The sequence below is a fragment of the Corvus hawaiiensis genome, chromosome 3 (assembly GCF_020740725.1).
Source record: "Corvus hawaiiensis isolate bCorHaw1 chromosome 3, bCorHaw1.pri.cur, whole genome shotgun sequence".
NCBI lineage: Eukaryota > Metazoa > Chordata > Aves > Passeriformes > Corvidae > Corvus > Corvus hawaiiensis.
Window position 1 is genome coordinate 69436465 of NC_063215.1, and position 144179 is coordinate 69580643.

Sequence of the window (144179 nt, forward strand, 5' to 3'; positions counted from 1 at the left end):
GGTCTGTGGATCTGCTGGTATGGATTTCCAGTGACCAACTTCTAGCAAGGCAAATGGAGCTCTTTGTCTCTTCACTTCTCTTTAGATACAAGTTGTTTTGGAGCAGATGGAGTTATCTACACGTAGCAAGGTGAGCTGTGTGGTATGTTTTGAGGAAACGCCCAGAAAGCTGATTCTGCATATAGTAGCAGGAACAGGACATGCATTAAGGGAGGGGCGGGGGAGATTAGAGCATAGATCAAAGATTAAATAAAATAATGCAAGATTAAATAAGCATAACAGTAGTAAAAAAAATTGCCAGATTCAGAAGCTTGGAAACCTCCCTGGTAACCAGGGCATTACAACTGCTTAAACAGAAAGCCTGTGAGTTGCTTTATTCTGCCCTAGTGGAATACACAGACTTATCTTGTACTTGCTGGCCTATTTTATACTTATTTTGTGTGGATCAGGCACAGAAAATGCTCAAATGCAGTGCAGGAATGAATCTTTAAAGCATGCTACAATGTTTTGTTTATTCCTCCACATTATCACTGCAAACTCGATCATCTTTCCTGGCATTAAGAGACTCCACAGTTGCTCTACTCTCAGCACTGCCTGATAACAGGAGATTTGTGAAGACATCTCTGTGCAAAAAAGAAGGGAGTGGACAGAAACAAACTTTTCACAGTGATGCAAAATTGTATCAGTGGTAAGTCTAGGGAGAAACAGGTCTTAAAAGCTCCTGTTGCCTTTGGAACAAATTGGGAGGGGGAGGAAGCAGTGTTCATTTATATTGTAAAGTCTTAATTTTTAAACAGAGAGAAAGAGAGATGTGTTTAAGGAGGGAGAATCGTGTCTTTTTCATAGCGATACTTTTCTTTCTACCAGTAGTTCTAGAATTTCCATTAGAGAGAAAAACAAATAACAAGGCTGCCAACCACAGAGATGAAAGAAGAAGCCAATGGAGAGGAACAGATTTTTTCAAATAGTACAGCAATGACAAAATACCAAGGCTCATTGACAGCATTGTCAAAGCTTAAAATTATAGCTAATGATACAGTAGTGGCTCTCTGGCATTTTAAAACACCACAGCACATGAATTTCTCACTGCATTTGCATTTTCCTTCTTCTCTAGACAGCAACAAACTTAAACTGATTCTGCTGCTAAGTAAAACCAGCCAGTGTAAAATAATTATCATCTCAGACTATAGCATAAATTGGATCAGGTAATCCTCTGTACACTTTGTTATCAGCCTGCTGGGAGCAAATATAGCCCAGCAGTATCAAAAGTCATTAGTTCAAGTCAGGACTTGGGTGACTGAGCAGGTGGAAGTTTTACATGTCAGATGGAGGAAGCTTAATGCAATATTGAGTAGCAGTTACATAAAGTCTGCTAGGGTGATACTGCTCCTTTACAGACGGGCAAACTGCAGAGGTTAGGGAGTTTGAAGTGGTTAGAAAAGTCATGTAGTCCACAGCCATAAAGCTTCTCTTTAAGTTCTGTTGAATTTGTTTTATCAGCAAATTGTTGCTAATGAAGTAATTTGGTAAGTTTCTTTGCCTGCCTCTCCATCTGAAGGCAGGCTAATTTACACCCCAGTGCCAGGTTTCTCTCTTCCTCACCATCATTTGGCACTGAACTGTGAATGGGATTGAGATTTACCATTCATTCAGTGTTTTGTTGTGAATCTCATCTTGCATCATCCACTTCCATGCATCTGATCCATAAAGAGCTGGTACAGACAGCCAGTGCTGTGTACTGCTCTCCCTCAGAGTGAAATGCACTACCAGCCTGGGGACTACACCTCAGATATCACCTCTGCCAAAACCTCTGACACTGGGCTCTAAACACAAGCTCTTTCTTTCTCCTTCCACTTTGGGTGCCAAGAAGAAGGTTTTTTTTTTTTTGTTTGAACTATGCAGTAACTCAGGAACCAGGTGGGATGCAGGAGGCCCTACATTAGAATTTCCTGTAGTGGCATGGGTGATCAGAGCATGCATGTAGGAATGACTTGGGCCCTCCCTGGCTGAGGAGGACTCCACATCCTAGTCGATTCTTTCCTGGTGAGTGCTGTAGGCTACTACACAAAATGGAGCTGTGTCCGCTGGTTTAAATAAGTGCCGATAACTAACAATTTGAGGAGAGAGAGCGCATGGAAACAAGTAAAGGGAGTAAAAGTGGAGGTAAGAAATTGTATTGCCTCTAAGCTACTGAGAAATAAATCATTTAAGGAGAAGGGCGTTCAACACTGAGAAATGAAAATGAGAACACCTAAGATAGCAGCAAAGTTGAAAGACCTGAATATGCTCATTTGAAGGGCGGGGCAGAGATAATAAATTAAAATAATCGCTATATTTGAAGAACTAGCATGTGAAATGGGATCCAAAAGTAAAGATTTTGAATAAGAGGCTCTGACTTGGTCAGATAGTAAGGAAAGGGCATAAATAGCAAACATGTGCCTATAATTATGATGAAGCAAGACTACAATGTAAACAGTTGGATCCATTGATCATATCTCAACCCTCTGCAAGACTGGTAAATATTGAAGGAAATATAACCAAAGATATTGAGAAAAATTTAAAATAAGATCCAACATATACTTTAGGAATAGATTATATCATAGTGATGAGGTATATGTCTTTACCAGTGGTAAAGGTCTTGCTGATAAGGAAAGCATTAGAACCAACTGCTTTGGATGTTGAAGAACACACCAAGGAAAAGAAAAATTAATGTATTAAAGATGAAAATTAGTAGGAGAAAATGAAAGGTAGCTAATGGACTGGGTAAAGAAGAGGCAAAAAAAATTTAACCTAAAACCAAAGAGAGGTTAGGATTGCTATCTCCCTCTCTGGTGGACAGAAACATGAAAGTCAGTACTGGCAAAAGAGTGCAGTAGTACAAACTGCCCTAAATAAATATATTTAGAAAACATCAGAAATTTTGAAACATCAGAGGAGAGGGGAACAGCTGCCTAGTCAGTATAATGGAAGTAGCATTTTAAGATAGAACTTTGCAAACAAATTGAAGTTTGATAAATTATAGACTACAAGGCTGACTGTGGTAACAGGGACACAGTCTTGATGAACCAGGCGATCCTTTCCAATCCTTTTTTATAAACTGGAATACAGGAACTGGGATACTTGTCGACCAGTCTTCTAACTGATAATGCCTGAGATGATAGTTTCTAATACCAAATAATATTAAGAAATTAATGTTATGAAAAATAACATTAAAAAATGAAGTGACTTGTTCCTTTATCACCTGTTACTCTGAAGGAAGATGTAGAGAAGAGAGGTATAACCTTTTGTGAGCCATAGGACTCTGTAAGAATGCAGATGTTTTTTCTGTTTACATTGGACAGCATTCTTTTGCATATCTCTAACATGGTAGTGTTTTAAATAGATAAACGAGTTGATCACAAGGATAAAAATTATGATAAACTAATAAAAACATTTGCATTTTTAATACACATTTTTATTGTATAACCAGAATTACATGTAATAGAAATAGGCCTGGAGAGGGACTTAGAGAAGCATTTTAATCTATTCCCTGAGGGATGAACTATACCCTACAGCATTCCTGACACATGTTTGTACATTAAGCTCTTTGTAGATGTCTCCAAAGGTGGAACTGTGTGAACTACTCCAGCTATTGCAATGCTTTTGTTGCACTCACTGTCTAGAAAGGTTCACTTAAGCCAGTGCTGAGCAGGGCAAGATTACTTTCTGTATCTTGCTGACTTTACTCTTCTTTGTAAAGCCTAATATGACACTGCTTACTCTGAAGTTCCTCCTGTTTTAGAAAAGGATCATTTCATGCAGATGAGAACATGGACCAGCTAGGCACTTTTGAAACAAAGAACCGAAACAAACTAATGTGAGTGATCAGCAAGAACTGGCCCTCAGTAGAAATGTTTTAAATAAGCTGTTAATAAGAAAAAAAAACCCTCCATAAAATTAAAAGGCAGAGGTTTTGAGTTTTAAAGGGAAACGTAGAAGCACAAATAACAAGGACAGTTGTTTGTTCATAAATTTCAATATCAGATTGAAACTTTGTGGAAGAGTGGAACTTACTAGGGAGAATACCCTGGTAGAAATAAACCAGTAAGCATGAGTAGAATATTTAATTTCTTTTGTTTTCCACATATTGGAAACTAAAGGAATTCTAGTAATAGTTGTAATTTTTTCTAGTAGAAGGGAGAAATGTTACATTGAGAGTATCATGGAAGAGAAAAAATGTTCATGCAATGGAACTGTTACGCATTTTGAAATAATGCAGTGTTGCATTTGACCTACTTCCCAGCTTCTGCTGTTGTTGAGACAAGGGGGGGTTCTGTTTTCAGGTTGTTTTGTGTTGTATGCATGCCAAAAGGCAATGGCTCCATGCTCCCAATGTGCTTCCATTCAGGACCAGGTTTTCTTCATGCATTCCAATGAACTTGTTTTGCAGCAGGGGGAAGGACCCAGCCTTTGCCCAGGTTAATTCTGCTGCTGTTTGTGGTTTTGGAGAGGTTTTTCTACACATAGATTTGCTTGTAACAAATCAGTTTGTTGCTGTGCTGTCCTAGTGCTTGCCTTTTCATTAAGGCATTTGTAACGTCTCTGAGTTAGGTGGATGGCACTTAATTTTCTTACCACAGGAATAAGTAAATACTTTAAAGGTAGACATCTTCCTACAGAACTAAAATGTTAGGAATTACAATCCTCAGTAAATGACTATATTAACAGTATTTCAGGCATTACACCTGACAGAAACCTGTTGCTTACTTCTTATTCTCTGTTTTTACCAGAAAGATATGACAATGCCCCCTTTACCTTGCCAGGGCAGGAATATAAACAGTACTTGCTTTAGATCACACATAGGTAACTGCTGGGCATTATGCAACATGATTAAAAGACACATGGTACTGCTTTCAGTATCTGTTGATCACTCTTAAGTAGGGTATCTTTAAGGAACCTGTTGCCACCACAGTCCAGGTACCATGTGTTGAGTAGAGACAGGAAAGAACTCTGCTCATAAAATTATCTTGATTAATGAGGGCTCTATTTTGAGATGGGCTGTAGAGCCAGCTGTGGTTGTAGCTGTGCACCACAAACTGCTGCTTGATACTTCCTGCAGCTTTGTGTTCCTGCCTCAACTTCTGCATGGGTTATTATAAGGCAGATGGAAGAGTTCCTGCTTGCACAGGGTGGTCTGGCATAGCATTGCAGCCAGGATGATGTTCTGAACAATTTTGCCCAATAATACCTGGAGTTATTATGCCATAAACACAAGACCTCACTACAATCTACACTAGTCAGCTCCACAAGGTCAAGGACCAAGAGCCTTCACATTTACATTTGAAATGCTCTCTTACCTAGCACTAAACCAGGAATTAATGCTCACAGCTCTGCTGACTTTTGTGGAGTTTAAAAAGTTTATTATTTGTTTAAAAAACACAGTAATGAGGCTTCTTAATATACATAACTGGTTTCTTAAACAAGGTGGTGTTTTGGTTTTTTTTCAAACTACTGATATTTTCCTTTAAGTACAAAGCTTAAAAGTTGTATGAACTTAATACTTAGCCAAGTAACCATATCAGAAGGTATCTCTGCCAGCTACATTACAGGGACACTGGAGCTCTGCTCAGCAAAATGTTTTAAGAGTACATTTGAACACAGTGATTATCTGATCTGCATATTTAAAGGAAGGGCACTGGATTATCTGAAGAAGACATAAACTGATATGGATACTGAACTCTACTGTATTTCAATAGCTATTTTCAGCCTAATTTCAGTGCCTAGAAGTCATGCCACCACAATACTGCTAAAAGTACTTCCCAATGTAATACCCTAATTTTTTTCTTCAAAAGTTTTATCAAATTATTGCAGTTTCAAAATTGTCCACTTTTTACTGTTTCTCTAGGAATTACAAATCCATATGAATAAAAGGCACTGTTTCTCCCGAGATATCCATGAAAGTTCTTATTCTGAGAGAGACAACTGCAATACAAAACACCTTACAGGAAACGTAGGTGTAGTATCTGCAAGCCAACTCCTTTATTGCAATGCATGGTATTTTAACACTGTACACTATTATTTTATTGCATCATTGAAGATTGCATGTTCTTTCATTTCAGCAGAAAATTACACACTTTGCTACAATTTTTTTCTCCTCCCTTTTACAATATTTCTATTTGGTTCCGCTCTGAAATGATACCCGGTATTGTTTTTTCATGACTACATTGCTTCATGGTGACTACATATATATAATTTTCTTTTATAATTTGTCATGCCTCAAAGAAACAGAGAGCACTTGTAGTTAAATTGCCCAGTTACATGGCCATGTGTTCTGTATAATTCTTTTTTTGAAGCTGCATTGTCTAAGCTGCAAACTACAAATTTACTTATGCTGCAGGTATGAGAAAGGCTGTAGATTAAATTAGATGAAATCACAACTCAAAATTAATGACTTACACATTCTAAACTAAAAGCTGGATAAATTAATGTTTTATCACAGATGAACAACCAAAAAGAAACCAATTATTTCGGACATCTTGACTTAGATATTTTAATACTCAACTCTTGTGCAGCACATGTGTTACTTGTTCTTCATACAGGTACCTTATGAGTCTCAGCTGCATTACCCTAACACCGTCGTTTAACAGTTTTCACACCTGTTTTGTTTTCTTGTGATCTTCGTTTGGTTTTTTTTCAGGGTTAGGATAATCATAATCAAAACAATAACTAAAACCTGCTTTCTTTTCTGAGTCCTTTCCTGTATTTTATTTTGGAGTTTCTTCTCTCCTATATAAGCTGATGCATAAAAGCTAGTTTAGATATAAAAGTACTGATTTGTAAAATCCCAAAGTTCCTTTGAAACACACTAATTACTCGAATATTTATTGCCTCAAAAATGCACAGGTTCTTTGGCAATTCAATGCATGCATTGCCTTTGTAGGCCTTCCTTATTCAGAACGAAAATTTGCGCATAGTACTCCAGCGAGATTTCTGGATGGAAACACTACTCCTAAAAAATAAGATGAAACTTTCTAAATTAGAAACAAAGTCTATTTATGCTTTTGGGCATCAAGTATTTATAAGCAAGCTGAAAAATGATGTATAAAAAAAGTTACTAACATTGGTTTAAACCTTCTCTTTTTTTTTTCCTGAGGATGATGGTCTCGCTAAAATAAATATTTAGTGACAATTATTTTAATCAATAACAGTTCAATGCATGTACAAATTTCAGATTACTACTAGGTACTGGATTTTGGTAGTTAGGAAATTGAACCAGATGAGACCTCTATGGTTCATTGCACGTTGTTCCACAAAGCTGCAATAATACATGTTTATTACATTTTATTACATTTTTAAACTAGTTTTCACTCACCATTACTGGTGGAAGACTATTTCAGAACTTCATTTCTGGGATTAGAAACTTATTTTTGCTTTAACTGCAGAGCGTTGCCTACTACTGGGACAGATTCTGAAATGAGTAGGAGTTTTGATTGGAGAAGGGCTGATGATTAAACTTTAAAATATGTCATGCATTAGGAAGCTCCCAAACTGAGATCTCAACTGGTGGGAGTTTTTATGGTTCCATTACTACAGCTCTTTTAAATACACAATGCTGAGTTAACTGTTGGTGAACCTGAACTGTGATTCCGGCCATGCCGTACCTTAGCCTGCTCCTTGGGGCTGGTTTCTCTTACAGGTCAGCACATCTTAGCTTGGCTGCTCAGCTTGACTTAGCCTCAACATTGCTGCTGTTGCCAACAAATCAAACTTTCCTTTCTCCCACACTCTCAGCCAATGTGCAGCTAAGTGCTAAGGCTTCTTTGCAGTCCCATCTCAGCACAAAACCTGCCCAATTCTAATTTGCATTCAGGTCTCCTGTTCAACAGTAGCAGATGACAGCCATACAGTGGAATTGAGACGTGACTCATATGTCATTATTCTCCATGATATTACGGATTGCACAGTGCTTATGTCCAGCTGAACAGGTGGCTCTGGGGTTTACTAGAAGTGTGCAATTTTAAAAATTATAAAAAACTTTAACCTGATTAATGGTATCTGTATACAACACTGCAGAAATCAACACAGGACCTCAGAAGAGTTGGTGAAGAGGTGAATTTTGAAGAAAAGGCAACCTCTGACATAAGAGGTAGGAAGAAGGCTGGATTTTTTTTTTTTTTTAATGGACAAAACATTCCTTTGGAGCCATTTTTTCTTGCCATCTGTGGTCTCATAAGTTTCATGCAGTCAATAAATTTACTGTTTAATGTTTGTTTGTTTGTTTGTTTATTCTGTAGGGCATTGGGACCATGACCAGGTCTTCACTAAGCAGTGGGCCGTGCAAATAAGATATGAAAAGAGGACTGTGGATCCAGATCTGTGAAACCCCATGAAATCAGGAATTTATTAACAGTGGAGTAATGAAACCTGTTTTGCCTGTGTCTCAAGGCTGGTGTTTCCAACGGATTCCCTCATGTGTCAAAAGGGTGAGATTAAATCCATCTTCATTCTTCCCTTTTGTAAGGACACCACTGTCAGCCCAGACACTTATTTTCTGAAAAAATCCTGAACTAGAAATGTGTCTATCTGAAACTGTTCAATGGGCTCTGGGGCTGTAGCTGGGAATGCAGAATGAGCACAAACACTTGCAGGCTGTGCACTCAGCAACCTTGCACTTTTGGAAGACTGGCTACAAGGACAAAGCTACTAAAGATCAGTAAAAGACCTAATTTGAAAACAAATTATGATGTTTTCTGAATAAAGGTTTTTCCCTTTGAAAAGGCAGAAAATACAATGCACATTCATTGCCTGGTGATTCAGGTGTGAAGCAATGCTAAAGGAGTAGATTACGCTTACTGTGGAAGTCTAACACATTTTCTGTGCAAGGATATTAGTGAGAGGGTTCCTGGTACAGCTCCACTGCTGCTGGGAGCAGCCTAAGTATTAATGCAGAATCCTGCTGTGACCACTGGTGCTTCAAAGTACAGAATCACAAAATCATAGAGTTGGGTCAGGTTGGAAGGGACCACAGGGGGTCATCTTGTCCAACCTCCCTGCTCAAGCAGGGTCGTCCTAGAACACATGGCACAGGATTGTGTCCAGACACTTCTTGAATATCACCAGGAGGGAGACTTCACAACCTCTCTGGGCAACCTGTTCCAGTGCTCAGTCACCTGCAGAGTAAGGAAGTTCTTTGTCATGTTCAGGTGGAAATTCCCATGCATCAATTTCTGCAAATAAAACTGGTGAAGGATCTGGAGCACAAGTCCTATGAGGAACAGCTGAGGGAGCAGGGGTTGTTTAGTCTGGAGAAATGGAGATTTATCACACTTTATGACTACCTTAAATGAGGCTATAGACAGGGGGGCTGATCTCTTCTCCCAGGTAACAAGTGATAGGATAAGAGGAAATGGCCTCAAGTTGCACCAGTGGAGGTTTAAATTGGATATTAGGAAAAATTTCTTCAGTGAAAGGGTCGTCAAGGATTGGAACAGGCAACCCAGGGAAGTGACAGAATTGTCCCTTGAAATTCAAAAAATATGTAGATCTGGTGCTTATGGACAAGGTTTAATGCTGGACTTGTGAGTCATAGTTAACAGTTGGATTCAATGATCCAAGAGGTCTTTTCCAACCTGTATGATTCTATGATCCTTGCTCTTAAGGATACACTGTCCTTGAGGTTGGAGGAAGTGGTGCTTGAATATTGACTAGCTGTCTTGGAACTATATTCCCTGCACGACCAGTTCCCATGGGATTCTTCCAAGAAGGCCACTGAAAGTTAGCTCTCCTGAAGCGCACAGTTCATTCTTACTTGCTGCCTTTCTTCCTCCATGCAACACACTGAATCTCATGGCCGCTGTAGCCAAGGCTGCCCCCAACCCTCACATCTGCAGCAAAACCTTCCCTCTTTGCTAGTACGTGGTTGAACAGCTCACCATTACTCGTTTTTTCTTATAGCACCTGTGTCAGGAAGTTGTGGTCAACACTTTCCAGAAACCCTCTGGACTGTTTGTGCTTTGCCGTATTGTTCCTCCAGCAGATGTCAGAGTGGTCGAAGTCCCCCACAAGAACCAATGCCTGTGACTTTGTGGCTGCTTCCAACTGCCTGTAAAAGGCCTCATCTACTTCCTCCCCATGATTAGATGGCCTGCAGCAAACACCCACACAGGGTCACCCTTATCAGTCTGCTCTTTAAACCCAACCCATAAACTCTTGACTTGCTCATCATCCACCCAAGACAGAGCTCAATTCAATCCAAGTGTTGCTTCATTGCATAGAGGGCAAGTCCAGCACTGCCCCTCCCTGGTCTGTGTTTCCTGAAGGGTGTGTGGCCCTTCACACAAGATAGAGCAGTTCTGAACGATGACAGATAGCCCTGTGCTTTAAATGCCATAGCTACACTAGAATTCATACTTTGCCCCACTGTTGTTAGCAACAGAAAGGTTTTGCTGGAAAAATTAAAATTAACATGGACACAGTCTGGTAGAATTGTATTCCTTTTGGTTTTGAGAATGATGTAAGTTCTCTCTAAAGGACAGACCTACAACATCAAATATTCAGAGAGATTCTTAGCATTAAAAATAAATACACATCAGTGCACAATGCATACAAGAGAATTAGCTGACATTTATAGTGTATTTGCAATTATATACACCTGAATGAGCAAATTCAGGTGCATGTGTGTAATGAAACTATGCTTAAAAAGCTTGGCCTCCTGTCTGTCCTCTTCTCCAGGGAATGCAATGGTATATCTGGAACAGTGAGGCTGTTACTAAACAGTGGGAAAATTGCATTTGAAACTTGTGCTTGCAAAAAGTGTTTTTCCTTGATGTGCAAATCAATTTGCTTTTGGGGATCCAAGGATGCAAAAAAAGTTTTTCTTCAAATGAAAAATTTTTAAAAAGTGCTTCTGTAGCAGACTAATTAGTTTGCTATCTAAAATGTTTTGTTTAATGCCTGATTTCTTTTCTAAATATATAAATACCAGCCAGTGTTTTAAAGCTTCTGTAACTGTGAATGGTTCTGCTGTCCCTCACTGCAACCTACATTTTTATTACTTCTTCCCAAGAAATTTATTTTGCTGACATGGGCCCTAATCCAGTAAAGTGTTAAAACATATGCTTAATTTTAAGCGAGTTGAATAAAGCCAACAAAACTTTCCTATGCCTAAATCTAAGTACAAATTCGTGTTTGGCTTAGCTGGGGTTACAGTTTCTGGGCTGTGATCTAGAGGGCTGTGTGTATTTTGTAGAATGGACGCCCTCTTGAAAGAAGAACAGAGTTTTGTGGAGTTTTAAGGTATTTTGTTATGTATCAGAAGATCTTGAGATGAAAAAAGTGCTAACAACTTAACACTAAATTTTTTGGACGTGAATGCATTCCTTTAAATATGTATGTCATGCATCTCCTAACAAACTTACCACAATTTCCTCTTCTACCTCTGTGTGACATTGTCATAGCTGAAAACAGCTGTGGTGGTAGCTGATTGTTTTCACAAATGACCACCTTCTTTTCTGTATTGGTTTTCCTAGTTGTATTGAGAATTTTACCTTGGCAAAGAGATAACCTTTCTTAATGCTAGTGCACTGATGATCTGGAAGTTTAGTATTTCTTAATGTTTTGTCCTATGATACGGAGAAATTTTTAACTGTGGGTACACACAAGTGATCTTTTCCCACAGAAAGGTGAAACCATGGGAGATTATGACTGACACATAGCTCAATCTGGAACTCGAAAGTCACACAAGTAGAACAGGAACTTGAGGATTCTGATGGACTAGCTAGAGGACAACTGGTTACATAGTGAAATGTATTCCTGCAATTTTCACTTCTGCTGGCAATCTCAGACAGTTCTAGGACATAATGGACCTGGAATCAGAGCTGCCTTCTCCTTACAAGGGCTTGCATGAGACCCAGAAGGAAACAAACTGGTACAGTGCGTATATAAGCTCACATGACCGATTCTGTTTTGTTACACCAGTGAGTTTTCCACTGAAAAGGGGGATCCAGTACCCCTCTTCTTCAAAATTGACTCTGATACCTATCAGCATTAGAAAGCTCTGAGTAGCCTTTTTTTTCAATGTGGGATGGCTTAAGGGCTTTGTTGTTTCATTTGTACCATGCAAGCTGTCAAGTACTGCCGCTAAAGAGAAGAAAGAATGCAGAGAATTTGTACTAAGCTTTAATTTTCCTTAATAGCAGGCACAGAATTTGTTCAGAGAGTTTTATTATTGGGTGATAAGTTAAGGTAATTACAGCAGTAGGGCAGAAGGCCAGAAGAAAACGGAGAAATCTAATACCATGAAACATTTAGGTTTAGAGAGTACTTCAGGTTATTTTTTAAAATATACTAGCCGCCTACCAACAGCCTCCTGCACATTTAGGGAAATTTAAACACAATATAATTATTGCACCTTGCGTGTTAACATATAATAAGATTAAGTATATTGCAGTTTGCACTCTCACTTCTCACATTTATAAAATGTGTAAAGGAAAGGGATGTGGCTGAAGTCACTGAGACAGAAGAGGTTAAAATCAGTAGCTAGGAAAAGAAAGAGCTGTAAGACATTCTGCAAGGGTTTTTACTATAAAAATATTCATGCCTGATTTGTATCTGGAACAGGGAAGTCATTTGTTTGGACTTCAAGGTAGGTTTCCTGTCTCAACTCAGCAAGTTATACCTGTCCAGAAACACTTAAACCCTTTCTTTGTCTCAGGTTTCAACACAGCATAAAGTTTAAGCAAGTGATTGAAAGGTATTCAAATAAAGATGGACCTTAGCAAGAGACTAAAGGTGTCTTGCTGATCAAGACCCTAGAGACATGCAGCAACTATATACCAGTATTATATAAATCTTAAGAAAAGTGGAAATAAGTTTTTATCATTACTTTCTACTCCATTTCCCACATAGCATAGGAAACAGTGGATTTGGAAAGAAACATAATCTGTGTTTCTCCTGAAGTATTTTGAAGCCTCAAATGGTCTTGGCTTTTTATATTTTATGTCACTGAATTATCATAAAATAGTTTAATAAAAAGGTTTATGGGATCATTAAGTAATACTAAATTTGTCTCCCGAGTAGACACTGACTCAATTGTATGTCATATGAACATATGAGCTTTTATTCACACACTTGTAATTCTCTTATTCAGAGCACTGAAAGATGTGTCAAGGATGCACTTTTCCCTACTTACTCATATGATTGATTTAATATGACCATCTTTCCCAGTTTTAAAACAGTTTTTTAAAAAAAACTTCAGAATTGCTTTGGGTAGACAAAGATATCTTCCTTCAAGTGTAAACATTCTCCTAAGATGCTCATGATCAATATAAACAAGTGTGGTTTTTTACTGCATTAAAAAAAACAAACTTACCAAGTCTCAAAAACATGCTATTTCTGTATGTCATTTTAATAAATAGACTACAATAATGCTCCACTGTAACACAGGTCCCTATGCTTTTACAATTGAAAAGCCTTGGTAGGCTGGCTGTCCTCAAAATCTCAGTGGATTTTCCTTCAGCAAAGGCCTTATCCAAATCTTGTGAAGCTGCTAGAACTCATGAACCACTAAGGCACCTCTTAATCACATCCTTATCTCAAATGTCATGTTTGCGCTCTACTCCTAAATAGATGAGCTGTTGGGAAGTGAAAAAGCTGGTGCTATCTTTCAGAAAGGATGGCAGCAACCTGGAAAGGGAGGGAGTCTCAACATTAATAGCAGGAGCTTTTTGTGTTCTGCAGATTGCAAAGCAAAACATCAGGGCACAACAGCTTTTCGTAACTGCACACAGCTGGTAACTTCCACATGGAATGGGAGAAGTACAGCGTGTGAAATTTCTTGTGAAATAAGGTGAATTTCTGTATTTCCTTGTCATGTCATTAATTTAGATTCTAATTGTTTTTGTAGGAGAAGCTGTGGTTGCAGCCTCAGGCTAGGAGCTTGCAAGGACTGTCCTTGGCCAACGAATGCTACTTCTGTTTTTGTCACCCTCCCAATAGGACTGACAGACCTCCTATCTAGAAGAACAAAAAATAAATTGCCAGTTCAATGTTCAATGGAAAAGTGTCTTTAAAGCTGCCAATGCTACCTTCTTCTGCTGTGGAAGATGACTTTTAAACTCAATTTCAGAAATAATTATGCCAGTTGTTGTGGATTTTAACTGGACTCATCCTCTTACCTTTTCTAAAGAGCATTTTCAGGAAATTTCAGCATCAGAATAGTCAGTAGCAAGCTAATGAAATTGACTGTACTTTGTAGAAATAGCTTTTCTTACAATATGGTTAGAATAATTCCCCAATCCTATTTAAGATTTCATTTTCTAGCAGGGAAAAATATAAACAGTCTGATGAAAGTTTAAAAAACATGAACTCATACCTTTTATGGCAAAAAGGTGGGTAATCTCTCAAATCTTCAGGGAAAGAAGCAAGGCCTGTGCCTCATTGGTGACTGAGCTTTGACTTGCCCCACAGTAAGAGTTACATACAGAATTTACTGTTAGATAGATCTGCCTAGTTCTTGTTTCAGATATATAGGGAAACAGTTCATTTCTGAATCTCAGTACAAAAACCTAACTTCCTAAATAGCTGTTTTTTTGATTTTGCAAAAGTGTTAAAAACTGATTCAAAATTAGCTGCTATAGGAGGAGAGAAGAGCTACTTTAGCAACGGGCTCAGACATAGATGTGGTGTGGGGAGCCTGGAAAAGGGGGGAAGGGATGGTACAGCTCACTCTCATGATCCCAGTGCTTAAGCATTGTAGTAAATGCTGCTGATAGCACATTGAGAGGTGGTCTCACTTTCCTGTGGTAAATCCCTGTTTTAGCAACTGTAGGCAAAAGGGTCAAATATTTAACTTGGTATTAAAGTTAGCAAAATAAACTAAGTTTCTTGCGCACAAAACGTATTTGTGTAAGTATATCATCCTATCTGTCTGACAGGTCAGGAATGGCTTAACAAAGTTTGAAACAGTTGTGCTGGAAGTGCTGAAGAGCAGGGTGCTTGAGCAATGACCAGGCAGACCATGAACTGCCTACAGCACAGTGGTCTCTCTCGAAAGAGAAAGGTTCGATTAATGTACCTGGACATTTAGAGTGAGGCAAACCCTGGTACAGCTGTGATCTGATGTTCCCACTGCATCTTCTTTCTAGATGCCCCATTACTTATTTTTGTAATGGACTGTCTCATAATAATTTCTGTCTCAGTTTGGGAAAATACTGTTTTATTTACAACGAACAAACAAGTATCAGTGACTCTCAACCCTGTATAAGCTTGACACAAGATAGGCTGAGTAAGAAGCTTTGAACACATGCATTTCATGCTCCATGCTGCTGATGTACAAAAGAACTGCAGACTTCTCTGTTGCAGCTTATGAAAACAACTGATTCTTACTGGAATCTATATACATACACACACACCCCCCTACATTTCCACATTTTGTGAGGGAAAAAAAAAATGTCTTCCTCTTCTCCTTTTTTCTATTTCCCCCCCTCCCCCACAGCATAAAAACTCACTATTAGACTCCTTGGTGTAGTATTCTCTCTCTCCCTGCCTACTGCAAGCAGTCAGTCCTTGCAGTTGCTGCCCTTGGGATTCTGACAGCTTTAACTAAATGCAGTTGAGAGGGATTTTTTTCACTTGTTAATGCTTTCATTCGTAAAATTTATTTTCAATCATTGCTGCAAATAACCATTGTTTCAATGGCAAAGTTGACTTTATTTTTTGTAACAGAACATTTAGCCTAAATTGTCACAAGTAATTTAGTTCCTGCCTACAGGATACTAGATTTTTTTATTAGTTTATGTCATTTGCTGTTGCAATTGTTAATTGGCCAGTCTAACAGCTGAGGTCTTGCAGAGAAAGTGCAGCTCTCTCTTGTCACACCACTGAAATGGGTACTGCAAGGGATAGTTTTACGGTTTGAAATTATTATGGCCTGGCCATTTTGTAGTACCTTTCACACGCTGGCGTGTGCTGGAAATTACTGGTGCCTCTGGGACTTAAGGTGGCGGAGAAAATCTTTCTCTCTATTGATTCCAGCACAGTCCCACTGTATGGGGAAATGAAAGCTTCAGCACATCCCATTCCTTGCCAGGCCCATTCTAGGTTGTAGGGTTTCAGACAGTTTCCCTTTGCTATAGATGATAAACATTACTTTAAAATTATTTTTGTGTCTGACTGTATTTTTCAGAGTAAGATGACACAAGAATGGATGGATGGACTGTCTGTTGTTAGAGAACATGGACAGCACCTGCTCACTGCAGAGAGAAAGGAAATTCAGAAAGAGCAAGAAGTAGACAGTATAAGGTATCACAACCCTGAAACCCATCTGATTTACTGGATGATTTTACAAAATCATGAGAAACTTGTCTTTTCATTTAAGACAAAACTTCCCAAATTACAGAAATACAAAGACCTGCTTGGATACCCGACTAAAATTAAGGATGTCTGTCGGGGACTGGGCCAGGGACCCCTTCTGCAGGTGTTGGTGGAGCTGAGAGGGGAAGAGGGATTCACCAGCATACCGGGCCCCGCCCGCCTGGCGGCATTTTGGGGAGATAATTAGTTAGAGCTCTACCTCAGAAGGATGATGGAAATCACGTACTCTGTGTAAAGTGGAGAAAGGGCTGCTATTTCTGCTAGAAAGCATCTGGCAAACCCCTCGAAACAACCGTTTCGAATATAAACTGGGGGGGGGGGGGGTGGGACGGCTTCAATTAATAATCATTTTCTTAGGGCTTTTTTTCCCCTTGCAAATGCTGCCCTTCCTTCCTCAGCCATTTCAGACCCTGCTCGCTTTCCAGGCGGGCAGCCCACCTACCCGCCACCGCCGCTTCCCCCTCTCCCTCCTCTGGCGCCGGGCCCGGCGGAGCAGTGGCGGCAGGGCAGGAAGGGGCCGCTGTGCGTTCCCGCGCATCCCCGTGTCCCGCTGCTGTCCCGCCGGCGCTCCGGCAGCGCTGAGGCGGCGGCCCCGTCCCCACCCCCGCCCCGCCCCGCGGGCGGAGCCTGAGGAGGCCCCGCCCCCGCGCTGCCCCCGCCCCGGCGCCCATTGGCGCGCGGCGCATCCCCGTTAGCGCTCGCGGCGCGGTCTCGCGATGCTGGGGCCGCCGCCGCCATATTGTCGCTCTATTTTGATTCGGAGCGCAGCGAGCGCGGGGGGAGGGGGCCGGGAGCGGCGCGCGGCCCCAGCGGCGGCTCCGGCTGAGCGGGAGCGGCGCCGCCACAGCCACCGCACACACACCCTCACACACCCCCGCCCCACCCCGCCCGCCGCCGCGGCAGCACGGACCCCCCTGCTCTCCTTCCTCCTACTCCTCCTTCCTCCTCCTACTCCTCCTCCCCCCCCGGAGCGGAACGGCGGCGGCGGGAGGCTGCGGAGAGGGTCGGGTCGGCGGGGTCTCCCCTGCCGGGCGGAGGCGGCGGCGGCGCTGGTGGCGGTAGTGGCGGCGGCTGCTGCCGTGGTGGTGGGGGAGGCGGCGGCGGAGGAGGAGGCGGAGGAGGAGGAGGAGAAGCGGCAGCAGGGTAAGGCTGACCCCGCCGAGGCGGGCCTGGTGGCGGCTCCCCGGGCCGGTTTCCTGGTCCCATCCCCGGGGGGCTGCAGGGAGAGGCGCGGGGGGCCGGCAGGGGCGGGGGCCCGGGGCTCCCGCGGCCGCTCTGCGCGCCCTGGACTGTGCCAGGGTGAGGAGGGCAGGGAAGGCCTGCGCGCGGGGAGGGAGCAGCCCCGGCACCCCGCTCGTGCCGGCGTGCCGGGGCGGGGTGGGAGAGCAGGGACGGGAAGGGAAGCGACCGCGCAGCGGGGCGTTCAGCGAGAGGTGGAAACTTCTTTTCCTTCGCGAGTCGCTGGAGCTTCCCGGCGCGGGGAGGGATCGGGGGGCTGCGGCTGCCCGGGGAGGGGCGGGAGCTGCCAGCGGGCTCGCCTGGCTGCGGGAGGGAGGGGGAGAGAGAGAGGGAGGGAGGGGCTGGCCCGGCGCCTGGCAGGTGACAGGTGTGAGTGCGCTGGGCGAGACTCCGCCATTTGAGGATGAGTACCCGAGTGTCTGAGGTGTGAGTTTTGGTGCTCCGTGCCTTTGCGGGGGCTGGCTGGGCTCGATTCCATATATAGTATATTTAGGACGTTGGTTTCTATTATTCGAGTCAATTTAATTGTCAAGTAGAAATTCTTGAAATGGTTCTGATAAGAGGGGGTTTGCAGAGAGGAGATGCATACTGTTTCTCATTTTCTTCCCTTTTTCTGGTTTCTGAGAGACATGGGAACGCTGTGCAGAGGTGTGTAGTACTCTGTCTCATTCATTGGAAGGCTCGTATGAAAAGTCTGAATGCTCAGTCCTGTTAGATGTAGCAAGGCCTTCAGGGTAGGAGCCTGGTGTTCTTTGTGCTGTGCCTGGTGGCTCGGCAGCGCCTGGTTTGTTCCCAAGACGTGTGGGTGTTCCTGTATTAATGATAGTAAGCACATACATAAAAAAGGAATTCCAAAGGGATGCATCTTGGCAAGGAGTGGGTTTCAGGTGTGGTTTTCTAGTCATCATAAGTTTGGGATGTCTGATACAGACTGAATAAAGCAGTTTCTGGAGTTCACCTGTAGAACACTGAAAATGGTACTGCATATAAATTTCAATACTCTAACATCTGCCTTCTAAACATCAGCGTAAGTCAGAGTCTTTCTCTTAGACTATTCAGATTAGTTCGTGTCCTAATTTTACCCACTAAAATGGTACTGTTCATGCACTACTTTATAAGGAGGGCTAATGATACTGTAGCAATAGCATTATATTCACAACTGGCCACAATTTGCTGAAATCAGGAATAAGTTTCAGCTTAGCTATTGATTTGTCATATAACTAGGCACTTGTGTTTCACATACATATTTCAATTATTTGTTCCTTACCTATACTGTTGTAACGGGATTTTGTCAAACCCCAGAATTCTGATACCTGCTTTTGGCAAGAGGGAAGTTCCATTGACACATTAGGAGAGACATGTCATCAGCTTCAGTGATCTCTGCTCTCTATTTTAAATGAAAATTTCAGTCATTTGTGGCTGTGATCCACATGTTAAACATGGAGATGCTTATCTGTAGATAGTACCTTGGTTTGTGCTGCAGCAGAATGGACCCTGAGTTGAGTCTCAATTTCTTGTAAAAATCTCAGGAGACCTGGGTGGTTTTTCTCATGTTGCTTCACCGGGGAGAGAGCCTGCAAAGGGGAAGAGGTAAGGAAGGTGGTTGGGGGAGTTACTCAGTCTGGGTCATCCCAATTTTGTGTTTAAGAGACGCTTGGTAAAGCTTCATCATCCCTATCATTACATGTGGGGGCAGTGCCATCTTGCTATGCTGTGCTATGCTACCCTTGCTTATGCCAGCTTTTCAAGACTTTGAAATGCAAACCATTATCTTTCTCAATACAGGAGAAGTCAAAGGGTTCTACTCTTTTCCTTTATATCTGCTGATACAATAATAGAATTCTTGAAAATTGGGCACTCTTCCTGTGACAGTGTCCTGGTAGAAACTTCTCTTTTCCACCAGTGACAGAACAGAAGATGATAGTGGTTTTCCTCACCATGACATTTTTTTGAAGGCCAAGGTCTTGTGTTGTTTTGTAATGGTTTTTGGTGTAATAGGTAACCAGTATGTTTTTTGAGCCTTGTAGAATTAAAGCTGTCATCTTTTGAAGAGATTATTCTCAGCAAACTTTTTTTTTTTTTTGCTAGGCAGCTTAAAGAACTATTGGCAAACTATTTCTTTGTGAGAGCGTACTTTGAAACATAAGACTAAGTTACTGTTCATCCCGTTGCAAGTGCCTCCTCTTTATCATGATCTCCATGGCTGGAAACACTGGAAGAAATAGGTTGATCAAATGTGACCTCAGGTTTATGAAATGACTGTAAATTTAGGACTGCGGGATCAGGCTGATCTTTTCTGAACTGCTGCAAGTGGAATGCTGAACGATGTTGCTGTTGGTGCTTTTACAGAAAACAGAACAAAAATTCCAGTGATTCGGAACTGGATTTTTTTAAAGCTGTATTCAAAACTCAAATATTTAAATGTTTGAAATGGAAGTTAACTTTTTTACCACGAATGTATACAGTGATTCAAGTTGGGTTTTTCTCACTTTAGTGGTGTAGTAGGTTGTCTCAACTGGGCAAGTGTGTGCTTTCTGTTTCAAGGAGGAGAAATGCTGCTGGATGCTCTAAGGTATCTTGAACCCTGCTTAGCAACCTGTTCTGATTTGGATTCCACATATTTAAATGCAACTGTGAAAGCAAGAAAGCTGTCAGATTTACAATTGGATAATATTTTTTTATAAACTCTTCAATGTCATCAGGGGTTTTTCAGTATAATAGTTGTTTCAGTTTCACCCTCTCTTGAGAATGCTTACAAAAAAATCACTGGCATAATATTGATGCTTTCCCTGACAGAAGTTTTTGTAGACCTTTATCCTAATTATAGTAAAATTAGGGATTTATTTTTATTGAACGGATTAGCAAGCTCAACTTTCAATCAAGAAATTACTGCAAATGCTATACAGATGTTTACTGAGTTTTCTGGTTTGTGTTACACTGCCTTTAGCTGGTGTTCCTTAATTGGTAGTAATTGAATTCTAGTGAAACCAAGTGAAATAGCTTGACATAAGTAAAGTTAAAAGATCTGTGGGGTTTGTGTATAGTATCCCAATATTCTTGGAACATGACTGTTGCTGGATGAATGGCATCACTTGGGATGTTCTTGTTGCCATAGGTGCAATTAAATAGTTAATGTTTTTAGAATGTATTAGATTTTTTTCATTGGTTGCAGGAAATCAAGAATAATTTGGTAATGCGCTAAATGAATTGTAAGTTAATACCTAGTCAGAGAATTTTACCAGAAGAAGATTTTTTTTGTTTAAAATACGCATTATACTCTTAGAAAAATGCTATGTGGAACCAATTTTTGTAGCAATATTCAAAATATGTAGTTCCTTTCTGTTCTGAGCACAGATGAAGGTCAGATTTCATTGTCTTTAATGATGAGTGTTTTAAAACTCATTCAGATCCTGGTTGTACTATGAACAATTTTTCCGTTATTTAAAAATCTGTGTTTCAGCAGGGATTTAAACCTTGTGCTCCCTTTAGTGTTTAGCAGAGCATTAACTTAGGAATACTCCGTGGCAGAAGAAAACCGTAGGTTATATTTATGAGTTTTTAAAAAATAATCACCCAAGCAACCAGGACTGTGTACCTATTAGTCATGATATTGTTAGGTTTGCTAGAATTTACTAAAAATGGGACAAAGCCACTTTATATGCTCTCTACTTTGATGATTAACTTAAGGTAGATTAACACTTAAATTCAAAGTATCTTATGCTTGTTCCAGAATTAATCGGATCTGGTGCTGTGTAGTGCTGGCTGGTGGGTGTTCTGGGACTGCCAATGGAGAAGGCAGGATTCCACCTGCTTTTACTCTCATTGAAAGCATGAATTCAAGTTACTTTTTTCTACAAAGCTACCAGTTTTCACAAAATTTGTAGAATCCTTTTTATCTGTGAGATTTTATACATCCTTTAAAATGCACTTGAAATTGATCAGAGGGTGCAAATCCTTACTAAAAAGAAAAAAACCCACATAAATGCAGTTTCTTTAAGAAACCTTAGTTAACCGGACATGCTAGAAAATAAATTTTTGCAGTTCAGGAGTTCAGAATCAGCTGTTCTTCTGTGGACAAGATGTTGAGATGCATCTATTCTTTGTGTTTTGGGTTTTTTTTAAGAAATAGTTGCTGGTTTTGTATATTTGTGTAGTGTATAAAGTGTCTTTAATTTGCTTTTCTAAAGTCACAGATCTTGAGCAATCATATTTCCTTTAATCTTGTATCTCAGTAAATTTTGAGCTCATCAAAATTTCGGCAAAGAAATTAGCCAAGGGGCAAGGTGTGAAAGATTTACATTGTAATAATGTTGAACAAAAGTGAAACTTGTTGAAGTTGATGGCTTCATTAAGATCATCTCTTTAGGGGAAAGTTTTGCATGAACTTAGCAGTTACCTGTACTTAGCTGCCAGTTGTCTGTGGGGTAAGAACCATGTATGATGTGCAGTACTCTTTTTTTCAGTCAGTAGTTAAAGGACATGAGAGGTTAAGTATATTGTGGCTAGTGCTTGAAGGAGAGTGGTAAGATAATAGGCATCTGGGATAGAGGTGGAATGTGATTAATTGGAACACCGGGGCATGGCTGAGACAGAAAAAAAAATCTATGGGAAATGGGACTTTATACATTTTGCTATTTATGGATCAGTGCCCTAAACAAAAATCTCATTAAAATAGGTTCTTAAGAAGATGAAGACTGAAAAAAAAAAAAAGCGATGTTTGGTGATGTTGTTGCTTCCACTCATTACAGAGCCTCTTGAGCTGTGCCTGCTCGTGTGTTTGTGTGGGTCTGATTCAACAGGAGTGCCCAGACTGACACAGTGCATGAAGCAGCATGGGACAAGAACGTGCATGAGTAAGGGAGGAGTTACATAAGTGCATAAGACATGTATGTTTTTTTCAAAATACATTATCAAAAGCATTATTTTATCATTACATCATGTATAGCTACAGTTTCTTTAGATAATGTGACTTGCATGTTGGTTGCATGCTGGTAGTATAACTCAGTCATCTCTCTGTGGGCTGTTGCATGCAGTGGTACATGTGATGTGCTCCCAGGTCTAACTAATTTATTTGTGAAGGTGAGCCATGGTAGTATCAAATTGTTTTAGTAAGCCTGAAATTATTTGCTTTTTAATATAGATTTATTACAGACTGAAGATTTTATGGAATTTTTTGAGTCTTGAAATAAGTATTTGCCTGGTACGCCTCTATTTTGTCTGCAATGCTAGAAGAAATTGATAAGAAATCACTGGCAGATGAGAAATACTCTTTAACAGCAACCTTTTTATTTGCTGCAGCATGTCTTTATTGTTCAAGAATGTGCTTTGCTGTTATCAGGTGTTTTCATAAGTTAGTTGTACAAAGATTAAGCGTAAATATGTTTAGGGTATAACTCTTAGAGACTGTCAAAGCTAGGGTTTTAGAATGCATTTTTCAAAGGAAATCGCACTGTGTGTAAAATCTCTTGCTGATCCATCCATTTATCAATGTGTTCTCAGAATGTCTTTTTTAACAGGGTAAAGTAACTAAAAAAATACAGTAAGTTTCAAAATTTAACTACCCCACAGACACTAGTTACTGATCTGGTGCCTCAGAAGCTGTCACTGACATGTACATTCAGATAAATAATTTCTTTTCCTGAAGTTGTTGGGGTTTTGGAAGTTGATTTCTGTTTTGTACTGAAGGCTAGAAATGCAGAAAAGTCTTTCCATGTGTAAGTTGTAAGCCTGATTTCCCTAGGTAGAAAAAAATGAACTGTTTCACCTATGTATAGGGAAAAAAGCACACAATTAAAAGAATATGTAAGTTGTACAGTGTGGTCTGTAATTGTAACTTTTGTCAATTCATTTTGTGTTTAAATTCTTAAGAACTGAAGTCTCCCCTTCCTGCATTCGTGCTGTGCTACAGATCTCTTTTTGCAGTACTCTCCTGTCTTTTTACAGCATTCATAGTTTTTTTTTGTTTTTTCTGTTTATTTTTTCTTTACTCTTTGACAAATCTGTGCCATGCAGAATTTATCTCCTTCAACCACCTTTTTACTGACATCCTATCATATGCGTAGGTGAGCTAAAAAGAAGAAATATGTTCATTCATATCCTCTGCCTTTACCTTGCCTAGGCATGCTGATCTGTACTTTATAGCTGAAGCATTAGTGCACTCTTGTTTACACTTTGTCATTCTTTTTTATTCTAATCGTTCTTGGATACTTTTCTTAAGAGATCCATGCAGCAGTTTGCATTTCATTCCCATTTTGTCTCTTCTTCAGAGTATCATTGCTAAGTTTGCCCCTGCTTCATTTAGGCTTTCCTGAGAGAGCAATAGAAAAAAAAAGGTCTTGAGTTCTGTACTTGGATTTCTTTCAGTTCATTCAAATGGTTCAAACTGTAACTTCCCATTTGTTGAACAAGCTTTTTTTTTTTTTTTTTTTTTTTTTTTTTAAAGGGAATCGTAGGTTATTTTTCTTAAAGAGCCTTCTTAAGTCTAACAGCCTTAAGCCTGGGAACAGACAATCTCCAGGGGCTCAGCAAAAGTGTGCTTAAAAAGGCATTTTAGGTTGATAAGTGCAAAGCAGTAAAAATCTAGTGTCTTGCTCTCTTTTTGTTTTAAGTACTACTCTTGTCTTTGGTAAATGGGGATAAGATTATTTTGTATGCATGTTACAAGCTGTGTATTTAAAACTGTCTTACTGGAATAACTGCCAGTACCAGATTATTATATTGTGTTGACTAGAGTTTAACCTGGATTAGACTCTTCCGTGCAAGGCAGTGTATAAATATTTATTAAATAAGTCTATCCTAGAAGAGTTTGCAGTCCCATGAATAGTAAGTTTGTTTACCTAGGTACATGTATTGGATTAGACAAAGACATTTAGCAAAGCATTTTTGTTACCTTTCATTTATTAGGTGTGTTAGTTCTCCAGTCATTTTTAAATTGTCCCAATTTTTAAAAATTAATTAAAACTGTCTTTGATAGCTGTAATTCATTTAGTGGTGTTTTGACATGACTTTTAATATTTGTCTGGAAAATTCATAGAAGAGTTATGAAATTACTTGAGCTAGACCCTCATTAGCTTGTATTCATTGGTAGCTGTTGAAGGTAGAGGTCGATGTGTCAAAGCTGAGAGTCGAAGGTTATCACACTGGATCGTATCTGTGACACACTTGGGACTTCACTCAGATTGAGAACTTTTTATTTCTTTGGAGCATGAGTTGAATACAAGGAAAATTTAACCATAAGCAGTGTCTTAATAAATACAATTTGTTTTGTTGTGTATCTGAGTTAAGACTTAGTATGAATGTATGTGTAAAAAAGGTTGCTAAAGGATTCATTTTTGCACCTCTACAAAAAGCACATTTTGATCTTTCTTTTCCGTGCATAAAGGGCAACACTTTCTTTTGTTCCTCTTGCCAAATATCTGGTGAAGGAGAGTAAAATGAATTGTAAGCAGCAGGTGAAAACTGTCACTTGGATTGTGGAAATTCCTGTTCTTTCCAGTCTCTTGTGTCTAGCAGGTGATGAGTTAAGCAGCAAGGTTCAGAGAAAATACCCATTATTTGCTTTTTTTTCCCCTGCATGGGGCTGAAAACCCCTGTGGTTTCCAGATCAAAAGGAAAATATAGTTTCTCCCAGTAGTGCTTTCATACATATACTGTGGAGGAAAAATACCAGTTTTACAATGTGGTATCTTCACTATTCTGATGATATTGATCTTGTCAAAGCTGGGAAAGGTACCAGCATGGCTGCATCATTTTGGATGAATGAAAGAGTGTCATCCTTCCATAATGCAGCAGTCTGCATATGGAGCTTGCTAGTGTGGTGCAGTTACATGTGCAGAATGGTGTTATTTCTCTGCAAGAGCTGCAACCTTGAGTGAGTAGTTTTGGTTTATTGATACAAAAATATGCCTGTGCTGCCATGAAAGGAATGCTTTCGCTATTTTATCCATATATTTCTGTATAAATTAATTACTCTTGGAGTAATACAACAAAATGGCTTTGAGATAGGAGGTTTAGAGCAAAAAAATGGAAAAACATGAGTGTTTGTGAGCATCAGGGGCCACTGATATTTTGCTGTGACTGAACAGGGAAGATTGCTTTCACTGACACAAGCAGCTGGTCCCTTGTTCCGGTCTCATCTGTCTGTGAGCCAGGGCAGTTTATGTCTGGGTGGTTAGAAAATTAATCAGATTGCTGTTTAAATTAGGTGATCTTGTGGGGTGAGACCAACCCTGGGGCGCCAAGGAGCTGTTAGATCAGTTTGGTAGTCTCCTGTAACTTCACACTTAGGGGGTTGGTTTGTGCTACATCAGTGACAGGGCATGGATTTGCCATCCTTTCCCCTGAGTTCACTGGTGTGGTTTTAGTATGAGCCCACAAATAGGTTTTTCTGCAAAACTGAGATATGGTAGAAAAACCAGAAGAATAGATATATAGAAGAAATCAGAGTTCATTAAGCTGGTATTGTGGGTGATGAAAGTCCCTCATGAAACTGTAGACCTAAGAGTGGTCCTATGACAGAGAAGCAGGAAGACCAGTTCAGGGAATTATCTCTACACACTGTGGCACTGCAGCTGTTCACAGAGTCACCAGCTGAAATACTGAAATGGTGTAAATTAAAAGCTAGCCTTTCAAAAAGTAGAACAGGAATTAGTTGAACTAACTTCACCACAGAACTGACGTATGTGGATTCTGCCACAGTGTAAAAGCTTCACTAGTGACCTGCCTGGATGAAAGGTGGTAACAGTAATTTTTCTCCTCTTATCTGGACATAATCAAGGTGTCTTAAATGCTTTCAGCAGATGTATTTTAATTAGTTTTAAGTGATGGTGCCTGCAAGAATCCTTTAGCAGTCTTTGTCAATAAAAACGGCTAGTTTTTTCCAAGGTTTTCTGATCTTTAAATACTGTAGTCCAGTTTTGCAGTGCAGTAGGAAATTCAGGTCCTATTGAAACTTGTGGAAGTGTGGCTAATAGATAAGTGCAATGAGTTATGTAAACTATGGAAAGAGAGATTGAGAGAATTGTTTAGAAAAGGTGCAGAACTTGTTGACTCTTGAGGAAAAGTGTGGTTAAAATAGGATAGCAAAGCAGATGTTTTGTAAAGATGTTCATGTTTCACCTGTGTACTACAAGGGAGCATTATTTGTGGCCCAGAGTTGGAGCCTTTTGTAACCTTTAATAGTTATAAGAGAAAACTAGTGAATCTCTTAAATTATAATCTGCTATTCAAACATATCAATGAATATAAAGCTTCATTTGAAGATGAGTAAATAAAAACTAGTGTATAAGTGTTCTCTTTCTTTCAGCTGCTGGTTTTGGATGGACTTCAGAACTCAACAGTAGTTGCTAATCTGGCCTGCACATTCAGATTCTAGGCTGGCAGATACTAACAACTTTTTCAAGCTAAAGCTTAGGCTGTGATTTCTTTCTGGTTTTCTTGGTTGTGTTTGTTATATTGGTTTTGTTTGATTTCTTACGGGTTTTGGTTGCCAGTAGTTCTGCTATGACAAGAGAGTATCTTAAAGTACCACCTAATGGTGTTACCAGAGTTGATGGAGCTACAGGCTTCCTTCCTGTTGAAACTGGCCAAAAGAACAGGCCAAACTGAAGCTTACGTTTCTTCAGTGCAGAGCCAGGGGCAGCTCTCTGGAATGTTTTTTCCACTCCCCATCAATGAGTGGGGAAATTCTTGCCAACACAAATGAGATTGAGACCTGCAACTTGCCTCAACATAATACAGGTTATACTGAAAGGAATACTTCAGCTAGAAAAATATTTGGAGTTATACTAGCATGGCATCTTGTTAGTTAAAAAGAAAGTTGTCTTCATGTTTGAAGTTTTAAGAGTCTGGGACAAAATAGTATTTCAGCATTGTCTGTGTGACTTCAGGCTGCTGCCTGTTTGTGATAAGGGCAAGTCATCACCTTACACCATTATATCAATGAATGCTGCAGAATGCCTACTCTATGCAGACTGTCAAAATTCACTGATTTCAAAAGCCCTTTCTCATTATGTTTTACTGTTGCTAGCTTCTCTGGCTGTTGCAGCTTTGTTTTCTGGTATATATGGATTGACTAGGATTTTAAATTGATTTAGGAGAAGCCTAGCAGTGCAGCTTTGTTTGCCTTGTGAACTTAAGAATTCATTGTCACTCGTTTGTCATCCTTTCTGAATCTCTTGTGAGAATGAAACTATATGTAATTGGAAGGAATAGTACTTAATTTGCTATTTATTTATGGGCGAAAATGGTGGTGATATCACAAAATTAAGGCATGAGGGGTTTTTTTTATATCTTGATTCTTGCCAGTTCCTCTGAAAAGTCCCCATCTGCATTTTTTAATTATGCCTGCCTGTAACCAATGGCTTACTATTTTTGCAGGACAAGCATTAGAAAATTGGGATGAGTGAAAAATTGAATTCTCGTGAAATACAGAGCCAGATAATTACAAATCCTTTGCCTCTTTATCTGTGTGACACTGTTCATTTTATCTTTCAAAAGCTGGTCTACTTCTATTAACAGGCCTCTTATCTTTGTTGCAAATGCAAGAAATGCGTTAGTATGTCAAAGCTGTGAAGAGCTATCTGGACTAGCAGAATTACCACCATGGACTTGTTTAATATTTATTTTTATGAATATTAAATTTAAGATTTAATTTAATATTTAATTTTATAAATATTATCTCAGCTCTCTTTAGTTTCCTGAAAATTCCCACTATCTGGCTGTATCTCTGGTGAGAAGATAAACACCAAGGTTTAACAGTTCTTCTTAGTTGTATGTACCTTTTATATTTTCAATTATTTTTTTCTTAATAAAAGGCTACCAGCTGATACAATGTCCAGAAAATACCGTGGCAAGTCAAAATCTGAGTAGAAATGGTTTATTTCTGCACTTTTCTTCTGCTTCTCTGTTTGCAGTTTACAGGAGAGCGCCTGGAATAGGGATCACACAAGGACAAAATCTTAGTTGCAAGTCATCTGGATTTTTTTTTGGTGAATTTTAGTCTTGTGTAAATCTTAGTGCTATTGTGAGAGTCTTTCTTCTTCCCAGGTGAAGTGACAAAGTGGAAGACCTTACAAGGCTAAAAGCTCTTTACTCACCTGGTGCCATGAGACATCTTTTCTGTTTTTTCTCAACTTCACTCTGTTACTTTCCTTGTCCACCTTTTTCAGAGCAGGTTACTTACAATTTCTTCCTTTTGAGTAGCTAGTTGTCTTGTTAGTATGCAGCTGGCGTCAGGGTTCTTGTAAGGGTTTTTAGGTTAAGGTAGGAAAAAAGTAGATGATAGGTTACTTTGTAAAAGGGCTAGTGGTCGTCTATTACAGGTTGTAACAGCAGGAAACAATAGGTACTGAGAAGCTGTGAACGCTGGAGACATTTCAGCTCTTCCCGGATTTCCTCTCCCCTTTCTTTTTTGATCTCCTTCTCCCAAATCCTGTGTGGAGTAAAATGCAGAAAAAAGGATCAGTGTTATTAGTCCCTTACATAACATCAAGTGCAGTGATCACATCTTTTTTTTCTTTAACAAAAGGATGGAGAACAACTAGCACTCTTATATTCCTTGACAACAGTTCATAGTGAAACATGGGAAACCTAGAAAAAAATAGCAAATTTCAAAATTACATATTGTGAGTTCCTTGATCGTAAATCTGTATCTTATTGTAGAAGAAGGTAAGTATGGGAAACTAACTGGGAGCTAGAGGAATAGCTGCTTAGACATCTGTCTGTTACTTTTCTGTCTTTGTGCATCAAATAGGGCCTTGGAAGAAAAGCCATAGGAAAACCAAGTTGTATGGGCACCAGCATGAGTATTTCTATTTGACTTGTGCCTATCAGTGTCTGTTACCTCATCTTGGTGTTGGTGGAGGGTTTTTCTCCAGGTTAATGGATGGATTTTTGTTTATTTTTGTCTACTGCTATGAATTTGGCAGAAAATAAGTGGAAACTAGAGGCATCCTCCCAAATATTGCAGTCGTGCTCTTGGGTTTGTCCTTATATGTGTTGGTTTGGGAACTAATAGAGAAGAAAGAGAAAACAACAACTAGTTTCCCATGACTACACTTCACCCTTTCTTTCCCCTTTTTCCTGGCAGCTGTCAAAAGTCCTCCACCATTACCCCTGGGATTTCTGCCAGTGCAGTTTCACAGGTGAAGATAACTGCAGATACAAAGTAAAGCTCTGTTAGCCTAAAACTATGGCAGCCCAGCTGCAAGTCTCTTCCTAATATGGACACCCTTTGTATCCAAGGGCCTCAATCGCCCCTCTAGAGAAGGCGATTGACAGAAAAGGGGAGTTCCGTGGCCATTCTTTTGTTTATGGTGCTGTGTTAAATAGCTAAAGGTGTTTTAACTCTTGGTGGGAGGTTCTCTCTTGGTGTTGTCCTACCAATCTTTCTGAAACTTCTCCACTGCCTCTCACTTCAGGTACCGCCTTTTGACACAGTTGTTTCCAGTTAGCTGCTACCAATTAAAGGAAGTGGTTTGCTGTTACTTACCCTTTTGCATTGCTTCTCTAGCACTTGTATGTTTCCTCCTTCCTCTTATCCTATGGGCCTACATTGTTGCTTGTTTGTAACAGCTGCCAGAGGCAGCTTTGTGTGATTGGGCTAGGTTTTTAGATTTTTTAATGTTTATTCTAGTGCTAAGGTAATGTAAAATCAGAAAAGTCTGTTTTAGTGTTGAGTACAACCTTGATTTTTCTCCCCTCTCCGAGATTGTCCTTAGGAAATGTTAAGGGTGTGATCTGTAAATCAGTGTAAGTTGTCTCTTCTTCTTTCCCTGTGTTCACCCTGGCATTCATCTGACTCAAAGCTAAACTAGCAGAAAATTGCCACGACATTATTCCCTCTCCCGATTTTGCTCCATGAACTGGCTTGCTGCAGAATCAGATGAGTGCCAGAATTGGGCACTCACAGGAGGGGAGGGAGAGGGGTAATGCATGCCTGGGAACAGGAGGAATGACAGTGGCAGTATTGAGTTGTTTTGGAACAGCATTTTAAGGAGTGGCTGAAATACCCAGCCTTACTGTCATTAAAACACTGTGAGTAAATGATATATTGGTAAACAAGTCAAGCCCTTGATTAAGATGAAAAAGGAATTTATTGTTTTGCCAGCCTGGCTTCCAGTACGTATTTACACAAACACTGGACTTACCAGTGGCACCTCTCCCATCAATTAAGGAAATTGTTTGAGCTTTGTAAAGAGTGGAGGAATGGAAGAGAAAATACTGAGCCAGCCCAGAAGTAAAGGAAAGTATTCAATGAACCCAGAAGTAAAAGTGTGTGTAAGACACAATCCTCTGTGCTCTGTGACCAGGAGAGAATACCGTGAGGGTTGCTGGGAAATTAAATCAAATCTCAAAGTTCATGAAATAAACTGAGATGTTTCTCAGGGTGACTCATGCAGCGTAAATGAGAAGGAAGTAGAAGTTGCCCTATAGTTACTTGGTTTGTGATTAGGGAACAGGAGGGAAGTTGGAGCTCATGGTACTTGGGTGCTTAGTTATCTAACTAGATATTCCCTGGCCCAGCTGCTTCAGACCTTCCATTCTGCTTGCATCTGTTTGTGTGGGAAGTAGGATTATGGGGCTTTCTAAGCAGTACCCAAGTGTTTGATAGTGGGTGCACATTTTACGGGTTTGACTCTTGGTAGTGATAGGTGATATCATCATACTATGAAAGGTGGAAGTGTTTAGAAAATGATCGTTGTACTTCCAAAGAGTGGGTGGATACTTTTCTTTGCTTATTAGCCTCTTTCCACCTACCCACCTCTATGGAATGGGAGTTAACAATAAGAGGTTTTAACATTTTGGAGTGTGCAGGACAAGGTATTAGTGGTTATGCCAGAGAAGAGTGAAAGAGTTACATTTGATGCTGCCTTGAGGTTTGTCCTACTGTCCCAGTTTCAAGTGGAATTGCAAAAACTTTGAAGCATGGCAAAATGAAATAAGAATAGTTTACTTTGGATTAGAAGCCTAGCAAAAAAATTCAAGGAATTTTCTTTAATAATTGTATCCGTTTTCTCAGGAAAATATGGGTAAAATGAAGTACAGCAATGCGCAGAAGATCTGTTCTATTCTATCATCAAGCACATCTTTTAATTGTATGTTTGGTTATTACTGTATCTTTGATCTTGCTGTTCTCAGATGACCCCCATGAATAAACTCCTGGGTGGAAATGTCCCCAAATCCTTAAAATAACTAAAGCTGTTTGCCTCTGTTAGAACAAATCTGCTTTATATGTCATTAAAGTAAGAGAAGCATATGACTGATTGCATTAGCCAATCATTTTCTACGTAATCAAAAATTCTGCCTTAGCAAAAAACCTGATTTTCTTTGACTTCTGTCTTTCAGTTCAATAAAAAATTTAAATTGTGACACGTATAACAATTTTTTGTGGTTTACTTTAACTGATGTATGAAACATTTTAGTATACTGACTTTATTTTATGGATTGAAGTGTAGTTATGAGCGTTTTGAAATGGTTATTATCTGCAATGAAAAATTTTAATTGAAGCTATTCTTGAGCAAAGGGAAATATGGTCTGTGTGAATGGTGTAAAGACAGACTGTTTTCTTTGAAAAGCTGGAGAACCTAATTTTCTGCCTGGATATTCTGAACAAACTGGTTTTCGATTAGGCTTAAATAATTCATTGGATATCTTTTATGGTTAGATTCACATCTTATGACAGTTCCAATTCAAAGTTCTTTCTTCACTTTTTAAATGAGTGAAAGGAATTGGTAGATTCTTGACACCAATATTTTAACTTTTTTTTTTTTTTTTTAAGAAGCCTGATTGGCACAGATGTTCATAAGGAAGGAGTTTTTTGATTTCTTTCCTTTTTCTTCAGCTGTTAGGGATAGTGATATTATAAGTACCTTTGCTCTGTTAAGGGACCATGTTTATAGCTTTCAGGTATTTGGTTTTTGCCTTTAATGTCACGCATAAAAAGCAGGCATTCGCTTTTATTTGAGCAAACAGCAAGTGAGGAGCATGAGTCTGTGTGTGCATTGGGGAGTGTTCTCTGATAATCTGTTCTGAAATTTTTACTCCTCTTTTCTTGGTTAGGATCATGTTTACTTTTTTTCTTGACAAAAATGGGACTTCCTTGTTGTTATTATCCCCTACATGTTAAATGCATCGTACAGCTTCATGTAGGTAGCAGTTTTCTCCTGGCAGCTCAGTCGCATCTTTCTTGGTCCTAAAGAATGAAATTTAGGATGTTGGAAATGCTGGAATTAGAGGGGGAGAGCCTGAGCTTTGAGTCTTGTTATGCTGGTGTTGTATGTTTTGCGGTAGATAAAAGTTTTATCAGAGAAGGCAGTAAAACTTACCTTTCAAGAGCAGATGTAATTGCCAAGAACTGGATCAACAAGTCATTGTAGGCAGGCATATGGACTTTTAAATAGAGAATGTTGTAGTTTTATACAATCCTTTGTAGAGTTTGTATCAATGTAAGGTAAAGGAACACAAGAGAGGCAGTCAAAGACTGGAGAGGGACAGATGATGCCTACTGGAAATGAAGATCTGCAGTTTAAACTGGGTATCTGCTGTGTGAGATTTTTTTTCTCATTAGTGGGGTGTTTCTCAGGACCTTTCTCCTCCTTTCTTTATATACCTGAGTGTCCTACAAGGGAATCTGCACTGTGCTCTTTCTGTACCTGTTTTTAACATTTTCTTCCAGCCTACAGTGCCAGACCTATTTCAGACTACATCTTTACCTGGTTTGGTCTTGCTGTCTGTGGCAAGATTGCTCTTTAATGGATGAGAGATTAGACAAAAAGGGATGTAGGGTGATTAAAGTGTTGGTTTCTAAATACATTTTTTTGTTCACTGGTAGGACGTACATGAAGAGATGACAGGAATAAGTGGGAAAAGAAGCACTCTGCCAACTCCAGTGGTTCTGCAGTGAGCTGCCTAGTGCTGCCCAGTCCTGAAGATAGAATTTGAATATTCTTAAAACACAATCTTCTGTCCTTCAGGGCTGAAGAACACAGCTGACATAACTGCTGATTATTTTGAATGAAACAAAGTGTAAGAAAGGAAAAGAAATTGTACTGATAAGAATCCTCTCTTTCTTCTTTCAGATTTTCTTCTGAAGTCTTTCAGAAAACGAGAGCCTGTTTATAGATGGTCATCTGTATTGATGACTGTTTCTTACTTTTAAAACTGACATTCCGAACACTTCCAGTCAGCTTCATGCTGCTGATGACTACAATTAATGTAAAATGACATTTGTCGTAAAGTTAAAAACGTAAAACTACCCAGCTGAAAATTTGGTATTCTGAAGGGTTTTCACAATTGAGTGATGAAGTACAGATCTAAGCTAATGCATCGCCATGGCACTCTGGTGCTAAGCTTGAAGCTGTTATCTTTATGAATTACCTGTACAGCTCAGTTACTTTGTTCATGCTTCCTGCCTTACTTCACTTGCAACTTCAGAGGACTTAATTCAAATGTGAAGGAATTTAGTGGACAGATAAATTGGTTTTCTGTTCTTTTACCTGACTGATGGGCATTAACACAGTTGCTAACAATGGAGTAGTTTGTTTCAACTCCTTGGAGATTCATTGGAAGTTTGAAATCAAATATATGTGATCTTTACTTCATATTAATTCAGTACTTCAGACTATATATTTTCATTGCAAAGTGATGCAAGACCAAGAGTTCTAGAAGGTACCTAAAGTCAGCTAAGAGTTTTACTTTCAAAGGCCCCAGCTGTCTTTAAACATGTGTGTGAAAGTGGTGGACTTTGAGAAACCAACTTTTATGGTTTCTGTAAGCAACATTGATATGGTTAGTTTTGTTGATGATAACAGTAGGTGGCTTTATTTATAACTAGCAACATGGTAGTTGGCTCTGGGAGTTCAGCAGTCATTCTACTTGTTGTCGCTGGAAGTAATACAGTACCAGTCTAAGAATTCCCTCCTGTTAACAAATGAAGTGTATCTTCCCCTACACGTGGGCTTGTACTGGCACTTCTCAGGTCCCTCTTCTAACCAGCTCCATTTGCTATAGACAAACTCAGGCTGCCCATTACCTGCCAGATAATCACTTTCTGATCACCTAGCAAATGGACTTCCCCTTCTCAAGTGTCCAGTGAGCAGAAGATCCAGAGAAGTTTTTGTGGTGGAGAAAGGAGAGTAAAGCTCTTCCGGCAGGTGGCAGCAGCAGCCTGTTGAGCCTGGCTGTGTGAGCTTGGCAGTGTGAGGGCATGGAAAAATGACTGGTATATGATAAACAGAGGAAGAAACTTCACTGGTAGAAGGTAATGTGCTGGCTTTTAATAGATAATGTCCTGCTAAACAGTTTTTCTCAGACATTTGCACAAAAAGTTGCGGTCTAGGACACTGGCCAAAAGAGCTCTGGAGTGGTGTTTAGAAAGGAACCCCTCTGAGTGACAGCAGGCTGCTATTGTTTGCTTAGCTACTCATTGTAGGATCTTCTGAGAAGGTAGATTAGTTTAGGCCCATCTGTGTTACCATAATGGTACAGTATGACTTATGTAACAGGAGATGCACATTTTTAAATGAAGCTGTTTACTTTTTGTGCAAGATAAACAGGTAGTACTTGTGTTGGGTGATGTATTTGGTCACATCAAAATTTATGACTCTTTATCAGAGTAGTACAAGACTAGGTAAGGTAGAACAAGTACCTTAATAAAGTATGTTTGTGGGCTCCCATAGGCTACAGTTTGACCATGATTTTATCAAAATTTATATGTAACAACAGTGCAGTGAAACCTGACCCCTGAAGAGGTGTGTTCAGACCAGATGCAAAGCCAGACTGCTGTCTCGGGACTTCAGTGTGGTGTTTACTTCATGATACGGGCTACTGTAGTTATACCACAGGATGATCAGTAGTTTGGGGTCATTTGGGCCAGGTCTGACAAATGCACTGCTCATCATTCTTTTGTTTCTCTTAATTGCTGAAGAAGTGCATGCTTCTAGCTAGTTTTTATTTGAATCGATTTGGGTGCACAACCTTAACACCTGGGAGGGGATAAGCAGTAGAACAAGAGGCAAAGGGCAGAAACTGATGCACAGGAAATTCCACCTGAACATAAGGAAGAACTTCACTGCGCAGGTGGCTGAGCACTGGAATGGATTGCCCAGAGAGGATGTGGAGTCTCCCTCCTGGTGATATTCAAGAACCATCTGGATGCAATCCTGTGCCATGTGCTCTAGTATGGTCCTACCTGACCAGGGAGGTTGGACCAGGGAGGTTGAACCAGGTGACCCACTGTGGTCCCTCCCAGCCTGACTGATTCTGTGCTAAGTTGTATTCAGGCAAGAGGGGAATTCTTGCTTCTTAATTAAGCCTGTGTCAGTGTTTGACACTATATTCATTCCTGCTTGAGGTTTGGTTTTGTTGTTGTTTTTTTCAAAGTAGTGCAGAGTCAGCAGGCTTTCATGTATTATTGTTACTGGTTTGCCATATTGTAGTATCTTTTGGGAGGTAAATAAAGCATCAAAATACTAAACAAGGTCTGTTCCTCATGACCCATCTCTAAGAAGTACCCTCTGCCCAGCCATGACTGGAAAGAGTATGATGTATACTTGGTGTTAAAAAATCTTCCAAATCAGTATTATGAGGCTCATTCTTCAAATACAGTATTTCTTATCAAAAATTCTGAGCTGTACTTTGAATTAAATCTGATGATAAACATCTGAAGTTAACAGGTGAAGAAAAATACATTTATTCCTTATTCTCAAAGTTAATAGTGTTAAAAGTGTCTCATGAACGCTTTGAAGCAAATTCATAGAAAGAAGCTACAAAAGTTGGACATAGCTGTTTGATATATGTTCAATTTAAATGTTTGGAATAGTACATTAAATTTATTGACTTTTCTGATATGTTTTCAGAAAATTGCCTAAGAGTGATGTGTGTGTGAATCAGATATAAACTGAAATAATAGAATGTTCCCAGCATTAGTAGTTTTTTCCTTTTAAGAAAAAGTAAAAGCATACTTTCTTTCAATATTAACTGCAGTACTCTCACAAACTGTGCTCTAACCAGCAGGAAGTAGAAGGTTATGTGCCAGAGATGCTTCTTTTGAGTGTGACTGAGACACGTGTGCTCCCTATGTGTGTGTGTAGTATGGCTCCATGCCATTCTAACATGATATAAACCAGCTTCTGTCTGGAAGCTTTATCCATGTAGTCATAAACCTGAGTATTTGTATGCCAGTAGCTCGTCCCCAAGATAGAAAATGCTTATATCAATAGAGCACAGCCAACAAGGGTTCATCCCTTTTCATGGCCTTGTAGACATATTTTTGAATAAACTTGGAGTAAAGTAGATCACTAACAGAAAGAAAATCTTGTCTTGTTGCTGCTGAAGCTTCAAATCTTACCAAGAAGCTAGGGTGTAGCCCTTGCACAGATAGGATAGCCAGTATTATGAGATGAGTTGTATTGTTTTAGTCTTGTTACTTTATCAGAGCACAGAAAATTTGCTTCCATACGAAGTTGCTGTAAACAGTTGTTACCATCATAGTTAACAGTTTATTTTCCCCTCCTTTTTCATTGCCTAGGATTTGTTAAGAGGACAGATGCAGTTACATTTTGCCCCTTTGTCTGAAGGATAGAGATCCAGTGTCAAGTTTTGTGTTTGAAATAAACAGAGGATGTCTGTTTATTTCAAACACAAAAATTTGTGAAAAGTGTGAAAGAAACAGTAAATTATAAGATACATTTCTGCCACAGACAGGAAATTATGGTGGCGAGGGAGTGGGGGGGAGGCAGTTTGAAACTTCTGTTTTAAATGAGTTTCTAAGAGAATTTCTTGTAGCCCTTGCATAGAATTTCCTGAAAAGTGGGTGGAAACCTCCATATTTTTCTTTTTCTTTTTTTTTAAACATGCTTGTGAGGTAGTAGTTTTATTTTATTCTGCAGTAGTTGGATAATGCACTTAATCAGGGAATGCCAAAAAATTTCAGGACCAAGAGTGTAGTTTCATGAGCATTTCTTTCCACGTCAGCTCTGATATGGGCTGCCCTGACCTTAGCTTCTTATTCCTGCCTTGTCCCTCAGTTGTGCTGGTATAACTAGTTAGTGTGCCAGGTGGCTTTACAGCAAAGTAGATTGTGGAATTTACCATCAGAAAAATATTATTTTTAACCTGGATCGATTCCCTGACCGGCCTCTCTGCTCAGCTGCACAAACAGTTGTGCCAGCACAGCTGAGGAATGAGGACTGCTTAAGCTGGTACTGCAGTGGAAAAAGTGTTGTGAAACTATAGCTTAATCTGTGTATTCTAGGTACAGTTGTACTATGCTGGCAAAATATTCCTCACATAGATACAGCTTTTATTAGCACAGTTTGACTGTGGAACGGAGAAAAGGATAATTGTGGATTTTGCTCTGATATATTTTTATTGTCAAAATAGGTCTATAAAACCTGTCTTGACAGTTCTGTGTAAAATTTATTGTTCTTTACATAAACTGATTTGAACTACTATGGATCATTAGAAAATTGAAGAACTGTAAAATCAAGACATCCTTTGTTTATTTATGCTGTCTACTTAGAATATATGTAATGCTGAGATAGGTGCTTCCATCTTCAACCACGTCAGTGTTCCTGCAGTTCATTCAGCCTTTATTTTTGAAGGTGAAAGCAACGGAAAGTCTTGCAAGAAATGAAATTCACTGGTTTTTTAGTAGATACGATAAGAAACTAAATGATCTGAAGAAGAGATTTAAGATTTCAGGAGATAATATGCAATTTTTTAAGAATTCCTTCTTTTGTAGCTATGGGTCTTCGCTGAATCTGTGTAGCTATGGGTCCCCTTGGGAAAGAAAGCATAAAAATGCTTTCATTCTTTGTCCTGAAACTTTAGCTCTCCTATTGCTTGTCAAATGTCCTGCACACAGACAATTAGATTCTTTAATTTCTTTTCTGATTGGATTTCTGTGTCGTTTTAGATGTCAGCTTCAGTTCTCAGTCTCATGCTATTTATTGGGTGTGGGGAAAGGCAAGTATTCTCCCTTACTCGGGCTAGTTAGTTAGAATTTTGTGATGCTTTGCTTTTAAATTTTGTAATTCTGCATATTGGTATGCATATTATACAGCATTGAATAATTAAGAGCTGATATTACATTTCTTTTTATTCAGGTATCATTCTGCTAAGGTGGGCTTCCTTCAGTCATATGTGCCTAACAGTATATTTCTAGAATTTTTTTTAAAATGCTGCAGTATTTCATGGTTTTTGCTGTCTAAGTTGGTAAATATCTAAGCTTTTGTGTGGCTGTGAAACAGTTTCATTTATTTCATTTGGTAATGAGTCTTTGGAATGCCTTCTACCCAATTCAGTTTCCAAATATCCGTCTGGCATGGACTTAAGTACATGCACAATGAGAAGTCTTAGGTTTTGAAACAAACTAGTATTCTAAATGCTTTTGTTCAGCTTTACTTATCATGTAATGTTAAAGTCGAACAATTACAAATCTGTTGAGAAATGTAAAGTAGTGTTACAGTAGAAATTTGTGCTTTGTGTATTCCTTTAAGGGTTCACTATTCCTATGGCAACAACTGGAAAGAGCTTTTTCTAATTATGCAAAGTTTAAGGTTTCATTAAAATGGAGGGGGGGAAAAAGCAGCTCCTGAACTACTACGTTTTGTGGCTTGGAAAGGAAGCACAAATCTGTTCTTTGTAGACAGTTTTTTTTGCTGACTGTTTGTAGCTTTCCTATGCACTGAAGAGAAATTTTAATATAAGAGTAAGCTTACTGATCTGTGCAAGAGTGAAATTGTTACAGTCACTGATATTTGAGAAAATTCTGCAGTAGTTGGGAAGCTGTAAAGACAACTCGTGCAGAATTTCCTCTGATGTTGGAAAAAAGAATATGGGCAAGGCATTTCACTGTAATTAATAGTGGTTTCGTTAGCTGCATCTGTAAGAAATCTTATTTCTAACGTCCGGTGTTGTTTGTAATGGAATTTTCTTTATAGAATTTTAAGTTATGGGAAGAGCTGTCTTTTGTCTCTTATAAATCGAGAAACAAGGAATACTTTTCTTAAAAGGCAAGTTACACATATTGCAGAGTTTAAGTAATTAATTGTTACATTAGCTTTTACTATGAAATGTTATAGTGAGTAGAATGTGTTTTTATTCTACTATTACACATATTAATTTTACTATTAACTCATGCATAGAGGCATTTCATAATTCCTCATTCTAAATTCATATAACTGAAATGGCAGTGTTCACAGTAGGTTTTATTGTTCTAGAATATGTTGATACGATACAAAGCCTCTCAGGTTGGTGGTATTGGTGGCATTTAGGGTTTTTTTGACTGAGCCATCAATCCTGTTAGGACTCACTGCTGACAAAAAGGGATTGATTTTACTATAGCTGAAACAATGAAGGAAGTGAAAATATTTCAGAATATATTTTAACATCGTGAGGTTAAATGGCTCTAGATTTATTAGTTTATTTATTATGACCAATGTTGCATTATGACAAATTCAGTGCATTCTTTGAAAGACTGAAATCTTTGAAAGACTGAAATCAGTCATGCATTCTAAACGTATCTTAACTCTCATTGATATAAAAGAGCACAGTATGGTCAAAATTCTTGCTGTGATGTCTGTGAAAATTTGTCTCAGTGTGATTTAGTTGGTTACTGTCACACCTAAATTGCTGTATATGTCCTCTGTGCCTCCCAGTGAAATGGGTAAGATGTGTTGGTCAGTCTCATTAGAACTACTGCATAATAATAGTGCGGGAGAGGCCTCATCAGTGGTCCAATCACTGAGGGAACTGCTTTTTTAAGATGTGCGTAAGAGTACCTTGACAGTGTCAAAATAAGGATGCAACATTTCCAGTGACAGATCACTGACTTTTTTTACAGCTTGAACATAGCTTTTTTAGGGTAAGGTAGGAGGACATTTAAGCTGTTGTTCTGAGGACTTCTTGTGTAATGACCAAAAGGGATTCTGTGTCAGTCTAGAGACTAATCAGAAGACACTCTGGAAGACCTGTAGGATAAGAGGAAGCCAGAGCATTTCAAATATTTTAAATCTTTTTTTATTTCCACATAAGGAATTATCTATACCACCTAATTTAAAATAACTAACCATTCATTTGCAACATGGTGGTAACTTCTATTTAATGGAAAGTGTGGCAGTTTCCATTCCTTGTTGGAAAGAAGCAGCTTTTCAGGGCAGTGAGGGAAAAATGAAGTTTAGAAGTCCGTCTGAAAACATTTGGTTTTGGTTTGGATTTTTATTTTTTCCTTAGTTTCATAATGACTGGTGCCAGTAGCAACTTATAGTAGCCCTTTTTGATACCTGTATGCCTTTCCATTTGCAAGGCTTACTGTTCTCTTAGCCAATAGATGGCCATCCTGCATTTATCCACAAAGGCAGAGCAAGATCTGCCAGCTGCAATGACATGGGAAGGTATGGAGCTTGACAATTTTTTCTTAACTTCAATATATGATATTGAAAAAGCTTTTCCAATGTCTATGCTGCCATCAAAACTTTTCCTGCTGTGCAAATAATGTTAACAATGGCTTTGATTTTTGGCATTAAAAAGTGTAGCATTTTAAAATTTCAGTTTCAAGTATTTAAATGTGTTTCCTGTGATGTCTAGAGAGGACATATGTCTGGGCTAGAAAGAAATGTCTTGCTCAAGTGGAACCAAATTCCACCGAGGTATGTAAGCATCTAGTTAGTGGAGAGGGATCTAAAGGTCTGGAAAAAAGCGTTGGGACTCACAGAAGCTACTGATTAAGGATTTGCATAGAGCCCAACAGCAGCAGAGAAATACTTGTTACAGAGATTTGAATTGCACTGTGTCACAAATTGCACTGAGGCCTATAATTTTTCCTGTTGCTCTTCCTCCTGCCTTATTCAGACCCATAACTTTCATTTCTCTCTGTGTTTTTCCCTGCTTCAATTTTTAAGTAGGCAGCTGTCAAGCCTGAATGGTTTTCTCTGGGTTCTGCAGAAGAGGGAGATGGGGGAGATGTGTGTATTACACATGTAAAAGTAGAGAAAGAGTATTTCTGTACCAGTTACTGTATTTGCTTAGATACCTAGCTTTACTTGATTTATAATACAACTGCTGGTGCAAAAGCACTGTAAAAGCATCAAGTTAATTAACCTTGTTTTTAGAAAAGCATCTTTCCATCAGCAGCTGTGAATGGGCTTGAAAATACTTCTTAGTATGACAGCTTGTCAAAGAATGAGCAAAAGGGCTTTCCAGACTGAACATAAGAAATAGCATAGGCAGCATATGGTCGGATGTGATTATTCCTTCTCTCTCCAGCCCTTGTGAGGGTGCATCTGACAGCCTTGAGCCTGCCATTGCAAGAAATGCTGACAAATGGGAGCAAGTTCAGCTGATGGAAATAAGATGGTTAGTGATAGAAGTGGAGAGGCTGAGGAACCTCAGCATGTTTAATGTGTGGAAGAGTGGTCTAAAGATGGACTAATGTACAGTTAGAATTTACAGGCAATATGGGGCAGATGCTTTTCTCAGGTAGCAGACAAAATGATGAGAAGTAATAGATTGCAACAAGGGAAATCCCAAGTGGATATAAAAAATAAGTTCCTCTTAGTGTGTGTGATTAATCAGTGTAGGAGATTTTCTGGAAACCTAGTGGAATCTCCATCCTTGGGTGTTTTCAGAATTTGGCTGCTCAAGGCCCTGTGCACCTGTTTAAAACCTGAAGTTAGTCATGCTTTGAATAGTATCTGGAGGAGCTGTTGACCTCTGTGAGTACCTTCCAACCTAAATGTATCAGTAGTTCTATGAAGATAGAGTTGTTTTTTATTGCAGTGTATTCAAGAACTGTAGGCCCAAGTTTAGAAACATTCTAGATCAATATTGTTTTGTCTGGGATGCTGCTGGAAGTGCTTTGAGACAGAGCGGCCTTAGATTATATAGTTACAGCTTTTTTGAGGCTCCATGAATTGAGATTAGTGCTTCCTAAAGTATGCTTTTACGTGTTTCTTAGAAATGCTTTTGATTTGTTTTTTTAGGCAGTCACTGCTCTTCTGCACCTATTCTAGCTGTAGAATTGGTTTAACATGTAGTCCCATAGGAGTATAATAGGATTGGGATATAAAAATGATGCAGTCTTAGCACTGATCCAATGCTGGCTGCTGAAGTAACAACACATGGCCTGTAACTCCCTGCTCCAATTCAGCTTTTGGTCTAGCCATGCTTACAGGGTCTGTAATTCAGGTTCTTAATTACAATTTTTGGAAAGGAGGTGTAATTTGTCAGCCTAGTTCACTGTTCCTTTCAGTTTAGCAGTAAAGTCTTTGATTTCAGAATAATGCATTTTCAGGCTCTTTGCATGGTAGGATCTTCCAGTCTGCTGGGTGTGATACAGTTCAATGTATCCAAGATGGTTTGAACTTATGCAGCAGCTCATCACTGCTGAAACATAAAGAGAAATCCAACAAAAAAAGAAAGGTATTATCTTCTAATAGGTTAATGTCTTGAATTTGATGTGGAGAAGAGGTGGACAAATATCATGGCCAGAGCAAGAAAGAGGGCAGAATTGCAGGGTCTAAGTAGAGTGGAGAGGAAGGCAAGGTATGTTCACTTACTGAAGATTTTGGTCTGTTCAGCTTTCTGATATAGTTTCACCCTGTATCTATAAGCACTTCATTAGTAAAGAAGCATGCAAGGCTGGCTATTACTGCCACAAAGTTAGCTTCATCTCATAGTTTTCTCATAGGGGAAGATTCATGTGATAATTTTATCCTCACAGTGAGTGAGAATAGTGATTGTGGACTTCTGATGGTCTTCAGTGAAGCTAATGAAGCCGGTTCTGTGCTTTCCTGGCTAAGGTGGCTTCTTCACCGGCCTTGTGCCACAGGAGGCAGCTGACAGATGTAATAATGCGAGTTCTGGAGCTTCTCTGTTGGCATCTGGAACTATGAGTGGCCTTTACCCTTGATTTGAAAAGGCTCATAGAGATTTCAGACATATATATTCAAAGGATTTTTTTCTCTACTTTTTTTCCAAAAGAAAGTAGGCCAGAGTATTCATTCTGGAATTACTCTGAAAAGTTGAATGTTAGAAAACTTTCAGTTAGCTGACTAGCCAGCTTTCATTCGTATTGGAGCCAGTAGATTTTTATTTAAATATTTAGAAGTATCATTTGCTTAGGGCACCCTAATGACAGGCCGTAAATATTTTGTTTTGGTAAAACTTTAACTGTTTTGCGTTAGTATTTATTTGTTATTTAATTAAGAAAGAACAAAGAAGATCAGTGAGATGAGTGTTACCTGTGGAGTCCTTAATCTGAATGAGCACAATTCTCTCTTTAGCAACTAATTTTTTTTTTTATGCATATAGGTTTTGCCATAAATTATGCTCTTAGTTTGGCAGTCTGATTTATAAGAAAGGTCCTGCTTTTGAGAGATTATCCGTATCATTACCATCCTGGACCAATTATTTAAGTTACTTGAATAGTTTTAGGTAATTTTAATTGATCTGAGTGTAATTTTTTTCTTTGAATATGAATATATAAAAAAAGGAACTTTTTGTATATAGATCACAGACTTGAGAGTGCTTTCTGAAAGGAGTATCTGGAAAGTAAAGGGAATACTTGGAGTTACTCTTCAACTTTTTGGATTTCTTGTAGCTTTTTTGTGACACATGCATTCACTGCTTTGTGAATACCAGAGAAAGTGTAATTCGATCATTGAACCACGTTTGGTAAATACCAGTTCTGTGGGGACAGCCTGTTCTGTCCATGAGGGAAAAACTCCCTGCCAAAATCTAAAAGCTTTCTCTGTTATTTGGTTGTCTGTTATTTTGCTCTAGAAGACTGAAATACAGATGTGTGTTATTTGTGACACAACAACATCTGTATTTGTGTGAGTTGCTGTAGTGTTTGATTAATAAGGTTTCAGACTACACTTGATGAAATATGGCTAAGTAGTTGAAAACTTCTGATAGATGATTTCGCAGAACTTTTTCTAACATATATTCAGTGAAACATTAAAATCTGATGTGATGCCCATAGCCTGCTCCTGTTAGCAACTGTTTGAATACTTTCTTAAGTCTGGTATACATGAAGTAGAGCTATTTTTGTTCTGTTGTTTGATGCGTTCTTTAGCAGTCCAAAGCTACTTCCAGTTTTTCTGTAAATAGTGTATTTTAACGCGTGACTCCTAGGAGGAAGTTGTGTGGTGTCATGGCTATACATGACAGCTAGGAAGAAGTAAACCAACCTGTTTCTTCCACTTCTAGTGCAGTGTACTCAGCTATGGGTTACTGATAATCCATCAAATGCTTTGTGCTATGGCTTTCATGGAAATGGGATCACAGATCCCACCGCCGAGCTTCCAGCTACACTTGTGTGTGGTGTCAAAGGTACATTTTGGTGTGCAGGTAACTGCACTTTACAGGAAAGAGCAGTGAAGACGGAAGGTGATGAAGTTGTTTTGCTCTTAAATCATACAGTTTGTAACTTGTAATAGCTTACAGACTAGCTCAAAATATTATTGCTCAAGCTATGCTTGGTATCTTTGCTTTTCTCTAAGTAGATAATCTCTCTAAAGCCAGTTTACTGCTCAGAAATTTTTCACTTCTCTTTTGAGTGATGTTTTGTATAAACTAGGCATTCTCAAAGTAGTCAGTGAATCACAGTGAAATGCTATATGAATGTGGCTTCAGCAAGCTGAATGGAGTTATTTTGTGCACATTGTATACAAGTGCTGACAGTGCCCTTGCTATAAATTTTTGCAAAATGTTAATATTCATCTTAAAGTGCCTGCTTAGCATATGGGGAATCAGAGATTTTGACCCTATGACCTGGAAAAATTCTTGTTTCACAAGTTAGAATTGCTGCTATGTTTTAAAATGAGATCAGCAAAGAGACTGCACTGATAAGAATGTTTGGAAGATGATATGGTTCAGAAATGCAGTGTTTTGCCTACTGCAATAAAAAAGAAAGATGATGAATGAGCTGGAGTATGATAAGAAGAGAGGAATTGTCTCTTTGGTTGCGTTCCAGTGTGTTAAATTCAGAATGTGCAGCTCTCTTCCTGGCAGTACGGTGGAGTTCCTGCATGATGGTAGGCAGGACTTGAGTGATGTGTGCACGAAAGCACATCATGTGCCTTAACTGTGATGTTACTAATATTTTTACTCTTAACTTCCCAGTGTTCTATGATTTTTTTTTCTGCAAAAGTAATGTTATTTTATGCATATTTAAAGCCTTTACTGAGTTGTCACCATTAATATAGGCTGCTCTGTAGTAGATACATCAACTGTTGAACAGATACAAATGAAAAATAAGTAATGGAAAACAAGATATATTTAAAGAAAGTACTATTTCTAGAGTTTGGTTGTCATTATGTGACTGAACTGGCATTACGGTTACATGTAATTCAGAGTATCGCAACTATTAATTTGCCTTTGGTACAATCATGCTTTTTTGAGGCCTTTTATTCAGTTACTGCGTTGCTCCGGCTTTTCATTTGTGGAGTATGGTGAACAGTACATAGCATGGCTACAAGGGCAAAGACCCAATAGCAATATTCATAACAATGTTATTGTTCATAGTAACCTTACTGTAGCAGGAAATGGGAATTTAAAATACTTTTTTCTTTTTTATTGTTGTTATTGTAATATACCTACTGTCAGAAGCTTCATTTTAAAATTCAGTAATGAGAATTCCTCAAGCTGGAGGCCTCTCTTGCTGTGTGAAATGTTATTGTATCTCGTTGGCTGAGTTAGAAACTTAGTAAAATATGTTTCCCTCCACGGCCGGAGGAGATTTCGGCAGTGTGCCACAACAACTGCATTCAAAAACACTACCAGCAGTGGTGCCCTTGCTGCAGTAGTGACAACCTTTAGAGCAATAGAATAAATGAAGGATGGAGAAATCTCTTGGCTGGTTGGCTCTGTTTTGGGAATTACAAAGAAAACAAGATTAATTTAAGTCTTAGTGCAGAGATGGTAGTTTTCTCCAAATCAGTTTTCCAGACCTGGGTTCTTTTTCTCCAGCTTCTTATTATGGCAAGAGTTAGCCTTATATCCTTTATATTCCCTTAGATTCTTATAGTTAACCTTACACTTCCATCCTCAGTAGGAGGATGGACTGAACTGTCAACCTTTAGACGAGTTCTGGCCACTCACATTGGTAAGTCGGGTGGGGCTATACTGACACCTTTTGAATTTGTTCCATCTGCTTGGCTAAACCACAATTAAGTTACCTACTTACCTGGTTTAATCACATGCAAGAGACATAAAGGGAACAGGGGAGAAAAAAAAAAAGACCATACTTGCCAAATATAAATATCTTCCAAATAGGAACTGTGTATGTTTTGATTGAATTTCAAAGAACTGGAGAGAGTGTCAAAAGAGCAGCTAGACCTGAACTTGAAATGTGTGCTTTGTTTCTTTTTATAGTCGTACTGATATTTGAGAATCAGGTTTTCTTGGAGTAGGACTTGCAGATCTTTGCTTCCTGTATCTTTGCTTTCTGACAGTGGATGCTGCTCTTGCTGGGCTGTGCTGTGCTGCAGTGACCAGGTTGTGCCAAAGTGAGTCACTGTAGACTGGGTTTGCACAACTAAGAATATAGAAATTTGAGTTAAAAAGTAAAGAACGGAGAATGATTCCGTGAAATCAGGGAAATACTTAGAAAAACTTCCTTCCAAAATCAGGAAATAGCCTGTACATTATGTGTGCCTAAGAAAGAAAGAGAGATGCAAATGTCTTAGGATTTTTTCCCATAAATTAATGTTTTCAGTCAAAGAAACAAGAAAAATTCATTGTAATTTTGAAATTATTTGGGACAAGCTTTTTTTGTTTCACAAAATCTCTTTTTTTAATACACTAGGTGTGTTATCGCAATATTTTAGGCCAATATTATATGTGAGCCATTTCTTTCTCTAGGGAAAGATGTAATGCAAATACTAGAAAAAAGGACACGCCATATAATGTGAATAAGACAACAATTGGCATGCCTTGTTACTGCTGGGATTTCTATATGTTTTCTTAATGTAATTGTATGCATTTAACTTGCTATATAGCCTGACTTCAGCAACATCACATAATTGCAGGGGAAAGAAAATTCTAAAGGCATTACTTAACTGCATCAAAATCCAGTTAATTATCCTTGGTTTGGACACCACTGATACAGAATGCATTAGGTCTGAAGGGGCTTGTAAGGATCAGGAAGACCTTTCAGAGTTTCAGGTTGCTCAAAGCTCCACCTAACCTGTTTACCACCAATGAGGGGCACTCACAACTTCTCTGGGCAACCTGTTCCAGTGTCTCACCATCCTCATCACAAATAATTTCTTCCTTATATCCTATCTAAATATATGCTCTTCTAGTTTAAAATTATTACCTCATCTTCAGAAGTTTTTGTCTGTGGCTATGGGCAATTATTAAGATACTTTTGATTGGAAAGTTCTCCCTAAAATGCTGTCATGTCCCGTGATCTCTGATTAGCTTCGTTTCTGGCTTACAGCTGTAGGCTAATGGGACTTCTCAGCATTTTTAGGGGTACTTGCTTTAGTATCAGTATGAAACACAGAAATAAGTCTTTCAAATACCAATCTAGCCATGAGCAAAACCACTGGAAGATTGGGTTACATAATGCAAGTTCTGAGATTTGTAATGCTGTTGTTGGCTTCTGTATTGAACTGCTGAAGTTCAGCTATTTGCCTGGATACAGAGGCTTTCCAGAGCTTCCTGCTGTGAACTGAATAACCCAAAATACGTATCAGAAATTGAGCTACCAGGCAAGCTGCTAAAACATGGCACAACAGGGCTTGTCTTATTTATGTTCTCATACGAACTTTAATGAAATACAGTAATAGTGTCATTGGGAATATACTAAAAGGGCACAAAGTTCACTCTCAGACTTTCCACTGTTGTGGAAATGTGACAACAGGATAATTTTGCATTCAATAATTGTAGGTCACTATAAATGAGAACAAAATCATTACATATCATTCATGTAACTTAGCATTTCTTTAGCCTTTTGGATTCTTTCATCTTTGAATTGGCAATATAATAATGAAATTGAAGGGGTTTTTTTCTTTCATGCATAAATCTTTGAGTTATTACAGTTTCAGACCAGTTGGGTTTGAAGTGTTTCTCTGATGCAGTCTTCTGAGTCACTGGGAAGAGTATATAGTGTTAACAGCACTCTTACTTAGTTCTGAATTGAAGCAATGACACTTCTTGCTGTTCTCTTTAGAATGAAAGCTAAGTTTCAGTATCATCGTTTCAGTATGAAACCTACCAATGGTTTTTTACTTCAGTATTTCAATGTGGATTTAAGTCTCTTTGTGCTTGGTTAAATGCAATTTCAGTTTGTTTCCATCTAAATTTATTTCTCCAAGTCATATTCCTGTTTACAAAAAAGAAATCATTAATGTATAATTTTGAATAGGGCTTTACATTGCATCCAGAGATATTCCTGGTCATGTGATCTTCTAAGAACAAAAAGCATCATGTCCTTCCTATGTGCCCACTCCTATACGTTGATGTTCCATGATGGCTCTTGAGCAGTAATCATGCATCAGTCTCTTACTGAAAGGTTTAATATCTGGTGTATGTGCTGTCTTGTTTTGGTTTTAAATTGGGAAATCACTGTCAAAAACTACTGCTAAATATCTAGCTTGATGGAAGTTTTGATTCTTATTTCATCAGATGTCTGTTTCATTTATCTGAAGATTTTAAAATGAAATATGAGCGTAGCAAGTGTAAACTGAATCTTCCCTGGGTTCAGTGAAACTATCATGAGACTAATGATTCTAGAGTTCAGACTGACAGCTCTGAATCAGCCAGTCATGCTGGACTGTGGTTTTCAGTGGTGGAGCCAGAAGTCTGCAAGCTCTGCAGATCCAGGTCTATTTGGAATGTGGTTTCATACTATTGAAAAGGGTGTTTGGAGTCAAGCGGTTTTGAGATGGGCTTCTGTGTACTTAGGCTGCAGGGTAGTCCCCTTTGGCCCAGAGTCAGCTATTGTAGAGGTTCCTGAAGCTCTTCAAAGAACTTGTCATTCACATACATTTTATTGCTGCTGTTGGCAGTAGGTTACTGGCGAGTTCCCTGAACATCTACAGCTTTATGGGGACAACTTGTTCAAAGAGGACTTTGATCTGATTTGGACTGGTCAGATATAAAACCTGAAACTTTACAAACCACGCCAGAGCCAGGTCAGAGCCAGGTTTTAGAATTGTTCTGTGTGTGAGAGTAATGGTTGAAAGTCGTGAAAGCAGGGGGATAGCAATAAACAAAGTAACACTTTCAGGTGCTTGTTACCCTACTTGTTACTGTGGTCACAGCCAACAGGTACACCGAGTTTTGTATCACAAACTTTGCACTTTTCTGACTCTGAGGTGTACTGGACTTCGTTAGCTGTGGCTCTGATTCTTCTTTATGTTGCAGCTTTTACCAAGCCGTCTTCCACTCAATGAACTAGGATGTAGTAAAATATTGGAAAATGTTTAAAACTTTCACAGCTAATGATGTTTAGATATGGAGAAGGAAAGGCATAGGTGGGAGAGAGAGGAATAGGTTATTAAAGTTCTAGTATGTTGTCTTGTAGTGTGTAATAAGCCTGGTCATGCTTACGGGTACTACATTCATAACTGACTGCAACTGAGAAGAGCAGTCTTGGATTTGTTACGTGAAACTTTCGGTGCAATGTTCAGGAGTAGGTGGAAAAGCCAGAGGTACTGGGCATCATGAGAAAGATGCTGAGGACATGAGAAATGGTGTCGTTCCTCTGGAAAGCCCTGGTAAGCCCTACCCTTGAGCACTGAGGGCTGCAGTTCCTGTATTTCAGGGAGCAAATGTTGGTGTTAGAGAAGGTAGTGAGAAGATTTTATTTTATTTTATTTTTAATCAAGGCAACAGCTCTTGCCTTTCAAGGAGGCCTTTAGGTGACAGACTTACCAGTTTGGAGAGGTGAAGATTGTACGAGGATTTATTAATGATGCTTGCAAATTCATGCAGGTGGTGAATGCAGAACTGTTATGAAATCCTGCAACTTGGAACTGTGTAGCACTCAGCACCCGTAGGACAAGAAGTTTGAAAAAGTCTAAGGAAGATTTTTTGGTTGATTTTTAATTATTATTTCAACATGCACAGAGTAGTAAACTTCTGGAATTCTTTGCCACAGTGTATTGGAGGAGCAGATAATTTCAGTAGGTTAAGAAAAGGGATTTGATTAATACATCATCATCGAGTCTGTAAAGAGAATAGGTAGCGCACTGCACTCAAGTTTCCTCAATCACACAGTTGTACATACAGAGGGAATGAGAGGAGTGTGCTCAAAAAAGGCTTAGGCTTGCATGTTCTTCCTGAATATTGCTTTTTGTTGCCACTCCTGCAAACAACACTGAGCTAAAATGACCCTTTCTTTGACTCAGTAGGATATTTATGTTCTTACATTAGTGCACATTATGATCAGAGAATCTGTGAGAGATTATAGCATCTAGTTAGAATTAAACTGGTTGTTTAAAAGCATTGCTTCATTTTAGGAAGCCTTTGTATCTTTTTGTCAGTCATCAATCAGAAGCAGATTTTAAAGGAAATACAGTCAAGTGAGTTAAAGAAAAGAGAATGTTTAATCACGTTTCTGTGTAGACTGTCATTGTTATAGGTTTTAGTTACTTTTTCAAGGTTTTTTAATGAGGTCTGGTCATATAGGTGTGGTTTTCCTGCCTCTTTCTCTGATTGGCATTTTTATTGTCTTGAGTTTTTTTCTCTTCCTTCAACTCTTAGAACAGTTGCACTGGAAATAGTGCATATTCTTCAAAATAGCAACACCTGCTGTTGACTCAGGAACGTTCATAGAGGATTATCTTTATGAAAGCTTTATGATACAGCCATAGGGGAAATTAAGTATGCAGAAGGAAAAAAAAATACTTGACAGCTTTCTCATATTGTTAGTCTGTGGAAGAAACCTGATACAATCATAGCTGGGGATGTGTAGATTAGTACTTGCTACTTGACCTTCCCTGTGAATTAATAATGGAGTTTTCATTCATTGGGAGGCTGACAAATGGAAGCAAATGTGTAGATGCATAGAAAAAAAGTGAATCTACTTAAAGATAGAGAGTTTTGATTACATAGGTAAGATTGACATGAAGAATGTTAAGACTGGAATCTTAATGCAGGCAGAATATGTAGTTACTGTGGAGTTCATTAATATAATTAACAAAAATACCCTGACTGGATTATGTAATGCAATTTTAGCTTTGTGTATTTCATTTCCATATGACATCCTACAATTGCCATGAAATGGGCAAGACACATACAAAACATATCGTTGCTTCTAAGGAAGAAAATGCTTCATAAGATTGATAACATTCTTGGGATTTAAATGCTGAGTTTCATCAAGTACTGTATTTAAGACACACGTGGCATTCAGAAATCTTGATTTTTATCTTCACATGTATTTCCAGTGTAACTTAACGGGTAGAGCTCCTACTTTCAGATTAATGTGAATACCTAATAATTCATTGGCTATTTGATAGCAATTAATTGCACTTTCACTGTATTTATCAGGGAATAAAAATGAAGAAAAATAGCATACTTAGGATTTCCTCCTTCTGACATTTTCATTTCAAGTTGATGAGATTAATCTTGTTCAGGGGAGACTGGTATGGTCTCTTCTTCACTCAAAGGCTAAGTTGTGATGTAGAGCTTCTAGGGGTCTTGTGAGAACTGTGTGGACAGCAGGGCACATGAGAAGTGTTGCTCTTAAACAGTTGGGTGTGCCTTGGAGTATAAGTGTAGGAAAAATTGAAAATGCCTTCTCAGGTGTCTTAGAGGTGTTTTGATTTCCTCACCTTCAGTTCATCTCCAGTAAAAACGAATTAAAACCCTTTTTACAAATTTCAAAGCTTTCAGATCCAGGTTTCTGTTGTTAACGTACTCTGCGAAGAATACAGGTCAAATCTCAAACTGCCAGCTCTTAACAGTAGCTTGAGGCAACCTCAGTAACTGTAGCGATAGATTTTTCTCTAATGAAACCATATTCCTGAGGAAATTTTTATAGTGATCTGAGAAACCTCATTTTTAATGTGCTTATGCATGAGGTTTGCCAACATATTGCTGAGCTATGAAAAGGTGAACTATGCTTTGGTAGAGTTCGCAGAATGACCTGCAGTAAAGGAAGGTGGCTTTGTTTTTAATTAATTCTCTTTAAGGGAAGGGGAAAAAAAAATCCAAATGAAACTTTGGTAAAATCCATTAGTAGAATCCCTTAATGCATTACCATTACTGAACTAGCAAGAATCAGAAATTCACAGTCAAACAAAACAAAATCTTTTTTTATTTGCTCAACATGAAAAAAAGTACAACTGTAAATAACTAATTTCCCTTGAAAAAGAAATTGTATAGCTGCTCATAGTTTCCAAGGAAATACCTGACAGATTAAACCTCTTTAAATGTTTTATGTGTGCACACTTTTGCTGTGGGACCCATTATAGTACATTGTTATTCCAGCCAGGAGTTTAAAAGACATTATGAAATGTGTTAAATAAAAATTTATTTCTGGAAATTTCTCTTCATAATGAATTTGGAGGAAGAAAAAATACCAAGTTGTGCTTCAAGGTAGGAATTGCTTCCAGGTATGTTCACTTAAAATAAATTTGCCATAGGAACAGACTTTTTCTTTGAGCTGTTCCAGAGGTTGCCATTTTCCTCTGACCTTGCTCATCATTAATTATTTGATAGAATTCTTTTGGTTTGATCCAGTTCAGTAATGTGTTTGGGGAAAACTCTTACTGATGCTTATTTGCAATTCTGATTTTTTAAAGTTTTAAGGTCATGCAATGAAATCAGGTTTGTATCCTTCATGTTCTTGTTTGGATTCAGAATAGTGCAGAGTAGAAATCTGGCAAACAGATTCTTGGAAGTATCACTGTGTAGTAGGTTGAGGATGAGATGGGAAACAAACTGATGGGCTAAAAGTATTCATTTTTTACTTATTTAAGAGATGGATGGTAATGAGTGAAGTATAACATCTGGTGTTGATAATATTCTTTAAGCAGAGATAGTAGAGATATTGGTGAAGAACTGTTGAAATGGTTCAAATTAGCCCGGGAAAAACTGAGTAATGTATTAGAACAATTAAATTCTATTAGGAATATTTAATAAACCTGTTTCCATCATCCAGTTCTCACACTTTTTTTTTTAATATGCATTTAAAGCATTAGTGATGTTAGTGTAAGCTTTTAGATTCTGTACTGTTGCTTCTTAATCTCTTTTGCAGAAAGAATATGGCACTCTGGGGTAGAATGTTCTTGTTTCTACATTTTTTCCCTTACAAAATTACACTAAATTTTAATTTTAAGAAAACAAGTGCATGTTCAGGCTCCCCGACATTTGACTCCATGTAGGCTTTCAGAAAAAGTCTGTTAGGGCTAGATGGGGGAGAAGAGAATTTCATTGTTTTTTGCTGTTTAATTTCTAAATGGTCTTGGTATTGTAGTTTCTCAGAGAACCATACAATTTTGGTTTTGTTATTCTTGGGTTTTTCTTTTTGCCTGCGAGTTGTCAGTGACATAGTTAAGTGTGCAGTCCTGCATGTAGCTGGAAACCAATCTCTTTAAGGAAAGTTGGCCTTACATGCGGTGGGATCTCTTTTATTTTTTTTTCCCCCCTCCATATGCTAAACACACATACAGTGAAAGTTTCTAGTCTCATGTTTAACAAGAGTGTGCAGTTATAAGTGAGGCAGAAAAGGAAGAATAGGTGTGGAAATTGGCATATAAGAGGTTGGAGGGGTAGGTTGCAAGAGAACAAGATGGCTTTTTTTGTCTGATGTTCCTTTTTTCCTCAAACAATAGGGATACAAAAATATACTTCTGATTGTAAGGAGACTGATAACACATAAGTAAGTATAAACTGGCAATAAGCTTGCAATGCTTGTTACTGTCAGAGGAGTGGAGATCCTGCTTAGAAGTGGTCTTCTGTGGATAGAGATTCATATATTTATAATGTGATTGCCAGTCTTGTAGACTGGAGAGGAAATTATATTTTGTAAAGAAAGCTGAAAGAAGTGCTGGAAATATTAATATCAGCTATACTTCGTCATTCAAGCAATTCAGTGTAAAGAAACCCTCGATGGAAAGTGACCTAAGGTTAGTCTTAGGTTGAATTATTGGAGTGAAACATCAGAATTGAGGTCTGGCTGAGAGAAGGGCCCATAGAAGTTTCTTAATATTTGTTGGCTTGATGCCTGGATAGGTGTTTGGATAAGATAACAGGAAAAAACGTAGCTAAATATATGGGGGAAGGTAGAAGGTATTGCTCATGAAAGCATGGAGTGAGGAGGGGAGAAGATAATTTTACTTTTTGGAGTTACCAATGCACAGATACATGTGAGTGTTGGGGAGCTACTTAGTCCTGATGAAGGAGCCTGAGATAAGTATAGAGGGGGTTAGGTAGTCTCTTTTTTTGTTTTTTGTTGGGTTTTGGTGTTTTTTAGTCATCTTTCTAGTTGCTTGTCTGTTTCTGTTCTCTGTTTAGCAGCCTCTACCAGGTTTTTGTTGCAACTTGCTGCGTCTGATTTCCTGTCATTACAGCAGTCTTTTTATAAGCAGTGTCTGTAACCTGCGCCATTAATGCTACAAGAAAGTGTTCTCTTGTTTCTGCATTCACTTTCTTAAAAATATTTACAGCCAAATTTTTAAAATAAGCTTTTAGATAGATTACTTTTACAGCATTTTAGCCAGGTGAGTAAAACACAGATCAGATGTGATCAGATTAAAACCACGGAAAACTGTGAGCAATTTACTTACTAGATGTAGCTGAAGTAACAAGGGAGATACAAAAGCTGCATTGATTTGAATTTGGAGAAGGTGAAGGGCGTGCTGGTTACTGTGGCAGTGTTCTGCATATTTCCAAGAGCTGTTCTCTTGAACTCACAAAGGCCGTTCCCAGAATGTTAACTGACCATTAATGGAACTTCAGTCATTATGAGTGCATCATAACTTGAACTGGAATTATTAAGTACAGCAGTTTTGTAAAATCTGCACAATTACCTTTGATATTTCTTGTGGCATGGACTGTATGTGAAGTTGCAGTAGGAAAAAATTAGTAAAGAACAAGAAGTGCAGATAACATTCTAGTTTATCAGCTTCTTTGTTTAGATTTTGTCAGGTGTAATTATTTCATTAAATCCATTTTGACAGAATTTATTCTGAGAACACTTGCTTTATAAGTGTTTTGTGGAAGGTCAGTGTGATAATATGTTACGGTTTGTATTGAAGAATTGTCTCTGATATGTTAAACATGTGTTCTGTCAGAAGAAAGGAGGCTTGAAAAATCATGTATTTAGCTAGCACTGGTCCAGCACTATAACAGCCTAGTGTTTGGCGTCTGAATCATATTTCACATTAAGTTGTCTTTGATTTTCATAAACAAGAGAGGCAGTTTATTTTGTGTCTCATACTCATGGTTCTAAGTACTTTGGGAGATGACACATTGTTTACTTTGGTTTCAGTAGTTTTCACAGAATAAAGCTTCAACCGGAGCTCCATCATGATACAATTTCCAGGCCTTTTAAGTTGTCTGAGGATCATGCCAATACTCTTTGAAAAAGACCACAGCTAATTAATTCTTCCGGTTACTTAGTATTTCTGGCATAAATGAGCACTGGGATCTCTGTCTCTCTTTAACATTATAAAGTCACATTGAAGGTGTTTTTGTTTGGAATACATAGAAGCAGTATGTAAAACGATTAGTAAATGGACATTACAAGAATAGCTTTATATTGTACTGCACTCCAGTATTTAGATGTTTTCCTTTGTAATTAAACTCTGATATTAATGATTTTAGGAACAGTTATTTTTCCGAGTCACCAGTACTGAATTTTCCTTCTTCCAGTAATTAATTTCTTGAATAGATTTTTCTGATTACTTCTGTAATGCTGTGTTGCCTTTATTTTTATGCCAGAATCTCTGAATGAAGCCAAAATGTTGCTGCCAGCAGTTTCCTTTGCCTCCTGTTGGTACCCTTTTCTTCTACAGTCTATTTACTGGCAGTCTTAGCTATTCAGTCTTGCATTCATGCCTGTTATTTTCCACTGACTTGTATATGTAACTTTCTAACAATATTCTAACAATATTTCGAACAATATTCTGGATGATCCTGAGTTCCATGGCGGACAACAGTGTTGTGTGTCTGTTCCTTAGGCTCGTGTCTGTCAAAGTAACTTTCAGTTCCTTTAAGTTTGCCTCTGGAGATGGATACTGAGTCCTTTTTGTAGTTTCTTGCAACATCAAGAATTGGGAAAAAAACCTTTTCATCTGTCTTTACTAGAGAGGCCTCAAAAAGCCTCATGACCTTGTCACTTCAGTCTTCCTTAAGGTTAATTTGAGATTGTTAATAATCTTTTGATATCTTTGAGCTCTTTAGTGGGTTTTTCTTCTTGAAGTGATGATTAGAATGAGATCTTCATATTCATATGATATATTTTTCATATGTTACACTGTCAGTGAAGCCATATTGGTTGTGTATTGTAATTGAAACTGAGGGAAAAAAACCCTTTTTTCTTTTTCTGTTGGAGTGTATTCTTCTGAATTAAGATAGTGGGGATCAGAGTTTCTTTGGTTTACTTCCTCCCATACTACAGTAAATATCATATTTTTCCATGTTGACACATTTGATGCACATGTGCAAAAATTTATTAGCAGATTTAGTGAAGTGATACTGCCTGCATGCATCTGCTTGGTGCTAAGCCACCAAAACTTAAAAGTACAGTAGAAAAAATGAAAATAAGCAATCTCCCAAGTTTTGCATGCTACCAAATAATTGAACTCTGCAAGCGTTGAATGATGACCGATAAGTCATTTTATGCCTCATGAAGATGCAGACAAGTTTTTCTGTAGCATTTCTTTGAATTTTAAGATAATTGTTACAATACTTTACTGGTTTGGAATAATAAATGGAAATTGTGGTCATTGTATATTTTATCAAGACTTCAGACACTGAAAAATGAGTTAGAATACAAAATACTTTATTGAAATGAAGCACTGGGGTGACAGTGTGGAACATTGGTTTTAAATACTGTTTTTTCAATTTATTATCTGTGGTTTTTTTTAAAAGACTGCATGCATTAATCTCTTTCCATGGGGTTTTTGCTGTAGCAGCTGTGAAGGTGATTTTTTGCTGATATAATTGAAATAAAGAGTAAATACAAAATTTTAATACTGTATAGGGAACTTGAGATGGAGATTGTAGAATTTACTCTTCTGAATATAATAGAGCATATTGCAAAAGGTTTTCTTTAATGTAGGCTAGAGAAATTGGAAAAAAAATTAAGTGGTCTTAGGAGGATTGAGAGGGGGTTAACTACTTAGCAGGAAGTTTTACGGACTACTCAGTGGAAGAGGGGTGGAAAAATGGCATTTGATACTGAACTAGGGTAAACCAGTTTCCTTCTTGTTAATAGAATCCTCTGGTTTTGTGTGCTTGCTGTGCTCTTGTCAGAGTTGAAGTTTAGTTAAGGAAAGTACTGCAGTACAGCTTTTGATAAACAGTGTAATTGTTCCGTTGTTTAGTTTGAAGAGTGTTTTTTCTTATAATTGCTTTAAAGAAGGTGCAAGATCAGTAGTGTCTTGTCACTGCTTAGATTAGTCTAGCACTGTAAACCATTGAAGAAATAACATGGGTGTACTTTTAGTGGGGCATGGACCGAGGAACTTTTTAAATTGCTCTGCTGCTGCCATGGAGAAAGTGAATAAAATTCTTGGAGATGCTTGAATAAGATTTGTAAAGGTAAAAATGCAGGTACATTCAAAAGTGGAGTGAACACAATTTTCCAGTATTTGATGTGGACTACTTTGTGTTCAGTTGTGCTTAAAATAAGTAAAAATGCTGTTCTTAAACCCATTAACTTTAATACTTGATTTATCAAGTCTTTTTTTATTCATAGTATATTTTATAATATCAGTATAAAAAACAAAGAAGGAAACTGATCCTGAGATGTGTCTATAAATGGGCAATTTTCAAGGTTATGGGTGTGCGAAGGACAATTACTTAGCCAGAGATGTCACATGGGAATACATCAACGTAAAATACAAACTTATATTGCATAATTGAGAAGGGATTTTGTGTGTGTGTTTCAGTTTTTTGTGGGGTGTTCTTTTGTTACATCAGAAGTGCCTGCTTTTGGTGTCTCAAGGGTCTCCTTTTTCTTCCAGAAAATGCTGGGACAGAAGAGATGAGTACTCCCTTTACTAAGGCCTAAAACTGCCTGTTGAAAAACAATCCTGACCAGGCAATATACGAATGGCCCAAGGAAGCCAGCAAATTGATATTCAGGTTTTACATGACCTGCGACAGAAGTTTCCTGAGGTACCTGAAGGTGTTGTGTCCAGATGCATGTTACAGGTCAGTGCTCCGTTCATAGCTGCACAAGTAGGCAGCATTGCTTATTTTAAGCTTTCTCTATGGTCATCTCCTTTGAAAGCAGATGTTTTTCTTTCTGTTTTTCTCTATAAATGAGACAAATATACACAGCCGATTCCTTTATATTGCACAGCAAGCAAAGAGTTACACTGGCCTCTCTTCTTCCATGCCTGATCAGGGGTGGTCCAAAGTAAATCAGCCTGTAAATCAATAATCAGTGTGTGCATGGAGACTACTGTCTCACCAATCAGTATGCTCATGCCTTTTGGCCATCTCAAGAGCCAAAACTAACTGTGGCAAAAGGAGGGATGCAAAGCCAACCTGAGTCCAGCAGGGACAATTTAAGGCAATGCTACAAAATGCAGCATTTTAAAATTTTCTTTTAATTCTTATTTGAGTGTTGGGGCATGTCCAGAAGCTACTTTGCTGCCTGGTCTCCATCAGGCTTAAAGGTGGGCCCTTGCCTGCGTGCAGGTTGGCCCCAATGCTTTCCATTCCCAGCTCCCTTGGCCTGCAGAGCCAGCACTGGTGGCCTTAAGTACCCTCCACAGCCAGGAGCCCGGGAGTGTGACGTGGGCACAGCTGGGTGCTCAGAGTCAGGCTCACTCAGGCAGCACAAGGTGGTTGTAGCCTCGCCTCCACCGTGTTAGACCTGAGTGGGTGTGAGGCACTGGGGTGCATCTGCCCAGGGCTTTGCTGCCAGATGGGCATCATTTTTTTGCTGTAGCTTTCGAGTCTATGTAGTTAGTTAATTAATGGATTTCTGTTGGGCTTGAAAGTAACAAAGCATTTTTGAGTAGTGCTGCAGTTAGTGCTAAAGCTATGGACTGCATATTCTCAACTTCTACATGCAGCTGTTTTTAATGCTGCCGCTATCAGAACACATACCATATTTTGTATCAACTTCTTCTTCTATAACTTCACGTTAGCTACTTCAGCAGATAAATTAATGTCCCTTCAAAGCCCCATAGGGACTATGCCTAGAGTTATCAAATGATGGTAGACTTATTTAACTATGTAGCTTAAACATGTTTGCTTTGCATTTTCCATCAATTCAAAGCATCCATACTGATTGATTTTCTTTTTCATTCTAAGATACTCAACCTTTGATTACTCTGGTTAATAAGAGAATTATCCAAATATTCATACTGATCCATCAGTATACACTGATGGGAAAAATGATGGGTCACAGCTTCCCAGAAGCTAACTGTCTCTGGACTGTGGCTAGGACCTCGGTGGTTATGAGTCAACATTCTTTATATCCTAATTGTTTGTCTTGCTATTTATATGTATTTTTATTTATGAAATACGTATTTATGTATACTTACATATGCATATGTACTCACACGCACATACATCCAAATAAAGTGTTTATACTGTTGGGAAGAGTGTCTGTGACAATTTAACATTCGCATTGTCAAGACTGTATCATGACTTTCCAGACTTTCTAGAGTAAGAAGTTGTGAGAAGTGCATTTCATCGACAGAATTGGTTTTGATTTGCAAGAAGGCAAAATTTTGCTTGCGGCTCATGAGGTTTCAAGCTTTCCCCAATCCCTTCTTTCTCACTATTTAGCTGAAAAGGAAACTGAACCAGAGTATAAATTGCCTGTATTTGTTCTCAGGATTGTACACTGCTATTTTTATTTCAGTGCTCTGTAGGACTTGATGCTACAAGTACAGTTTTGTTCTTCAAACATGAGAACTGCTTGTTGAGCGATGTGTGTGGACTTGATGGAGTGAACGCATCAGTAATCATCTTTTGAATGTCGTTCTTGATAAATTTAAAAGCTTGTCTTTAAGAGACTCAGCAGTCTTCATAACATTGAATACAGTGGATTTTTTTTTTTAATAAAAAGAACCATATAACTGTGAAGAAAAGATACTGTGCATCCCATATTATGACAGATTATGGGGAAGGATTTAGATTTTGAGTAAGTGTTTTAAGTCAGCTTTCATAAGCAAATCTTTCAAAAACAGTCTAGGGTAATTAATGTTCCATGTGTGCAGTACTGTTAAACTAATTTGTCACGCTAGAAAGTTTTTTCTTAACTGAGAGCTAAGACTCACCGAGAAAATCCTGTCATGTTGTGGTGGTTCTTTGAAATTTCATGAGCTCTGGTTTCCCTGACTCAACTTCTAGCTTTGCTACTCTCTTTGGCATGGGGTTTTGTTCGTTTGTGTTTTGGTTTGTTTGGGGGTTTTGTTATTATAAAAGCCGCCTAACATGACTTCTTTAAACCAACAAATTTTGTACTTGGACTGATGGGAAAGATTGAAATGAAGAATTTGGGAGTACTTGTGCACATGTTTGCAATACTGCTGGAACAGTGTCTGAATCCTGAGTTCTGCCACCTTGTAGTTCAGCATAGTGGAAGGAATTTCCAATAGAGGCAGTAAGCGTAGTTTAGGTCAAAGACAAGTACTCGAGGACATTTGGTATAAGAAATGCCTTACCCCCACAATACCTTACATGCAGGCATCATATATCAGGGTGAAGTTATTTTTAAACTAGGAATTAAACTCCAGGTGAGAATCCGAAAGAATATAAGCAGTTTTGCAGTTTATGGTAGTATTGATGAGGCTTTTATAACAAGGCAAGTTTCTTTGGATCACTGTGAATTGTGCAGAAAGAATGTATAGTCCTCCATGAATTCTTTGTAGCCAAACACAGTTGTTTTTAAAGGAAGGTTTTATAGCATTATATGCTTATAATGAAAAAATTAAGGCTAACGAGATTATGAAAATACCTTGGGGTAAATAGCCCACTGTTGAAATACCTAAACAATAAATTGCATGCTAAAAACAGAGGACCACCAAAGAGCTAATAGGAGGAAACTTAAACCTGCTTAATCTAGGGAGTGAAACGTTTTGGGCTGACAGCACTGAATATTCCTACAAAGTTTTGCATCCTGTTCTTCCCAACATGCCTCCTGCATTCAGCTCTCCCATTCTCCTCATTTAAAGGAGTCACTGCAGTGCCCACAGTCTGTGGACATTATTCCCTGTTGTTCTATTTTTTGTGTCCAGAGCATTCTATACCTGCTCCTCAAGTCTACGTCCTCTCCTTGCTTCCTCGTTTCCCTCCAACATTCTTATTCTTTCTTTTTTTTTCTTTCTCTTTCAGGGTGCCAACATTTTAAACTCAATTGGGACATGGGCAGAGATAAGATGAGGGGTATTGTTTTGCTGGAATATGCTCAATTCTGCCATCAACCGGTTCTCTGATCTGTAAAGAGCTAGAAGCGGTTGAAACTCTGCCTCTGCCAGCCAGAAGATGCCAGGGGTTCCATGTGCCCCCGTTTCCCCTTTGAGTTCTCCAATTTTCTCATTGACGTCACTGAAATTTTGGAATTGATTGGATGCAGCCTTAAAAAAGAAAAAAAAAATTGTCCAAAGAAATGCATTCAACCTGAATGTAAGGGCCTGGCAAGCTTGGCCTGTTCCTTTTTGGTTTGGTATTTTTGGCCTTTCTGTTAATAATTTTAATTCACTTAAGTTCATGCAGAATCTGCCTTTGAGATCTTTCTAGCTTGTTTTTCTGTGGCATCCTATCTTTTTCCCTTTTCTGGCTCCCTTTTCTCCTTTGCAACAAATACCAGGCTATTGTTCTTATCTCCTCTTACCCACTGTTCTGTCCGCGTGTTTCCTTTCTTCACTACTAACTTCCTTTGATTACTTTGTCCTCTGGTGCTTATTCCAAACTAGAGCCAATATGCATATCATCATTTGATCCAATTTCATATATCTGAATACTTTTTTGCAGCAATCCTTATATCGAGCTGGCTTGTTAGATAGCCTTTAGGGAATCCTATTATTTTAAAAGGTTTTGTGGCTGGGGTTTTTTGGGGATTTTTTTTTTTTGCTTTAGATTGGAGGAATTCAGAACTGCATCTGGTCTGTATGAACAGATAGTTACAGTTTTGTGGGTGAAGTTTAGCCTTGTCATTGCTCTCCCACTTCTGTTTTCTTTTCTCTTTTTTGTTTTTGTAAATCTGTAAGGTAGAGACAATCTTGCTATATCTGCACAACGCTGTCACCTCCGTCATGGTTGAAGAATGAGAAATAATGTCTGCTGGTTTAACAAAAATGACATAATAGAAAGCATGTAGCATGGATCAATTTATCTGGTTGTGTTACTCTTTAACTAACTGGTAGTGTTGCTACTTGGCATATGCAATTTTTTTCCTTGATCACTTGCATTTTTTTCGAGTAACTGTTTCTATGTGCTGGATGGATTTGCCACCTATTTAGTGTTAATAACATGGGCCTGAACAGGGGCTCTTCTGGCTGAAAGTATTAACCTTTATTTCTTGGGGGGTGGGAGGTTCTGTGGGAAAAGTGATACAGACAGAGCACAGTATGAAGAAATTATGTCACTGATGTATGTCCACTCTTTCTAAAAATCCTTCTGTAGGAAACTAAATTGGGAAGATCTGAGTACAACATTAGTAAACGTGGAAAAAGAGAAGAGAGATTAGCTGTTTGCTTCTGAAATGTTCTTAAAGAATTAGCTAGGTTGTGGTTTCTATTCTAAGTCATCCTACTACAGGTTTTAAAAGGTACAAATATAAGTATTTAAAAGCTTTGCAAGCAGTGGTTTAAAATGAAAGTACAAATGTCCTCTGGGTTTTAGATCATCTTACAAAAGAGTAGTCCTGCTGTATTTGTATAAACTGAATTTTTACATTTCTTCTGAAGTCATGTACAGTTCCTTGGGTCAGCATGTTTCTTGTCTTCGTAAGATTCACTTTCCATTTTCAGCAGGAGGTAATGCATAACTGGTATTGAAGTTTTTGGGAAAACATTTAAAATAAAATGTTTTTATTTCTCTTTTTAAGTTATTAACCAATACTGTGCAGATGCTGTGAATCTATTCCTGCTGTCATTTTCCTCCCTAAGGCCAGAGATTTGGTCTCTGCTGAAGATGGTTCTGAAACTGAGAAGGAATAGGGAGAGTATTCATCCAAGGTGTATCATACTGTATAAAGCTAGCTTGTCAAAGTCCGGGATCTCCCTGTCACTGCTTCAGAGACATTGCAGACCTCCACTCTTGGTGCCACTGGCTGAGTCACTGTTCCCAGAACAGTGAGCTTCACATGCAAGCCCCTTGTGTGTGTAGAGCAGCTATGCTAGCCAGCCACCTAAAGCTTTCTGTCTGATGTTACGTTGTTAATTTTTCAGTTATGATTGGATGGATGCATACGTAACTATGAGAGTATTTTATCAGTAATGTCAAACTTTCATCTGTCTTTTTTAGAATAACAATAATTTGGATGCCTGCTGTGCAGTTCTCTCTCAGGAGAGCACAAAGTATCTCTACGGTGAAGGAGACCTAAGTTTTTCGGATGATTCTGGGATTCCTGGACTACGAAATCACATGACATCTCTTAATTTGGATTTGCAGTCACAGAACATCTATCACCATGGAAGAGAAGGAAGTAGAATGAATGGAAGTAGGACTCTAGCTCACAGTGTTAGTGATGGACACCTTCAAACCAGTCAGTCCAACAATGAACTGTTCCAGCAGGAACCACAGACAGCACCTGCGCAGGTTCCACAAGGATTTAATGTCTTTGGGATGGCTAATACAGTTAGTGCTTCTAATCCAGGGCAGCATCTTGGATTTCACCTAGGCAGCAAAGGAGTATCTAACTTGTCTCAACAAACACCCAGATTCAACCCTATTATGGTAACTTTAGCCCCAAACATTCAGCCTGGTCGCAATACCCCAACGTCTTTGCACATACATGGTGTACCTCCTCCTGTACTTAACAGTCCCCAGGGAAATTCTATCTATATTAGGCCTTACATCACAGCTCCTAGTGGTACTCGACAGACACAGCAGCAGCCAGGCTGGGCATCTCAGTTTAATCCCATGCACCCTCAGCAAGTGTACCAGCCTTCTCAGCCAAGTCCCTGGACTACTATTCCTACATCCAGTACTACGCCACATACCTCATCGCAACACTCAACACAGCCAAACCAGCAAGGCCACCAGACTTCTCATGTGTACATGCCTATCAGTTCTCCTACTACTCCACAAGCACCTATGATTCATTCATCTGGTAGCTCACAATCTTCTGCTCATAGCCAATACAACATTCAGAATATATCCACAGGACCTCGCAAAAATCAAATTGAAATCAAACTTGAACCGCCACAAAGAAACAGTTCTTCTAAGTTGCGTTCAACTGGCCCTCGCACCTCCACTGTTCCCTCTTCCCTCAACAGCCAGACATTAAGTAGAAGTCAGCCCACTGTTTACATATCGGCCAGTCCTCCAAATACTGATGAAGTGATCACACGTGGTCAGCCCAAGGTCTACATTTCAGCAAATGCCACAACAGGAGATGATCAGCTTGTGCGGAACCAGCCCACACTTTTCATATCGACAAATCCTGGAGTATCTACTACTGCTAGGAATATGTCTGGTCAAGTAAGCATGGGTCCTGCATTTATTCATCACCATCCACCCAAGAGTCGAGCAGTGGGCAACAGCACCACTGCAACCTCTCCTCGAGTGGTTGTTACGCAGCCTAACACAAAATATACTTTTAAAATTACAGTTTCTCCAAATAAGCCCCCTGCAGTTTCCCCAGGGGTAGTGTCCCCAACTTTTGAACCTACAAACCTTCTAAACCTTCCTGATCACTATGTTGAACCAGAGGGTATCCAGCATCTTACTGACCCTGTTTTAGCACATGTGGATAGGATCAGTGATGCACGGAAATTGAGTATGGGATCTGATGATGCTGCCTACACGCAAGGTAATATTCTTAATATAAATTGTAGAGATTTTGACCAGGTTGTCAATTCAGTATGTAGATTGCAGAACAGGAACCTTTGTGATGTTAATATAATATCTTTAATTTTAGCATTTGTGAGTGTTTCCTAAATAAATAAAAGTGGTTTATAAGCAAATCATAGATTTCTTTTTATGGTAAAGATATGAAACTGAATATTTGGAGATATTCTTGTGTTTGTCTTAAGTAGGTACGTTATCTGTTTAATGGAGTCATACCATCTTCATTTTTATGTTGTTCTGAAAGAAACGTGTACGTTTGTTCGACTTGTCCGAGTGATTTAAAGCTACAATTCCACTGTCAGATTTTTGAATCAGTTGAGATACTGTTTGCATTGGATAATGTTCCCCTTTTATTTTTTTGCAAGAGTTATTTAAGAAGAAGGAAAAGCAGACTTCAAAAGCAATTAGTGGGATAAACTGTTGGCCTCCATGTTCCCTACTCTGTGCCTGACAATAAAATGCTTAAAGTCTTGATACTTCTGTTACATTTTAAAATGTGAGAAGGAGCACCAAGCCAAAGGAATCTGTTTTAACGGTTCAGTGGTAATGGAAGAGTAAAATTTAGAATATGTGGTACAGCAAGATAACCTGTTAATATTTTTCCTTCTGTTTCCATGGGTGTGCATGCTTTTATGACCAGCTTGATGGTTTATTAACTCTGCTGTAAGCTTTTTATATAAAGATGTGGGATGAGTCTTAGGATATTTAAGCAGTATTCATGATAGGTTGTCAAAATAATTTGTCTTTGACCTCGCTGGTCCTCTCTGGACTTAGTAAACAGTTCAGAACTAAAAAAACTGGCTTGTTCCATGACCACTGTAAACATTTTTCAGATGAATTTTGCCATTTTATTTTGTGTAAGTAAGTACAGTGATCAAGACACAGAAAGCCAGGTCTGCATCTGGAGTACTATAGTAATGAAGTAAATCAAAAAGCGATTCTAGCTTTTTCACTACTTCTGGATATAATCATCTTTGGTGAGGAATAGTCAATCCTAACTCAAAAGTTTCTAAAGATTATGTGTCAAAACCAAAAAGCTAATCATCCTTACATTCTCTTATGTTCAGTGCATAAAGAACTTCAGAAAATTCATCTGTAGGTAAGCAAAACAAATTGCCCCCCCCAGATCGTATTTCCTTTTCTTACTTTGGAGGAAGACTTAGCTGTCTGTTTTAGTCTTAGTCCTGGAAAACTTCATATACCCAGAAATTAAGCAATTGCAATCTTGTACTTAGGCTCTAAAACACTCTTCTAGATCACGAACTTGCTTCCCAAGCAAGCTGGGTACTTTTTAGGGGTTTGCAAAACTTCATTTTTGGTACTTTTTGGGGAGTTGTCCCTTTCTTCTGTTTTTCCTTTCTGAGGGCACCGACTTCTGCCAGGTCTGCCTCTTTATCTCTTGTACCCTTGGTAGTGATGGCCACTGTAACGTCCCGCACAATCTCTAAAAGCTGCAGGTATCAGCATTCTGCTTATCAAGATGAGGCAAGCTTGATACACAACCTAGAATTCCAGAAGCATTGACCTCCTACCTGCTGTGGAGCCCAGCTCTTCCAGACGCCAAGATGCAGCTTTTAGATGATGTGTAGATGTATGACGTGGGCTGGTACAAGGGACCTTAGGAAGACACCATCCTTCTGTGTCCTTCACTACAAAGTTCACTTGTGCTGCTGAAGTTCTTTACATCTAGAGGTGTTTTGGATTTCTGTCATATGTGCTCCATTTCTGCAATAAGTGCAGTATTTCTAACATTTTTGTTATCATTAATATTTGGAAAGTTGAGAAGTCTGTGATAGATTTACTTGTATGGTATTGATGTCTGGAAATCCTAATTGTTGCTTTTAAACATGTTTCTTACACTTAGCAGTGGGGTTTTTCCCTCTTACATACAAAAAGGGATTTGAGTTACTTGATGTCTTCTGTGTTCTAAACTGCTTATAATTTAGCCAAATTGCCAGAAGCCTTCCATGCTAGGTGCTTGTTTCAGTTTAATTTTAGCCAGAGAAGATGAGTAGTTTCTCTGGCCACGATTGGAGAAAAATGCATTTTCATCAGCTTTTCCATTTCTGCCAGAATGCTCCTTATCTTGGCAGGGAGAACTGGTTTGGGGAAAAAGAAACCTTGAGGTGGAAGGTAGAGTTGCTTTGATGTCAAAGGAAATTTCCTTTGCTCTTTTTATTTACTTTACATTTATATATGCATGGTCCAACCCAGGAGAACAGAAGATGTGTTGGACCTCTCTCTAGGTGCCGGTGCTTGCCATCTAAGAAGTTTTACTTGATTATGGTGTGTGTAGGCACTCCCGTCTCCTTCCATGATTATGTTTCTGGTTTGCCTCCCAAGAAAGTCACAGGGGGTAATATAAGGCTGCCCCAGATCTGTCTTTTTTTCTGCCAAACCTGGGGGTTATATAATGTGTAAAAGAGTGCGTACTGCTCAGATAAAATCAGTGTCATTTCCCTGGAAGGCTTGGTTGTATCTCTGGCACTGACTCTGTGATCCTAAGAAACTTGCTGTCACCAGACTTTTCAAAACTGGTTGCTGAGGGGTGTTTCTTGTTTTCTAGGACTCTAGTTTGAGATACTGAGGACTTGCTTGTGGAAATGTTGGGTGCATGTGTCCCCTATTGAAGTCAGTAAGAATTCATAATGCTGTGAGAAGAGTAATGCTAGGTGCATGCCCAGAAGGACAGCCAAAAGGGGATGCATTTTTATGCTCCTCTCTTCAGTATCAGTTCTGTCTGTGCACAGGAGTATTCCCATTATTTAGCAGAGATTACAATTCATAATTAGTTTTATTAATATGAAGTAGTTAAGTGAGATTTCAATATATAATATATATGTAATTTAGTTTAGTATAAAGTGTCTTATGGATAAAAAAGTGAAATCCTGTTAGAAACTGAAAATTCTGTACTCATACATTTTTGTGATGGACGCTGTAAGCATGCAAGTCATGTGATGAGTAATGAGGCTGAACAGTTATTTAATAGTTGCTCATGCTGCATATAGCTTTCCATCTGTATAATGGGAAGGCATTCAATCAAGAAAATACATAATTGTGTAATAAAGTCATTAGGTTGATGTTTTCTTACTAGGGAGCTTAAGTCCTTTGGTTAAGTATTACATGTCTTTGTCTGACTTCTTCATAGTATTTTCTTTAACTTGAAAGAGGATGGTGTGCAAAGTTGAGTGAATCATTGGTACCAACTATAGTTATATATGTGGATGCATGTTTCCTTAGCAATTCTTGCCACTGTGTTTTTAATGTAATTAATTGATAAACTAGATTAGTAAATTAACATTTTGCACAGCTCTTGATTTGGTTTCTTGGAGCTTTTTAAAACTTCAAGAAACAAATAAAGCTGCAGGAAACAAATTTCCTTAATTCTTAGCCAGTCCTTGTAGATGTTTAAGAAAAAGGACTTGAATGAGATAAAGCTATGGCCCATACTCCAAGGGGCTCTGAGCCCATTGAATCATGTGGTTTAAGAAAAAAATACCACCTTGTATTTGGCTCTGTATATCAGGCCCCACTCTTCAGTGAAGCTCCTTTTAAAAATTAAGTGAAGGGAGTATTGAAAAGAGAGAACAAAAAAATCAGTTTGAACTACTGAATTTGCATATCAAATGACTGAATTTTGTGCAGCTTCAAATACAGGTTTTGAAAGCATGCATAAGTGTGTTTTGAGACTTCATTAACCTCCTGCCACAGAGTAATTGCATTGCCAGAAATCCCCTCCATATCTGGCAAACTAAGAAATTTAAGAAATGGTAGGTCTATAGAATAGAGTGAAATCTTTGTATTCCTAGATTAGAATTTATCTTAGAAACACTTAAAATAACAAAAGACACTCTAAAATTCACATGCACAGAGTCTTTGAGAAAACAGTTATGCATACATTTACAAACTTAAAGGTATATTTAGTGCCTGACTGAGAAGGTCTCTGGGAGAGGAAGAGTGAACTTTTGTCCTCCAGACTTTCATGCTCCCTGTAATATGATGATATATATCATTTTTGTGAAAAATGTGCACTTTGAATGTCAGAGGAAACAGTGGCATCTGCCAGAGCATTGAAGTGTACTGCACTCTGCTGAATGCAAACGTGCAGAAGTGCAAAAAACTTAATATGCCAAGTATCCTGTTTGCACTTAATTAAGAAATTGAACTGCAGTTTTTCTGAACGTTTTCAGTTGCTCTGAGCAACACTAGAGGGAGCTGAATACTTAAATTGCCAGTTTCCATTCATAAATACCGCACTGAAAGGCAGGGGGGGTTTTGTCTTTCCCCCACCACTGTTTTCCTGCAGCTGCCAAATTGGTATTTAAGCAAAATTACCAAATTATATGTGGAAGTCTCTACTTAAACCAATCTCTTTCAAGTTCCTTATCAAAGTTACTTTTAATAATAGAAGAATAGTATATGATATCAAGTGATTCTTCTTTAATCATAGTGGTAATTTTTAATGTGTGTTTTTAAAACCTGTTGGGATTTGAAATTGTCAGATGGTAGTCACAAAGCTCATATGAGAATAATTTACATAGCTTTTCAGACATGGCATGAAAATGAAAAGCATGTAGTAGTGCTGTGGGCATCCATCAGTGCCTTCTCCTCCTTGTGCAGTTCTGTAATGACCGCTAAATTTCCAAGCCTCACAAGTGGGAGAACATCGAAATGAGAAATGGTGGGTTTTTTCCTTTACAAGAGTAGCTTAAACAAAAAAGGAGGTGGGAGATGTACAGGCAAAGACTTAGTCATAGTTGTACTCTTGAGGCCATGCCATGCCGTGCAACCTGATATTCTGGTAACTGTGCTCTTCACCTACCACATCCAGCAGCACTGGCTACTCACCAGCAGCCTGCATCCACAGTTTAACAGGTCTGAAGAGTTCTGAGTCTGGTCAGTGGAGCATAGCTGTGGTGCCTCAGCAGTCTTACCAAGGTAATGAAAACAGAAATGTCTAAAAGTGGAAATAAAATGTAGCAGGAGAAAGGGCTTGTATGCTCCCTGCAGGAGTAGAGGCAAGGTAGTCTTTGATTTCCTTTCTTTAGAGTTGCAGCTACATTTGTTTGTAAAAGGCTTTTTGAGAGGAGAGACTGTCTATTGAGATTACTTACCTGAAAATTCCAAGTCTTCAACAAAAATCCATCTTGAGATTTCAGTTATTATGGTTTTATATTACATATGAGCACAGCTGCAATTTTTACTGTAGTGCAATTACTGTGACCCAAAATAAAGGTGTCTGTTTATGAAAACTTCTCTGATTTGTACAAAACCTAGCAAAAGGCAGGTGTCATTTCAGTATCTTGTGAACACATGTGACTCAAAAGCCTAGGCTCGATCTCAGTAAGGCCTTACAGTCTGTTACACTGTTCCAAAATAGTTTGACATGGTTCCTCCTTTGGAAGACCCTCCGGAAGACAAAATGTGATGTGTGAATGAATGAATGAACAGGCAGGAGCTGGAGCAGAAGACAGTTCTTGCCAAAGATGTGGAAAGTTGCATCTTTATAATGTGCTATTTTTTTCTCCTGCTACTAGTTTGGAAACCTAGGCAACCAGATTTGAGTGCTTCTAGTTTTTTGGTACCTGAAGAAATCGTGAGGATCTAAGCATCATGTTCCAGCTAGAGTTTGGCTTAAAGACTTTGTGAGGCAAATTCAATCTTTTTAAAATACCTTGTTATTGCTACTTTTTTTTGATTTCCAGGGTGATATAAAAGTATTCATAGTCTGTGAAACTGATCACAGTTTATATGAATTACTAGTTAAATGGATGAATGAATGGCTGCGCAGAAGTTAAAATGATTCTTTCGTTTCTTTAATGAAATACACTTTTATAGAAGGTGATTATTACTTTGAGCAGTGAAATCTGCTTTTGTGATGATATGTGATAGTAAATGTGCCTTCAATGAAATAAACTCATTAGATTGCATGAATTTGTGTCATCTGCTACTTAGGTTCTTCATACCTTTAAAAAACTGGTTTAAATGCTAACTTCATTGTTTCTAAATGAGGTCTCCTTGTGCCTTTTGCTTTAGAAATAGTAAGCAGTGTTAGAAATTAGAAGCTGAACTAATGGTTCTGCACCATCCAGCTTCTGATAAATATCACAGTTTGCTAGTGGTGTGCTTACTTCTGGTTTGGTTTCATTTGATGGGTCCTACTATGATGAACACTGGGTCCAATCCTAATTGCAATAAGCATATGTAGTGCTCCATATTGCAGTTGTCTGTCTGAAATCCTCTTCATGCTACCTGTTTAACAGTGGTTAGGCTGAATACACAAAGAAATATTAGTTGCTGGCTTTGGGTAGTCAGTCTTGTAGGTTTTTACAGATTACAGTTAAATATTGCATGGCCATTTATTATGTTGTATGTCTTTCTCATATTTGCTTGTCTGCAGTTAGTTTGTGCTGATTTCAAAAACAGCACTTTCTGTCTTATGGCAGAGATTTTCTTGTGAGGAGAATGGAAAAGCAGTCTGTAATAGTGTTTTTGTCTGTTTTTTCCCAAAAGAATCCTAACTTGCATCTTTATCTGGTGTTGCCATGTGGAGGATAATAAAGTAGATAAAATGGGACTTTATGTATTGCAGCTTTACTGGTACACCAGAAGGCCAGGATGGAGCGACTTCAACGAGAACTTGAGGTTCAAAAGAAAAAGTTGGATAAACTAAAATCAGAGGTCAATGAAATGGAGAATAATCTAACACGAAGGCGCCTGAAAAGATCGAATTCTGTTTCCCAAATTCCATCAGTAAGTTGAAATGTCTGTAGGGTATAAACCTAAACCACAAGTGTGGTCTGTCACAATAAATTGAAAGAGGGGTTATTCATATATTGACAATAGACTAGGGATGGGCAGTATACTTAGATTTAAGCTGGTAAACAGTATAGTTTAGAGTAGGGACTAAAAATGTGTTGTTTAACCACAACCTTGCAGGTTGCTGATCACTTTACGAAGTATTGCTTTTAAAGACAGTCACAAAAGGTTTGACCTGGTAATCCTTTCTAGCATTTCAGACTACGACTTAATACTCATACTGCTATCACACTAAGTACTTTTTGGTCTTTGTGCATATACTGAGCTCAAATAAACTGATTAATGCACCAGTTTTCAGTGCTCTCTGATCATCCATTGATCTGCTGGACCAGACCACTGGCTGTGCCCTGTCTGCTGTTTGGAGTTGTTCAGTCAGCTCTGAACTCTGGTGAGAGAGAACTATTCAGTGGGTCTGGAAGCTTTTTCTAAGATTATGCTTGGATTAAAAGAAAGGTGGTCATTAGGGAAGATTCTTTTATCATCATTTCTGAAATAACTAAATGCTGTCTACCTGTGTGTGAATGATAACTGTTATTAAACTGGGAAAATTAGACTAACAGGCAGATTTATTTTTTCAGCTGGAAGAAATGCAACAGTTAAGAAGTTGTAACAGACAGCTGCAGATAGACATAGATTGCCTAACCAAAGAGATTGATCTTTTTCAAGCAAGAGGTACAGTATGTCTTAGTCCATCAGTAACTGTAAATGTTGATTTTTTTTCACTGTCCACATGTTTCAAAAAGGTCTGTGTCATAAATGATGACATAAATGATATACCACACTATTTGCAAAATCTTCACATTAGTTTGAATGAAACCAAGGAAGTAACTGTCTTTAAAGCCTGTTGTTTTTGTTGGCCATATGATTTTCCTAATCCCACAGTCGTTCCTATTTCATACTTGGCTCAGAAGAGAGAAGTTTGTGATGCCATTTATTTATTAAGTGCTGGGGGGAGGGGGGGAGATCTCGTTATCTGAGTATCAAAGAGAGAGAACAAGTTTTTTGAATGATACAACTATATATATGTGTCCATCTCTCTCTTTTGTCTTCCACTTCTGTCTGTATTTAGCCTCTCAAGTTAGCAAATATAAAGTGCAGTTGTAACTTCCAGTATGCTCTCTGCTTTACTTGTCTGCAGGGACTCAGCCTTTGCTCCTGGGGGTGAAATTATGAGACAGCTGAGCTAGTTCAAGAGCTGCCAGCAAGAAAGCCGCCTCTCTTCCTGCTTCTCTCTTGCCACTTACTGAACTCTGTCTCTGTAGTAGTTTTTTAGACCCTTTGCAGAGCTGGTTCTGTTCACCAGCCAAGCTACAACTCTTGCATTGCTGGAAAAGCTTGCTACAGCTGATGTGAGGGAGAGGCACGGGAAGGGAGAACTGAGATACTGAGAGGGAAGGAACTAATACTTCCCAATTTCAGCAGCAGTGAGCTGTTAGATCAGTTGGGACATGAGCCACAAAAGTTCTCCTTCAGACAATGTACTTGCAGTTCAGGAGAAGGTAGACAGGTGTGCTGAATGTAATGCTGCACTAAAAACCTGACCTTAAGAGTGAATGGTGGGTGATGTTTTTTTGCTTGTTACAGTAAATTGCATTTAGAACTTCATCTGAGTTTTAATTCTAAGCATGTATAATACACTGCATAGTAGGTAAGATATCTCTGAGTAAAGTTGCAATGTGAAAAAAGTCAACTAAGATTTACTTACAAAATTATCTTAAAGAGTGGCAGAAGGATACCTCTAAGGAGTTTGGTTTGCTAGATTTTGTCTCTGATTTATTTTATATTGCATATTTTGGGCAATAAGTTTCTTAAAGTGTATTGCTGGCATCACTAATACCTCACTGGGGTCTGTATTGACACCTTGATATAAAAAGTGATAAGTGAATAATAGTATTGTTACAGAGTTACTGCCAGAAAAAACTGATATGCCTCACTACTCAAGTTTGTTTTTTTAAACTGCTGCACCTTTTTTTTTTTTATTTTTAGGACCACATTTTAATCCCAGCGCTATTCATAATTTTTACGATAATATTGGATTTCTTGGTCCCGTGCCACCAAAACCCAAAGGTATTGTATTGATAAAATTTGGATTTGATACAAATACCTGTTCTGTATCTAATGCCAAGTTCTAATTTATGAATCTTGCTCAAGTGTTGAGTATGAAATGGATTACTTCAGAAGCATACAAACCTTGCATTTTATTTGTATTGGCAGTAAGTGTGCTTCTGTTTGCTCTTGTTTCCTCTCTATTCATACATTAAGGAAAGAGAAGTATATTAAATGAGTTATGTTAAAGATGGATAATACATTGGAAGGTAGTTTATGTAATGGAAGCATCTGTCTTTTCTTTAAAAATGTGCATGAGGTACGTTGTTTAGGGATCAGTGAAACTCACTTAAATGACTTCACCATTATCCATAGTGAAAAGAGTAGATTTACTTAGATGTAGTAACAACTCAGGTTGGTTACCCTGACTGGAATTCATGGCTACTGTAGAATATGTAATAAAAAGTTACATGAAAGCCTCTTCTGACTATTGGTAAATATAGTTCTAGATAGTTGAAGAGGAAGGTGATGCAGTCCAGTATGGCAGTCAGTATTGCTGAATATCAGCCACTCTTAAACATTCTACTTGTCATTAGTTTGCACGTTACTTCTTTTTATCCCTCTCAGGATGCCAAACAAAGCAGAACAATTACCTCTTGTGTTTTACGTAAAGCAGAGAATGAAATTAACTTGTTTGGAGCAGCATCATACTATGACCTTAGGCAGACCACCACATGAAACAGAATCCACTGATGTTTCTGTGCAGTCTTTCTGTCGGGAAAGTTCTCCACATAATACATATGTGCATGTGATTGGTCCTTGTAGTGTGCAGTAACTGTTGTTACAGAATCTCATCTTACAGATTTCTGACATTTCTGCATTGTAAAATGGTCTAGATAAATTGGACTTCTTGTCCTGCAGACTGTTTGCAACACTTCCAAACCGATACTGTTCTTCATGCTTTATAAAGCATTTTTTTATCCTTCATTACCTCACCTGGTAGTGAAAATACCAAGTAAACTTAAATCCATACACATTCCTATTAGACACATTTTACTACTAAAGCATGAAGAACTTACAAGTTCTGTCAATTATGTAGTTCCTTTTACAGTAAATAAAAACTAATCCATCAAAGAAGAAAAGTTAATTTTTTGTGACTAATTGTTACAAAACATTTCTATTGGCTTATCTTTTAGGAACTCACAAATTTAAGTGTTTCATTCAATCTGTCTTGAAAATGCAAAATTAACACTGACTGGTTTATAAAGCTCTAAAGTCCCTCTATCAATTATCTTTTTTTTCTTCTTTCTTCTAAAAAAAGTATCACTGCTGTATCTTAGTTCTTCGTTAACTTGAATTTTCATTTCATTTTAAGCTTCAATTTAGCTATCATGTAGGCTTTGACTTAAACCACGATTACCGCTGTTCACAAAAGAATAAAAATAATTCTTGCAACTGTGATCAGTACCACTGTACTTCCTGAAGCTCTTGCTGTCATTTTGCAGTAATTGCCATTGATTAGTTGCTGATGAGATGTTCTCCAGATGAAATAATGGGCTAAAGGATTTTGCAGTTGCTTAAACTGGGAATCCTTAACTTGAGAAGTCGCTCATGTCTCTTTTCATCCTTTTCATCCTTTTTCTCTCCTTCTTTTCTCTTTTAAAATAGTTGAAGGTTGTTGTCTAGCACATGCAAAAAGATGTGTTCGTGTGGTAGGGAGGATTACTCTAATGTTACAGAGCCAGGCATTGGTTTTTCTTCAGTACATCTCCTGCTGAGCTGGCTTGAGGAAGAACTGCTACCTTTGTTCTAGGATCAAAAAGTTAAACATGTCAAAGGGTTACAGAGCACTTAGTTCTTGTCAGAATGAATTTTAGACCACTCCGTAGACCTCAAACTTCTAAATCTCGTCTGTGTTTCCTGTGCTGATTAATTTGCAAATTTTACCTCCTTTTTATACAATAGCTTTGAACTGAGAGAAGAAAGCAGAGTTAAGGGATGGGAAACTTGCTTTTCATAGTTTTACCTTGAGCCTTTTGGCTGACTTACAATCAAGCTGTAGTCAAGGGGGTGGTAAAAAGCTGCTTCTGTCACTTGTAATAACTATGCTGTTCTCAGAAGAACAATACAGTTCTCAGTTTCAAAAAAAAAAAAAAATCTCAAAATTCTTTCCATGCTGTTTTCAGTTAGTAACTGCTTATCTTATCTCTTCCATGTCACAGATCAGAGGTCCATTGTGAAAACACCAAAGACTGTTCCAGACACAGATGAAGATGAGGGAGCTCAGTGGAGTTGTACCGCCTGTACTTTTTTAAATCATCCGGCCTTAAATCGCTGTGAACAGTGTGAAATGCCCAGGCATTTCTGAGCCAACAGGCCCATTACCTTCCGTAAAACAATAGCAAACGTACAAGGAATTGTCCAGTCATTGGGGGGCAAAAAAAGCATTTATGCATAGGATTTTGTAAAATGGAAGGTGTGATGAGATGGTATTTTGCTAATGTTAAATGTCAGCCCACAGAGCAAGCAATACCTCAGAGTTGTGTCGCAGGCAGTTGACACTGATCAGCTGAAGGGCAATCTGCTGAGAGACTCGCCAGCTGCCTAAACCATGTACAGTATTACCAGTAACACACACCGTGTTCAGTGCCTGGGTGTTGCCCATCCTCTTCTCTGCCCCGATGTCACTACTGAATTTTGACAGGGGAAAGGAATAGAGTGCTAGTGTTTTTGTTTTCAGAGCTTTCAGTGAAACACTACATGCACAGAGGAGATCTTAAAAGGATCAAGGTTTAAATATTTAAACTGTTTGCTGCCACATAGTGCCTTTGATAAAGGGAAGAACTTCACAAATCAGTGGTACTCTTTGCCTTGTCTTCCCTGAAAACATCTCTGTGAAGCCAGAAATCAGTACAATCACATCTAAAGATGAAAAGGAAAAACTGCATGCGTTGTCTGTACAATACACACAGTGAAATACCCCAAAGCTTTTCCTACTGTACATAGCTCTAGAGCCTGCTTTAAGTGATTTCTTTTCTTCACCTTTATTATTTTCTTGTACTTCTGTATGTATAGTGTAATAGTCTTTTTGTTAATTTTCTTTTTTCCCTTTAGGTGATTAAGCACGATCATGTCCCTTTTTTTAAGCTTTTATCTGAGAGAAGCAATGCCTTAAAATAAGAGCATTAATAAGAAACTATGCACAAAATAGCTTTCCTCTGCTCGTTCTGTACATTGCTCTTGTAAATGCTGATGATCTGTGAAGACCTGCAGATGCAGCGTGGTAAAAGTGCAGGAAAAGTTGCAAGAGTTATGCATATAGTTCACTCTGTACACTGAGTTTTACGGTGGGTGACACAAAGGGAGCATTTTGTCTAGTGTGAGGAAACTTTATACTAGGAAACTTTCAACCCACCAACAGATCAGCATCCGAGTTAAGCTTGCTTCATCTGCTGGGTATCTTGCAGATTCCTGAAGAGAGATTCATTGGGGAAGTACATACAGTGCCAAAATCAACAGCAGCAGCATCGTACAGCTTTGTTCAAGGACTTTAAATGCTTTCCTGTTTTGGCAGCCAGTTTCTAAACCTGACTTTGTGGTGAAGTCTCATATTTATAGAAAACAAGGATAGCAATATTTAGGACAACTGAAATAAAGGCTGGAAAAGAGAAATCAAACAGACTTGAACACTGAAGCAACCTCAAGCATCTCTTTTATTTTGATGATCTATTTTTTTAAGGAAAATACTCACATTATCGGGGATGTATGTAACCGAGATCAAGAAAATGGAATTCCAGTACAATATGCATGAAAGACGGCACACAAAGAATTATGTAGCAGCAGCACTTAGCGTGAGGCTGGAGGGAGTGCTAACAATGTAGCAAGAGACAAAGTAGACTGTCACCCACTGTAAACATCCGCCAGTGGACACTTTTATTAGGAGTTTTACAAGTGATCTATGTGAATGCACAGAGGCCTTTGTTTTGAAGGCTTTGCATTTTTTTTATGTGGGAAGAAAATGTCAATCCCAGGTAATTAGGCAGTAGACCCAAAGCACTTGCATTCAATGCATTTTGTTTATAAAATGAGGCCTTGTTTTTCAGCTTCATCTGCAGTTCTATGTGAAGATTGACAAATCAGTTTTTACCTGTTTATTAATAAAACCTAATTTGGATATCTTGAGTTGATGGTTTTGTGATTTAGCTGGGTAAACTGCCTTTGTAACAGATAAGTTATTTATAAAAATTAAAAAAAAATTATATTCTAATGTTTTCTTTCGTTATTTGTTTGCTTTTTCCATGCTGTGGAGCAACAGAATACTCAACAGAACAGTAAGCATTAACAGTATTAAAAGTAGGCTGATTTCTAATGACCAGAGTTTTTATTTAAGCCTTTGTTTTGTTGAACCTTGTCTCTCCTCCCATGCGTTACTCTGTTTAATTCCAATTCAGTGAGCATAAGGAATGTATTTCATAAAGTTGCACTGACAAGATTGTTTTCTGACCAAAAACCCACTCGCTCTTAAAGCAGTAAGCTAGACACAGGCCCTTTTTACTTCATGCTTCTGGGGTTTATGATTTTAAAAACATTTTTCTAAATCAAAATGGGCAACCATTCTGTGGTAACAGATGCCAAACTTACGTTGATATAAACACAGTTTAAGGATGAGCATGGTTAAACTGTATCCTGGTGCTATGGATATAAGTGCTGTGAGATGTGGAGTGTTCCTAGACGTGTTTCCCACATGGACCCTGTCTAAGCAGATATTTGTTATGTGGAGTTGGGCTTTCCTGAGACATGCTGATGCTGTGTAAAAAGCCTTCAGGAGACATCTGTAAACAGATTTAGCATAAAAAAACCCCTACAGATCCAGGAAAAGGAACGCATATTATTCAACTAGAGTGCCTTAATCTGCAATATGAGAAATAGTGATTGGAGTGAGGGCTGCTGTATTTATAAAGCAAACAATAAACTCCAGTCAGCTGAGGGGTGGAAAGACCGTATTTGGAGAAATAGGTGAGATGGAATCCTACTCATTCCATGAAATGCGTAATTGATCTTCTCCCTGCATTTGAGTGTTTACTTTATGAAGAGAAAAAAATACTTACATCCTTGCTCCAGCTAGCTGTGCACAACATGAGCATATATTGGACAGCCTGTTCAGTAGCTGATGCTGGAATAGTGGGGTAAGAGAAATTATGTCTCCAGTGTCTTCCACAGACTTTTACCTTCCCTTTCAAGAGTTTTATGTTCTTTATGTACCTCAGGTCACATATGTCATCAGCCCCTCCTTCAAGGTGATGCCAATATAGTGCAATATCAATGTAGTATGTTTTTAAGGATTTAAGTTTGAAGGATAAACTAGAACTAGATTTCACTGCTGGATTTTTTTTCCTCGTAGAACATAAAAAAAGAAACGTTTGAAGCAAGGTTAAACTTTGTACTGGGAACATCAGTAGTTTATCTTGGATGCTGATTTATTTTACTTTTCTACTGTCTTTGTCAGGGGTCTCTGTAACAGGAAAAAAAAGTACTTACGGGCAGGAAGGGAGTACCCTCCTTGGCTTTCAGAGGCACTCCTGTTTATTTTTTGTGAATGCTTAAGATTATCACTTGGTCCAGTTTCAGAATTGGGATAACTTTAGAAATGTAGCAAGGAAACTGAGACAAAGCTGGTACTGGGCTGATGTGTGACATCAGCTTTGTGGAACTGACTTCAGTTCACCTTGCTGCTTTATGGATACATTAGAAAAACATTTGTCTTGTGCAGTCTCCAATCAATAGTTATTTTGCTGTCCAGGAGTGTGGTCAGGTGTGGCACCCGTAAAATTCAGATTAATTGTGAGATTCAGTATCTTCAGTCTCAAGCTAATGATAGACTGGCTTTAAAACTGCGGGGTTGGTATTTGTGCCTGTGTATTTGCTTTTATTTATGTGGATTTCATCAGTTTTTGTGATCTTGAAATGTCTACCTTCAGTGTATTTTATAGTTGAGTAGGAGGAAAATTATCCTTATCAGTACTGTATTTCTTCGGTCAAATTCCTCTAACTTGACTATACATTGCAGCCTGGACACAAATTAAAGGAGGACTTGATTAAAGATGTAGAAGAAATATTTTAAAACAAATTAAAAAGCCATCTATTGAAATCTACTGAGTATTCACTGTTTTCAATACTACGTTGGTATTCTGAAATGGGAGTATTGCTACAAAGCAGTGGCAGAAACTTTTCAGTACAGTTAACAGAATATGCAGTGCAGCTTGTGAATGCACAGCAACTGTTACTAATGTTTAATTCTAACTTTAGCAAGAAAATGCTCTGATATTTTATTTATCTCATATTTGTTAAAAATGCCCTGATAAGTTGAACAGAATACAAATTAACTTTATACTTCTGATTACTTTCATCGGCACAGAGTGGAGTATTTACAGTACATTCCTTTTCCAAGCATGACTGCTTGAATAGCTCTTTTATTGCTAATTTTGAGGAACAATCTTTGATTTTATGTAGTCCAAAATGCCTTGTGAGGTTTATATTTTGTGTAAACTAAAAATTACTGAGAGAGAACAGGAAGACTTAGTATGAAATGTTTGAGGGCTTCAGGCTCACAAGCTTAAATCCTATATGAACAATTGGGAGTGATGATGAACATTGAAAATTATGTGATCAGACTCAATTTTGATTTTTTGATACATTTCTTTGGTTTTAATTTGTTTTTTTTTCTATGAGCAGTTCTGTATGGATGGCATCTACAGTAGAACTTCTCAAATACCCACCTTCAGAGGCAGCACTGGGCAGAACTCTCAGAAATTCTTGCTTCAGTCAAGACTTCAGACATGTCATTTCCCAGCAGTGCATATAATTATGCTTTCATCATAAATGCAAATATTTTTAATATTTAACCAAAATATAATGATCTTCAGTCAGTGCAGTGCTGCTGCAGGCATGAGATTAGCTGATTATTTTTCCCAGTGTCCCATTCTCTTCATTCATTTCATTTGCAGATACCCATGTGTACTTAGAGAGGACTTTGAGCCAAAATGATTGATTATGTACATGGGTTCAAAGTGCCTATTATTTGCAAGTTCATTTAAAATAATAAAACTCATTGTATTGCGAGTGAGTGCAGCTTGCAAAGGCAAAAAGTAAGCATCTCAATTCGGGTACTACTCAAGCAATTTGAAATCGCTGTATAAACCAGTTCTGCTTTTTAAGGGGTGCATTGTGTTACAGCTTTGAATTCTGTGACTGCTTTTTTCCACACCCTTTACAAGAGTGCGGTGCCTAAACAATTTTGGTGTAGCTGATGTGGTAACAAATGGAGATGCTGCATATTAAGCATTTTAATGTGCTTTTGTCTTAGTAGATATCAACAGACCTTATCGGCCTGTGACTGATAAACTTTGCCTAAGTTCAGGTTCCTGTTGCAAGTGATTGAAGATCCAAGGCTGAGGAATGCGGTGTTGGAGACATCAAGGAAATGGACTAACGAATGCTCTGCCCTTTGTTCTCCATATACAGATGCAGGTGGTGTTGCTTTCCTTGCACCCTGATGTAACATGCAACTAAAATGTAGCGAACAGAAGGCCTCAGAGCTGCACAGGGTGTTGGAGTCAGGAACTTGGGAAATTACAAGAGAGAAATGCAGGTGTAACCGCTGTGCATCTGCTGACGTGACAGCCACGTCTCCATTGTGTGCTGCGGTCTTGCGCTTGCCACATTTCATTGTGTGCCAAGGAAAAGTTCACAAGGTTTTCCTGAGGAAAGGACAGTGGGAAGCAAGTCCCTGGAGTTCCTCATCTGGCTGGTACACAGCTGCTTACCCACAACAGAGAGGAGGTGCCTGCATGTGAAAGAGGTTATTCAGCCTCCATGGTTTTGGAGGTTGGACACTGATTCCTTAAAAGAGATGCTTGGTACTCTCAGAAGAGTAGCCCGTGCATGACTAATTCTGAATTAGCTTTGTACCATCGTACTGCAACAATAAATCCATAAAAGTGGTGATTCCTAATTCAGGTGGTAAATCTAGAAGTGAGCTCAGAACAGGTTAAGGAATATTGTTAGCTTTTCTCAGGTGGCAGGAAACATGTTTCAGATGAGAGAATGAATGCATGTTTGTAATAAAAACTTGATTGCAAAAGTTATTGTCCCAAAAACTTTAAATAAAGAATTTGTTTTATAGCGGTTTTATGTTGATCTAAGGTTATAAGCAAAGCAGTGTTTGCATGTACATAATGTCTCTTACCAGCTGATATAAAAAATATTTAACTTACAATCTCCTTATTCATGGTAGCAGCTCTGTACTTCATAGTTAGCTGTAAATGGTAAGTTGGGAGCCCTTTTTTGATTGTTATTTTGGTGGTTTAATTTTCTTTTAATATTTGGTATTTCACGGGTTGTATGCTGTATAGAACAAAATTGGATGGATGGATTTAATGTTTTTACAGAGTCTTTTGGCAGCTTTGCTCTTGTTTGTACTTGCTTTGTGTCTTACTATATTGTCATGGAGAGCTACTGTCAATCTGTCTGGGGTGCTGCTGTTTGGAAGGAGGACGTGTTTGGGTGCATTGTGCCCCATCCCACTACTCTGGGACTGGTGCCTGTGGACAGTAGTGAAAAAGTGTGAAATACCACTTACTGCCTTAAAAGGCATTTGCCCAAAGGCATTGGAGAATCACTGAATGGTTTGGGTTGGAAGGGACCTTAAAGGTCATCTAATTCCAGCCCCCCTGCCATGGGTGGGGACAACTTCCACTAGACCAGGATGCTCAAAGCCCCATCCAGCCTGGCCCTTGGTTTGTCCATCTCAGCAATATTTCTGTGTCACTGGCTCAGTTTCTAAAAGATGCTCTGTTCTTGTGCCATGGCAGTGTGCAGAATGCGACCCCAGGATTTTGCTCTTCCCTGTGCCTTCATCTCTTCCTCTGTCTTTTCCAGTTTTTCTTTTCTCCATCTCTAATTAGAGACTTGAACAACCACTCAGGCCAAGTTTCCTGTGTTTTGTTGCAACTATCTTGCTACAGTGAAAATTTGGATTAAAATTGGGATGTATTTTTTGGTTTTTTTCATGAGCCTTTTTCTTCCCTCTGTGTTTTGGGGACAGAAATAGAATTTAAATATAACCTGAGGAAAGAATATACTGTCTTCTGTCAGATACCTGATACAATTATGAAAAGCTTGTCATGAGGCATATTTTCTGCTAGCAAGAATCACTTTTTGGTCGCCAATGTCTATAGTTTGGGGTCATAGAGAGGATGTTGGATGCTGTCATCAGACACCCAGCTTGAAATTTGATGGCTTGTGGTTTGATGCCCCGTCACAGATTTGTTTGGTGGCTTGGAGAAAGTTGTGCAGGTCCTTGTCTATCTGATCCACAGCAGCAGTCTGGCCTCTTGCTGTGTTTCTTGTGCAATTCCCCTGCAACTGAGAAAGTATTTGGAGGTGCATACATCTTTTCATGTCTACTATGCATGTTCCTGAATGTTAAGGTTTTGAAGAGGTGGGGTTGTTCAGCAGAAAATCTTACTGTGTCACTGCAGCTAAGCTGCTGCTGGGCTTGAGGCAGGGAGGGGAAAGGCAGTGTGATGCTTGGCTTTGGAAACTTCATAATCCTTGGCACAGCTGCCCTGTACATGAGAAAGTAAGTGTCTTGATGGTGTTTTTTGAGCTGAAGAACATGACAAAAGCCTTTCTCTTTAATAATGGTTAGTAATGTGGGGATTTTTTCTGCCGAGCACGATACTTTTAAATTAAATGGCTTAGACTTTTTGAAGCCCTAAGGAAACTGTTATAAATAAAATATGTAATTCGTGCTATTATATATAAAACTGAAATGTAATTAGACCCTACAGAGACCGAGTTTCTAAATCCCTGCACCAGCCTGGCTGAGAGAAAAATTTCACAACACTAAAAGTATTTCGTTCACAATAAGTGAGGATTCCACCTAGGTGGGGTTGGATCTTATCACCGGGATATTTGCACCATGACGACTTGATCACCACACTCTGATATCTACATCGCATCTGATAAGGAATCGGACATTCCAGGAACTAAAAATAACTGTTCCAGGAACCAGAGATGGCCCATCCATCAGCAGAAATGGCCCACTCATCACCCAGGATGGACAATTCATCAGACCCAGGAAAGGCTTTGTGCGGCCCAACTCCAGGACAAGAAAGCTTCATGAATATGAGAAGAATAGAATTAATCTGGACTCTACCCAAAAACTGTATAAGAAGGGATCAGCCAAAGCAGCAGTCATGAACTTGGGAGGTCTCTTGCGATAGCGATCAGATCTATGCGTGTTCACCCAGCTCCGACCCCGGGCTCGGTGCTGCTTTTCTCAATCGTGGCGTTTGAAACCGATATTTCGGTCGCATAATAAATGTCATTTCTTTATTACTTTTGATTGGGAAATTTTGTTTATAATAAAACCAAGTGCTGTCCTGCCTGGCCACTGTTCTGCCCCCATGAGCTTCACTTCTGGCCCTGGGGCTCTGGACTAAATGAAACAGAACAGCCAGCTAGCATGGCCAGGGGCTGAATTTCATTTTGTTAATGGACCCTACAGCTCCCCTGATGGATCTCACCAGGGAGTGCTTTTCTGGCAGCCCCACAGCCATGGCCGCCAAGCTCCACACTGCAAATGTGGCATTTGCACTGAAGAAAAAGGCTTTGCCGTTTTTCAAGGCAACTGTGATGTGTCCCAGTTCTCAGTGCTTCCTGAAAAAACAGTAGGGTTGAGTGATGGAGAGAGATACTTTACTGTTGACAGGATTTACTATTTGCACCCAACACAACTGTCAGGCATAGCTGTGCCATGTGATGCCATGCTTGGAAACCTGAATTCCGACTTAAGGAGCCCAGCCGTGTTCAAAGTGGACATAAGGTAAGTAGCACGCAAAGGTATGTCTTACATAGATGCATGGGAGAGCGTGTCATCCATCTCCTGATCTATTGCTTCATGTTGGTTTTCCTTCTCTTTTATTTCATTTCCCATCTTTTCATCCTGTTCTTTTCCTGGGCCAGTCCCTGTATCCTGGTAGCAGGGTTGAACCTATTGATAATTTGATTGCACACAGTGCTTGACTTCAAGACTTGAGTCAGCGCATAGATCTCAGTTGTTCATCAGTCTGTCACCCCATGGCCAACATGCTTCTCTCTTGGTTTTTGAAACACCCATTAGTCACAGTACTGGCCCAGAAGGTGGTGGGCTGCCACGTGGTGATTTCTGCTCAGTATCTTTTCATTTCACATGTGAAATTTATCTCATGAGCCTGAGACCAAATGCATTAGTAATCCTTCAGAGCAGGGATTGCATCACCCCCAGCTGGAGGTGTCCTTGTTGCTGGTTTACAGGGCTACACTCCATGATGCTCCCATTCTCTGCGGAGCTGTTAATGAGCTGTGAATCCGGTGTTCTGGCACCAGAATGGCACACCCCTCGGGCTGACAGGGAATGGCTGATCTTGGCACTCCCCATTGTTTGGTCACAGCTGCTGTTTCCTGACTAGTGCGGAAGGGCTTTCACTCCTGTGGCTGAAAGGAAGACGCTGGTGGTTGGCAAGTGGTGATTTGTATTTTTTTTGAATTCTGATTTTATAACTCCAGATGAGTCTCAGGAAGGTAACAGCTCATTTCACATCACAATTGGCTTCTGCTGTTACTGCCATGACCTAATTGTTTTTATTTTCATTGTAAGAGTAAAAGCATTTAAACCCAACCCTGTAAAGACCAATGAATAAAACACACCAGTGAAAAAGCTGTGGCTGAGGGCTTGAGGCAGGTGGCATAATTTAGATTGCTCAGAGGCTCGTTTTGTCAGTCATTATTCATCTGTTAGCAATTCCTGTGTGATCCTCTAAAGCATCAGCCGTCGCTCATGTTTGACAGGGCCTGCTTTCTGTGGGATTTCTCCCCTGCAAGCCCTCCTGTTGTGAGTTTAGCTACAAAAGCTGCTCTGTACCTGCAAGTTCTGTCAGCTGCCTCTGGTTGGTTTTCCTGTGGTGGTTTGAGGGGGTGCCTGCCAGCTGTCAGGACACAGGCACAGTTAGCTCTCTCTGCATGTCCTTTAGCAGTAATGTGAGCCAGCATGCTTGCTGACCTTTTCCAGATGTTTTGTCGCAAGCCTCCAGTACCTGGGTCAACGGAGTTTTCTTTTCCTGCCCTTTCAGCCCTTTCCAGTCAGGAGGAGATCAGCCTGCTGCAGTGCTGTGAGGGGTTGTACCGCGTTACGGGCATGGGTAGCTCCCAAACCAAGTGTTTCCTCATTCTCTTGACTTCCCTGCCAGCGTGCTTGATGGTGCAGGGCTTGATGTAATGTACGCGAGCTGCTGAGTCACCCCTGAGCTGGCAAGGTTTTACTGTACTCTTAACCCAATATAGAGTGTTTGGTCCCCAGGCAGGCAGGAGCAAAGCTCGTGCTTCCTGCTTCCTTCAGAATCACGTCAAGGCCAGCCTGGGGAACCTTTGCTTTCAGAGCAGGTTACCCTGTGCTTCAGAGGCCAAGTACTGCAGAGCAGCATTTCCACACTGGGCCGTGGTAGCACCCCGGGGATGCTCCAGCAAAAGCCTCTGTGTTTAGAATCATAAATATGCTGAGTTGGAAGGGATACATCAGAATCATTGAGTCTAACTCCTGGCCCTGCACAGGACACACCATGTACCTGAGGGTGCTGTCCAAATGTCTCTTGAACTCCCGTCAGGCTCGGTGCTGTGACCACTGCCCTGGAGAGCCTGTTCCAGTGCCCAACCACCCTCTGGGTGAAGAACCTTTTCCTGATATCCAACCTAAACCTCCCCTGACTCAGCTTCATGCTGTTTCCTCGGGTCCTGTCGCTGGTCTCAAGAGTGAAGGGATCAGTGTCTGCCCCTCTGCTTTGCCTCGTGAGGATGTTGAAGATTACAGCGAGGTCTCCCTTCAGTCTCCTCCAGGCTGAACAGACCAAGTGACCTCAGCTGCTCCTCATACGGCTTCCCCTCAGACCCTTCACCATCCTCGTGGCCCTTCTTTGGATTCTCTCTAATAGCTCTATGTTTTTTTTATATCGTGGTATCAAAACTGCATAACACTCAAGGTGAAGGTGCACCTTGTGGGTCCTTTTGGATCTCAGCTCAGTGTCAATACAACATAACATAATGTTTATACATCATTTATATATATTTATATAGAGATATTATATATACACATATATAGATATACATAATAAAGTAAAAATATTAAAATATGTAAAATATATTTTTATAAATGAGACATACACATTTTATACATCATGAAGTTGTCTGTGACCTCTGGAAGATTTGCTTTGGAAGTTGTTCAGGAAGGATGGGGATGACTTCTGTTTTTCGGATTCTTTTATGTATGGTGGAGTTTAGAAAGCATGTGTAACTTTTGTAGTATCAGGGCTAATGGCTGTGATGTAAATCTGCCTTGAAGTGGGATGAACTGCATTAGCCAGAATGTTAAAAAAACTGCATTGAGCCCTGAAAACCAAGAGCTGGGCACCACAAATGCAGCATTTAAAGCAGGCCTGAATAAATGAAATAAAGTATGGCACCGCACTGGGAATCATCTGCTGGCTTGTGGACAAATACAGGCTCCATCAGGAGGCTCAGGAAATCCTGCCTTCAAGCCAGTTTTGCTGCTCCACTGGTGATGTGATAGCTGGACCCACAGGGTTATTTGTGCCTCTGGCAAGGAGCTTAGAAACAGGGCTGCAGGCAGGTTTCAGATAGCTGTGAGCTCAAGCCTGTAAGTGCTGAGTTGCACATCCAGCCTCTGCCTGGCGAGTGGAGAATTTTATTTTCAGTTCTGTGGAGATGTGGGTGCACAACCCAACTTCCTGGCTTTGGGCAACTGTACAGCTATGGTGACCCTGCTCCCCAAAAATGCAAGGCAAGGAGGTGTAAAAGGAATGCAATAGGAACCTGTGCTGGTTTGTTTTGGAAGAAAGTTCCCCCCCCCCCCCCCAAATGCTGCCTTACAGTTGCATGCTGGGAATATTTGTTGTGTATCTGCCTAACTGCTGATTGACACATACAAGATAATAAACTTAATTAGTTAAAATCCCCTGTGTTCTGATTGTCTGCCAATGTCCCAAGTACACCTGGAAAGACGTGGGAGATAACATTTGTAAGGCAATGCTATCTGGGCTTGCAGAGTGTTTTTCCAATTAATTTCTGCCTAAGGATTGGCTGTGATACTTATCCACTGGCAAACCTAGTTTCAGATTTCAGCTTTAAAATATAATTGGCAGCTCAGCAAATTCATAAAATTGATCCCCATTCACACTTATTTTTGGCTTGCGTTAAGAATGTGCCAACCTGGAACTCTAAACTTAACCCCGAGTGACTTTCCCAGGGCTGCTGCCCTGAAAGGAAAGCCTGGCAGCAGCGCCTGGGCCCCAGCCAAGATAAATCCTGAGCCGCCGATGGCAGGGCAGCCACAGCTTGAACTGCAGGTGAGGGGACAATAAATAGACAGAATAAAGGGTGGGTTTTGTAAAATGCCCCCTTTCTGAAAGCTGGTATTCTGCATTTGTCTCTCCCTGCTCCACAGCCTGACACTGCTGCAGCTTCTAAGTCCGTCTGAGCTGCTGTGTGCCCTTGCAGGGCTGCTTAAACATAAACCACAGGCTAAAGTCCAGATGTGAGTAAATGGTTAACAACGCCACGTGTTTCAGATGGCAGAAGCAGCAGAATTGGTTCGGCCGGTGTGATCAAGGCTCCCCCGCACGTCCTCGGTTTCCTTCAGGCTGCGGGAGCCTCTCGGGCCGGGAGGAGGAGGAGTGTCCGTGCTGAGCCGAGCCGAGCCTCTGCCGCAGAGCCCCGCGACGCGCGGAGTCCTGGCGCTCCTGCGGCTCCCGGGGCAACTTCTGCTGCCAGGGCTTACCCGAGCGCGTGGGGCCGCCTTGGGAAAGCCGGCCATGGAGCAGCAAATCCTGCTTCTGGTGCTACCACATTGACACCTTGTGGTGGACTTGGCCATCACGTTTTTTAAAAACACGTTATTGGTGTTATGTCTTAGGGATGTCAACTGCTGGACATTCCCTAGAGGCTTCCATTTGGCTGTTGACAAATTCAAACATTAGAAGATTGAAGAGCAAAGTGCAGAGGCTGACCTAAACCAGTGTCTTACAAATAACATCCCCAGTTGCTTATCAATTTCATAGAAGATGAACAGAAATAACCTCTCGAGAATATTTTTTCTACTTTCCTACTGATGTAGAAAATTGGATTCTCTGCCCCTTTTTTCCATAATATTGTTTATTTGACTTCAGCTTAAATTGAGATTGACTTTTTTCACCTTCTGCAAGGCTTAAACATGACCTAAGGAAGATGCTCTGAAGATTTAAAGATCTTCCATCTGCTTCTTTAAGTGAAGCCAGTGCTCCAAATCCACCACATGTCATACATTACGTTATGAACAAAAGGATATGAAGTTCTCCGAGAATGTTTCCCTGCTGGAAATAACGTTTTTACAAGCTTCTGTATTCACTTCAGCCTCTTCCTAACAGGACCTCCTGTGGGGAGAACTCAGTATTTCTCATTCTGATGATGGTTTTGAGTAACACTTATAATTGTCTGCCAGTGGCTGTGTATATTTTGGCAATAACAAATCATAGTCAAGTTTGCTTCCCTGCTAAAAATTTCCTTAGCACCACTTTTGGAGCAGTGGCGGGGGTGGACTGCAACCTTTGCCAGGGCATCATGGCACTTCTTATGATTTTGGTTTCCCTGTAGCTGGAGAATGTGGTTTTATTTATGAGGTGCATTTTGCCATTTACCATTTCAAGTACTAAAAGCCATCACATTCCTCTGGGATTCTCCTGCTGCCCCCTTTGGCACACCTTGCTTGTTCTTTAGTCCTCTTAGGCGGTTCTGGTCTCTGCACAGCTCTCCTCCTGACCATGCCAGGAGAACTTCAATTCCTGTAATAAAATGAAATCTAATCTGGAAACCAAATCAACAGATGGTGAACTTACCTTTGTCTTGACTTTATGTTCAGTGCTTCAGCTCATTTGGTTACTACAGTTGATGCTTCTTCTTATTTAGCACTTTATTCACTTGTTTGGAGTCTCGGCAGATATTAAATTACAGATTCTAAATTCAGCAAGCTGAGAGCCACAGGAGAGCTGGGCCTGCTTTGCTCAGTCGTGTAAGTCTGTGGATGGGTGGCAGATACCTTTTGCAGTGTTACTTTGCACAGCAGCTCCTTTCCAAGGTTCATCCTACCATATGTGACATTCAGTACTTGCTTCTTCAAGCTCTACCACTCATTAATTGCATTTAAATATTTTTTGTTCTTTTCTTGAGAAAATCTACCTGTTTGTCCAGGTAGATTTTTATGTTTCTTATGCCATCCCTGTTTTGCTGCCTGCTCCTAGTTTATGTTTTTCTTCTGCCATTAAGTGTGCTGATGCCCATTTGTCTTTTGTGTGGAACCACTAGTGTCAGTAATTCCCTTCAATGCCTGAACTAGGAAATGGTAGGTGAAGGAGGAATGTGGCTTTTACAGAAGGATTTAAGGTAATTGAGAGCACATGGTGGCTGAGTTTCTTTGAGCAACCCCTTTGATCCACAGAAGAAAAAGGGAAGAGAGAAGAAGAAAAGAGAAAAAGGAGAGGAGAGAGGAGAGGAGAGGAGAGGGGAGGGGAGGGGAGGGGAGGGGAGGGGAGGGGAGGGGAGGGGAGGGGGAAGAAGAGAAGAGAAAGGAGAAAGAGAAAAGAAGAGGAGAAGAAGAGAAAAGAGAAAAGAGAAGAGAAGAGAAGAGAAGAGAAGAGAAGAGAAGAGAAGAGAAGAGAAGAGAAGAGAAGAGAGAAGACAAAGAAGAGAAAAAGAAGAGAAGAGAAAAGAGAAGAGAAAAAGAAGAGAAGAGGAGAAGAAAAGAAGAGAAAAGAGAAGAGAAGAGAAGAGAAGAGAAGAGAAGAGAAGAGAAGAGAAGAGAAGAGAAGAGAAGAGAAAAGAGAAAAGAGAGAAGAGGGGAGAAGAGAGAAGAGAAAAAGCTGCATGAAGCCAGCACAAGCGCCTGTGAATGAAACTTTGTTTCCTTCCCCAAACAGCTTTTGCTTTAAGGTGTAATGGGAAAACAACCTGAGCATGTTGCATCTCTGCCAGGCCAAACCCATCTCTGTCATGGTTTTAATAGCAACAACAAAATCCAGATCAAGCAATAGAAATAAAAAAGGTTAAAAGGAAAAGAAACCCCTAAAAATCCCTTCAGGTGGAGGGAAAGGGAGACACAAGATGCTATCTGGGCTTGAGCAGGAGGAGTATGTGGGACAGCAAGGCAGGAGGTCAGCATGCAGGGGGGGAGCAGGGAATTGAAGGGAGCACAAAGCAGGAGTTGGGGTGGCAGTGTCTGGGAGTGTGGAGTTTTGTGGAGGTGGAGGGTGAGGGATTGGCATGGCAAGGTGTTTTGTAGCTTGTGCCCCACTCCATAAAGGGTGCAATGGAAATCCTGAGCCCCACAAGAATGGGATAAGAAAGAAAAGACAAGGAAACAGTTTGACTCAGGGAAAGAGGAGGAGTTCCAGTGTGGTTAGGGTGAACAATCCTGATGCCACCATTCATTGGCAGACGCACATTATCCAATTTCTTGACTGCTCAAAGCCCTGCCAGCCCTGCAGCATTGTCCTGACTGGCTCACTGCCTTGCCTGTGCTGTTCCCACAAATCGCTGTGTTCACGTGCTGCTCTGCTCCTCTTGCATGTCTGCTTGGATTGCATTTGCCAAGTCAGCACATCAGCACATCTCACTAAAGAGCTCCTCTGAGCCTGCTGCAACACTTCAAGGCAGTGAGCCCAGCTGGGGGTGGAGAAGGGATGTGGCTAAAACACTATAAAAAAATCCCTTTGCTATCAATTGCAAGTCATGGCACTTCCTCAGTAATGCTCATGGTGCTCTAATACTAAACTCTTCTCAAGAGTTCAAAGCATCCCAGTCCCACCAGTGCATGGGAGGTAGATCCTACAGCAGTCTTGTGTATCCATGAGTGGGTGCCGAGGTCTGTCACACTTGGTGAAGCACAGGCCTTGTTCTTCCCTAGCAGTCCAACATTTTTTAAGACGGAGAGAAGTCATGTTCTATTTAGTTTTTGTGATTAGTTCAAATGTTTGCTTATAAATTGTGCCAGCTCTTATGGGAACTGAGTTAAAATATTATCAAAACTTCTCAGAATAATTGGCAAATACAAGTGTTTGATACCCAGCATGATTATCTACTTTATAGAGTGTTTTATGGCATTCATTCTTATGGTACCTCAGCTCACCACATCAGTGGGCTTGTCATCCACATTCTGCGAAGGAGAGATTTCTGTATGTAAGGAGAGGTGGAAGGAGGTACTGTGAGCTGCCCAGGACTGCATGGGGTGCAAGGACCACCCTCTTTCCCCCTTCTTACGCTGAGGAGCTGTTGCAGGGGTGACCCAAGAGTTTTCAGTGAAATATTTGTTATTTGTGTATAGTTTTCCTAGCCCCTTGCAAAGGAGGGTATCTGTGGCTTTCTGACTTTTTGGGAAGGGATGAGTGTAAAGAAAGGAAGAGGATTCTCTTTTCTGACTTTTCTTTTTTTTTTAATCTTAAAATGAACTTGGCAACTCTGTAAATCTCCCTTGGGAAAGCAGCCCATCTATTGGAAGACTGCTCCCCGTGCTTCCAGCTTCTTCTAAAAGAGGCTTGACAACCAAAAAGCAAAGAACATCAAGGGCTTTCTGAGCCTGTTAAGATTTATGGGTTCATTTTCAATTTGGCAGCAAGAGCTGGCCTCAAATGCATCTCAGCAGAGATACCAAATAGCAACAGCCTCTTACCCCTCTGTCCAAGAGCTGCCTGGGCTTTCTGTTTGCAGCCCCTTCCCTTGCTCCAGGGGCTGACAAAGGCAAATAGAAATCCCTGCTTTGGAAAGTGCAAAAGGCCTGCAGCAGGAACTCCTGAGCCCCATGTGCTTGTGCTGTGGTGGAACAGGGAAACAGTCCCTGCTTTCTGAGGGCTCCTGGCCAGCAGCAGAGTTCCTCTCAAGCACTGACACAGCGCTGCCGCTGAGCTGCCCTGCCAGCAAAATCTCCATGAGAAAAAACCCTCTGGTGAGCACAAGAGCCAAGAGAAATCAAGTTGTGCTTAGCACCAAAGTCTGATTTATTTTCTCAGACACTTTCTCAGCAGAGTGCACATTCTATGTATTTTACAAAAAGATTCCTCAGTAAATATGACAGAAATGAAACGAAAAAAAATTGTTAAGCATCGAGAGGATTTTGAACAACCACCAAATTCCTGTGCATCCTCAGAGGAAAAAGAGAAAAGTTTATGCATGTCTCCAGCAAGCCAAGGGCACCATATAAAGGCAGTGTGCCAATTTTCCTATGGATTTTTAAATGCTTTGTGTATTGAAATATGTAACGTGCATGCCAGACATGAAAATTAATGTTGGCATGTACAGTTACATCCTGCTCCATTGCTCTGTGTGTGTTTTCTGAATGCTGCCATTTGGGACTTGCCTTGTTTGAGTGGGTGGAAGGTATTTTTCCACCCAGCATCACACTTTGTCTCCTCCAAGCGTGTGTGTGTGCAGCAGTAGCTGGGCAAGATGTAGCACAAGCTGCTGGGCAGGCTGCTGAGCCTGGTGTTTGATCTGTGAAATGCCCCCGTTCCTTCAGGGCAGGTGTGGTGTGGGGGCTACTTCAGGGCAACTAAAGATGGCTGTAGGACTCCAGTACTTTCCAAGGCATTTCATGGAGAATTCTTTCCACAGTTTTGTTTTAAGACAATTTCTAATCCTTATGTAATATGTAGTGGGTAAATTTATAAGCCGTTCCCACAATCCATAGGACATATGGAAAAAAACTGTCATGTTCTGTGAACATAAGTCATACCTCCAAAATCTGAATTGCAATTTCTTGGAGCCAACCACATGAGCACAAGAAATTGAACAGATACAGTATACTTATTTTCTGAAGATTCTTCAAACACCATCACAAAAAAAAAAAAAAAAAAAACCAACCGAGCTGGTGGTGGTTTCCAGAGGGAAGCAGGTCAAACTATCACCACTTTCAGAAAATGCACCATGTGATAATGTCACTAGCAGTAAATTACTGCTACCTTTTTGAAAGCAACAGAATTCCAACTTCTCAGTGAGGACCATGTTTAATTCCTGCCTGGAACTAAAAACTCTGCACTTCAGAGAAATGAGATACTGCAGGGTCAGGGAGTTCGAAAATCTCACCGGAATGTTGAAGCATCAGTGCTAAGAGGATTGGGAAAAAAAGAAAACAAAACCAAAACCTAAACAAAACAAAACAAAACAAACCAACCTATGCAAACCCCAGAAAATAAACAAGACATTATTCAGAACAAAATGTTACAGATGAACATTTTATAATGTGTTAAAGCATTTCTAAAACGTGTCATACTGACATACTCAAACTTTGGTATAGTGCCAAAAACCTTCAGGATCAACCTTAGTATTTGAATTATAACCTGAAGAATTCAGTGGAATAATGCAGAGATTAGCAGCTTTACAGCTTACTGAAAATCAAACGTGTCCTAACAGAACATAGTTCAAATGTTTACAGTCATAAATCAGCTGCATAATTGCATTATGGGGCTACATCTGGTAATTAAGGGTTAAGTCAACAACAGATTTCTTGTTCAATACAGGAGACACTTTCAAGGGGTTTTTTGGTTTTTTTTCCTCTTTGGCTGGACTTCTGGGGTTTTTTAATTACCAACCCCGAGCCCTCAGTCCACACCAGGACTTGCATTGAAGATGACTTCCCTGATTTGACTTACATTGTGTGTCCCTTTTCTGAGAAATGTACCTGTGGCTTCCTTCAGGCGCTCTGGTGCACCTCCAGCCCCTCTGCTGGTGGTTCTGTGTGTTCTCAGCACTGCTTTAGAAGCACGAGATGTATCTTTGAAAGCTCAACAACAGCTGGTTGGGCCTGTATCGAGTAATAACAGGGACCCAAATCTGCCTTCTAGCTGGGAGCACAGCCTGTGCAGGGGGAACAGGGCAAATCATCTTCTGTGCTGGCTGAGCAAGTGGTGACAGGGAGGTCATGGGAGAGCCCTTCACTGGGCACGGTTCTTTTACAGAAGTTGAACTATAGGTTAGGACTCTAAAAACATGTCCAGTGCTTCAGGGCATTAATGAAAATCTGTGCCATCCTGAATCCAGTCACTAGTGAGGTTCGAATGCTGACAGCCCTGTAACCGTGAGCCCTCCTGTTCACTTTCAGGGGAGGTAGAATGCAATCCCACTGCAGGGGATGACAGCCTTTGCCTCGACTCGATGCCCCATGCAACAAAGCTGGCTGATGCTTATACTCGTGTTCCTGGAGCAGCTGTAATCCTTGCCATAACGCCCCTAATAACACTTAGTTAAGCCTCAGAATGGCATCTCCTTGCCCTAGGACTTGTGCTTATTGGGATGGTTTGCTCTGGAGGTTTCACAAGTTTCTGTGTCTTTGAATCGTTAAAGTCAAGCAAGCAATATCATAGAACCACAGAATGGTTTGGAAGGGACCTAAATGATCACCTAATTCCAATGCCCCTGCCATGGGCAGGGATACCTTTCACTAAACCAGATTGCTCAGAGCCCTGTCCAACCTGGCCTTAAACACTTCCAGGGATGGGGCACCCACAGCTTCTCTGAGCAACCTGTTCCAGCGCCTCACCACCCTCACAATGAAGAATTTCATCGTAAAATCTAATCTAAACCTACCCCCTCTCAGTTTGAAGCCGTCCGCCTGTGTCTTGTCACTAGAGTTCCTGATTAAGTGTCCCTCTCCAGCTTCGTTTTAGGCTCCCTTCAGGTACTGGAAGGTTTCTATGAGGTCTCCATGCAACCTTCTCTTCTCCAGGCTGAACAGCCCTGACCTTCCCAGCCTGTCTTCATAGGGGAAGCACTCCAGTCCCCTTATCCTTGATATTGGGGTACAAAGTGGTGACCTGGCTCATCTCACTGTAAGGATAAGGGGAACACAGCTCCCTGTGTATGTTTACTTGCTGGGCAGAGGGAGGCCTTGCAGCTGGGGTGGGCCAGTATTCCCTGTAAGAGGCACTGGGGTACACATGGGCTTTCTGGAATAAGCCCATTCCGTTGCTGGAATCTAGCTGAAAGGGCTGCCCTGGGGGCTGGCTGGGGAAACAGTGGTGCTGCTGCTGCTGGTGCTGGCTGTACAGGGGAAACCTGTCAGGGGACAGAGTTGTGGGCTGCAGCAAAACATGGTGCTGTGTCTCCAGGGCCTGTTTGTGCTGAGCACCCTGGGGGATGTGATGGCTCCTGTGACCTGTTCTGTGCACACCACGGCACTCCTGAGCCCAGCTGTGCTCTGAGCACATCCCACCCCATGCAGGTGGGAGCATCCTTTGCTGGAAAGGGCACCTGGGTGAGCTGGTGTGGTCCAAGCTCTGAGGGTGATGAAGTGAGAACAGCTTGTCCCTGAGGTCAGCACAGTGGTGAGGGCTGTCCATGGCCCCCCTGTCCTGAGAGGTGCCTAAGGACCAGTTGCAGCCGTAGGTGCCGTCGCTGATGGACACTGCTGACATCTTCTCCAGGAGCGGCTCCTGCTGTGGCAAGCGCTGCTCCAGCCCCAGGTCAGAGCCAGGACCGCCAGCCCAGGCAGGGGATGTCTGCTCAGGACAGCTCCTCTGGGACCTGCCTGGGTAGCAGCAAGGCCCAGAGCAGCCTCTGGCTTCTTGCAGAGTTTCTGTGCAGGCATCGCAGGGTGCAGGCTGTCTGGCCGTGTATGGGGAGCACTGACACCTCTCCTCCTCTTTCCCCAGGGCCAACGGGACCTTTGTTTTGGCCCTAAGCTCATCAGCAACTGAAAGCTGAGCTTGATGTGGTCTCTCTGGATGGTAAAATTTGCATTTATTGCCATAGGTGCATTTTTTACCTGAAAGAAAAAAAAAAAATCAGACAGGAAGTTGTCACTAGCACCAACATCAATTAATGCACACATCACTTCTCCCCAGCACTGGGTGTGATGAACACAGAAGAAAGGGGAAGTACTTTTTTCAAACGCAGTACTGTTGACTCCAGATTTAAATACTGCTAATATAAATAGCACGGTGAAGCAGCAGTAAAAGGAAGTTTCTGCTATTTTAGAAGTGTCTGATATTCATGCTTCAGTTCCTGCACTCGGTGGGCTGGGTGGGAGGCCTGTTGCTGCAAAAGGTTGCTTTAAAAAATGGCGTAGGGATTTACGTCTGAGAAACCTGCACTTTGCTAGGGGGCTGTTGGGAGGGGAAAGAGGGAAATGGTTTGGATGGCAATTCCCAAGTGCCGCAGGACAATCCACTCCACAAAGTGAGAAGCGTGTGCAGGCAGGATGGTCAGCACGGCCATGGAAGCTGTGTGCGGGCAAGGATGGAGAAGCCAGAAACATCCCCTGCCTTTGCTGAGGCCGAAGCCACTTAAGCAGGAGAACAAAAAAGCATCACACCTTTGAGCAACCCCAACCCAAGTCCCTACCACACAAAGCAGGACAGCATGTGGCAGTGGCCCTTAGCCAAGGGACAGCACTGCTGGGAAGCAGGGGGCAGTTCACAGCATGGGGAGAAACCAACCATAGGGGCAAGGCTGCCATTTTTTTTCAGGAAGGACTGGCTTTTTGCTGAGGAAGTTACTAAGGGTGGGTCCGTGCCGGCCTAATGGATCATCAGGAGGCATAAACCTGGAAAAGTAAAAAAAAAATCATGGATATAAGCACATGTCTGTGCACACTGGACGTCTCAGTGAAGTGCCTTTCCCCTGCACACCTCAGGCATTAGGAAACTCAGGAGAAACGTTGGTATGAACAGAAAGAGGAGCACTCAGCTCAGCCTCTCAGACATGGTGCAAGTGCTTTAATGAAAACCCTCCCCCAACAAGGATGGTGAAGGGCCAGAGAGACAAGCTTCTTGTGTTTGCAGAAACACAGGGAAAAGTCATGCTTTGTTGTGTAGGGGAACTAAAAATACTGCCTGCCAGCCTCCTCTCATGGATTTAATTCTGCTTCTTACAGGAAATAGAACCTGGAAGATAGCAACCCTTGGTTTAATATCACAAATTGGACTGGAAAGAAGGAAAGCTGGTCACTAATGCTGCCATTCAAGTAGAAAAGTTCATGGAAGAGTGACATGGGAGGTTTTAAGACCAAAGCTGAGGGAGCAGGAACTCAAGAAATGAGATAAGAAAAGCTGCAGTAAATTCCTTTCATGAAAAGGCTCATGTATTCTGCTACTCATGGGAGCTACGGCCCATAACATTTAAATTCTAGATTGTCTAACACCATCCATCTCTTACCTGTTACTGACAAAAGAGTACATGAGCAGTCGTTGCTCAATGAACCATTTCCACTCGGGGTTTTCATTCTGCAGATCCCGGTAGTGGTCATTGGAAACAATGACTCCGTCCTTCTCATAAGCAACTTTCACTATGTAGCGATCGTCGTAGCAAACCACCCTCTTGCCTTTCACCTTCCGGGAGGGTGTGTAGACCAGGATAGATTGCTTTTCAAGCTCTTCAAGAATGTGCTGATCTGGTTGGGTGGTTGACAAAGTAGGCAAGGGAAGAAAAAAAAAAAGGAACTAATTAATTAAAAATGACCAGCTCTCAATCATCTGCTACAAACCTACAGGAATCTAAAGATATTTCAGCACTTCAGGAAACTCACAGTGGTGCAATTTTCAGATGCAGTGATATCTGGTGGTTATTCAGCAAATCAAAAATTAGGTCTTTTAGAAGAACATCGACTTGCAAATTTTGAGACACCCTTTTTTGATTTTTATCTGCAAAAGAATCCCTTGAATTCTACACCACAGTCTGATACTGAATCCCTGCAGTGCCCTTTTTACCCTGCTAGATGCTAGAAGGCTCATAACCAGCCCTGACATAAGCTTTACCTGGAGATAAAATGTGTGTGATAAAATACATAAATTAACTTCTTCTGCTGCTGTTGAGGACACTCTGACCTCTTGCCATTCCTTCTCTGCAGGAAGGTAGATCTGCCTCCTCTGCAGACACCAAGCTGCTGGCACAGATCTCACAGATCTACTTCCAAAAAAACTGAGTCTCACTCCCCTCCACAGACTTCTGCTGATGCATTTTCTTCTCCTGGAAGGGGAGCCCGTGCACCCTCTGTGTTGGGCAGCCGGCTAACAGATAATAGTCACGCAGTAATGAACATCACTGTCTCCTGGAGGGCCTCAAAAGCTCTGTAGGCTCACTGCAAGCTGACAAACTTCTTCTTTAACTCAGCTGGCAGCACCTGCTGCTTGTTAAGCAGAAGGTTCAAAGCAGTGTAACAAAGCCTTGTAAGCAATTTTAGCTGCTAGCCAGGAGCACTGAATGGGGCAATGAATTAATGACTCATTTAAGTGAGGGAAGTCTGATGCAGAACTTGCACTGTGCTTGTCTTTACAGGAAAAAAACTGTACTGGGTTCTTCACACCCTCTGTCTCCAAACTGCACCTGATGGCCTCCAAATTACACCCAGGATGGTGACCTACCTGCAATGGGGCTGTCCTGTCGAGGGGGCTCCTTTCTCCAGAGCGGGACAAAAACCTTGATGTAAGTGTGCCCCCTCTCTCGAAACCAATCCACTGCCAGCTGGATCCCCCAGCAGGAGAATACTTCTTTGTTTCCATGACTATAAAAAAAAGAGAGGGTGATGAGGAAAGGCTTTTATGAAGCTTGGAGTTCTCTTTAACTGAGCCAGTAATGAAAAGGCAAAATAAACAGGTTTTTTGTCATTCACCAGTTTTCAAGAAAACAACCTGGCATGGTGTCCTGGTGGGACAAATCCAAACACCTCTTCCAGTACAGCTGAAAAGATTTATCTGAAACAGTTTGGATACTTAAAAACAGAGGTATCATATCCCCCACTTCTGTGACCCAAGCCTTTTCCTTCCATCTGTATCTGGATGGACTTAAGTACAAGCAAGACCTTAGGCTTTGTCAAACCCTTCACACACCTTGTCTGAAAAAGGTTAGAGGAGTGAGAGTTTCTTCCTGCGCAAGCAGAAACCCATGAGGCTCTCCTGTGAGAAACAAAATGTGGGAATTTTCTTCTGTGGTAACAGGGCTGTTAGAGATTTTAATGGCTGAAGTGGCTGCATGTGTGATCACAGGGCACTCCACTGGTGATCTTTTTTGGAAACATGAGAACATGTGGGGGAAGGAAAACTGTAAGAGGCAGGATGGGAAATATAAAGAACCTAACCCAGGACACCAAAAAAGGGACAATACATCAGTGGGCATGGCCACAGGCACCTCAGGCCCACTTTTATCTTGCCCTAGTTGGTGGATATTTTCTTCATTGCACAGAGAGGTAGAAAAGCCGTAAGACAAGTGTTTTAGAGGTGCCAGCAAAGTGGGTTCTGAACAATTCAAAATGTAGCATAAGACCAGAAATAACCTCAAGGAAAACAACTAGGGGTGACATCCCTCTAAATTTCTCACCTTCCCTGAAAATTCCTACTGCTTGGCATTCACTTACCTAAAATTTGACCACAGTGCAGTGCATGTGTAAAGGAAGGCCATTTGTCAACTACCTCGGCACAAGAAAACGAAAATAAACTGTGCACCAAGTCCTAAATGGATAAACACCCTCACAGTATTGACAGAATGCTCATCCTTCTACTTTGACCTTCCTGCATGATATCGCCAGTCTCACTCAGGCTTTCACCTCTGCAAAAAGCCCTTGTGAATGACTCTCTTGGCTGCTATACCCACCTGCAGTCACAGACCAGTCAAGGACAATGCCACAGTCTTTAAAGAGTCTCCCACCACCACATCCCAGGGATCCATCTCTAGGTTCTGCCTACATCAGCCTCATAACCAAAGCTCCATTTTACAGCCATTAAAAGTTTCTGTCCTGAAATGGTGACCACAAATGAAAAATAGCACCATTTGGTGGAAGAAACCTGGTTGCCTATTAAGAGGTATCAAGGCAATACGAAGTCATATAAAACCCTTAGCAATAATAAATGGCCTGAAGTGCTTGACATACCTAATCTCCATTTTAGAACAGCTGTTTTGTTTGGTTTTAAAGGATAGGATCTACCCAGGATATTCATAACATCACCTGGACAGGTGAATTGGAAATTTGGGTGACTTTTTCAGATAACTGCCTTTAAAAGGCAGTCCAGGTACAACTTTGATGCCGTGACTCAAACATAAGTTCAGCAACAGCTTTCTTTAATATTGACTACTTGTATATGTAATCCTGTGAGCTTTAGGAAGGCAGTTCTAGGTGTACCCCAGTGCAGAAAGTGAAGTACTCAAGCACAAGTGGTTGGCCAAAAGGCTGAGTGGAACAAGCAAGATGAGGCACCTGGAGCTGTTCCTCAGCGTTATCACTTAATCCAGCTACTGCCACACTGCTACAGCCAGACCTGGGGGCCATCTGAACCACTCTGACCATGTGTGGGGGGCTGTGGTGTCCCCACTGAACACCAGGGACTGCTGTGCAATGGAGCAGGGCCCTCAGGGCTTTCCATCCTCCCTGCATGGGCACAGACTGGCTCCTGTCAGTCCCCTTTCCCACACAACCCTGAAATCCATGGACCATAACGTACCCATGATCTGTCATAACTCAAGGTCATCTCTCCCTCCTGCCAGCAACAGGGTACACTGCACCTGGGTCACAGACCAGCAGGGCCCATCTCTCAGAAAATGAAGCAGAAATTTGGCATCTTTGTGACTCCAGCAGTTAATCCATCATTAGCACTCAGGAAGTCCTTTTTAAATTGTGCCATTCCAACTCCTTTGAGAGGAAGTTTAGGCAAACCAACTTCTTCTGAAAGCTGCAAATGGCCCCATCTCCACCTGGCCATGACACAGCATCAGCCACAGCTTTCCCAGAAAGGCCTAGGGAAAGGCCTCTGTAGCTACCACAGCTTTAAAAGTAGATGTAAGTGCAAGCACTAGAGGAGATAGCAGCCTCTTTGGTGATGCATGTGCAGTGAATATGGTTATGACAGTTCCTTTTCCCTATTAACACAACTCCATTTATTTTTTCCACCAGCCTTGCTAAACTTCCCATGGACAGGCTGGCAGGCAGCTAAGTTTCTCATTGCATCTGATGGAAACACAAAGTGTGCTGAGATGTTTGCTGAGTGAGACTGGCTGAAGGCAAGGTTATTTTCAATTCAGCTTCTCTGGGTGGGCTGATGGATGCTTGAAGACTGCCAACTCGCTTCATTACCCTGGGGCATCCACATCCTTTTCAAAGCCTTGCACTGGAAGTGGGCCCTCAGTGCCAACCCCGAAATGCTCCAGAAACACCAATCCTAAGATGTAAATACAAATGCTCAAGATATTTTTCTCCATGCAGAAAACTGCCACTTGAAGCTCTAACTTCTTGATTGTTTCATCCCTAAACTGCTGCTTCTGCTGCACTTTTATGGTTGTTGGTGATGATGGAGTTTTTCCCCAGCAAGGGAACCTAATATCCCTTTCCCCTGACATCTGCAAACAGTCCTTCTCTGCCTGATAGTAGCAAACCAGAAAAATTAAGGCAAGGATACTGAAAGCACTCACCAGGCCTACCCCGTTAGCCAAAGCAAATGCCATTCAGCACCACTTTGAAAGGCATCCAGGAGAGGAAAGCAGCTCCTTCCAGGCTGCGCCCTTTCAGTACCAACTGAACTGACAAGCTCAACAGTCTCCTCCATCATCCACAAAGTTTTTATCAAGACAGAGGTTGGGACATCTGAGAAGAGCTATAAAACCTTTGCCTTTCTGAAGGTCAAAGCTGCTGTGCCAAGAGAGCTGAGAACAGAGCACGTGGCCCGTCAGGAGTCATATTGACCCTGGCACACTGAAAGGGTGGGTGATCAGCTCTGCCACACTGCCTGAGCGGGTGCTCAGTTCTTTCGCAGAGGCAAGAAAGACACCCTGAGGAGGGGCTTGGGTGAAGAGGCAAAGCAGGGCAGGAGAGCCTAACACCTGGCTACTGAGCTCACGGCCCAGAGAATGCCAAGCAAGTTTGCTCTGTTGTGTATTTCCCACTCCTCCGGAGCTGCCTTGAGCAGGGAACCTTGGTTTTGGTTGGGATTTCTCCCTTCACCCACAAGATGGCATAATTTGCTTAGTCTCCAGTTGCCCTGGATGTGCTTGTCCACTTTCCTCTCTAACCAGAGGGGGTGTGGTCTCATCTCACCTCACAGGACTGCTGACTGAAGGAGGAAGCCTTCCTTTGCCCTGTCCCAGCCTGCAGGGATGGGCTTGGCCCTGCTGAGTGGACAGGGAAGTTAACAGAGAAATGGATAGCCATTTCCTGGACTCTTTACTCCACATTGCCTGGATAAACAGAGGCCAACCCACTGCTGTCTTTGGATATCCCGTCCACAGGGACATGCCAGGCTCCCCATCTGTAAGAGTGCTTTCACAGTGCCAGGGCACAGCTCAGGAAATGTAATTGACCAGGATGGGCTGATGCAACATTTCCCAGAAGAAGAATGACTAAGGAGGAAATGAATCTATTCAATACAAGTCAACTATCAATTCCCTGATATTTCCCTAAAACAGAAGCCAAATCGAAAACCAACAAAAATTATACAAGCTGGGAACATTTTTGGGGTTTACTTGCAAGTCAAAGTGGTACAACTGTGATATTGTTAGAAACCACAGCCACCTGACTTTATTTCCCCTCTCCTTCTTAGATTAGTTGGGTGGTCTGTCTATCTATTCATCAGATTTTCCTGGAAACATCTCAGCATATTGGTTTGGAAATTCTAGGTGCCCATTTGAAAAGGGGGAGTAATTTAATGGTGAGCTCAAAGGGAGAGACACTGCCACAAACAGTAGTGGTTGGACAGAGGCTGCCCTATAAAAAGTCAGAATGTAGAGAGAGCCAGTAACTGCATGTGATGTGCATATTCATGGACATCAAGAGAGCAGCTCCTTAGAAGCTGTGCATCAGCCAAAGAACAGGAATAACCAATTGTTCATACGTCAGATGCATCAACGCACCTCCCACCCAAAGGAAAAACCACTTCAAGCCATCAGTTTTAAAATTCAAAAGCCTCAGAGGAAGAGAGATGCCTTTCAGGAGCTTACCTCATTGCAACATTGCTGCCATCGATCACAATGGGTCTCAAGCAATTGGAAGCATCACTTTCATCTTCTTCAAGCCACTTCAGCCCTGGTGTGGTGCTACATGATCCACGGGCAACCAGCTTTAGCTGGGAAGGCTGAGCCTGGTTCTCCAGAGCTTGAGGTTTGCTCCCCATCCGAATCAGCTCTTTCAGCACATCATCCTCCAGGGCCTCTTGGCCCAGGTTCTCCAGCACTTTGCAGATGTCCTGCTTACCATAGCCCAGCTTGCAGAAGAAATCCAGCTTGCTCTGGTACACTTCCACCCCTGCTGCAGAAACTTTTCTGGAGCGTGGTGGCACCACTTTGCTAGAAATTGAACTGGCCAGTGCCATTTTAGCACACATTTACGTTCCTTTAAACTCAGTGCTCCTGTCTTCCCAGCTATGTCCCACAGGCATCAGCTTCTGGGAGGGAAAGATTAGAAATAACAAAACACAACCATTGAGGAAGAACATGCAATCTCTCAGTTATTTGTCTAGTGCACAGCAGAGACCACCAGATCAGCTGTCTTCTCTCTGAGGAGACTATCCAATCTTCTCTCAGCATTAAAGCTTTTTTCTGGTCTGCTCTTAATTATAAAAGCACCAGTGTGTCCCATGCAATGTTCGTCACTCTCCAAACATTATGTCAAACAGGTGTCACCTTACTTGGAGAGCAGCGCCAGGCTGCCTGTATGCAGACAGGCTGCATGTGTGAGTTGGTTCTTCAGACTTATCTCACAGGAAATGACACAAAGGGGATTTTCAACTTGCTCTGTGGCTTGTCAGCCCAAGATAAATATCTGTCAAATTCTACTGGATGGGCTCAGATGCCATAGCAACTTAACAAGTATAGCAAATTTCATCCAGTGATTTAAGGAAACATGCTGTTTGCAAAGTATCTGGAAACTCAGATTTTTTTTTATAGTTTTTTTTCCTGCTATGTGTCTGTCTGTGTCTGCGCAGACATAAATTCTGAAATTCTGTCACTCATCAGTTCTGATGACGCCTGACTACTCTTTTCCTGTTACTTGCTATTTCAGTGAGGGCTTTTATGTTCAGAGAAGCAGCTTGTTTTTTTGAAAGCCATCAGGACGGTGCTTGGAAGCAGGTGATCCAGAAAGTGGTTTCAATTTCACTTACGTTTATTGTCAAAAGAAACTGGTAATTCAGAAATGAGTGTACAAAAGTAGCAAAAAGCTACTTCATATTCTCCAGAACTGCACCACGTAAATTTCTGGTCTACCCAGTGAATGAAGGTGATGGGCAGCATAGTCAGGGATACCCAGAGCTGCTTCAGCCCAACAAGCATGACACAGAAGAGCATACATGGTGACCACTCATCTATCAAGCCAAACACCTTCAGTCACCATTGGCTTGCTTGCACTGAAGCATCTCTTGCCACATTTCTGCAGTTATTGGTGCTACCTGGTTAGAAGCTGTGGCTGGTTCTTCTACCCACGTGTGGAATGTAAGGGTGGCCCTCTTCCCTTTGCTGATTGCGGTCAGATGCAGAATTAACTGACCAAACAACCACCTCCATGCTGAGCCCAGAGCCAGAACCACATCCCACACACCAGCTCCCCTTCCTGGTCTGCCAGCCACTCCCTGCCCAGCAGTGGGCCACCCCAGGAGCCAGAAGCTGAAACCTTGGGGAAGAAGGCATGGAGGTACTGGAAAGAAGGAGCTGGGAGAGGATTCAGAGTAAAGCTCCTCCCCAAGGCATAAGAGCCGCCTCAGGCCGTGAGGAAGATATCCATGCTGGGTTCAGTTCAATTAAAACTGATTGGTTCAGCAGGAAAGCATGATAATTAGTTATAACCCCACCTCATAAAATTTTGACCTTTACTTCTCTGTGTAGCTTTATACATTTCAAACATTCTGTGGAACAAATCTGCCTCTCAGTTAAAGGTGACAAACAGCATCAATAAAATAAAAAATACCTTAAATATATCATAATTTTAAGGGGAAAGCAGTTACTGTGTGTATTTTTCCATCTAAATTAAAGCATTGCTTATTTTAGTCAGTGACAGTTTTTCCTTATGGTGCACTCTGTAACAATTTTTGCATCTAATCCTTGTTTTTAATTCATTGACTAAAGATGAAAATTTTCATTACTGAAATGATTTCTCATCTTTGAAACAGCTACTCTCTGAGCTGATATATGTTGATGTAACCAAATAAAGCAGAAGCAGTCACATCTGGGCCAGCAGCACAGTAAAACCTGCTTCCAGGTGTGAGGTCAGTGGCTCCAAACACTTCATGTGTACTACTTGATTTTTTTAAAAATGCCTACATTACTTTAATAAATTATTGTTAATTGAAAACTTTTGTTAGTATCTATCTCCAGGTTGAAAAGAAAATATTTAACACATATTTTAATAGCCATTACTATTATTTTCACTGTACTTCTGTCCACTCTGATGCTCCATCCGAGGCAGCACCAAGCCTGTGGTCCATGTCTGCACCCTTTGCTTCCTTTTGCAAAGCTTGGTCCTTCTGCACAAGCAGTGAATCCCTTTGGCTTGGTAAGTATGGGAAAAGCTGAGCTCTGGATGGCTGCCTGAGGTTGATGTGATGCAGTATAAGCCATCACCAGCAATATGGTAATTCTGCAAAGTTAACCACTGGAATTCTACTGCAGCATGGCCAAACATTAAGAGTGGGCGATAGAGTCACTGCAGGGTTTTCACCACAGAGACCAATTTTGAAAAACTGAGATGGAAGCCTTGGTCACAGACAACACTGAGGTCACCCTTCTCAAGGGGGAATTAAAGGGCAATAAAATCCCTGGCTTACACATTCATAAACAGTCAGGAATGTGCCCAAGTTCAGCATGTCAGTTGGTTGCTTATAACCAGCACAAAAAGCATATGACAAGAGGAGAAACTGTGCATCACAGAGTCCACCTTTTGCTATCACAAACAGGTTGTGAAATTCCATTTACAAACTTTATGACCTTCACTGGCAAACTACTTAGATTTCCTCCTGCCACTTTCCTCCCTTCATCTCAGCAGACCCCACTGGAAGCTGGTTTTGTTTTCACTCCATTGAAAGCCAAACTCTTCTCATATCCCAGATAAATTTATCCATATATAATGGTATACCCATCCTATGTTCTAGCTTAAAAAGCACTCTCTCTGTGGTGTTGTGACCCCTCCTACACACACAGAAGAAATGGCTTCAGTCAGGTTTCCAAAACTCTCTTTCAATCTTAACATTTTAGAATATTAGTATTTTAATGAGTACTTTTGATCAAAAAAATCAGAAGACCTCTTATGATTTTCTGCCTTTGGTATATTTTGACAGGTTTTTAAGATTAGAAAATCATAATTGAAAAAACTTTTCAAAAAATGTGGTGGTAACTACTACATCTTGAATGACTTTAAAGAGTAATTTTTCCTTGTCCTTCCACCAGGTGTTTGCTCCACTTGCGACCAGTCAGAGCAGCACCTCCAGCAGCCTCAGGCCACAGAACCACAATAAGGACCAGTTTGACCCAGAGGGAATTAGGGCTCCTCAAAGCCCCCTCCCCAAAGCCCTGCTCTGCCCAAGCAGAGGCAGAGGGGACACAGCCCCAGGCAGACCTGGCATTGGTTGAGGCAGAGCAGGTTAGGTGTTATCTGAAGTGCTTGTGTATGCTGAGCAGCACAAGCAGCACAGCTACAGCTCCCTGCCACCGCAGTGTTCCCCCCTCACACCTCAGGGCTGGACCACTTCTTCCTCCTTCACCACTGAGAATAATGCTGCAAACCACCTATGACTGACAGCCCATTTGAGCCCTGCCATGAGGTCTTTCTCCAGAAGCAGATGGGCTACTCTGTCTTCAGAAAAATAAGAATTTTTATTTTCACAAACTAAATGTGAAATGTTTTATGTGCGTTTAGATTCACATGAACTCTTCATAACAAGACCGGTCATTTGTTTTCTTGATGACTAAGAAAAGATTTGCCTTTTTCTTCCCTACCTTCACTGCTCCATTTGCTAAAAACAGTAAAGCCAAACTTCCCAGGGAGTGAGCTGTGCTCACAGGCAACCCACTTGCTCTGTACCTTACCTGGCAGTTGCTCTTTCTGTGTCCCAGCAGTGTTGTCGCACCATGCTCCAGCCAGAAGCTGGATTCAGAGCAGTACCAGGCTCACAAGGAAGTCACCAACTTGTATTTAAAGGTAAGGCTGATGTCAGCTGAGAGCAAAGAAGTGCAGTGGGCAGAAGTAATTTTATAGGAAGGTTTTACTTCCTCATTTGGCTGGCCAAGCTCTCATATAACCATCGTTTGATAAACTTCCGCTTCATTTTCCAAAAGGAAAATAAAATAAGAGAGGTTCCCAACACATTTCTATTCTTAGTCACAGGCAAAGGTTAGTCAAACTCACTCCAGCAGGGATCCAGAACATTGGGTAGTGAGAACATAGCATATGAATTCTGGGTCAAGTGAAAAGTTTTCCACCAGGGTTGCTGTACCAAGTTAGCATAGCCTCATTCCCGTGCATCTGGCAAATTCCTGGCCTTCAGGGATACACAGAAAAAAGTATTTTTAAAAACCAACATTTTGCTTAGCACCCAATATTGCAAAGCCTCATTCAAACACCTCCGTGTCTGAGGGAACCTGCTCTGGGACACTACAATGAAACATCAAAAACCAAACAACCCCTTCCAGCCTGCTGGTGCCTCAGTTGAAAGGCTGCTTCAGAGACACTCAGCCTCTCCACAGCAAAGACTGACAGGCACTTCTCCATGGCCACCTGATGTTTTCTGCTTCTTCCTTACCTCGTGGCAAAGAAATATGCCTCAAATCCAATTTTAGGCAGCAGGAAGGGTTGGAGGCTCAAGGAGGGGTTGACCTCTGGGACCCCTTGGATGCTTCAGACAGCTCTTGCAGATGCAGTGCCCTCTGCCCCGAGGGAGGGTTGGGGTGGCCCCACTGTGGAAGGGGAGCACCTCTGCCATGGTCACAAGGCAACACACCACAGCAAGGTTGACCTTTCCCAGTCAGAAATCCCACTACTTGCATACTTTGTGGGAGGAAGCAGGGTGGCTGAACCCCTTGTAGTGGTATCCTGTTTAATCCAAAGAGTGGTTGCTGGTTGCTGCAAGCCTCACCGTTGCTTCCTGGATGTTTCCAGGTGACGATGATGCCTTTGCATCACACCCAGACTCCTGGAAATTCTTTGGGACCCAGGATGGCCTGCTGCTGTGTAAAACAGTGCCCAGGCAATCACAGGATAAAGGGGCAGCACACAGCCTCCTCTGTCCTACCTCTGGCACAACACTTTCTCTGATCCACTAAGCTCTGGCTGGGCAGGTTAATGCCACAGAAATAGGGGCATGCTCCTAAGATCACAACTAAAGGAACATGTGGGTTCCCTGCTGCCCAGAACGGCTGTGAGAGCAGAACAGCCACAACCCTTGACTCCTCACTCCTTGGACTCAGAATTACACAAAAAGTTGGAAAAGACCTTTGAGATCATCAAGTCCAACCTAAACTCCAAACATCCCTGGAGAGGAGGGATCTTCTCTGCTCCATTTAAACTTTCACAACGCCACACACCTCATCACAAGACCACCATGAAGCAGTACTATTGGAAAAGAAAGTTGCTGCATTATTTATAACCCAGGCAGGCAACAGAGGAAAGCACACTACATTGTGCAGTGTCATTGCAACCCCTACTTGTCAGTAAAATGGGTTTTTTACTACATAAATAGGAGCAAAATGGATCCTATAAAAAGAAAAGAGAAGTCAATTAGATAAGAGAATTTTAATTTCTGTTGAAATGACTAAGCCCGTCTACTGTAAAAAGCCATGAGCAAAAGCCTTTGACATCATTCAAATTGTAGGCAGACAATTAAGGCAAGACCCTTAGCCAATTCCTGAAACCTGTCAAAAGCCTTTACCTAGGTGATCCCCAGTTACCAGAAAGAAGACCATGAGAAATAGAGGACCATATTTAACTTTTCAGATGGCCTCACACCCTTTCGCTCACCAGAGCAGACACACATTTGAGCACCCAAGGCTGTGGTTTCATAGACATTTCCTTTCTCTGCTGTGCTCCCTAGTGCTGACAAGCACGCTGAGTTTTCCCAGCACAAATTTACTGCTGCTCAAGCCCATTGTTATGTTCAAGAAGGAAAGACCTGCAGTAGGAGTTTTCAGAAGGGAAGATCTCCCCACTAATGGATGTTCCAATGCTGAGCTGAGGACTGAGGATTTACTGGTTTGTGAAACAACTAGACCTTCACCAGAAAGAATCACTATCGACCTCAAAGTGGGGCAGCCTTATTGTGGCAGCTCCTGGAGGCTATGGAGATGACCAAGCATGACTTTCAAGGAGGCTCCCTGTGCAAAACCACATTCCTGATAGTTAGACTTCTGCATGGAAAAAACATTCTCTTGAAACTGGCACTGTGGAACACCTCAGGTGTTTTGGTCTACACACTCCACTGAGGTATTTGCTTTGCTAAAGGAAACGGTCATTATTGCCTCAGCACAAAAGAAAAGCGTTATCACCCTCTGCCTCATGTGAAAAGCTCACCTGCTGTGAATACCAAACAAGCATACATGCCCATAGTAACACAGTGAAAATTCTTTAGCCCCTAATCAGCAGAAGAAGGTCAGGATAAAGCAAGTGCTAAATCAAATGTAGGTCTATTGCCAGCAATATTTTTAATAGTTCTGGAACTAATACATTCTCCATCCTGCCTCAAGTGAGAATATTTCGCTACTCCCTTCAGGAAGGCTTGGGTCAGACCCTCAAGCCAAGCTCTCTCAACAGTACAAGATACACTCCCGATTTTAACTATGGTTTTTTACACACTATTAGGCAAAATCTGTATGTCTTCTGCCAGTGAAATTCTCTCCCTGTTGGAGACACTGAAAATCTTGACTTGGAGACAGGTGTTCAGCCTACATCACTAACTTAGTAGGTCCTACTAGAGTACCACCAGCTCAGTTACTGACAAGCAATCCCGTATTCAGACTGGCAAAAAGCCACTACCTTTAGAAGAGGTATGCTCGCCAAAATGACCACCTTTCCTACTTCCCCAAAACTATGCTGCTGTAGCAAGCACTCCATCTGACCACAGAACAGGGAGAAAAAAAACAGGAAAACCAATTTCAGTAATGTAGACAGTGGTAACTTCCTGGAAAATTTCAACCCCATCCATAAGGTCTGATGTAGCAGGATCCCTACTTGGTTTTGCCTAAAATACCTCTTTTTCCTTCTTTTATATAACAAGATACTGCTATGACTCAAGTTGTTTTCCACTAGGCTTAAAATAAAAAAGTACCTTTTACAATCAGAAAGTCCCAAACAAGTTTCAAGTTCAAAAATTTACTGCCGTTCAGGTTAAGATTTCAGAAGGCTCTTGGAACTGTCTTTCAGCTTCAATGATTTATTGTAAGCTTATGAGACCTAACCCTACATATGGTCTGCTGGTACTTTTTAACACAGCTACCATGTTTAACCAAGGTGATACTGGCTTGCTCACTGAGAAAAAGCACATTCCACCAGACCAAGCATTTCACACAAAAATACAGCCATGTAGCCAGTATATACATAAATCTTACTGTAATTTAACATTTTTCAAATTGCTTGTGCTACCCCTGTATGCAACAAGTGATTGATAGAAAAGGAGAGACATTACCCATGCTCCAGGAAGCTTACAAGCAAAACCTGTAATCCTGTTGTCAATAATGTACAAATTTTACATTAAAAAAATCAGGCTACAGGAAGGCGAGATGGACAAAGATAAGAGCAGCAAAAGAATCAGAAATTGTTCTAAGCTTCTTGAAAATTTTAAAACGCTTGTCCAAATAACTAATAGATGAGGGGAGGCGGGGGAGAATTTGTTTTGTTTAGCTTTGTTTGTGTGGTTGTTAGGGTTGGGTGTTCTTTTGACAAGTGGAAGGAAGCAGGTACAGAGCATTACTTCCAGAGAATACAGGGTTACCATGACTGGGTTTGGGTAACTCCCAGCCTGCAACGCCAACCACTTGGATACATCATTTATGCTTCTTCTCCTGACTTGTGTGATGTCTGTGGGATTAGAGAGAGATCTCTGTTGCAACCTACCCCTCTCCCACTTGCCTTTAGTGCTCTACAACCAGGTCCTATTCACAACATGGTTTTAGCCAAGTCCACTCCAGGTCTTGGACTCGAGCTCAAGAGATCTACATAGAACTAAAGGAACTACACCACATGACATCAAAATAAGTCTCAAACTTACTCAAATCCATGAAACAAAACAGTTCAGAGTCTACATCATATTTTTAAGCTGTTGCAGGTAAACTCTGAGGAGCTGGTTTCTAAGCCTTCAACTAATGAACAAGGAGCCTAAATCATGAGGAATCCCCCTTCAAACAGGCCTCAGCTATGTCACAGTGAGGAAGTTGATGTTTCTGCTACAATATTTTCAATGCTATTTTCAACATTAGAGAGGAAGGTGGGGTTTTTCGTTCTGTTTTTTAACTACCACAAGCACCACAGGTCAATACTGAAACTGAGGCTGGAGATACAGCATTGACGAAAAGGAAATGACAGGGAAGTGTGAATTCTCATTAGATTAAAACAAGTCAACTCTTCGACTCCCAGATAATGAAGAGTCCTGTCCACTCCAACACCTCTGGCTGGACAGGAACAGCAGGAAATGTTTGTGGTTTCAGCTGACCATACAGCTTGTTCGTGCAATTTCCAAAAGAACCACATATACACAACTGTAATTTCTGATGACTGGAGCAGTAAATCCCATCTACCCCAGAGTGCTCGGCTGTCTGTGCATGTGCCAGGTGAACAGCAATCCCTCCAGCGTCAGCAGAGACCAGCAGCCCTAAGATTTAGTACTTGCCTTCAAACTGGAGGCTGTCATTTGATCGCCTATTAATATCACCGTATTTCTGAGCATCCACATCTGAAAGCTTCCTCTTAAAACAGAAACAGGTAATTTCGCCCATCTGAAGAAACTGGGTATTTTTAAAAGCAGCAGGGCATACTGAAAATCAGAAACCTGAAACCTTTTGGATGCACTGATTTTTTAACCCTTTATTCTGAAGACTTTGGCCAACAATGCAAATGGACTATTTACTTCCATATACTACTCATTTAAACTTACAGTTCTTAAGCATTTACCTGTTTCAAAGAAAACAAAAGCCATTTCTGCTGCAGAAAAGTGAGCAATTCACCTGAAATAGGGTGTTTGTTGCTAAACATTGAGAAGTATGTCCCACAGATGGTTGAGGGCTAGCTGAAGCCTAGGAATGACTGCTGAAACTCTGTGATGTTACATCACAACTCTCCAATAAGAGGACCTCTGGTGTTCAGCAAGAATTCAGCATTCTCCCCAACTGGAAGCTTTTTTGTTTGTTTGTTTCTATGACTGCCATTTCCTAAAGAAAGCAAGAACGCAACTGCTTCACTATCTCCATACCCTTGTCAAATCTGGCCAGTCTTTCTGCAAGTTAAAAATGCAATGTAGAAAAGAAGGACAGCAGGACTGGTAACAGTATGATAGTGCAAACTTTGTTTAACAGAGCAGGCCAAGAGGAAGAAGAGCTCAAGACAACCTACTGCCTCTGCAGCACTACTCTGAATGCACCATATCCTGACCTAGAACAGTTCCTTGGAATCTTCGTATGCCCAGACTAAGGCAGAAACATTCCTGAAAGGAACAGTGAGCAGTCCTCAGCCCCAGATTCCCTGAGACCTCCAGGAACAGGCCTCCTGGCTACCTCTCCTCTGGAACAGAAGGCTCTCGCTCAGACTCTGCAAGGGTGGCACCAGCCCCTGCAGGGTCTCAGAGGGTGTCATAGGTTAGCAAGCATAGTCCCGGAAGGGATGTCCTTGCTAAGGGGTGCTTACAGTTTCCTCTGGGACCCGACAGAACCTATCAGCTGGCCAGTTTGAATATGGACAAGTCTCTAAGCCACTTAAAGTTGTGACCACCTCTGTGATCCACATTTAAGAATAGGCAAACTCCCCCCCAAGCTCTCTCTCATTTCCGGCGCTGGGACAGGTGACTGCGGGCCCCGTGTGGGGGCCAGCGGGCCCGGCCAGGCCCTGCTTGGGCCAGGCTGGGCCGGGCCACGGCCATCCTGGAGCCGATGGACCTGTTCCAGCCGTGGAACCCCCCCCACTGCCTTGCCGTGGGCAGCCGGAGCGGCTCGGCTCTCCCCCCTCTCCACTGCAATAAGAAAAATTCAACATTCCAGCTGCAAAGCTGCAAGGCCGAGGTGAGATTAACCCTTTTATTGCTGTGAAGAGCTGAAAACCTGAGGGAAGAGAGAGAGGAGATGCTTAAAGCTGAAATTCTGTTGGGAAGCTGTGATATATCAGAGTATCCTGTTGTAATTTCATGAAGATATGGGGGGTGGAGCGTTCAACTCATAAGCAAAAGCACCTGCACTGAGATAGGCAGATGCTGATGCAGCTGTAATTTCATGAGGAGTTTGGACAGGGAGAGATGAACCAGATGAGGACTTTTGCTCCAAACGGGAAAGGAGAAAACCTCAGTTCCTAGAGATGCTCCCAGAGATAGTCCTAAAGATGAAGATGATGAAGACCCTTTGCTCCCAGGGAAGGAGAAGGGCCTCTGTTTTTGTTCCTGAATGGCTCAACCTTAAAATTGTACCCCAAAAAACTTCAAGAGTGGATCCTCGAAAGCAGTTGCGGGAAAAGCTGCAAGTCGGGGGAAAGGACTCACACACAGGCAGAGAGACTCCTCTTCCTAAATGGACTGAACGTATTTGGAAGTGGGCGGCTGTCTCGTTGTGATAATGTTTTCATAGCACGAGCAAGAAGAGACTTCTCTTTCTAAATGGACTGAACAAGGTTATTATGGAAGTGGTAACAGACTGAACATCCTTAAGGGTTGTCTTTTTACCTTGTCAGTGGGAGAAGGGAGGAAGGTGGGGGGAGGAGGAGAGTTCTGAAGGTGGTATAATTTTTTTTTTTCCCTCTTTTAGGTCTGTTAATAAACTTCTTTATATTCTTTCAAGTTTGGTGCCTGCTTTGCATTTCTCCTAATTCTTATCTCACAGCAGATAAACAATAATGAGTATTTTGGACCAAACCACTACACTAAATTGGTGTTTCTGCCTGGTTACAAACCGAACCCGCGACAGAGGGTTAGAAATGTTTTGCCAGAAGACAGTTATGGAAGCCCTGGATTTCTAGTTCCATACTTTGAAGGACATAAAAATTAGAGATTCATCAAAAGGCAGCTTCCTAGACAAGTACACTTTATAGTCAAGTCCACTTTAAGCCTTGGACTCAAGCCAAAGACTACAGAGAACTAAAGGAACTGTAATGCATGACATCAAAATAGATATCAAACTTACTCAAATACATGGAATAAAACAATTTAGAATCTACATCACATTTTTAAGCTGTAAAGGAATCCAACAGAAAACTGAGGAGCTAGTTTCTAAGCCTTCAACTAAAGAACAAAGACCCTAAAGCATGAGGAGTCCCCCTTCAAACAGGCCTCAGCTATGTCAAAGTGAAGAAGCTGATGTTTCTGCTGTGACATTTTCAATGTTATTCTCAACATTACAGAGGAAGGTGGGTTATTTTCATTCTGTTTTCTAACTACCACAAGCACCAAAGATGTTGGACTCTAGCTTTGTTTTTAACAAAGCAAAGACAGAGCGGATGCTGCTAGAAAGTACATTCCTGTATTAAATATCCTCAGTATCCCCACTCAGCTTAGGTCTGGAGATTATGGTCATCTGGCCTGGCCTGCTTAGTCAGAATTTTCTGCCATGGGGTGATTTCAGCTGCTTTTGTTCCTATAATACCAGCCTTCCCAAAGAATCATCTTAATAAGAAGTTCTCCTTCTGCACAATCCATTGAAATGCTCTAGCTACTGGCACTCCAGGGTAGAGCAATTTGCAGCGATTCATCTTGAATTTTAGAATTAGCAGATCATGTTCCAATGAGGGGTATCAAGCTATAGAATCTTACTGCATATTGCAGTCAGACACTACAGCAAGTACTAGAAAAAAACCACTATCACAAAAGAAAAAAGTTTAATTTATTATTTTACTTCCCCTCTGTCTTTTTTCTTGTCCTTCATCTGTATTTGGATCTCTCTTTATCTTTTGATTTCTTAGGACTTCTGCTTCTGTCTGCTTTTTTATCCCAGTCTCTTACTCGGACATCTTCTCTGTATTTGTCCTTTTGCCTGCTGTAAGTGTAATCTCTCTCCTGAGAACGGCTGCGGCTCCGATGCCTGTCTTTCTTGTCACTCTTGGTCCTCTCCCTACAGTGTTCTTCATGCTTTCGGTCAGAATCCTGTCAAAGGAATTGGACAGAAATGCAGTTACAAACAAGAGGAGGAAAACATACAAAGGCATGAAGAGAACTAGAGAAGGAAGGAACTAAGGTGGTTCCTTAGCTACGGCTGATACTACCTTAAAGAGATTCACATCCATGATGATTTGAAAAAGGTAACACAAAAATACCCCACTGAAACCATCTGGAAAAAGTAAGTTTACAAGTAAGTTTCTGTCAGTGTTTATGGAAAAAAAGCATGGCTGTCAGGCATGCTTCTTGTACGGCCTAAGGAGCTTTAGCAAAAATTGGTTATAACAGGGACTCCACTCAGATGGATATTACCAAATTCTTCACAAGCATCGAACAAGTCTGTAAGCTAGATTTGGATATTGGATTTTTTACCTAAGCAATGCAAGTATTTCTGTAAGTTTTGGTTCAAGCCCCACAGGCATTCCAGTGCTATGCAGATGCATAACATTTTTTAAGACCTGCCTGCAATAATTCTTAACGGCCTAAATTCTAGGCTTCAGCAAAATGAACAACCTGACAGTTTAGTATCACTGTATGTGCTAACAGAGAGATACAATTTTAAGGGATTTTAGTAACAGCACTGTTAAGCACAGATCAATATGAATTAAGAAAAATGTCTGCATTAAATCACACAGTATTTCTTTCCTCATTTCAGATATTATTTTTCTAAGTATGTACATTGACAGCAGCCTTTACAACTGTATGGCTAAAACCTATACTCCATGTACAAACAAGCAAACTTCATTTATTTAAAAGAAAAGTAAAAAACTCTACTTCGAACAGATTTTATGCAGAAAGCCAGTGACTGGGGCGGTTCCCAGAGCAAACACCACCTTTAGAATGACACTGATAATACTGAAATACTAGGGTTACAATAAGCAACATAAACGCCCTGGATAAACAGACACACAAATAATCACAGGTTTGATCTTTAACAAAAAAATTCTGCTACTGCTGGGTACAGAAATCTCAGTGGTGGCCAAATGCCTATTCCACATCTTTAACATCAAACTTTATTTCAGTACAGATTTTAAAATCTGGATCTGCCAAAAAGACTCAGTGGTGCTTCCAGCTACTTATAAGAGCTTTGTCCATTCATCCTCAAAATGACACATAGCCATATTACTCTTGTACCCAAAAGCCTCACTCTCCATATGCTTGAAACAGCCCAATAGGTTTCAAGCCCATCTGTGACAAGGCCTGAGTAAACATCAGATGACAGACATGCTGGTGGAGGGGTAGAGAAGAACAAGACAAAAAATATTGGCCAGAAAATGAAATGGTGGGATTGGTGTATGGCTGCCTCCTAACAGGTTTGTTGCTGGAGATTCCTCCCAGCACATGGGAGAAATGGGAGAAAAGCAGGACAGCACTCAGTTGAACAATCTACCAAGTAAACACTGGAGACAGGCTACTGGCTAAGTGGGGCCAGGAACAGGTGAGTGAACACTTCAAGTTACAAATAGCCCATACTGAATGCCATAGAAAAGGACAACTTGCTGAAAGGATTAGAAGTCATACAAGCATTGAGTTAGACAAGCACAGTAACCTTCACAGAAGCATTTAAAGTACAGGTGTACAGGACAAGTCTGAAAGTAACACAAAAAAGTCACCACATATAGCTAATATGATCACAATGTAAAGAAAAAAATGTGTAATTTGAACAGAATGAACTGCATCTTAATTTCTTGCCAGCGTAAGTTACATTTCCCCTTAAATAAGATTTTTCATTTTAGTCTTTGGCATAGAAAAAGCTCATTTTTAAAACACACTAAATTACTAAAAATAATGGTATTTTGAAATCAAATTTTTATACCTGAAACTCAAAAACATGCTGTTTTGGAAGAAGAAAAAGATCCCTACTTAAAAACAAGCTCTCTCTTACTGCTGAAATATGTACTTCTCAATCCAGGATCACAGCCTCTCATCAGTCCATGAGTAAGTGATGATCACCCCAATTCTTAATCCAGCACTGTGTTGCAACACACATGAAGAAGGAAATAAGGAAAGAGGGAAAGATGCTGCTCTGGAAGTTCATGGCTGATTTTGTCAAAAGTAGTAACTTGCTAAACAGCAGTTGCAGGTGAAATAACTATAAATAACATGACCACAAAAGTAGAATGCATTTGCCACCTCTCACATACATTAAACACACTAGCTAAAGGTTAAAAGGAGCAAACAAACAAAGAGTGCCTTTTTGGGGGGGGATTTTGATAAAACTTGACCCTGAATATAAAGGGAACAGTGTCCAATAAGCAGTAAAAGCAGGAAATTAAAACCAGAAAAATCAGTACCTCTGCCAAAACCATGCACTGCAGAAACCTGAAATCAGGAAGCCCCTATGTCTCACAAAAATCTATTGGATAGGCTATACTACTTCACAGATCCAGTTATCTTAAAAAATAAAATCCAAGAGAAAACACACAGAAAAAACTGGAAGGGGAACGAAGTCATAATATCAATCTCAGGCAGAAGCATGACCTGTATTCAAAAAAACTCTACCAAATCCTATTCACAAACCCACATGGGAGTCTACCCTCCTGCCCCTGACCCACATCCTGTTGCCTACTAAAAGTAAGCCCCAGCACCCTACCTCTTCTACCCACTGGAATCAAGTCAAACACCACAAGACTGAAAAATACATTCTTGAAACATCAACACAGAGGCCAAAGATTCAGGAAACAGGTGTCAGACCAAGAAAAGGATGAGTCAAAATATACTAAAGAAAACAACGTAACACCAGCAAGAGAACAGAAAAACAACTCATCATCATGGAAACTATTGAGAAAATAAAACCCCTTCAAGTCATAGCTAGAGTTGATAGCACAAACTGCAGTTCCAGTTGCCAGAACTTCCCATTATAAGCCCCTGATCTCTCTTAATTAAAATCTCTGCCATGGTATGGACTACGGGGTGGAAGTTTCTGTATGAAGCATGGCTACTGTCGTCTTTGGCTGATGAGTTGTGGAAGGTCTGCTGTTTTATTGAAAAGTTTTTACCTCAAATACATTCAGTGATTTACAAAATAGGGTTATGGGAGAATGCTTTGTTTGCCTATACTAAAAATGCTACCATTCACTAAAAAGTTTCCATCCTGTTATGCTTTGTGCTGGACTCACTGTTCACACTGAACACGCTCCACCTCAGAAACATGCTTGCTTCCCCTGAGTTCCACATATAATGCTCAAAGTATGAATAGTAAAAAATAAAATTAAAATTTTGTATATGCTAAACAGGATTTGTCATCTAAGCTGCCTGCTGATTTCACTAAAGAGGCCATACCCAAAATATTGTCTGTGTGAGACTCAGTACATACTGCTCAGTATGTGCATATCGTACTGTACACACTCACGAGAATATTCAAATCCAGAGAGAAAAATTCTTCCCAGAAATTAATTTTCACAACTTTAAGAGGGAACTATGATGCTTGCCATCAGAGAATAGAAGTAAGCCTCCACCTGTGATTTTGGACATAAGAAAGCTAAGCTACCTATAGCAAAATGGGTAAAGATGACTAAGAGAGAAGAAAGCTGTGGGAAAGAAGATACCAGAACACAGCAGCAGCAGGTGAGATCAAACCACATAAGGAGCAGGTGACTAAATCACAAAAAGATACACATAAACACAGAAGAGCTCACATAGTCAAGCACTAGAATATATTCTATTCCAGAACCTGAAAATAGCACCAGGAATCCCTGTCCTTGTTCATGTTTTTGTGCTACGAAGTCTCACAATCCCTTTGCAACAATTAGAACAGATGTTGACAACCTACTGCTGCCAGCACTTTCTGTGCCACCTGCAGGGGTGAAGACTTCTAAACAATTTTAAAATGTTCTCTGCTGATAATGCATGACCAGCCAGTTCCATGGGTGTAATTCCTGAACAATCAGGAACAAAGATTACCAGCAAAAATACCTGTTTCAAGAAGGCTAAAGCAACAGTTTCACTCAGCCAGTCAGGAGGAAGACAAAACCAACATTAGTCAGTATCTCTTGTATGTACATGCTCCAGTCAAGACTTTACCGATCTGAAAAAGTCCCTCCCCTCCACTCAAAGGCCCCTGACTGAATTAGTACAGTGACAAAAAGCCTGGGTCCATGAATGAGCAATAGGGCTTACTGCTGGCACAGAAAGATTTTAATTGCTGATGTTCATGAGAAAAATTACTTTTAAGCATCCCAGCAAGAAGTGATGTATAAGAACAGAATCACGTATGCTCTGTGTACACAGATCTTACAGCAGTACTCAAAACTCAGGATGGGACAATGGCCTGATATGCTGTGGCTGAAACTTTCACTTTCTGCAAATTTGCTAGAACACAGGTTTGTTCTCACTCATAAAACTTGCACTGTTAAAATAGTGGGGTTCAGGTTTTTTTCTTTTTCATTTCTTTTTTTCATTCTTCCTAATGCTCACTTCAGTAGCGGTTAACCCTCCACTTTCTCACTGCAGACTTTGTTTCCATGAAACACCACATCTTGACTATCCCAAGTTCACAGAAATGACAGGCTGCAGTGGAACTAATGAATGACAGAACTACTGTCTCCTGGTGCTCTCCTCCACAGTCCCAGCCTCACAGCACCATACGCTTGCACATTACAGATGCAAGCAAACCCACATGCAGATTTTACACAAACACTTCCAAAACAGTTAAGGACAAATACAAAAAGATAACGTAAAGAGACTGTGTTCCAACTCCATATAGGAAAAACCCAACATAAGATGGTCTGGCAAGAAAATGAGAAATAGCCTACAGTCCGGAAATATGATTAACTACTAGTTTATGACTGGGAATATGTGAACAACAGGTTCAAAGTGCTAAAGATCCCCTACTTTACGAGAGGCTACATTACCTCTTCAGGATGTTTTGGCAAAAAGCCATCTAGACGTGCCAAGCTTCAAAAGTCCAGGAGGATCCGGAAACCCTCTTCCATAATCAAATATTAACATCAGCCTTCTGTAGGTTTACAACTGCTGTGTTTTACATGGGACTTTGCACGTCATGTCCTTATTCAATATCAGACTTTTTTTTCCTGGCTTCTTTCATGAGGAAAACAATGAACAGGCATAAGGTTAATGCATGAAGAGGCAAGTACCTTAGATTTTTTGGTCCTCTTGTCGTCATCTTCATCTTCAGAGTGGTGGTGCTTTTTCTTCTTTTGTTTTTTAGCCAAGTGTGACTGACTTGTGTGAGACTCTTCTATATCCTCATCCAGCACAAGGTCATATTTGGTGCTGATGGAGTTGGTTAAGGACAGATTTGTCACCCAATATCAGTAAGGAGCAGAACACAACAGCCCGGGAAGCAAACAAATCCCTGTTTATCCGACATGAGTTTACCAAGACTTAACACGTATTTCAGACTCAAAACATTATTTACCTGCACACAACATGGATGTGAAACAGCATATTCTGATTTGACTAAATTCATCAAAGCTTAAAACGTGAAAAACAAAAAATGCTTAATTACATCTCAAACACCAAATGGTTATATGAAGTAGCAGGGAAACATCCATTTGGCAGGCTTTAAAAATAAGAAGTTTTTTCCAGACTGTTTTCATAAACTCTACTTAATTCAAAAAGTACCTTTGAGCAGAAAAAGGATACTCTTGCTTTGGTTTTACCTTCTCTTTCAGAGCAAGTTTTGAAGGCTTGTCACGTTCCTTCTCATAGTCCTTGAAATCTTCCTTGGTATACCTCCCACCTGTCCACAGAAAAATATATTCATTTCACTCTAACCACAAACACAACCAAGACTCACAGCTATCATTAAGTTCTGATTATGATTTATGGGCTGTTTATAACCATAGAGAGGTCCACAGAAGAATCCAGTTCCAGAAACAACACTGACATCTGCGTAACAGAGTAGAAAAGAGCAGGACAAGCTGTGATGTTCTGTCCTTCTCTTGCTTGCAGATCCCATTGAACAACATCCAGCTTTCTCCTCATTCATGTCCAGCACAGACAACACATGAAGAGGATCATAAATCAGGCTTCAGCAACTGGCTTAGGCCCATTTTTATTACAGGTCCTATATCACACTGCTTAAAATTCTGTTACCATGAAAGCTCACAGACTGTTCTCATTATTAAATGACTTTTTGCTCTGGTCTGCACTGAGGGGAAACTTCTGAAACAGCTACAGCTTAAGAATTCAAACAGAAAACTAAGAAAAAAAGTTGTTCACGTCTAGATTTAAAGAGGGACACTACAGACTTCAGTTTCCATTCACTCACTGAAGTACCAGCGCACAGATCAACAAACTACAGCAACGTGCTGCCCTCCCACGGCCACGCTTAGAACTGCAACACTCACTGGCTAGGCCAGAAACCACTACCGAGGGTAGGAAGGTCATTTTTTGGGTACCATAGAAGCACAAGACGGCAATACAGTTAGCTTTCCAATATTTTGGACAATTTAGACCTCAGATGGAGTTTCCCACGCAGGCAGTCAATACAGGATGCACTGCAGCATCTGGTACAGACAGACTACAGAGTCATCTCAGCTCTGTGAGGACAAGCTCCAGTACCCCAATATTCATGACCAGAACCCCATCTGGAGAAACTGCATCCCAACAACTGAGGGCTGACTGCATTTTTAGAAGACGACACACAAGAATGTCACCAATGCAATGCACAGACACCTCTCCAAGTCCAGTGTTTTCTTCACGCCCCCAGTAATCAAATAACCACTGCATCCACCTCTTCCACCATCCTTTTCCTTCCAAAACATCCTCAAACACCTGAAAATGGGTTTTTGTAACATACAACCTGCCTGCCATTCAGTATGTTTGACCTACAGGAGGTGAAGAGCAGAAATCCCTGGCCTAAATACTGACTTTTTCTTGTATACACCTGATTATCATATAGTGAATAAAGAAAAGAAACTAGAAAATAACAATTATTGTCATATTATTTTGCTAATAAGTAATATAAAAAAAACCAATGTCCAAAGTTTGAGACAAAAAAATGTTTTAGTGGCAAAAATACATTGACTAAAAAGGTAATCAGTGGCAATGCAATGTTAATGTAACAGTAGGAAACCCTTCTAGTTTTTCTTATGAAACAAATGAAGGGAAGAGCTAACAACTGTGTTGCACTATTTATTACAGTACCAGGGAAATTGATAGCCCTGAAGATGAGATGATTTAAATTCCTAACTCTTTATATAATGCTTAGTTTACGAGTCATGGATTATTAAGTTATGAGGATAAAAGAATTACAAATGTACCTACCTTTTCCCTTCCATTTAATCTTTGCAACAGACTGGCTAAAATCCACATGTATCCGTCTGTCATCTATCAGCACATTGTCCATTTTGAAGTAGGCTTTCTCACAGTCTTCCTCCTGATATTAACCAGGAAAATCTTGAGTCACAATTATTTCATAGGAATATTCACTGAAGAGCTTGAACACAAATTCAGCAGTGGCATACATTTCTTTCTGAAATTGACTAAAGCACCACAGTTCTTGCATTGTACCATTCCAAAAGAAATAGTTATGCTTTGTCTGAATATCAGCATTTCAAATCCCAATTCTTCAGTTCATTTCACTATTTTAAAAATTTGCCAATCCAGCTACACGTTTGGCACATGTAATACATTCAGGAAAAAAAGAAAGGAAAATAGGACAACTAATAAAAGCTCCATTTTAACTACATAAGTAGGCTAAAGAAAAGTGAGAACACTTTTCCAGTGTTTTCCTCACAGATGAGAGATACCAGCACACACAAAACTATGCACCACCAAGAGAACTGCTGCCATTAGTCTCACAGTAAGAGCAGTGTGTTGATACCGCAAGCATCATTTACAAACCCAGAAGAGAACACTACTGTACACACTGACCTATCTTATTCCATACACCCTCCTCTCTTTATGCTGCATGCTCCTAGCATTCCCTTCTTTAACTCTTCAAAGTCCTAATGTGCTCTGGGGAAAAAAAGGGCCTGATCCCCTCCCACTGGTTTCAAGACAACCTAAGAACATTTTTGCACTGCTTGCTCAAACAGAGAAAGACTTAAATGTTTGTCTCATTTAGGACCTACAACTTGTATAACCAAGTCAGTAAGAGTAAATATTAGCTACCCCACACTTGAAGATGTCAGTGTTTTTCCTTAAAGGAAGTACACCAAAAAGGGGCTTTTACATGCAGAATCTACATACAGTTTATACTGAAAACCCATACCTTTTCAAACTCAATGAAAGCATAACAAAGAGATTCACCAGTCTTCCAGTCTCGGATCACTTCACAGCTGAAAAATTGATATGAAATCAAAATGTTAATGCTATTGGAGAAAAAAATGCAAGATAGGACAGCACTGCTTAAAAGGGAGAGTAAAAGTTAAAAGAAAAACCCCAAAACCCCAACCCACAAAGCCAAAACACCTTGAAGGTATTATAACACTTGATTCTGAGAGCCTCTACTGATCTGGGGGCATCTGCAAGAAAAAATGCATGAGACACTATTTTGAGCAACTATAGTAAACTCACAAGTGGCTACCATGAAGTGTAGAACTAGAGATGGATTTCTAATTGGTGAAACAAAATGTATTTTACAACATTGCTGTTTGTTATTAATTTTTTTGCATTTCACTAATGCAAGACAAGAAATTTCACATTCTGTTTTCTCGGTCATTTAAAGCAAAGTTTAAACAAACATCCTGTGACAAACTTTCTCTTCTTAGAAAGCACCTGTTTAGCAGCCTGTCTTTTTATCAGGCAGGTCACTGGCCAAAAATAAGAAGCCTGAAAGTACTAAGTAAGTAGAGCAAAATGGGAAGAATACAATATTGCATCAGTATTACCCAACTCTTGTACTTGACATAAGAATTCTGACTACAGGATACTGAAGGAGGCAAGAAGGGCAGGAAATGTGACATTAAGGTGAGACTTAATGAGAGACCTCCCCTATGTGTACTGAGGAAGTGACAAATCAGGATCTACAATCAAAAAGCTGGGGGGAAAAGAACAAGAAAAGAAGTAGTACATAATGCTATTCAGACAAGCTATAGGAATTCTTTGCAGCAGAAGGAAGAATGGCTTTGTGCAAGAACTCTCCTTCATGGATTATTCTGAGAACCTATCTGAAAGTGGGAGGTCTGCTGAAGAGGTAGTAAACAAACTGAGAGAGGAAAAAAACTTAGAAATCCCTAAGGCATAGACAAATCACGCTGGATTGTAAGAGTGGCACATAATGCCAATTTCACCCCCACACACAGATCTGGGATAGCTTAGGATCTGGGAGCCTGCAGGCCTGTGTGCCAGTACTGCACAAACTGCTAGAAACTCCAAGCAGAACAGAGTTAGCATCCATCTCAATACACAGGACCTACTCCAGACCACCTGAATAAACTTAAGTGAAGTGCTCTGAGAGAGTCAATACGCTCATGTGTTGTGGTGATGATGATGAATTCCACGCAGTCTTTTGAAATCCCTCTGCAAATTCTGATAAACTGCCGCACCAAAGGCTTTTGGGGAAAGTAAGCAGTAAGGGCGTAAGGAACATCTTTGCATTGATAAACATGCAAAAGACCAGGTAAGAGTAAACTAATTCAAAGTTTGCTGACGGTACTAAATTGTGCTGATGATATTAAATTGTTAAAGGTAGCAAAAATAAAGACTGAAAAAGTTGCAGAGAGCCCTTACAAGACCAACAAAACAGCAAATTACCTCAATATGATATAAATAAATGCAACAAGATATGCATGGATGGAACCCTAACTGTATATTGTAAACAAAAATCTCAAAGGAAAAAAACAGCTTTAGCATTCACTAGAAAAGGAGTTGAGAGTAATACAGAGAACAAAACTGTTCCACTGTAAATCTGTAATTTCTTCAAAACCATGTGCAGTTCTGGTTCTCTCATCTTGTGATGAAAGGAAAAGGAAAAGGTTAAGAAAAGCAAAACAAGGTAAGGAAGTCTCTACTACGAAGAAGCATGGATATGTAGACTAGTGCTCTTAGCATGGAAAAAAAATAACTTTGGGGTGTAGGACAGAGGAGTGCAGGAAAGCAGATTTCATTGCCCATCATGTCTTCTGATAGCAGTACAAGGAGCAATCAGATGAAACTACTAGAAGCCAAGGTCAAAACTGAGAAGGGCAGTAGGAATGAGGAACATCTTACAAGGAGTATATCAGATGCCACAGATGTTTGCTTCTTTATCCCAAATCATACATACTCCCACAGGAAAGAAAAACCCAGAGACTGTATCCAGCTCGTTAAGCATCTGATATAAAAACTGTCAAAAGGAGTGAGAGGACATGGGGCAGGGAGGAGTGTCATGCGCTTTCTTGGTTCCCTACACTTCCCTAGGCTTTCCCTTAAAACCACTGCTGGGACAGGATACTCATCTAGCTAGATCTGCCTTTGTATCCCCATTGTTGTGGTCTCTATCCAAACAGAACATAAATCTCCTGAGACACCAGACTACTCCTTAATAGCCAAACCTAAACAGACTGGGAGGAAGCAAGCTGAGTTTCAACAAAGACGGTTTTCCCTTTTATCATAATTACCTTTTAATGGGACCAAATCGTGAAAATATTATCTCCAGGTCTTCACCTGTGGTCACAGGATTCAGTTTACAAACAAACAGCACATTTTCTGGCGGCTTGATGTCTGCATCTGGTAAGTCTCCCACCTGGGATACAGAAAAAAGACATTCATCACTTCTGCCTAAAACTCTCTACAGGCAGCACAGCACACTGGGAACACATCTTTTGCGTCATCTCGCATTCCCATCACAAAATCAAAACTTAATAAAATATTTTTCCTACTCAGTGTCACAAAAAAGTGTTTTCTGTAGCACCTAAAATTTACTACTTATTTGCAATTCCACCGCTGGACTCCACGGAACTTCACAAATACATTTGACTTTGCTTTTCCTGTTCTTAACATAACAGACAGACAGTTCTAAAAGGTGCAAGTGTACCCTTTTTGTCCCTACAAATCTTCTGCAATCTTGAGGCCAGATCTGGCTTGACCTTGGAATTAGTCTCTGCTGCAAACTATTCACCATAAATTTGAATTTGGTAGTTGTAAAAACGTGAGATGGATCCACTCATCCTTCAATGGTTTGTATGCTTTTCTGGAGTTTGTCACAAACTAGCTCAGCTCTCTCCCACACATGCTAAACCTCTACTAGGACTGGAGGTATGCAGCAGCACACTATGTATGTTACATTTTTTAACTGGATGCATTTCTAGCAAGTTTTTAGAAAGCCTCCGCTGGCCCACTTTGACAATGAAGTATCATTGGTTTTACCAGAAAACCACGAGTGCTCATGCTCAATCCTTTCATTGTACAACAGATATTTAACAGCAGATTCTGAAACATGACATCATAACCAGATAAATAATTTCAAGATAAGTAGTACGCATCCCCCTAGACTTAATAACATGCATGCACACTGGAATAAGATCTAAAAGGTAAATACAGAAAGAAGTTCACCATTTCCAGAAGAATGGCACGAGTTTTTGCTTCTTTTTCTGCCTGAACTTCTTCTATTTCATCTGCAGACCGTCCTTTCATGTCATCAATTTCTTCATCTGCTCCTATTCTGCCACTCTGAAAAATGAAGGAAAAGGCTATTTATTACCAAGCCATGGTCAAAAATTCTTTCTCACTTTCCAACTATTACTTGGATGACCTCTCCCCTCACCCCTCAAGACATGAAAAATGCTTAAGCACTGTATGTTTACAGAACTGGGCCTTCATTCTGTTCTTCCCACTTAGATTAGAAAAAAAGAGATGATGTTATCCTTGTATTTCAGGCACTGTGAACTATTTCTGAACTTCCATGACCAGTCTGAACCATATTCAGTGATCTAAATTCTAAATTCTTTTATAAGCCCACCTAATACTCAACATCTCACCACAAGTGTTAACTCATTTCTAATCCACATAGCTCCTGCCAGAAAGGAAGGTAAGGAACACAGCAAATACCTGTTGTGTCTAGCAAGACATTAAATAGAATACATCACAATAGTAATTTTGTTTTTACACATCTAAACCTAGGCAGGACTTGAGGTTCAATTTATTCTCCTCACCAGCAACTCTAGAATAGAGATGCCTTTCTTATAGACATTCCTATGCCAAAAGGGGTATCTTCAGGCTGGCTACAAGGGAAGAGAACTCAGTATAAGTCTTCACATCTCTATGCAGCTGGCAGTGAGCTATTAAATACCTTATTCTTAACATATCTGAAGATACATCAGAGATTAACCATAGTGCACGCGTGAAACCCTAATTTCAATCTTGTATCTATTAAGCTTAAAAATAAACAATATTCTCTCCAGTTAATTAACTGTTTTCTTGTTTCCATACAAGGAAATAATCTCACATACAACTTCTGCAACTGCATACTATGGATGAATTATTAATAATTGCAATTATTTTTTAGAAAATTCCTTCTGTTTGAACAAACAGCCCACAACAGTACGTGTGCCTGCACATATAACTCAAAGAATGACCAAGATTATTTCCACTGAAACACAGACCATTCACATTTAAAAGGAAAACAGCAGTAACCATTTTAATATTAATTATGTTATTAATAATGTTAGTTATATTTTGTCTTCTACCAGAGTATACAGAAAACCAGTAATACCAATGTTGAATATTCTGAATGTTCTGCTTATCTACACTGTAAATAGAAACCTAAAACACAGCTTTCAAACCTAACTCCACCAGAGCCACAGAGGAGAACATCCAAGTCATGCTTTTATCCTTCTCTTCAAAGGTTAAGCAGCTGCATTTGATTAAACACAGCAGTAGCTCCAAATAACTGACAAGCACTTGACATATCAGAACTCAAGCTGGCACAGCTGAACAACACCTCCTGTGTGAAAAAATGTGTAGGCCTTTCAGGACATAGACTTGAGAGACAAAATCTTTAAGACTGATTTCTTATTTTGGCCAAATCTGTGCTGGACACTAATTGAGATAAACTTATAATTTAATTATTTCTTCCAACTTTTTCCTGTCATGAACACTCACATCGAGCTGTTCCTTTGTAGGTTCTGGAGAGCGATCAGGAACACACAAGCCAGGTGGATCATCAAAGGGATCATCTAAAATTACTGTGTGATTTATCCTTAGAGAAAACAAAATCGAGATCAGCTTTGATTACATGCAAGTAAAACTTGGTTTACCCAACTAACAGCAAACCAGCCCCACTAATTCTCAGTTGTATCCCAAACAGCCAAACAACCTGTGTGCTTGTAAATTCTAGCACTGATGCTTTTGTAAGGGCAACATAACTGAATATTTTCATATATACTTGTTTATTTAGTACTTGTTTATTTTACCAGTAATACTGGGGTAAAAAACTATTTGCAATAGCATGTACAGGTCACCTGATACCATGATATTCATCTAGTTCCAAAAAGAAGTAAATTCATTCAATTCTAATGTATTCCTCAAAAAGTAATGTTAAAAGCAGTCACACCTGATATCTTGATATGGGATAAAATCCTTATCTACAAAGGTTTCATTAATTGTCTTCAATACATCCATGCCTTCTGTCACTTCTCCAAATACTGTATGTACACCATCAAGGTAATCCAGGTTTTCCCCTGTGGTAATGAGAAACTACAAAAGGAGATACAAAACTAGGAACAGTAAATAGAAAAATTCAGATTGTGCTTTCTTTTTACCTTAACGCACTCTCACTGAATTCAGTGGGGGAAAAAAAACTCTTCCCAACTTTTGTAGAAGATTGCTCTTCTTCCATCAGCTCTGAGAACGTGGTGAGCCAACCTACAGCTCACAGCCACTGCCTGAGGAAATCTCCCTCTGCACGAGCCTGCAGGTGCAGCTCACTGGACCCTTCTGTGATTTGGTTTGAATTGGTAATCGGGCACAAAACCAGATGGGCAGAGGAGGAGCAGAGAGCTCTCTGCTGGGGAAGTTTGTTGAGCAAGACCAGGAAAGGTTGTGACTGGCATCACAGCCAATGAAAGAGAGAGGACAGAAGGAGCAAGGCTACCTCTTGGGAGCTGAGCTCAAATCACCTGATCACCAAGCAGCATTCAGCAGGTACTTTTTCATAAATTTGGCAAAAACTCCCACAGTACTACCTTTATCTAATTCTATCCAGACCTTTTTCCTTTCTTCCACAAACCCTTGTCTCCTGAAAAACAGGATGCAGTAGCATTGAGAGAAGAACTAGCACATACTGACTTAGCTCAACTCGAACTGGCACTGGAAAGTATCTTATCACAAATCAGATCTTTCACTTTAAGGCAAAACTGAAACTATGAAAATTGATACCAGCTGAGCACTTGGTAACAAATTAAAGATAGAGAGCACTTGGCAATGAAGGAGGGTGGAAGAGGCAGATATGCACAAATAACAGCACAACCATTGCACCCACACTTTACAGTCTGACTGGTAACATCCCACTCCTCATCCTCTCTACAACACACTTAAGACAGGTTAGTATTTGGTATAGGTTACACTAAGCTACACTGTACTTGTAAGGCAACTCCTCACTGGAACTTTTCTTTCCCAAGGAAGAAGCTGCAATAATGTTCTTGGGAACAGCATTCATTCCCACGTGCCTGCATATACACTAGTAGGTTGCATTTTAAATATAAATACAAATGTCATCTCTTTTTCCTAAATTCCCCAACCATGCAACTTAATATACACAATGCAGAGAAGCAGCACAATTATCTGCACACATTACAAGCTCTAGCTGGAATAAAACCCTACCTTTTTTAAAATTGTTCTGTGATTGTTAAAAATCCCTCTTTTTAAAAATTAAAATATATGGATATTACAAGTGAGGCATTTTAATTCACAGAAGTGACGATGCACCTAAAATAATAATAATTTAGAAATAACAGTGTTCTATGAGCTTTAAATATAAAAAAACCTTACAAAATAAGTAAAAAGAATTACCCACAGCAAAAACTTTGTGTGCGTGAACAGCAAACAGCAAAAGGAAAAAGACCACTTTCAAAAACTGTTTTATACCAGCACTGGGGTAAAACTGTAAACTTACATTATTTATGCATACTTTCATGTAACCATACAGGAGAAACTGTGATATGATTTCAGTTTCCAAACTAACACAAAGTCACATTCCAACATTATTTCAAAACCCAGCTTCCTTAATTTTCACTTCCATTTAACTACAGAATTTTTTTCGTGACCATTTTATACATTGGCAAAATCACATCAAAGTATTAACACAGAGGAAGAAATAAAGAAAAAAACCACAAGACTGAGTACTAGCAAAAAAAAATTAATCTAGGACAGGATTTGAATCTGAGCATTTTAATTTCTCTATCTGTAACCAAATACCCATTGGCACCTGCAATGCTATGCAAAATATTTAGCTATGGCTGGTTTCTTACATGCCTTTTGACTGTATTACAAGATGATGCTATTGACATGACACTGTCATTGTTGTGCTTTTGTAAACTCATGGAATTTTCATTTTAGTTACTTAGACTTGTACCAACACCATATGCTGACCTGTGATCCATGCTGATCACTGCCATTGTTCACCATGGACACAGTTCCCTTCTTCTTGTGCTTGATTCTTGGCATCTTTTCTGCCTCAAAAAATCTAGCTTGATCACCATACAGTTGACTGAAAAAAATATGTAACAAATATGTTACAAGAAATAGGACTTTTTAAAAGTGAGCTAATCAAACATTATAAAAGCGTAAATGACATCTCAAACAATTTTTACATTGGCCTTCAAATAAACCTAGAATTGCACCCATGCACATATTTATGGACCCGTACACTCACACAGTTTATATTACAGGGAACAACAAATTTTTCTCTGGATACTTCACAGAAGCTTTTTGGGGGGTGGGAGGGATGGGGGGGAATATTTATATGTTTTTAAATGCAGTATATAACATTTGTCTGAAGCATGAAGTGACAACACATTTCAAGTAGGTTCTGTAAAAATAATTTCTCCCACAGTATAAAAATGCAGTAATTTATGTCAAAAAATTTATCTTCCAAGATAAACGCAAAACCAATAAATCTATGTGTAAGATCAGTTCATCATACAGACAGGACTACATACATTAATTTGGGACATACAGGATATAGCAAATTGCTGCATTCTTTTTAATTTTTTAAGTCTAACTTATTTCATTTCACTCCATAAACTGACAGAGGCATGCTCAATACCCGTATTTGCCCAAATTTAAGGACAGTGTTGTGTTTAAACTCATTTTGCTAAGCAGCTGTTAGCCTCTGTGAAGAGAAGATCCAAATTAAACTTTGCCTGCAAGAACAGAAACTCCAGTTTCATGGACTGCAGCAGTAGCAAACAGGTACAAGAGATGAACTGACCTACTCCAAGCTAGTGCCAGACAGGATCTGATACTCTCTCATCACACTGTACTTCCCCATTTGCCATAACAGTGAGTCTCAGAAGACTTTTAACAGAGCAGAATTATCAAAACAAACCTAATCTACTTGTGTGCAGAGACAGCTCAAGTCTTGCAAATTTACCAACCTAGACTTCCATCTGCTTAGCACAATTACACTGCTCCCAGGATCACCAGAGTGGTGATTCATGGATCCGTGAGTTCCAGGTTTTATATTTAAGAGGCTCTGACAGACTCACTTACAAAAGCCAACACTACTCTAGCAACACTGTCTCTGTTCCAGCTGAACTCTTTATCGCTGTATATTGTGCACCCCAGCACCTCCCCAGTAATTAGTTCTGCTCTGTAATTTTAATTCTACTTTTAACAACTGTTTCAAAGGAATCATACAGAACATGTGCACTTTGCTCCATCCTAGCTGTTTGAATGGTTTCTTCAACTCTTGTCTGCACGACCACTGAAAATGTCTTGGACAAATAAGTCAGAAAAGTGATTTCCTTATAAACATTCAACATGACTAAAATAAGTAAGGGAATCACTTTCCTAGACACAGAGGAAATGAAGCAGAGCCTCTATGTTCTGCTCATGCTCAATTTAGTACATTTTGTTGTAATAATAAATGTATTAACAATGCTAACTGATTCTGTCTTCTACAGAGCACTTAGTTACGATACTTCTCTTACCAAACACGTAGTTATTTGCCAGCTTTTAAACAGACAGAAATGTAGGTACAAGTTGTTACTTGTAACTTCACTTCTAAGGTCAGAGACAGAACAATGTCCAGGAAAAAAACAGTGAATGGCCAAAGGTAGCATAGAAATTTAAAAGGTATCTAAGTGTGACAACCAAAGAAGCTTATGCATCAACATTTTTATTTCCCACCAGTAATTCTGCCCCAAGAGAGCTGAAAACAATCTAACGGGAACTCCTACTCCCTTACATAAATTCTCTGTTGAGATATATCTATATCTATATCTATATCTATATCTATATCTATGTACATATGTATGTATCATTTTTATACACAAATACTTACCAAAATATGGATTCCCCTCCACGGCCAGTTCCCATGGGGTCACCAGTTTGTATAATAAAATCCCTCTGTCACAAAGGAGAATAGATAAGATACTGCTTTCATGTTTGTGATTTTAAACCAACCAAAAAACAAGGAATCGAGAATACTCACCTGTACATTATAAATAAGACAATAGTTGTAGTACTTGACTTTGCAGAGCTTCAGGAAATTCAGACAAGCTGTAACAAATCATTCCAACATTTACAAAAGGAAGCTCCAGACACAGTAAGAATAGATGTAACAGATACCTAGTTTAATGTGTAGGAAAGTGGTTTGGGAGCAGGCTGGGTCGAAACTTACCAGGGTACAACCTATAAACGCTGAGAGAAATGCTCAAAGGAGAAGTAACATTTCCTCCCTTCCTACAAGTCATCTCTAGCGATTCAAAGAACCCTAAACACGGCTCGTTATACAGGAACACACTTCCCCCACTCCCCGTTTCTTTTCAAAGAAAAGAAGCTTCAGAAAGAAGATCACGGCAGCCCGCCGCTTTAGCAGACGCTACATTTGCGGCCGGAGGCGCTGACTGCAGCCTCCCGGCCTCCGGCCCGCTCGGGGCCGCCTCCGGCCCGCTCGGGGCCGCCGCCCGCCCGCCCGCGCAAGTGGAAACCCGGTGCCGGGGGGTGGGGGGGAAGGGGCGATCCCGGTGCCGGCGGCGGCCAGGGGAAAGCCGGTGCCGGCGGGCTCGGCTCGTACCGCGGGGCCGCTCCTCCGTGTACAGGTCGATGACCAGGTCGCCCACCGTGGTCTCCAGCAGCACCGCCATGGCCGCCGCGCACCGCCCGCACCGCCCGCGGCTGGCGCGCCCTCTGCCGGCGCGGAGGACCCCGCGGGCCGTCAGGGGCGGGACGGGCTGTCCCGGCGGCCCCAAGGGCGCAGGTGGTGGAAAAGGTGGAATGTGTCAAGATTAAGGCAGGGTGTTCTTTGATATGTAAGATCCTTGTATACTTTCACACAGAATCAATGAGGTTGGAAAATACCTCCCTCTGAGATCGAGTCCAAGCTGAGAGCTAACTGGCACACTCAGTCGTTCCTTAAACACCTCCAAGGATGGTGAATCCACCGTCTCCCTGGGCAGTCCTTAGCTCAGTCCATGCTCCTGTATGCTACTGAGTCATGCTGAACTGCTGTGCCCAAGCACAAGAAGCTGGACTTACAATTATGAAAACCTGGTGATGACTCCTGTGTCCCTGTAGTTCAGGGCCACACACAGACACAAGGGTCTGCCACTGAGGGATATAATTCCCCCATCTTCATCACACAGCTGGTGACCATGAAGCATCTAGCTCCCTAGTGACTTTAAAATCAATGAGGAGCAGGCATCAGGTAAGGACTGGAATAAGTGGAATCATTTAAAAAGGAAGGTATTTAAGTGTAATCAATCTGTTCAGCTATGGAAGGTGCATAGAAGCAATGAGATCAAGTTAATTCTGGTTCACTAGATAGAGCTTCCCCAGCATCTGCTTTGCTGAGTGCCCTTCTAGGTTGCTGTAAGGCCCTAAAAAACTTACTCAAGGAGTGCAGGCAGTCCACTCAGTCTCTTGTGCCACAGGCTGGTAAGAGCCACAAATTACAAGAACAGGGACAACCGTCAGCTTGTAGTTGAAATGAGAACCTCAGGTGCTCTGGTGCTAGGGTGGTGGAAGAATCCTGACAGCAGAGGTACGGGAGGATGTGCTGACACATTGATGAGCTGTGCAGGGCATCTGACATCCACAGAGCTCATATCTGACACAGCTGATGCATTCCAGTGCCTGCACTGCGCTCTGCAGCACGCTGGCAGGGCATAGTCGCTTGTAGGAAACACTACAAACCTGTATTTTCCTGAGGCATGCACAGACTTTAGCTGGTGCCTTGCAGGCCCACAAGCATGTCTGTGTGGTGTTCTTTGTTCTGGTGCTGCACGTGGTCATAGCTTACTTTCTCAAGCTGTACAGGGGTGCTTGCCTTTTCCTATTCTTCAAGTTGCCCCTTGGAGGCTATGCATTGTTTCCAAACAGGTATTGTCACAAGCTGAAGGAGCACACCTTTTTTCAAAATCAGTATATCATATTTATATATCACAGCTCAGCATCTGAAACAGATAAATAAACATAGTGTATTATGAGCAAGTGCTTGATATGCTAGGACTTGCTCCAGAACCCACTGAAATTGGAATTTTTTCCCAAGGCATTTAAAGAAAACTGTTGTGCAGGCAAAAAAAAAAAAAAAGCCAATATGAAGTCTAACACCTACTCATTGTCTGTGACATGCTGCATCACATTCCCAAATCGGTGTGAAAAAGACAGATAGAGGGTTGATGTATAAACTTTCTCTCTCCTTTCCAAACTGTAAGCAGATAAAGAACACAACCTTCTAGTTTGGAGTCTCCTTACCTCCTTGCCGGCAGAGCACAGCAGACGGGCTGTCACCCAGGTTCCTGAAGGGCTGGGCTGAGCTGAGCTGGGCCACAGCAGGGAATAATGGGATGGGATGGGATGGGATGGGATGGGATGGGATGGGAAGGGCCAGAACAAATGTGCCAGGAGTGGAAGTTTCTTTACTCACTTTGGCCACAGGGCTTGTTTTTGTCCTCACTCCTGAGCACTGCCTGGCAATGCAAGAGAAACAAGGGGAACAGCACTCAGGAAAGGCCAGGAGGGAGGCTTGGGCATGCTAACGCTTTCCCTTCCAGAGCCACCAAGGCCCTGGCTGGAGGACAAGGACATCTGAAGGGGCAGTGAGGAACTGTGGCCAGGCTGTGCAATGGGGAGGGCTCAGGCAGGGCCTCCAGGGCTCCCCCAGGAAAGGTGGGATGCATGTTCGGTGAGCCACAGGGAGAGCTGCCATCCCTGGCCCCTGGGGCCCCAGACACTGCAGCCCTGCAGAGGCCAAAGGGACAGAAAGGTAGAGGGACACAAGGGTTGGCTCCATGGTACAGGTCACAGAATCATGTGTTGGAAGGGACCCAGAAGCATCATCGAGTCTGACTCTTTCAGTGAATGCTCCATACAGGGATCAAAGCCGCATGGTGCCGAGGGCCCTGCCCTTCATGGGGGGTGGGCACCGCGGCACAGCCGGGCAGGCTGGAGGGCAGTGCGGCCGCGCGGGCACGGCCCGAGGCCTGCAGGCAGTGGCTGGTGCAGCGGGGGGCAGCCAGTGTGCCCCAGAGCAGCTGTTGAACCCGCCGGTGCCCAGCAGCCATTGGAAGGTTCTGGAAGGCTCTCTGCTGCTTTGGCCGTTGCCACAGCAGTTGCTGCTGCAGTTGAAGGCTGCGCTTCCAGCCCGGCGCCTGTGCTCTGGCTGTAATGGTAACTCAACCTCAGCCCCTTGTTCCATTCCCCCAGCCCACACTGGCTGTACTGCTGAGGCTAGGGCTTGACCCCAAACCAGGAGCCTGAGGAGGTGTTCTGGCCATACGTGGCCCCATGGGCACCGCTGTGGGGTTAAATCTGATGAGGAAGCTGAGGGTGTTACACAGCAGGGCCTGGTGCCAGAAGGAAACCCATGGAGAAAGCCTTACTGGCTCAGGAGGGCCCTGTGCCTTCCACTCTCAAGGCTGGGGGGACCCAGGAAATTGCCACCATGTGCATGGCCTCTACTCAAAGTATTGTTGGGCCTTCGCTTCTGGCCACCATCAGAGGCAGGAACTGGGCTAGAAGGGCCCCTTGCATGTGCATGACACATTTTTACCAAAAATAATGAAACTTGAAATATGAATTTTAGTCGTTTTTGTGAGTCTTCTTAAGACTCTTTGATGTCTTCATCTCTGGTGAAGAGAGGGCAATGGTGAGGTAGAGTCATAAAAATGAGATTGTGAGACCAGTTCAGATGGAAAAGATTTATATCCATGAAATCTAAATAATAGAGAAATCTGTGCTGCTCAGTTCCTAAATGTGAGATTTTGCTTTGCAGTCTGCAAGTTTTAAGAAGAAAGAAGGATTTCTTTCAGATTTTTTCTTTTTTGGTGTAAATAAGGAAATTTTAAGGCATGTAAATATAGTCATTCTTTTTTTCAGTTTTATTGGGAACCTTGAGACCCATGACACAAGGGGTAATCTCTTAAACTCAAGGACTGACAAAATGACACAACCAAGGTCACTACTGTACATTAATATGTGCACTGTAATGTACAGTACAGTACATTATTCATCAAAGTTGGAGACTATACCAGACGAGCTCCATCACTACATCAATTGGTTCAGAACTATCACAGTTGAGCTACAACTTCTGAGAATCAGAGACTTTCTCTTCTGCAGTGACATCTGCCTGTTTTTTAGCTGGCTTCACAGTTAACCAAGATTTCTTTATCTCAAAAATAGAAACCTTTTTTCTTACCTTTTTTTTTTTAGTTTTAGTTAAATTGCTGTGTCTCCAGGTTTCTGAGACTTTCTGGTTTTTAAGATGCTAACAGACTTTCTAGGTCAGAAGACTGGCCCTAGCTTTATCATACCACAATGTTGGATGTAGTAAAACCCCCTAAAACCAGAAGTGAAAAAGCAGAACAAAAAAACTCAGCTCATCAGATAAAGCAAAGGAAAAAAACTGATTTACAGTCTGCTTCTACAGAAGCACTTCACTCCTCCTGTATGTACAATTAATTATTCAAATAACTTGCTGACAATTGATATAATTGTTCTTGATCAGAGTCCTGGAGCTGGGTGATTACATCTTGATGTATGCATCATAAATGCAGGAGATACAGCTTAGATGATGACAAAATGTCATTTTATATTTCAGTTTATTCATTTTTACTAAATAAAAGGACTCAGAAAATTTAATTTTTATGATCCTAAACAGCTCACAGCTTGCTGAACTTGTCTTTATTGCATTTTTTTTTGTAAGTTAAGTAGTAGAACCTCTTCAGTTATGGAGGTGAATCTCACCTGTATTTTAATATTTAGGAAAGCTAAAAGCCACCTTAGAGTTGTGTGACTGACATACAAGTAATGTGAGTGTTTATGTTTACTTTCTACAAAATCATGTCTGTAGTGCTGAGTAGGTTATTCCGAGGAGAATATAACCACTGGAGAACTAGCAGTTAATTCAAAGTTAATTTGTTAATTTCTCTCAGGATACAAATTTAAATTTCATGTTTCCTTCTACTGTAAATTCAACTATATTCTTATGATTGTTTAGTTTTTTTCAGTTACACTGGTGCTTAGTAAATTGTAATATGTATCAGATAAACATCTGTACTTGTTTTTTTTTATCTTTTTACATCTTTATTAAAAGCCATGACAAAGCTACCGGGTCTGATTCTGCTACAGCAGAGAGTAGTGTAGGCTGAGGTTGATTGCTGAAGTGAAATCATTCTGCTGATGCCTTTTCCTGGTCTTAAAATCAAGAGTCAAACACGGTTAGAAGGGGAAAAGGGATTTTACCTCTGTATTTATTTTAAAGATCCTTAGGTGCACTACATCCAGGTCGAATGCACCTCAATGCACACCACAATGCACCCCCCAAAAGATCTGGTATATCATTATAGGTCTTACTAATTAGCATACCTATCAAAGATTACCCAATGAGAGGCTCAAGTGAGCCCCCCCTCCCTGAGGAGCCTTCCCCTGGATGGTTCTATCTTAGTTTACAAAATGTGTTCTGGAGAGGACCTTGGGGTCTGGGGCACACTGATCCCTAGCTACAAGGCTTCTAAAATGTTTAGTCTCGTAGCTTGAATAACAAGTCCAAGAATGTAGGCAAAAAGCACTAAGAATATAGAATTTATAAAAAGGTATAAAGGGGTTTAAAAGAAAAGGCAAAAAATCATCATGGCATCACTGCAAGCAAAGTACAAAATTGATTGTAAAGGCCTTTGGTTAAGACCATTATTATTAAAAATATGCATTGATTTTAACAGTGTTGTGTCTAAGAAGATTGTATCTTCTTACATGAGGGAGTGTGACATCTAAACACAATAGATCCTGTCCACCAGAAGCTTGCAGTATTAGGTAAACTCCTATGGAAGCAAGCAGAAACCCACTGCCAATTTAAGTCAAGATTGGAAGTATCTCACAGCAAATTACTATTGCAGAAAAATTCTATTGGCTAGATGAGCTGTAGTTAATACTTAAATGACATATTTCTGTTTATTAATTTTCTTTGAGGTAATGAAGAAAAATCTCCGTGTGCATTTACAAACATGTAATCACATTTTAATTTCTGTTCACTTTTATTGTAAGCATGTGAGGCTGCACAAGTGAAGCCCTTCAGGAAAGAGGTGAAAATAGATGAGATCTGCTGAAACTCCTTTTGCATTCTCTTTCCTCCAGAAGCCTTTCTAATGTGTACAACTGCCCCTTCACAAAAGCTCATCTGTCTAAACAGAATCCATTAAGTCAAACCACAACAATTGTTAGGAGGTGGATACCAGGGATGCATCTGCTCTGGCAGGAGAGGATCAGCAAATGAGCAGCGAGGAAGATTTCAATATGCTAGAATATAGTGGCATGACCTCTACTGGCAGAGGAAAGTTCTCAACAGATTTTAAGTTTCAGAGTAATGAAACCTCAGCTTCAAAGCACTCTCTGCAAAGAGGCTTCTCACTAACTCATGCTAACCAAGAAGACAAAATATCCATTTCTGAAATTTCTGATCCTCTTAAACTTACTGAAGAACCTCAGGCACAGATTTTAAAACCTGATCTAGAGGTACCACATCAAGCCAAAATAGCATTAATACCACTATCTTTCTTCCCATCTAAACTACAGCAACTACTGTTAACCGCAGCAAGAAGGTTCTCTGAAGTAAGACAAGCAGCAGAAACACAATCTGTAATTTACATATGGCCAGTAATAAAGACGCAAGAGAGTTCCGGATCCTTCTGGCACAATTTTTCAAAGCCTTTAATACCAAGCAGCCCAGACTTAACAAGGCACTGTTCTAGTCCTGATGTAACTGAAGATGAGAAATGTTCCCAAATAACCCCAATGAAAGAGCTTGCACAGAAAGAGCCAGATGGAAAGACAGCAAGATCCTCTCCTCTTATTGTAAAGTCATCTAACAGTGTTGTTTCAGAAATTTTAAAGTCACTCAGCAATAAGGATTATAAGAATATGTTAACACTTTCATCTATTAGTCCTATTGGAGAGCAATCGGAAATTCCTCTCTTTAAGGGAAATGCTCTAATGATCTCTAATGGTCAAGTCTACCTTCTATATGTAATGAGGCATGAAGAGTTGGCAGCAGAAATGAAAATAGCTGGCCACCATATGTTGTTTATGAAGACCATCGTTTGGCTCATTACGTGCCCTTCTGTTCGTAAACTAACATTCCAAGTTTCACATCCACTGCTGTTGAGAGAGGATGCTGTGAAGCAGAACATAAAATGTCTTACAACCTGTGCTACCCCCACACCCCAAAAGAAAACATCAAATGAAACACATTTCTCTTCACCCAAGATGACTACCATCTCTCAGCCCAAGAACTGCTCCCCTCTTGCTAGGAAAAGGCAGCAGGTGGTAACTTATGATGATCAGGTGAGTGTCTGTGTATGGACAGTAAATTGCTCTCCTCTTCAACAGAGCTGAACGCAAAGTGCACTATTCAGAATATTGATAAGAGGGCAAGGGCTGTGAAAGATGAGTGACCTGGTTTTGTTCATGCTTTTGTGGGGAAGCTAAACAGAAATCCAGTGGATACAATCACTGTAGAGGAAATCAAATTAAGGCTTGCAGGCCTATAAGACTTTACTGTTTATAAAAAAAGATGTATAATTACATAATTCTGAGAAAAAAATATGGCCTGAGATATACCAAAATTTTTCTAGTATTTGAACAGGACCAAAGCATTTCATTCTATTGCTATTTAGAGAACAATAGGGCAAAATTTAATACAATGGCAAGATATTTCCCAAAGCAGAAGGTTGTTCTGAAAACAGGTGATGAGTGCCATCATGATAATTTTTTAAAGTAACAATGGAAGAATAGAGAAGGGATGGCTTGCAAGATCCCTCCTGAATTAAATTCTTCTTGCAAAGCCACATCGTCAAGGTACGTGAGTGTAGAAAAAAAGCTGTGAAAATAAACTGGGGTGGGAGGAAAATGACTAGTCAACACTCACTTCCCGATAGTCAAATTCTACTCTTTCCCATTTCAGTTCCTCAACAAGACTGCATTCCCACCCAAAGAAGGCTTGCAAAAAAGAAATGATGAAGAAGCATGTCAGGATATAGACAAGGAAATGAGAAAGAAATTTGGTCTTGTTAAAGGTGTAAGAGTTGTTCTCAACAGGCTTAGTCCCTCTGAGCTTCGGAAGTTGACTGTCAAATCTTCTGCACTTAAAAAGAAAGGTAACAATTAGGACAGAGAACTGAGGGGAAGTGCCACACATACTTACCTCTCTGTATACAAATATGAAGTATACTTCACCTTGAAGTATTTATTACACAGCATTAGTATAATCTTCAAAATTTTTGAGCACTTAGCCCCATAACATAAAGCATTTTCTGTAGAGAACCTCACCACAGCTACTTCTAAAATGTCAGGATCTGGTGCTTCCCCCTCCCCTGGCACTTCCTCCAAAAACTGCAGATAGAATGCCAGCTACTGCTGAAGTCTTTTCTGACTCTGCCTTCTCTTTAGCACTCATACAACTGCAACTGAAAGTAGAAAAAGTGCCTGCTGACCTCTTACTGATAGCAATGGTTTGCAGTCTGTCTGTGCCAACATGTGTCTCATAGGCAGAAACAGGAAGCTCTTCATACCCGTGCTGGGCTCTTTCTGGTTTGAGCATTGCTATTCATTTCAAGTGAAGGTGCCAGAAGCACAAGCCACATGTTTATAGTCATTGACCTGCTTTTGAGAAAGTCTTGCCCTATGGCCTTCCTTAGAAGTATTATTTGGCAGTTTTGCCTGATATCATCAGAGCCTCTGGGAATAAGTGTTTGCTTTCTCTAATCCCTGACGTTTTCAAACTCTCAGTTCAGATTCACCTCTTGTGTCTATTTTGTATTTTTCTACAACAAAGCTCTTAAGATTTTTGCAGCAGGTAGATTGGGCATGGACTTCCAGAATCCTGTATCAGTTCAGTAAACATTTGTTCAAATTGTTACTCTACAGATAAATTAGTGATCAATAATAAATCAGCATTTCTCCTGGATCTTTTTATTATCTCATATTTAGCACTAAACTTCCATTTCTGTCAACTGGACTTTAAGCCATCGTCACCCAGCCTTTCCCAGATCTTTGAGAATGGTTTATTTTTGTTGTCTCTGAATGGGAACATCATTGGTGTACCCTCGGCATTCATGAAAATATACTGTATCTTCTTGTGAAATATTTTGAGGTCAGGTAGACCAAAACTCTCCAAAGAATATATTAAAAAAACACAGGTACAACTCCTGGGTTAGGGTTTTTTCTTTCTTTCCTTTGTGCCAGTACTCAAATGAAAGTAAGAAAATTAGTGGCTGTCATTTCACCTAAAATTTCCTTCCCAGTTAATATGCCAAGGCAGACTCTTAGGATAATCAAATTTTTATGGTGTTTCTCCATCTATACACATGATAATTTTTTAACATGTCTTCCAGAAATCAAATAGGATCAAATACCTGGGGAAATATTTCTTGTTTGGCTGTTTTATAGAAATGCTTCCATTTGCTGGACTGCTATTAAGAAGTTTCAGTTACACCAGTGTTAGTAGTTCTCATTAACATGAACTGTTATTGTGACTGCTTTTCAATATTTTCTGCTGCCGTGTCTTTTCCTTTGCACATTACATTCATTTTGTTACATTCCGTCATTTCATACAGACTGTGTTCTTTGCATGTAGAGTCATTCAAGTAA

At 40.4% G+C, this 144179-nt stretch overlaps 4 protein-coding genes and 1 long non-coding RNA gene across 6 annotated transcripts; 3 read left to right on the forward strand and 2 right to left on the reverse strand.

Annotated features, from left to right (window-relative positions):
• The first annotated feature begins 395 nt into the window (after positions 1 to 395).
• LOC125324142 lies at positions 396 to 14977 on the forward strand. The gene is made up of 4 exons (XR_007202830.1): positions 396 to 688; positions 8053 to 8125; positions 8274 to 8462; positions 13883 to 14977. It is a non-coding gene; the product is annotated as an uncharacterized LOC125324142 (long non-coding RNA).
• A 2076-nt stretch (positions 14978 to 17053) lies between these two features.
• On the forward strand, positions 17054 to 58823 carry LOC125322817 (sterile alpha motif domain-containing protein 1-like). The gene is made up of 2 exons (XM_048297011.1): positions 17054 to 17649; positions 58743 to 58823. The coding sequence occupies exons 1-2, from the start codon at positions 17067 to 17069 to the stop codon at positions 58787 to 58789; spliced, it is 630 nt and encodes a 209-aa protein (XP_048152968.1). The 5' UTR covers positions 17054 to 17066; the 3' UTR covers positions 58790 to 58823.
• Positions 58824 to 58830: 7 nt separating this feature from the next.
• TAB2 (TGF-beta activated kinase 1 (MAP3K7) binding protein 2) lies at positions 58831 to 85020 on the forward strand. The gene is made up of 6 exons (XM_048297010.1): positions 58831 to 58932; positions 64210 to 65719; positions 72350 to 72510; positions 73155 to 73248; positions 74563 to 74643; positions 76845 to 85020. Exons 1-6 carry the CDS (start codon positions 58831 to 58833, stop codon positions 76988 to 76990), a joined length of 2094 nt encoding a protein of 697 aa, XP_048152967.1. The 3' UTR covers positions 76991 to 85020.
• An 11263-nt stretch (positions 85021 to 96283) lies between these two features.
• ZC3H12D (zinc finger CCCH-type containing 12D) lies at positions 96284 to 114548 on the reverse strand. The gene is made up of 6 exons (XM_048298751.1): positions 108742 to 114548; positions 104668 to 105110; positions 100113 to 100252; positions 98908 to 99142; positions 98190 to 98296; positions 96284 to 97516 (listed from the first exon to the last, which is right to left on the reverse strand). Exons 2-6 carry the CDS (start codon positions 105048 to 105050, stop codon positions 96510 to 96512), a joined length of 1872 nt encoding a protein of 623 aa, XP_048154708.1. The 5' UTR covers positions 105051 to 105110; positions 108742 to 114548; the 3' UTR covers positions 96284 to 96509.
• A 2147-nt stretch (positions 114549 to 116695) lies between these two features.
• PPIL4 (peptidylprolyl isomerase like 4) lies at positions 116696 to 135209 on the reverse strand. Of its 2 annotated transcripts, none has more exons than XM_048299007.1 (13): positions 135115 to 135209; positions 134530 to 134597; positions 134380 to 134444; positions 132465 to 132582; positions 130429 to 130571; positions 129978 to 130074; positions 128430 to 128546; positions 127496 to 127620; positions 125167 to 125233; positions 124218 to 124329; positions 122592 to 122688; positions 122081 to 122219; positions 116696 to 116972 (listed from the first exon to the last, which is right to left on the reverse strand). In XM_048299007.1, exons 1-13 carry the CDS (start codon positions 135182 to 135184, stop codon positions 116751 to 116753), a joined length of 1440 nt encoding a protein of 479 aa, XP_048154964.1. In that variant the 5' UTR covers positions 135185 to 135209; the 3' UTR covers positions 116696 to 116750. The 2 variants fall into 2 exon arrangements, with proteins under 2 accessions (XP_048154964.1, XP_048154963.1); XM_048299006.1 differs by lacking the exon at positions 135115 to 135209 and adding an exon at positions 134719 to 134949.
• Positions 135210 to 144179: the final 8970 nt, after the last annotated feature.

Coding starts and splice junctions, on each gene's coding strand:
- PPIL4 (XM_048299006.1), bottom strand. CDS start 134,791: ATGACTTGTAGGAAGGGAGGAAATGTTACTTCTCCTTTGAGCATTTCT. Junction 130,075..130,428: donor ATCCCATATCAAGATATCAG/GTGTGACTGCTT, acceptor GTTTTCTCTAAG/GATAAATCACACAGTAATTT. Junction 124,330..125,166: donor CTTTCATTGAGTTTGAAAAG/GTATGGGTTTTC, acceptor GGTTAATATCAG/GAGGAAGACTGTGAGAAAGC.
- ZC3H12D (XM_048298751.1), bottom strand. CDS start 105,050: ATGTGTGCTAAAATGGCACTGGCCAGTTCAATTTCTAGCAAAGTGGTG. Junction 100,253..104,667: donor GGCAGCAATGTTGCAATGAG/GTAAGCTCCTGA, acceptor TTTTTTTTATAG/TCATGGAAACAAAGAAGTAT. Junction 99,143..100,112: donor ACAGGACAGCCCCATTGCAG/GTAGGTCACCAT, acceptor CCACCCAACCAG/ATCAGCACATTCTTGAAGAG.
- TAB2 (XM_048297010.1), top strand. CDS start 58,831: ATGGCCCAAGGAAGCCAGCAAATTGATATTCAGGTTTTACATGACCTG. Junction 72,511..73,154: donor CTGTTTCCCAAATTCCATCA/GTAAGTTGAAAT, acceptor TTATTTTTTCAG/CTGGAAGAAATGCAACAGTT. Junction 74,644..76,844: donor CGTGCCACCAAAACCCAAAG/GTATTGTATTGA, acceptor TCCATGTCACAG/ATCAGAGGTCCATTGTGAAA.
- LOC125322817 (XM_048297011.1), top strand. CDS start 17,067: ATGCTGGGGCCGCCGCCGCCATATTGTCGCTCTATTTTGATTCGGAGC. Junction 17,650..58,742: donor GCGCCCTGGACTGTGCCAGG/GTGAGGAGGGCA, acceptor TTTTTCTTCCAG/AAAATGCTGGGACAGAAGAG.